This window comes from Acomys russatus, chromosome 19 (assembly GCF_903995435.1).
Source record: "Acomys russatus chromosome 19, mAcoRus1.1, whole genome shotgun sequence".
Taxonomy (NCBI): Eukaryota; Metazoa; Chordata; class Mammalia; order Rodentia; family Muridae; genus Acomys; species Acomys russatus.
The window spans coordinates 64,635,770-64,778,412 of NC_067155.1; the positions used below are offsets into that span (position 1 = coordinate 64,635,770).

The 142,643-nt window shown below is 52.8% G+C and overlaps 1 protein-coding gene across 1 annotated transcript; it reads right to left on the reverse strand.

Moving 5' to 3' along the window:
* Nucleotides 1-48,888: 48,888 nt before the first annotated feature.
* Ttc28 (tetratricopeptide repeat domain 28) lies at nucleotides 48,889-112,446 on the reverse strand. Its single transcript, XM_051161744.1, has 17 exons — nucleotides 111,108-112,446; nucleotides 109,417-109,940; nucleotides 105,678-105,787; nucleotides 103,669-103,798; nucleotides 101,649-101,867; nucleotides 99,729-99,894; nucleotides 67,152-67,292; nucleotides 63,280-63,424; nucleotides 59,037-59,216; nucleotides 57,869-58,589; nucleotides 57,235-57,359; nucleotides 55,585-55,816; nucleotides 55,068-55,144; nucleotides 53,950-53,973; nucleotides 53,164-53,293; nucleotides 51,217-51,324; nucleotides 48,889-50,503 (listed from the first exon to the last, which is right to left on the reverse strand). Exons 1-17 carry the CDS (start codon nucleotides 112,433-112,435, stop codon nucleotides 48,918-48,920), a joined length of 5,946 nt encoding a protein of 1,981 aa, XP_051017701.1. The 5' UTR covers nucleotides 112,436-112,446; the 3' UTR covers nucleotides 48,889-48,917.
* Nucleotides 112,447-142,643: the final 30,197 nt, after the last annotated feature.

Here is a 142,643-nt window from a genome sequence, read left to right on the forward strand (position 1 = left end):
TGCTGCCTCCTGAGATTACGCTGAGATTCGTTAACTTGGGATCCAAGGACCTTCTGGCGGGACTCCCAGGGAACTGGGCCTTAACATGCCGACACACATTTTAGCTTTAGTGCCTTGCTTACGCTATACTTAAACCTTAGTTTTCCTTTCCCAAATGATCTTGAGTATGTCTTCATGAAAACTAGAAACAGTCACAAGCATATCCTTTAATTTTGTTAAATATCAGAGCATAAATCAGTTGTCCCCATTTGAGAAAGTGGGTTGGGCTTTGCAGTAGAAGACCGGGCTTGAATCCTGCCTTCAATCCTGACTGACTTCAAGAGACCGGGAGTGAAGGATCTTGCGGTGACTTGATTTACACAACCAGAAATGGGTGGCTACTGTATCCAATAGATGTGCTTTAGAGTGCAGAAGATACGGAGGGGCTCCAGATATTGCTCAGTTTAGAGCACCCCCTCCTGACATGGGCCAGCAATGAGGTCCCAAAGTGAGACGAAGCGCCCGTGTAACACAGCACCTGGCAGTAGATGGGTTTTGAATGGGGACCATATAAAAACTTCAGCAACAGTAATTAAAACATGAAGCCAGAAGGGAGGGCTGGAGAGACCAGCACCCAGTATCAGGCGGCTCACCACCAACTGGGACTCCAGTTCCAGGGGCTCCCAAACCTCTGGCCTTTGCGTACACATGTGTGAAGGTGCACATACACGCATACACATAATTTTTTTATTATTAAGTAATGATTTTATTTGAGAACTTCATACAACTCTTAAGATTGAAGTATAAATACCTTCCTTTCCTCTCCTACCCCTCCCCCGTCTGACCTCAGTCTTCCCTCCCAATGCCAAGCCTAGTGATCATTATTATTTCATATACATATAAACGAATGAGCATATAAGTACGTCTTGGTGGAGCCGGGGGGGGGGGCAGGGTGCACGCCTTTAATCCCAACATGTGGGAGGCAGAGGCAGGCAGATCTCTGAGATCTAGTCAGGTCTGTTCTGTTCAGGCAGTTTGGTTGAGTCAGTGAGTTCAGAGACGGTGCAGTGGAGTTGAGTTCATGGTAGCTCAGTTGCTAGAATTCAGAGGCAGTTTTACTGAGAGTTTTACAGAGGAAGGTTGAAGAGAGAGCAAGCCAGAGAATAAGAAAGAGCCAGAAGATTAGAACAGCTTGCTAGAGTTAGTTTGAGGCCAAACAGCAATTAAGTCAGAGGCTGAGAGAGAAGCCAGTTTGAACCAGTCAGCTTGGAGAGGAGTTTGAACCAGAACAGCTGAGTTGAACCAGCCAGCCAGAGTTCAGAAAGAGCTGGAAAGGGTGAGCTTATACCGCAGTAAGTCTCAGAGGCTGAAAATACTTTAGGCCTAGATTAGATTGTATGGAGTCTGGAAGCTTCCAGAACTAGGCCTAGGTTAGCAAACGGAGGCAGTAAGCATCCAAGGTGACAACTAAATCAGGTGAGTAAAAGTTACTTTTACAGTTTATGTTCTCCAAGGTCCATGGCTTCACCAGCCACGTGTAGTTGGCTATGTTTCCAGTACCAGGCCTGACTTCCCTCCTCTTAGTCAGGCCTTTTGTCCAGTCAGATAGCTTTGGTTACTGTGTTTATAAGGGTTCTCTATAGGAACAGAACTGATATATATATATATGATTTATTAGAGTGCTGCCTCCCACCAGAGAGTTCCCAGTAGCTGTTGAGAGCGTGAGGCTGCACTTCTCAGCTGGTCTTCAGTGTAAGTCGGAAGCCTGAAGTGGTAGGTTCTGATGCCATTGACTTGAGGGCAGGACAAGCAGGCAGAGAGGAATCGCTTCCTTTCTCCTTGTGCGGCCATCAGAAGCTGTGGCCCAGGTTTAAGGTGGGTCTTCTGACCACAGACGATCCAGGTAAGTAAAATTCCTCACAGGTGTGCACAGTGACTTGGGTTTTTAGTTAATTCCAGATGTAGTAAAGTTGACAACCAAGAACAGCCATCACAAGTTCACCCTTGTCAACTTGACACATAATCATGTCTCCTTACGCTGTGTTAATGTTACTTTTTACAAAACCGTTTCTCTCTTAACCTGGCTACCACACAAATAATTGAGACTCTTATATTTGTTTAATAATAAGGTTCATAGCACAATAACTGAGCAGTTACTACTCGTTGAGATACTTGCACTTTGTCGCTTTCCTTGCTGAGCTCTCTTTCCTGGTCCCTCCTGGACATCTGCCTGTGGCTGAATCCCATACTTCCTCCTCTAACGCTTCTTCCCCAGGCTGGCAGGAAGTCCAGCCCTAGTCTCTCCCTTGCTCAGTGATTGGCTGTAAGCTGTTTTATTGGCACATCGGGGGACAATCGGGGAGCAGTGTTTAGACAACATTGAGAGAGGAGATTCTCAGAACAGGGGTTGCAACTTTATGCCTACAGTGCCACGCTTGATTTCCAAATGAAAGCAACCAGATCGTAGTTATGCCTAACATACATAACGACCCACATACAACCTCAAATGCAGTATGTATTTTAGAATAGGTGGCAGTGTCCTTTGAGGGATGTTTTTTAGCACCCCAAATCTTAATATGAAAACTGAATGAAAAAAAATAAAAAGAAAGGACATGACTGCTCCTAGGTGTGGTGGAGGAGGTTTATTGTAGATATGAGGGAGAGCAGAGCAAGACGCAGAATGAGCAGGACCCTGGGGTGGCTGATGGGAGGGGAGGAGGGGGGTGGGGCAGAGCAAGAGGTCAGGAGAGTAAAGGGTAGACCAAAGAGGAGCAGGGAACCAAAGCAGCTGAGTTATACAGGGAAGGGTAGCCCAGCCTCCAGGGTGACGTTTAGCGTAGGGTGCAGGGCACACCAGTCATACCCTGCAATAGGTAGGGACTGAAGGATGCTGGGAGAACCCGGCAGCCAGGTCTGCTCTCATATATATGTCAGAGGTACCCCACCGTTTGTCCAGGGTTCAAGACAAGACAATAACCATTGATAGTATCTCAATTAGTGTTGCATTACATGATAAGGAAACGGAGGAATGAAAACACGAATATCTGCACAAAGAAAACTAAGAAAATATGACAGATACAGTTGTCAGTTACAACCCTTGTGTCCACAGCTGGTCACGTGCCTTAGATGATATTTGTAACTACCTTCCTCTATCACCCATTCTGTACTTCCTCCGCCCTCAGCAAGCACCTCAGCAGGCTTTTCCTGGAGGAGTGACCCACACCTTCATTCCTGAAGGGTCTGTGCCCTTTGTCATCCTTCCTGGATTGGCTTGTAGTTTCCCGTTGACTAATCACAGAACATGGTAGCACCAAGACATGCCCTGAAGGGTCTCCTGTAATCCATACATAATCTTTCTTTTTAGAGAAAGCAACCTAATTTTTCCTTCATAATTTGAATTTTTTTTTTTTTTTTTTTTTTATATAATCTGTTATTCCTTTCTTAACCTGTTGGCTTAAGGCCATCAGAAGCTCAAAGTGGCCAGAGGGAAGTCTGAACTTCAGCTCAGTGGAATGTTTGTTGTTTCTCCTGCTAGCAACGTTCCCACCTCTAGAACCAAAACTTCTAGGCCTTCAGAACTTAAGGTAGGAAGAACAGGGAGCAGAGTGTTCCTAGTGGGTCACTGGGAAAGATGGTGAGTGAAGCCACCTCCTTTTCCATCCCCGTGATTCCTGGACCCATGAGTACTTACAGGCTCAATTTTCTTAATAATTATATTTTATTATGAACTTATCAAGTGAGCATACCTCCCTTATAACCTAACAAGCATAAACCTAAGGAAAAGAAGATTAAGGAACACAAAAATGAGCTGGGTGTGGTGGCGCACACCTTTAATCCCAGCTCTCAGGAGGCAGAGGCAGGCGGATCTCTGTGAGTTTGAAGCCAGCCTGGTCTACAGAGTGATTCCAGGACAGCCAAGGCTACACAGAGAAACCCTGTCTCAAAACCAAATCAAACCAAAACAACAACAACAAAACCCCAAACACACACGTGCAAGCGTGAAACCTTTTGGGTATTAGTTCCCAGGAACGACTCTCCTGGCGCCATCAGCAGGATTTCTACTGCTGGAACCTGGAGCAACTGGAACCCGAACCTCAGCCGGAGCCCAGAGCAGCAGCCGAAGTGCGGAGCCCTCACTGGAGCTGTTCTCTTGAGCGTCCCGAAAGCCAGCGATGAACAGCCAGCCACTGAGTCCCAAGTCTCCAAAGACCCTGCCTCCTGTTTCTGACACATTTCTATCTCCTCTCGGAATTTGTTTAAGGATGTTTTTCAGCTGGTAACAGCGAAACCCCTCCCCCCCTGCACAAAGTGGTTTGACTTCCAAGGGAATAGATATCACCTGCTCTCTCACAAGTCTGTTCCTCATCCCACACTGGGGATCTAAACAAAAACATGTTTATCTCTCCTTCAAGTACTGGCTATGGAAATAACCATACATATACTGGACAATGAACCAAAGCATATACTGCCTTCCGAGAACCCTGCCACCGTCCTCCAGCCTACTGCCCTTCCACCCCCTGTATTTGGCGCTGCAACTGTCTTCAAAAGGCCGTCGCTACTTTGTAAGGCCGGTTGCTTCAGGGTGGTGGAAAGCATGTTAAGGCCAGAGATTTCATGAGCTCGGGCCACCGTGAAGCTTCTCTGGCTGTGAAGTGGGTTCCTTGGTTAGAGGCAGTGCTGTGTGGGGTGGCATGACAGTGGATAAGGCTTGCCAAGATGCCATGGACTAGTGCTGGCAGAAGCATGCCACGCAGGAAAGGCAAATCCATATCCAGGATGACTATCTGCACCAGTAAGGACAAAGCATTGTCCTTTCCATGGAAGGAGTGGTCCAGTGCAGTCACCTGCCACCAGGTCAGAGTGGTCACCCCAGGAGATGGTGCCATATCTGGGGCTCAGTGTTGGCCTCCCCTGTTGACTGATCTGGCACTCAGCAACAGCTGTAGCCAGGTCAGCGTGGTGGCTGGAAGTCCATGTATAAGCTCCATCACTGCTACCATGACCACTTTGTCATAGGCCCGCTGGGCAGTGACAGTGAAGTCTGGGGAAAGCCGGCTCTCCGCTGAGTAAGTCGTCCTACCTACTTTATAACTGAACTGCTTCTCTGCTGAGGTCACCTTTTGAGGACAATTTACATGAGGCACAGGCACCTTCACATCCTTTGCCCAGTCAGAAAGGTCTCTCCACATATTTCCTCCCAAATGTCTTTCTCACCAATTTTTCAATCATGCTGTTTCAAGTCCCTGACCCTCCAGCCATGCAGTGGCCACAGCCAAAGTAAACAGTCGGCCACCTCTCCTGAGCAAAACGTACAAGCCATGTGTGCTGTACTGGCATCTTTCAGGCTGGTTCCAGGGGTTGTAATGCTGCAGCTATTCACTCTGGGTGGAGCCTGCAAAACATGTAGTACGGTCAGTAACCAGGCCTGTCTCCTGCAGTCAGCCAATCACAGGGCACAGAGGCTGTCGGTGCTTGCCTGGCAGCAGACAGCATTATAACAGGAGCAGAAACCATGGGCAATTTGGGCAGCTTCTTCATGTACTTTGCATGTGCCTTCAGGACCTGCTCAGGCATGACCGCATACATATGACTTCCATTTGATAATGGACTGCTGTTGTGCACATCCAACTTTATGGCTCCATGGGTCAGATAGTACCTAGCTCAGGTCACATGATAACTTGGTGGCCCGTCAAACACTGAGTTTCCACTAAGGCCCAATAGCAGGCAAAGAGCCATCTCTCTAAGGGAGAAGTAGCTGTCTGCAGGATGGGAAATCGTTGCTCCAAAATCCAAGGGCCTCCTCTGTGACTCACCTATAGGGACCTGCCAAAGGCTCCAGATAGCATCCCTGTCTGCTACTGATACCTCAAGTACCATTGCGTCTGCTGGATCATACGGTCCAAGTGGTAGGGCAGCCTGGGCCTGCTGAAGAGCCTTCTCCTATTCCACGCCCCACTCAAAGCTAGCACCTCTCCTTGGCACTTGGTAGATGTGGTCAAACTAAGAACCAAGAATAGCCATCGCAGTTACTGCCAAGCTACTGCTCCTGAGGGATACCTTGCCATGTTGGCCATTACAGCTCAAAGACACCACAGCTAGGCAGGTGTGTTGATTGCTTTCCTCCCTCAGCTGCTTGTGTACCACATTTCACCACTGTGGAAGCTAGTGTTTAGAGAGGAAGCTTTCAGGTCAGGGCTAGCTCAAACATTTTGTCCAAAGTGCCTTGGCTGTCATGGGTTCATCTTGTAGGCCACCAGGCTTGCTTCAAACTCGCAGAGATCACCTGCCTCTGCTTGCCTGAGTGCTGGGATTACAGATGTGCTCCACTACATCCAGAGCTCCAAGATCTTTTTATTCTTTCTGTATCCATAGTCTTTTTCTTGGTGTGTTTGTTGGTGGTGTATAGAAGGGATACTGGGTTGTATAATTCCATTTTTTATTTGCTTGCTTGCTTGCTTTTTCCAAGACGAGTTTTTCTGTGTATCCCTGGCTGTCCTGGAACTCATCTATAAACTAGGCTGGCCTCCCACTCAGAGATTGACTGCCTCTGCCTTCCAAGTACTGGGATTAAAGGTGTACACCCTACTCATGGCTTCATAAGTTGATTTTGTATCTTGCGACTTTGTTGACATTGTTACTTGTTTCTAGAAGTTTCCTGGTGAAACTTTCGGATCTTATACCATAATACCGTGTCGTCTGCAAATAGAGTCTGGCTTCTTCAGTGCATACCTTTTCAGTGCTCTCCTCTTACTGTCCCAGCGAGTGCCTAACGCACTGTATTGAAAAGGAGTGGGGACAGCAGGCAGCGCTGTCTCCTTCCTGATTTTAACAAGCTTGCGCTATGTTTGCCTCCACTTAGGACGGTGTTGGCTCTGGACTTGTCACACGTAATCTTTATTACTATGTAGTTATGTTCCCTCCAGTCCTGCTCTCTCTAGGACCTTTGGCATGAAAGCATGTTGAATTCTGTTAAAGGCTTTGTCTGCATCTCTGAGATAATGTGATTTTTTTCGGTAAGGCTGTTTATGTGAATTTTTACATTTATTCACTTGCATAGGTTGAATCATCCCTGTATCTGACGGAATTCCTCTGTGAATCCATCTGTGCCTGGCATTCTTTTTAGTCAGCAGGGTTTTTATAACTGCTTCAATCTCTTCATTTCTTTCTCTGTAGGTTTTTTTTTTTAATCTCTTCTTAGTTTCGTTTCTGTGGTTTGAATGAATCTAGTAATTCATCCACTTGTAGATTTTCCAGCTTAATGGAGTACAGATTTTTCAAGAATTACCTTATGATGATTAAATTTTTTTGGTGTCTGTTGTAATGCTTCTTTGATCGTTACTGAATCTGTAAATTTGGTTCCTTCATTTCTTGGTCAAGGGTCTGTCAATCTTGTTTATCTTCTCAACGAACCAGTCTTTAGATCAATTCTTTGTTTCTATTTCATTAATCTCTGCTCTGAGTTTTACCATTTCTTGCTCTTGAGTTACTCTTGTGTTCCCAGTTTCTTGATTTGCATCATTAAATCATTTATTTATATTCTGATTGTCCTGATGTAGGCACCTAGAGCTATAAATGTCTCTCAAATGGCTGCGTTCAATGTGTCCTACAGGCTTGGTTGTTTTCATTTTCATTTAGTTCCAGGAATTTTAAAAAATTTACTTCTTGATTTCTTCATCATTCAGTGATGATCTGTTTAGTCCCCGTGAGCTCTGTGCTTACTAGATATTTGTTTAATGTTGATTTTAAGTTTTATCACATTATGGTCAGACAGGATACAGAGTCATCTTGTACCAGGATGTTGTTTATTTAGAGAAGCTGTCCACAGCTGCTGAGTAGGATGAACACTCTGTCGTGTGGGTGGCATATGCTGCAGAGGCACCTGTTGGGTCCCTCTGACGTACAGTGTCACTTAATCCTAGTTTTTTAGTTGTCCATATAACCTGTCTATTGGAGGAAGTGGAATCTTAAAATCATCCACTATTGAGTTGGTGTTAATCTGTGTTTTGAATTCTACTTGTATGCTTTTTATAAAATTGGATGCACTGGATTTTGGTGCATATATATATATATATATATATATATATATATACACACACACACACACATATATATACACACGATGTCCTCTTAGTTAGTTGTTTCCTTGACTAAGAGTGAAGTGCTCTTCTTTGTCTCTTCTTTTCTGATTGGTTTAGTTTGAAGTCTGTTTTATCAGATATTAGGATAGGAATACCTACTTGCTTTCTGGTCCCATTTGCTTAGAATAATTTTTTTTCCATCTTTTCACTTTCAGTTGGCATCTTTCTTTAAAGTTAATATGAGTTTCTTGTAAACAAAAGAAACATGAACTTTGTTTCGTAGTTGACTCTGCTAGCCTGTATATTTTGATTGGCCAGTTGGGGCCATTAGTATTTAAAGTTATTATTGAAAAGTATATGTTGGTTGCAGTACACAAAATCAGCCATATTTTGTGTTTTAGTAATTATATCTTTTTTTGTTTCCTTTCTAGAGTCTGTTGCAGGATATTTGATCACATTGTGAACCTCAAGATTGTGTTACTTACTTGAAAAGCCTGTTTTAGTTGTCCTGTGGCTCGGCCTGAGCACACACCTCTAATCCAAGTGCTTTCTGCTGGAGTATTGTAAACGGGATTAAATAAAGTCAACCATGGGTCAAGAAGTGGAGCAGGCAATCAGCTGACAGGAAGTAAACATAGGATAATTAAGAAAAGACCATAGAGAGGGAGAGGAAGTCAGGAGGATCGATAGAGAGACCCACAAGAAAGAGGGAGAGGCACATTGAGTTTGGAGGAGGGTTTTTGAGATGGCATGGGAGAAGAAGGCATTCCTCTGGGACACAGGTGGAGAAGGAAGGTCAGCTGGGTGCTTTCTCTGCCTGTCTGAGGCAGCAGGCTTCCCCCAGCATCTGGCTCCCACATCTTCACTGGTAAAAATCAAATGACAAGAGTCTCTGGCTAATACCTCTCTTCTGTCCAAAGTATTCCAGAGCTTCTAGTATTCTCTTGAGGGTTGGTTTGGTGGACATGGATTCTTTCAGACTATGTACCATGCACAGTTCTTTCTCTCACTTCAACTATGGCCGACGGTTTTTCTAGACTGACAGTCGTGGCCTTTAGACCTGAAGTGCACGCTCCATGCTCCTGTAGCTTTCAAAGTTTCCATTGAGAAACCAGCTGATATTTGGGTGGATTTCCCTTTATATGTGAGAGTTTTTGTTATGTTTTGTTTCTTGCAGCCTTCAATACGCTTTCCTTGTTATGCACATTTAGTGTTGACTACACCGTGCCCTGAGGAGTTTATCTTCTTGTCCTGTCTAGTTGGTGCTCTGCATGCTCCCTGTAGCTGTTGGGTCTGTCTTTCCCTGGCGTGGGGAACCTTTCTTCTGTGCTCTTGTTTGAGATCTGCGGTCTTTGCCATTGACTTGGGATTCTTCTCCCTGGTCTATAGACAAAGTTTAGTCGTTCATGCTGCCCCACTGTTCCTCCATATTCGTTTTGTCTGTTTGTATTACTTTTCATATTTACTTCTGTGGTTCTAATTCCTCTACCTTATCTTTGAGACCTGATACTTTGTCTTCTGTTTCATTCCCATCCTGTCCTATGCCATCTGTCCTTCCCCTCCCTCCCTTCCTTCCCTCCTTCCTTCTTTCCATCCTTCCTTCCTCCCTCCCTCCCTCCCTCTCTTCCTTCTTCCTTCCTTTCATTGGGGTGTATGAAGGTCAGAGGGCAGCAGCCAGGAGTCAGGTAAGTCCCAGGGACTGAACCCAGGTTAGCAGGCTTCATGATTGGCACCTTTACCGGCTGAGCCGTATCAGCCTCCCGATCCATTCCACTTGGAAGACTTTCTCCTTCTGAGTTTTCTGGTCAGATTATTGAGATTTTTTTTTGTTCCATCTTCATTTCAGTGTGAGTCCTCCTCAGTGTTTCTCTTTATTGACTCTGGCTTTGAGATCCGGGAGTGGCTCTTCGGCCATACGTTTGCCTTTTCTTGGGCATCACTCGGGTGTTTATTCTCTTTACATTCATTAAGCTGTTTCTGTTTACTTTGAACTCCATGCGTTCTTTGATATTCCCGATTGCTGGTTTAAGATCTGTGTCCTGAGGTTCATCTAGGTAACAGTGTGAGTGCAGGAAGCTTAGGGTTCAGGGAAAAGATGTACTAGGCTGGGCCACAGGTCACTGTGTGCTGGCCAGAGTGGGCCTGGATGGGGGATGGGGGCAGGAAGGGATGAGATCTGGAGGTGAAAAAGAAAGCCAGGCGCTTTAGCGTGTTCTCAGCCACTGTTCTCTGTCTGATGCGTGAGTGGTAATGCATCTGTTGCATAGTGAGCTGTCTCAGCAAGTAAGAGTGCTTACCGCAGAACCTGACCGCCCGAGGTCAGTCCCCAGGACTCACAAGGCAGAAGGAGAAGACGACTGTCTCCAAGCTGTCCTCTGACTACCACACATGCATGTAGTGAGAAATTTGGAATTTTGGTTTCTTTAAAAAAAAAAACAGCAATAAGCCAGGCAGTAGTGCTGCACACCTGTAATCCCAGCACTGGGGAGGCAGAAGCAGGCGGATCTCTGTGAGTTTGAGGCTAGTCTCGTCTACAGAGAGAGTCCAGGACAGCCAAGGCTACACAGAGAAACCCTGTCTCAAAAAAACAAAAAACAAAAACAAAACCACAGCAATATTATAAGAATGTGTTTTTGTTTTAATCCCAGGTGTGGAACATGCGGCTGCTTGCTTCAGAGCTGCTGGCTCTAGCAGGGGTGCGATCTTGCAGGAAGTAGTGGTCATTTAGCGTCCTGCGGGTTGGCGGGCAGGCTTGGCGGGTGCTTCACTGGTGGTCAGCGCTGAGCTAGCTGCGACGCATTGGAGCAGGCTCCCGTGGCTGCCAAGATCCCCCACTGCTGCCATGACTGACAGTCAGGCCCCGGCATCCAGCAGCCATTCTTCCCCAGAATAAATGGAGTCTCCAGATGGTCATGGAGGAGGAATGGCATGCCAGCCAACCTTAATTTACAAACCTTGGGCAGTGGGGAGGGGTTTGTGCGTGAATGTGTCTGATTCCACAGGGCTGGAACTGCTGGGTTGCCTCACCAGCCACGGCGGGTCACCTGCCTGGCATTTGGATCCGAGAGTTCTTTCATGAAGAGGCTGCTCCCATAGAATGCTTACTCACATCCCATGTCTGACCCTGGGCCAGTCCCCTTAGGTCCTGGAAATTCTAATCATCTCCAGACAGTGCTCATTGTCACCAGGGTGACGCCACTGTCCCGAGTTGAGACCCACTAATGTGCACTTACTGTGTTGGACCCTCACGCCCAACTTGGGAAGGGAGTCGCCGTGAGAGACCACACGAGGCACAACGCACTGATGCAAAAGCAAAGGTTTATTGCTGACGCGCCAGGGTCCTACAGCACTCGAGAGGCTAAGGGCCCCCAGTGACTGTTACAGGCTAGTTTTAAAGGCTAAAACCACAAAGCAGGTGGGGTTGCTTATCAAGTTAGAGCATATGGACATTAGGACATCTGGCGTTGGGAGACCTCGTGTGGGGACTTGGGTGTGGGCCCCTAGGGCAGTTACTGGAAACCGTATGGGACCTCTGATATTTGGGAGCTCGCATGTAGCTATTCTGGGAACTAGGGTGTAACTCCTGAGGCTAGCAGTGACGAGAACTGGGGGAAGCCTCTGGGTAGGCAGGGCAAACAAGCGTCTTACATTTTATGATTTTACAATTTCTCAACTGATGAAAGGTTCCACCAACACCTTCTGAGTTCTTACCATATGTAGGCCGAGCCATCACATGCTTCACACCACGTGGTCCTAACCCCTCGCAACAGCAGATGAAGTGGGCTTTGTCACTACTCTGTCTTGTAATATGTGGATGCTGTGAGCTGTAAAATGGGTACACAATGTGTATACAGTTTGAAGATTTGTGTCACATAGCTCTTTATTAAACTTGTCCTTTAAAGCTCTTCAAAACATTGAATTACACCAGCTTTATTTCACACGTCATGGGCACCACAGGTCAGTCATTCTACCAGAAGTGTGGCAGGTGTTTTTCTTGACATTTTTAGGTTTGTTCTTTTTTGGGTGGGGGATTGTACGAGGCTATTTATGTATAACCCAAATATCCTTCCTTAGACTAATATCATAATTAGACCTGTGTGTTACAAGTGTTTACTCTGAAGGTAGTAGCTTGTCTTTCTATTTTTAAAAATTAAGTCTTGTGTGTCAAGATGGCTCATTGCCTAAAGCCTGACACCCTGAGGTTCCGTCCTGGGATCCACACCCTGCAAGGAAACCTCAAGCATTGCCCTCGGGCCTCCATGAAAGCACCATGCACACAGGTTTGCTTTCATGAATTTTCAAATTTTGATGAAATGTCATTACTAATTTTTTCCTTCATGGCTCATGGGTTTGGTGACCTATGCAGGAAATCTTCACTCATCCTGGAGTCCCACCGCTTTTGATTTTATTTCTTGAGCAGATGCACTTTGGTGTGGCCTATAGCCTTGGCTAGTGTTGCACTTTGGTGTGTCCTATAGACTTTGCTAGTTTTCTCCGCTGGACAGGACCCAGATTGAACCAGCTGAGCTGTGCCCTGTTGGTGCCACAAACCAGACCCTGCCATTTTGTGAGGCAATACTGCTATCCTCTTTTTTTTTAAAAGATGTATTTATTTATTTATTTATTTATTATTATGTATACAGTATTCTGCTTGGGTGTACACCTGCAGGCCAGAAGAGGGCACCAGATCTCATTGTAGATGGCTGTGAGCCACCATGTGGTTGCTGGGAATTGAACTCAGGACCTCTGGAAGAGCAGGTGGTGCTCTTAACCTCTGAGTCATCTCTCCAGCCTGCACTGCTCTACATTTTACATCTCGTATGCTGCAGCGTCTGATCTTCTCATTGTTTTTAGGTCTTTCTCATAGCTACAGCTAAATTTTCTACATATTTATAATACAATCTTGATTCTGTATAAATATCTAGGCCATATAAATATGATTAATGTACTAAATAAATAAATTTTGTGTATCTTCTAAAGGCATAGTTCAGGATGCTTTAATAGGATTTTGCTGTTAGTTTTGGATTTTTGAAACAATTTCACTGATAGCCTTGACCAGCTTGGAACTCACTCTGTAGACCAACCTGGCATGGAACTCGGGGGTCCTTTTGTCTCTGCCTCCCAAGTGCTGGGATTAAAGGTATGTCTACCGCAGCTGGCCTTAGTAGGTATGATATAGAAAGGACTTTTTCTCTCTCTTTATTCCTTCCTTCCTTTCTCTTTCTCTCCTTTTCCAGAGACAGGGTTTCTCTGTGTGGCCCTGGCTAATCTGGAACGTGCTCTGTAGACCAGGCTGGCCTCGAGCTCACACAGCTCATTCACTGCCTCCTGAGTGCTGGGATTAAAGGCGTGAGCCACCATGCTGTGCTGAGTTTATTTATTTTTTACATTTTCTGTTAGCGTGTGTTTGGGATGTGCGCATGTATATGTGTGAGTGCACATGTATTTGTGGCAATAGCACACACAGTAGGCGGAAGACAACCCTCAAGAGTTCGTTCTCGCCTTCCACCTTGCGTGGGTTCTGGGGATGTCTCTGTCTGTCTCTCTCTATCTGTCTGTCTATCTCTGTCTCTCTGTCTGTGTCTGTCTATGTCCATCTGTCTTTCTCTGTCTTTGTCTCTCTCTGTCTCTCTGTGTATGCGTGTGTGTGTGTGTGTGTGTGTCTGTCTGTCTGTCTGTCTTAAAAGGGGATTTATTAGAGGTGTAGTCTGGGTAGTCCAACAGTGCCTGTCTCAGAAATGCAAACAGCCGTTCAGCCCACGAAGCTGGCCGTCTCTGCAGCGCCGTCTGGTGCTAGAGCCCTGGAGAGCTGCTGCTCTTCAGTCTACATTGGGACCCTGAGAAAGCTGGGTCCAATAGCAGCTGCAGCCACAGCGTAGATGGACTTGCCAGAGAGATCGAGGGCAAGCAGGCAAAGAGCAAGAGCTTCCTTGGCCACCAGAAGGTGTGGCCCAGGTTAAGTCGGGTCTTTCTACTTCAAATAATGTAATTAGGGAAATCCCTCACAGGCATGCCCTGCAGCTCGAGTTTTAGTTGATTTTAAATATAATCATGTCGACAACTAAGATTAGCCGTAAGTATTTTAATGCCTTTCTTCTTTTTCACTTTGGGTTGCAGGTACCTGTAAACACTAGATCAGGCTTGTTAATCTCCTGGTTCAAATCTCCTGTCTCCTCCGACTTGGATTTGTGTGACTCGCGTAACCGTCTCGCCAGCAAGAACGACGCGGCACACGTACAGGATCCTTCTGCAGCAAAGCTTTAATGCATCTTGAGAGGGAGAGCATAAGCTTACAGCGAGTAAAATGGAGACCCCAAACTGAAGAAACCCATCCCTTATATAGGGCACTGTCCTCCGCTTAGGATGTGTCAGTCCCTGGTTGGCTGTTGCTCATCGGGCGAGATGACGCCACGGGAGAGGCAGAGCGCAACAAGTGGAAGGCCCCTTCGCTCACGCGCAGGTTATCCGTTTATCCGTTTGGGGCACAGGCTGTCAACACCATCTTTTAATGGCGGACAGGAGTGTGGCCTCTTACAGATTTGTGTGCTGGACACATAAGAACTGAGAGAAGCGTGCCAAAGTTCCCTGGTGAGTGGGTGACAGTCCTTCACTCTATTTGTCTGTCTGTCTGTCTGTTTTGCCATATGGATTTGAGGCTGTGCTTTTGGGTGTAGAAAAAAATAGGCTGTTTCAGTCCTTCATGCCCATTGGTTCCCTTGTTGCGTATGACTTTTCGGGTTTGTTGGCGGCCTCACCATGTATGATGTCCTCCCATGTCTTCTTAACTCATCTGCAGAGAGCTGCACCTAGTTACTTTAGAACTCTCCTGGAGGATTTTGTTCTTCCTGGGTTCTGTATTAATTCTCTCCATAGCTTAGTCTGGGCCACAGAGAAAGATCTTGTCTCAGAAAACTCTGGGGGTAGGAGAGGGAGGGAGGGAGGGAGGGAGAGAGAGAGAGAGAGAGAGAGAGAGAGAGAGAGAGAGAGAGAGAGAGAGAGAGAGAGAGAGAGAGAGATTAGCAACAGTGCCAACCATGTCATGCAACACTGGAAGAGCAGCAGCTCCCCCTGCGCCAGCGTCACTATCAGATGAGTAGCTGCTCAGCGCTCACGGTTACTCTCACCCTCCAGTCTGACCCTTGGGGAGATACTGTGAAGCAGTGGGACCACACCCCAGCCCCACCCTAAGTGGAGCCTCCCGTTCTCACGCTTTGAAGTGCACCTTGCCCCAGCCCCGCTCCTTAGCAGGCTGTGCCTAGCTGGTCTCACGGCTTTACATTCTGGCTGATGGCTTTACCCTCGTCCTCGAACGTTAAGTCACTGCTGCAGCCTTCCACTCCCTTCTCCCCAGAGGACTGAGGACCTGTGGGCAGGGGGAGCTTTTTTGTGGGCGTGTGTGCTGCGTTTTCCAGGGGACTACATCGTGAAAGCCCTGACTGCAGGGATGGTTTGACAACAGGCTGGCATTACTAGAAGGTGGCAGAAGGAGGTGAGGCCTAGCTGGAGCAAGCAGGGCTCTGGGGTGTGCTCCTGGGCCTGGCTTAGTTAGGGTTTCCAGTGCCATGAAGAGACAACATGACCAAGCAACTCTTATAAAGGACACATGTAACTGGGCTGGCCACCGCTTCAGAGGTTTAGTCTCTTGTCATGGAGGGGAACATGGCAGCATACAGGCAGGCACATGCTGGGGAGGGAACTGAGAGGTCTACATCCAGATGGGCAGGCAGCAGGAAAAGAAAGGCACCTCAGACCTGGCTTGAGCATCTGAGACCTCAGAGCCCACCCCCAGTGTCAGGCCACACCTCCTAATAGCACCACTCACTGTGGGGCTTTGGGGACATTTTTATTCAAACCACCACAGGACCTATGCCTTCCTCTGCTTCGTGGTCACCGTAATGTGACCTGCTCTGCTCTGACACACCTTCCTTGCTTGCGCCAACCAGTGTATTGGAAACATGAGCCAAAGAGAACCTTTATTTTTTTAAAAAAGATTTATTTATTATGTATACAGTACTTTCCTGGCATGTACACCTGTGCACCAGAAGAGGGCACCAGACTCATTGTAGATGGTTGTGAGCCACCATGTGGTTGCTGGGGATTGAACTCAGGACCTCCGGAGGAGCAGCCAGTGCTCTTAACCAATGAGCCATCTCTCCAGCCTCCTCCTTATTTTCTGTCAGATATTTTGTAACAGCTACAAAAAAAGAAAAAAAAAATAGTTCACTGCCCTTCCTGCCTGTGTTCTATCAGGTCTTCCTCCACATTAGTGAGAGTATTGGTTTGTTGGTTTGGAATTTATCAGCTGATGGACATGTAGGCGGTTCTATTTCCTGACTTTTGTGAATAGGACAGTACTGAACATGTTGACCAGGCGTCTCTATAGCAGAATAGAGAGTCCCAAAGGGTTAACAGGAAATGTCACAACAGGAAGGGAAAGGGGGACAGGGTAGAGAAGGGAGTATGGAGCAGGATAATGCCGAAGGCCTTGTGGAAAAGTCCTTGTGGAAAAGTCGTGGAGACCTACTGCGGACCTTTGTCTGTGGGTGGAGGAGATGCCCCCTCCTGGTAAGCTTCATGCTCAGAGATAGGCGGGACCTCCCCCTGCTGCCAACAGTCCACAAGACCCTAAAATGTGTCAAAGGCTAGTTCCTTGCAGAGACACTTTCAAAGCAAACAACACAGATTTTAGACCAGAAGGTGTCAAAAGCTGGCTCTTTGAAGAAACACATGTCAAAGCTGCCCTGGAGACAAGCCCCGGGAAGTGGCCTGTGTGTGCCTCCTGCAGTTTAGATATTCTTGGTTAAAAACCCAGAGGTCTGGGGTGGGAGGTTGGGCTCCCCAGTTTCTCCCTCCATATCTCCCTTTGTCTTTCTTTTAAGATTGGATAGAACAATACTTTAGTGAATTAAAATCCAGCTCTTCCGACTCTTGACTGTCTTTACCTGGGTTTTAATAAGTCCGAGGCCCCCCTCCCCACCCCTCTCTGGGAGGGACACGGACTCCCAGTGTCTCAGTTCTGACTAAGTATGAGGCCACCCTGTGCTCCCTCAAGCTGGGGGATCTGACCAGAAAGCTCCCTCCCTGCCCAGGAGGCCTTCCTCATGACGGGTTCTCAGGACAGAGCCTTCCTCAGCTGGCCTCCAGAAGCCTGAAGAAAACTCTGTGACCAGATTCTCAGCCCAGCCTCCCGGAAAAAGAAACCTACTACAGAAGCTCCCGTTGTCTCTAGTTTGCTTTCTACTGCAGTGGTAGACAGCCATAACTAAAAGAAGTTGGAGAAAGGGCTTATTTTATCTTGCACTTCCGTGTTACCATTGAGGGAAGTTGGGGCAGGAGCTGTAGCAGGGACATGCAGGAAGGATGCTTATGGCATGTCTCAGGCTCACACCCTCTGCAGCCCACAAAGGGCTGGGCCCCCCACCTCAGTCATTAGTTGAGAAGATGCTCCGTAGACTTTGCTGCAGGCTACAACTATGATAGGAGAAAGCATTCACGGGGCCTTGCCTACACTTTCAGAGGGTTAGCGCATTACCATGGCCGGAAGCATGACAGCGCAGGAGCAGGGACTTAGAACTGCATCCTAGCTTCTAGGCAAAGAAAAAAAGCTGGGCGTGGCATTGGCTTTTGAAACCTCACAGCCACCCCAGTGTCCCATTTCCTTCATCAAGGCCACGCCTCTTAAGCTTTCTGGCCCTTTCAAAAAGCTACTGCCTGGTGACTGAGCATTCAAATGTACGAGTCTGTGGTGCCATTCTTACTCAAACCATCACGCAGTGTATGGCTTTAAGAAACAGTTACATGGTAGATGCTCCTGGGGAATGTATTGATCCAGGGAGATCTAGAACCATCACAAGCTGTGCCTGTTGTCACAGGACACCGTAGGGATTGAGTTTCCAGATTAATAAAGGGGGTCACTGCTGACATACCAACAGCCTTGCCCCCAAAATGGTTATCAGACAGACCTGTGTGGCCCATAGCAAAAGGAACGCTACAAGCACTTGAACAGCTGGTACAGGAGCAGCTGAGGGCTCAACATAGAGAGGGGTCCACAGCCCACGGGATCCCCTGTGTGTGTCGTAAAAAGGAAGTCAGCAAAACGGAGCATGATAGAGTGTTTAAAAGCAGTGCGTAGTCATTCAACCAAATGGTCCTTTTCAGCCTGGAATCCCTTTACCCTCTTTGTTACCTAGGTGACAGCCTATAATAGTCAATGACATGAAATATTGTTTTTTCACAATACCCTTACATGAGCAGGATGGGGAAAGGTTTGCCTTCTCAGTACCTGCTCTGAACAATACTGGTCCAATTAGGAGGTATTATTGGACGGTACTTCAGGGAATGTTAACTAGTCCAACTTTATGCCAATACTCTGTGCGACAACCGTTAGAAATATTTGTAGGCAATATCTTTAATCTATCATTTACCATTACACTAATGATACTTTGTTGGCTGAATCTGATGCAGATAATTTAGAGAGAATGTTTAAGAGAACACAAAGAAATCTGCCATGCTGGGGGTTACAGATTGCTCCCGAAAAAAATGCAAAGAGGAGATTCACTTAGTTATGTGGGTTATAAAATAGTCAACAAAAAATTGGACGACAAAAAGGTACAGATCCATAGAGACCAATTGCAAACTCTTGATAATTTTCAAAAATTAATGGGTGATATTGGGTGGCTGAGGACTACAATTGGATTAGCTACTGATGAGTTAAGTAATTTGTTTCAGACATCGTAATGGGGATTCAGATTTGAACGGTCCAAGGTGTCTAAAGGCTGAAGCAGAAAAAGAGTTTATTCTTGTAGAATAAAGACTGCAAAATACGTATGTGGACCAAACTGATCCTAAACTTGATTGTGTTTTGGTCATTTTGCCATCAACTCATTCTCCTACTAATCCCAGCACTCAGAAGGCAGAGGCAGGCAGATCGCTGTGAGTTCAAGGCCAACCTAGTCTACAAAGCGAGTCCAGGACAGCCAAGATAATATAGAAAAACCCTTTCCCAAAAAACCCCAAACCAAACAAAAACAAAAAACAGAAGAAGAGGAGGAGGAGGAGGAAGAAGAGGAAGAAGAGGAGGAGGAAGAGGAAGAAGAGGAGGAGGAGGAAGAGGAGGAGTGGCAAAGAGCTTGTAGTAATTACTTGGGAAAAGCAAACGTATACAGTTTATAAAAAGAACTAATTGTAATTGGATTCTTCCATGTATTGTAAAGAGAACTCCAGTTCCCAAGGCACCAACCTTCTATCCTGATGCAAACAGGATCGGAATGGCAGGTTATTAAGTCAGACAAAATAACCAGGGTCATCGAAAGTCCATATATCTCAGTTCAAAAATCAGAATTATGTGCAATCCTCATGGTTCTATTAGATTTCCTTGAATCCCTTAATATATTTACTGTTTCTTTATATGCAGAAAGAGTTATTTTGCATATGGAGACTGCTGAATTTGCTCCTGATAACTCAGAATTAACTTCCTTATTTATTCAATTACAATAGACCATCAGAAGTAGAAACTATCAATTATGTATTACTCATATTCAGTCTCATACAGGGTTTCCAGGTCCAATGCCACAGAGAAATGAGGACATTGCCCAATTACTAATAGCAACTGTGTAAGAAGTATCAAATTTTCATGAGAAATACCATGTTAACAGGAAAGGTTTAAAGAAAAAGTTTTCTATCACTTGGCAACAAGCCAAAAATATAAAAATAATTTTTAAAATTCTTATGTGTCCTCTGGAAACAAAACTCAATTACCTGCTGGTAGAAACCCTAGGGACACCAAAAGAAATAAAATCTGGCAGATGGATGTTTTTTCACTTTGCAGAATTTGGAAAACATGGGAATATACACCACACCATTGACACATACTCAGGGTTTCAATGGGCAACTGCTTTAAGTTCTGAAAAGGCTGGTTGTGTAGTTACACACATACTGGAAATCATGGCAACTATAGGGGCCCTGCACAAATTAGGGCTGATAATGTTCCCGAATACGTCTCCAGTATATGAAGCAATTGTTTGAACATTACAGTGTAAAGCATAATACTGGTGGGGCTGGAGAGATGGCTCGGTGGTTAAGAGCACTGGCTACTCTTCCAGAGGTCCCAAGTTCAATTCCCAGCAACCACATGGTGGCTCACAACCATCTATAGTGAGATCTGGTGCCCTCTTCGGGCGTGCAGGGGTACAAGCAGGCAGAGCACTGTATACATAATATATAAATAAATCTTTTTTTAAAAAAAGCATATTACTGGTATACCACACATTCCCACAGGACAAACAGTTGCAGAAAGAGCCAGTCATACCTTAAAAGAATGCTTATTCCGCAGAAAGGAAGAGTGAAAACTCCCAGGGACAGGCTGAATAATGCCTCCTTAACTATGTTTTCTTAATGTTGGTGAAAAAGGAACAACAGCAGGTGAGAGACACTGAGTTATGGAAAAACTGAGGAACTAGGTCAACCAGTGTGTATCAGGATGTGTTGACCTTAGACTGGAAACCTGCAGTAGTTTTGAGATGAGAATGTGGTTATGTTTATGTATCTACAGGGAAGAGGAAATATGACTGCCAATAAAACTTACAACGCTTAGATGTGCTGAGACGTGGATTCACTCTCACAGACGGCCTCAGTCACTGACTTCTCCAAAATTTGAATGCTAATCAACCTCAAAAGGCTACCCCAGAAGATACACAGATAGCTTTCCCAGGATTTGGCCAATATCCCAATTTTTATAGGATACCCAAGAGATGTTTTTGCCTCCAGACAAGTAATTTTAAGAACATGACGTCTCCATCCCCAAAAGGTGGGGTAGACGTTTTTGGTCGTGTGATGTGTTTTGGTTGTCTGTTATTGTCTAGGGCGGTTGGTTGGCATTGGTTATGGTCAGGAAGGGAACAAAATATAGTTTAAATCAGGGATCTCCTTTATTTTTATTTTTCTCTTATCTTTCTCTCTTCTAGTGATGGGGAAAAGAAGGGAAAGGAGTAATAATAAAGGAATGAATAAATAAATAATTAAAAATTTAAAGTAGGATCTACTAGTCTCAAACATTTTACCTTGATATAGACGAATGTATTGATAGGAATGTAAGGCTGCTTTGTTTCACTATTGTTAGTGATAAGAATTTAAGGTTGTTTTGTTTGATTATTGTTTGATATATTCTACATAGCAGCTCATTTAAATGTGATGTGAAGTTGTAGTTTTATAGGTCTCATAATTATTTCTATTGGGTGTAGACTTTTTTTAAAGATTTATTTGTTATTACGTATACAGTGCTCTGCCGGCATGTACACCTGCAGGCCAGAAGAGGGCACCAGTTCTCATTATAGATGGCTGTGAGCCACCATGTGGGTGCTGGGAATCGAACCAGGGTCCTCTGGAAGAGCAGCCAGTGCTCTTAACCTCTGAGCCACCTCTCCAGCCCGGGTATAGGTTGTTGATGTTAGAGAAAAAGACAATTGTTTTGAAACAGAAAGTTTCTGGTTTCTTTGAAAACTCGGTTGTGTCATGTGAACGTGTCTTTTGTTTTGGCCCCAAGCATGGGATGTGTGTGTGTTTTTCACCTCTGAAGACAGCCTCTTGACCTTTGTTAGCAGAAAACAGACCCGTGAGAGGCCACGTGATCTTTTGCCGACAGCTTTGCTGAAAATAGACACGTGAGAAGGTGTGTGATGTTTAGAAAGGATATTAACAGAACCCGCAGACAGCGAGGCGCCTCTGCACCACCACACGGCTCGCGCTGCCTCACCAGGCGCCTCTGCACCACCACACGGCTCGCGTTGCCTCACCAGGCGCCTCTGCACCACCACACGGCTCGCGTTGCCTCACCAGGCGCCTCTGCACCACCACACGGCTCGCGTTGCCTCACTGGCCTTTGTTTTTCAACACTTCACTTTGCAGAGAGAAGCGCTCCAGAGAACGCCTCGCGGTACTCTGGCTGCGTCTGCTGACTCGTGCCAACTCAGTGGCGTCTTGCTGTTCCTGCAGGAGCGTGCTGCCGCTGCCGATTCGTGCTGCTGTTTGGTGTTTGCTTCTGGACTGGACTGCTGGTGTCCTGACAAGGCAGAGTACAAGGAACCACATCTACAATGGTCCACATCCCCTGCCCCTATTAACCTCCATTCTCTCTTACGTCTAGTTGGTGGGTTGGAAGGAGGTAGAAGCACTTAAGAACCCTAAGGGAAGTAGGTTTTTGAAAAATTTAAGCCTGCAAACAGTGTCTTCTGCACACAAGGCAGCTGCGCATATGAACTCAATGCAGCTGTGACACCATGTGCAAGGCCTGTGCAAACCTAAGCCTGAACAAACTCCAGCGTGGAGAGAGAAGCTAGGCACACAATCCCACCTGTCGCTCCTCGCTCGGACAGCAAGGAAGACGCAACCACCAGTTCTTCTCCAAGCAGTTTATTCAAGCCCTTCATGCAAGCAACCCCCCCGAACCACGCCCGTCACGCACTAATAAGGCATACTATCATCCAATCCATTCACGCCACGTCTCGCAACCTCATGGGTCCACGAAGGCGGAACTACCGCAGGCAGTGGGCTATATCCAAATAAGGATTTGTTTGTATTCTACAGAGGCGGCTCTGGCGGCGTGCCAGGCGCCATCTTAGGGTGCGGTCCTTGGGGGCTCTCCACACCCACCCTTAGCCCAGAAGATATTGTCAGCTGTTAGTCTGTGCCAGTCTCCTGTATTCCAGTGGAAGGCCATGCATCCAAAAATATTTGGGCAGCAAAAATTGGTCTTGAAAAGTTTCTGTGGTTGTTTGACACAGAGTCGGGAGGGTGTGGGATGGCTTGGAGGAGCAGGTGAAATGGTCAAGCTGATACAGAATTCTCAGAGAACTTATAAAAATACATATATTTTAATGGTGAAGTTGGCAGAGCTGAAATTTCTTACCCCTTCACAAGAGGGCAGCCCAGAGTTCATTGGGCTTTTACAGGTATATAGGGCACGAGCCCCTGAAGCAGGCCCCACTCTGCAGCTCCTCCCTCCTTGCTGGCTGCTGTTTTCCCCCTGGACTCTATGCTATGAGACAAGAAAGTCTGGACTTTTTAACCCTAAGCGAGCATGGATGCATGGCGTGGGTTGGAGCCTGTAGAAGGCGCTGGAGCACCCTGGGCCCCACGCCTTCCTGCTTTGGACTCGGCAGTCCTTTTAGATGATGGCGTGCTCTCAGTATTGTGTTCAGAATGTATGCATGTATGCAGGACTGCTTTTCTGGTAGGACGCTTTTGGCCATGTGAAAGTAAAATCTATTGGCTTTTTAAAATGTGTGTAGTTTTATAGACTCCTGGCGTCTCTCTCACTGAAGACAAGAACACCATGACATGGCAAGCAGCCACAGCCCTTCTCCCCCCGCTCTGGCTCCTACACTGGAGCACAGTAACGGGCCAGGCTATGGCCAGCAAGGTCTGCATGGGGCCATGCGGTGAGTGAGTGCATCGCAGCCTCCAGAGCCAGCAGTCTCCGCTCATCTTACGCTTCCTCTCCACATAGAACCTAATAAGGGAAAGGCCTCATCATGTGGTCAGTAGGGTTTAAATCTTTATGAAAAACAGCTTTAGCTATTATCAGTGACTCCAAAGGAGCATACAGTTGAGAGTAGTGATGGATTTGGGTGTGCCCAAGGAAAAGAAAACTGCCTATGATATTAGGAAGTTCAAGCTAGCCATCTGTGGCTTGACGGAGGGGCATAACGTAAAGATATATGAAGCCATTTGTAAAACTAATTTCTCTTTCCATTTAATCTCGAGTTGCCTCAGAAAACAGGGCTGGTAATTAAGATGCCATTGTTGCTTGTAAATGCTGCTGCCTCCATTAAACTTCACACTTGTAAGAAGAAGCCATTTAAAGGCAGCCTGAGGCAACACTTTTGAACAGCTAACTTTGTTAAAAATATGTTTTCCAAATTTCTTGCAATAAAATGTAATTGCATTTTCTGTTTTCACTCACTGGCATAGACTCTTCTCACAAACTCCCCAGTCTTGGTGCTTCAGGGAAGGTTTTGTCAGACCAGAGCAGCAGAAGTGACTTGAATCCCTTCCTTCCCACTCATGATTTAAAAGTTTTCTGGTTTCTCTGGCAGTTTTTTTTTTTCTTTTTCTTTTTTAAATAGTTCACTTATAAGGTTACAGAATGACAGAAGAGAGATTTCTTAATGAATGCTGTTCAAACAGTGTCACAGTGTAAAAGTTACCAGCTGGGAGGCAAAGGGTAGATCACCTGAGGCTCCGCTGGGCGTGGGACTGGCCTTGAGCATCCTGCCTCAGTCTGTCTGAAGGCCTGTGAGATGGCTCAGTGGGTGACAGCACTTACCACCATGCCTGGCCACCTAGTTCAACCCCTGAGACTTAGGCGGTGGAGAGAGCGCCAGTCCTCTGACTGCTACACACGTGTGGTGGCCTGTGCACCCATACACGTACATGTACAGAAAGGAAACTGAAAAACAAAGAAGTGGTGGGCTGGGGAGAAGCCTCAGCTTGTAAAGTGGTTTTAATGCAAGTGTGAGGATCCAAGTTCAACCCCCAGTACTGATGTAAAACCACAGCTGTGGTGTGAGCTGTAGACCCAGTGTTGAGGGGGCAGCAGGAGGATCCCTGGGGTTCAGAGGCTACCCAGCCTGACTGAAGAACCGAACCCCAGACCAACGAGAGACCCTGTCACAAAACAAAAACAAAAACAAAAACAAAAACAAACCCCAAAAAACAGTGTAGGCTGGGTGTGGTAGCACACAGTTAATCCCAGGGCTCAGGGGCAAAGGTCAGATCTCTGTGAGTTGGAGGTCAGCCTGCTCTATATAGTTTCAGGCCAGTCAGACCCAGCTCACAAAAAACAAAACAGAACAAAGGTGGACAGTTCCAGAGGCTCAGCCCCTTGTCTCTGACAACATCCCCCACCCCCAGCCACATGCACACACAGAGACACATCCACAAAAGGAGTGACAATATCTGTTGCTCACTTGGGGTTTTTCCTTCAGCTGATAAATGTTCCTGGGGGTGGATGAGATGGGTCAGTGGGCAAAGGTGCGTGCCACCAAACCTGTCGGCCTGAGTTTGAGACCCATGAGCCACTCGCTGGAAGGCGAGAACTAACTCCCACAACTTGTCCTCTGACCTACACGCACACACATGCGCGTGCGCGCAAACACGTATGCATGCATGCACACACACATGCACATACACACACACACCATACCACACACACACATGCGCGCGCACGCACACGCACACGCATGTACACACATGCACACATTCACAGAAAACATACTTTTTTAGAAGTTTTTTTTTGCACTAATTTTAAAGTTATAAGTTCACCTTAAAGGGTCTGGGGTTGTTTGCTTAGTTTGTCCTTTAGTTTTTCCTGGTTTATTAGCATATTCTAGAGGATCAGACCTGATAGAAGGAATCCATCCATCCTCCGTCCGCCGGTCCATCCATCGGTCTGTCTGTCTGTCTGTCTGTCTGTCTGTCTAGGGGATTTATTACAGTGGCTCATAGGCTGTGGTCCGGCCAGTCCAACACTGGCTGTCTACCCACGGGAAGTCCAGGGTTCCAGTAGTTGCTCAGCCCATGCGGCTGCTGCCTCAGCTGGTGCGTCAGAATCCTGAGTGAGGAGGCTTTAAAGCCAGTGAGGAAATAAACTCACCAGGGAGAGGGAGGGCAGTAGGCAAAGAGCAGGCACTTCATCCATGTCCTTCCCACAGGGCGGCATGAGGAGGTAAGCCTCAGATTGAGGGTAGGTCGTCCCGCCTCAAGTGAGCTGGATGTGAGGTGGGGTTCCTACCTCAAATGAACCAGTTAGCTAAAAATCCCTCGCAGGTATGCCCGTGGCTGGAATGCTTAGTCATTCCAATAGTCACATAGACAGCCCACCATAGCCACCGCACCTGGGGTTGTCAGCAGACTAGCCTTGGGTGTGGATGGCCAAGCTAATTTAGATCCCATGTGTAAACAAGGTCCTGCAGTTTGGTTGCCACCCAGCTGAGCGTCCACCTTAAATGGTTTCATTTGCCTGTGGTCAGCCAAAGTCCAAAATATTAAACGGAAAATCCTACAAGTAAATAACTCCTAAGTTTTAGGCTGAATGCTGTTCCGTGTAATGCCATGAGATTCCACGCCAGGGACACGACTCGTCCCTTCGTCCTGCGTATTTGTCACTTGTCAAACCGTCTCGACGTCCTAGTCTGGTATGGCAGCCCTCCCTCAGGATAAGGAAAAAGGTCTGTGTTTGTCTCTCTGTGCTGAGCTTGTTTCACTCAACATCATGTCCTCCAGGCTTGCTTGCATCAGTGCAGATGACAAGTCTCTCCTTTTTAGAGGGAGCATAAGGTTTTTCTGTGTGTCATGCTGTGTGTTCATCCACGCACTGGTTGACGGCACTTAACCCGATCCCCATCTTGTCTGCCGTGTGTAATGCTGCTCTGAACATGGAGGCACATGTGCCAGCACAGCGGTCCCTTTCCTTGTGGGGAGGGTCACAGTTCTGTGTTCACCACTCTCTGTGACGGTCACCCTGAGTTATTCTGTGCAGCAGGACAGCTGTGGCCTCCATCTAGTCCCACTGGCTGTTTGAGCAAGCGTGAGGAGCATCAGAGTAAAGCTGCCTTTTCCTGGCGCCGGCTGCTGCTGAGCACCTTTCATGTTGCTCCTGAGCGCCAGCCCTCTGTCCGCCTCTTCTCAGAGACGTGTCTGTTCAGGTGCTTTGCTGACTTCTGACTGGGCTGTGCGGGTCAGCTTTGTGTTTTCTAAACTAGCCTCTCATCAGATGTGTGCTATGCAGGGTCATCCCCCGTCGGGTAGGCTGTCTCTGCTCTCTGCTGCTTGTTTCTTTCTCTGTGTAGAAGCTGATAGTTTAATGCTCATGTCATACGCAAAAAACAAAACAAAACAAAACAAAAAACCCACCAGGTCAAAACCAAAAGCTTTTCTAACTTTATTTGAAATATTGATAGGAATCCCCAAATCCCTTAAATTTGGGAAGTTAATCAAGGGTTGTCTTGGTTACTGTTCTATGCTGTGAGCAGACACCATGACTATGGCAACAGCCACTTGTATAAAAGAAAGCGTCAGTTAGGACTTACAGATCCAGAGGGTCAGTCAGGTATGAACTGTGAGGGTGCTGGAGCAGTGAGTGAGAGCTTTACCTCCTGACCCAGAGGAGGAGACAGTGTGTGTGTGTGTATGCACATGTGCATGTGTGTGTGTATGTGTGTAGAGAGAGAGAGGCAGAGTGAGAGAGCGACAGACAGACAGAGAAATTGGGCTTGTTATGGGCTTTTGAAACCTCAGAGCCTTCCCCTCGTGGAAAAAAAAGAACATTTAAATCCCCAAACCATTTCAAATCAACAACTAGGGGAATAGCCTTGGTAACTGGTAACTTACTGGCAGGAGGGGCTAATCTCATTAGTACACTAGGCACTCTCAAAACAGACGAGGGGGCTAGTGGTAAACTGCTCACTGCCAGACAACCCTGACACCCTGGGTGCAATTCCTAGGCTCTACAATGTGTCAGGAGGGAACCAACTCCTGAAAGTTTTTTCCCTCTGCCCTTTACACATGTGTACACACACACACACACATACACACACACACACAGGGACTGGGTGGGTGGAGTGGTGCCTTGTTTACAGGGAAAGGAAGCCAAGTGGCATATGAACATAAAAAGGTGCCGAATCCCGTTTACAAGCACTGGTCAAATGAACCCACACAGCTGAGTGACACAGTGCACTCCTCAGTCAGTGCAAAGACACAGCCTGTCCATGCAGAGGTCACACACTGCCTGTCACGTGACACCTGGAGGCGGGGGAGGGGGGGTAGTCTCAGTAGTCATTGCTTGCTGCCTACTTAGGGATGGCAGCGGTGTTAGCATATAGGCAGCCCGGCTAGCCTGCCTTTAAAGGCCTAGCAACATCTGACGTCATCACCTCCCACAGCCGCCAGGTGCATGCCGGGTGTGCATGGGATGAAAAGGACCCGCCCATCACCACAAGCTCCCTTACTCTTTCTCTTACTCTTGGTGTTGTTCTCCCCTCCCCCCTCTCTTTCTCTCTGTCCTTCTCTGTCCACTGCCCTCATGGCTTCCTGTCTGTCTGTCTGCCTGTTCACATGTTCGGGCATCCAGATTGTGTTGCAGATTGGTGTAACATAGGGCGTGTCTGTAATCCCAGCACTCGGGAGGCAGAGGCAGGCGGATCTATATGAGTTTGAGGCCAGCCTGGTCTACAAAGTGAGTCCAGGACAGCCAAGGCCACACAGAAACCCTGTCTTGAAAAACCAAAAAATAAAACAAAAAATAAAAAGACTGCTGTGTACAGTGGTGACAGAATTCAGTGTGCTGTTGCTGGCGCAGACCCAGTACGTATAGGTCCAGGTGCATTGTATACCCAGAGAAGGCGGAAGGCTCTGTCCCTCAGTAAACCTCACATCAAAACCATGTAAGTGCCACATTATGCTGCTATTTTTTACTTAACAGCTTATCAAGAGTCCAGAAATTTTTGTAAATGTTGAAGGTGCTTGGAAATGGCCATTGGTCCATCACTGTGGAAATCAGGCCCCACCTCTGCCTGGGGGGCGGGGGGCGGGGGGAGGGGCTGCGGAGACAGCTGACAGAAGCAGGCACAGCTTTACCTCCCGCCCCGCCCCGGCAGCTCTGTTTAGTCATGTCCTAGGTGTTGCCTTGACCATAAACTAAAACAATACGTTTGCCCATTTAGCCTGACATGAAGGTGCTGTGGGTTTTCACTGTTTATTATTTTGCTTAATTATTTATTTCTGAGATTATAATATAATTACATAACTTCCCATCCCCTTCCTTCCCCCCAAGGCCTTCTATATATGCCTCCTTGCTCTTTCACATTCATGCCCTCTTTTCTCATCATTTGTTGTTGCATAGCTGTATGTGTGTTATGTACATTTATCTGTGTTTTTAAATACGTAAATATGACCTACTCAGTCTGTATAATGGCACTTGTGTGTCTGTGTCTCAGGGCTGGCTGTTTGGTGTTGGATAGCTGACTATCGGTGCAAAGACTGCCAAGGCCAACTTGGGGGAGCACGTCAGGAGCGCTGCTTTTCTGGTAAACAGAAGATTGCCTTTGTGCTTGTTTACCCAGGAACAATCCTCCTGTTTACTCAGCCAAAGTCTGTCTGTTTAGGACAGTACCACCAGCACTGCCGTTTGGGGGGGTAGTGGGGGGAGGAATTGGACCTAAAATCCAAGCCTTTTGTTGATGATATGGGGAGCCTTCTGGCTGCTTCCTGTTGATTGGGGGCCTGACAGTGGGGTAGGGGGTGGGGCCGGGGCGGGGGGGGGCGGGGTTCTGGAATGCTGGCCCAAAGCAGCAGCTCAGGCCTAGGGGGATGGCTTGAACCCTGAGGAAATCCCATCAGAAGCATTTGGTTTGCTGACTGTCAGGTAACCACACCTGAAAGACCCTTAGGAGACAGGAAGCAACCTTGTTATTGAGAAGCATGGAGACCAGCGGCTGAGGAGCTGGGGAGCTGGGGCGGCAAGGGAGACCCTGGGAGAGTCCGGGAGTCCACAGCGTTCACCCGGCCAGGCTGGGTCCCACTGGCTCTCAGCAAGTCCAGAGTCCACAGCTCTGCAGGACCACCTGGGTAGTGAGGCCAGCCTGCATTGGAGCAGTTGCAGGGCCACAGCTGATTCCAGGATGGCATCTGTCAGCTGAGGGGCAATGTCTGGGGCAGATACAGACTAGGGACAGAAGGTAAGTTAAGGGGTGTGCAAGGTGGGGGGCCCTGTTAACTTGCTACTTACAGGTCTGTCTCTGCTGGGAAGCTCTGGAGACAGAAAGAACATAAACCCAACCGAGGAAGAGGAGGGTGACTGACAGAGATCTAGGCTGCAGCTCTGTGAACTGCAGGGTCTAAGGCTCACATGAAGCCTGTAAAGTTGACAAAAGAGATAAAAGTTTGCCAGGCATAATGGTGCACGCTTTTAATTCCAGCACTCGGAGAGGGGGAGGGGGCGGGGGCGGAGGCAGGTGGATCTGAGAGTTCAAGGTTAGCCTGGTCTACAGAGCAAGCTCCAGGACAGCCAGAACTACATAAGAGAGACTCTGTCTCAAACAAAAAAACAAAACAAAACAGAGATAAAAGTTTTAGATGTGACCACTGTCTATAATCTGCACTGAAATCACAGTAGGAAAAGCAGTAAGTAGGAAGTGTCCGGAAGGAGATTGCATGGACTCACCATGACAGAAACAGCATTCATCAGTAAGAAGACACATTTTTAAAAACACTTATTTATTTATTATTATGTACACAGTGCTCTGCCTCCATGTACACCTGCAGGCCAGAAGAGGATATCAGATCACATTACAGATGGTTGTGAGCCACCATGTGGTTGCTGGGAATTGAACTCAGGACCTCTGGAAGAGCAGACAGAGCTCTTAACCTCTGAGCCATCTCTCCAGCCCCAATAAGACACACTTCAAAATATGCATGCATGCATGTGTGTGCCACAGCGTGCGTGGGAGATCAGAGGACAGGAGTCAGCCCTCCTCCTCCTGTGTGGGACCAGGGAATTGAACCAAGTAGCCAGGCTCCCCTGCTGAGCCAGCTCACAAGTTCATCTGTTGATTTTGCTGTGGTGCTAATAGTTGACAGCAGCTAGTCTCCTCAGGCATGCGGGCACTTCTTTAGAACATGCATTTGAGAGTTAGATCTCTGTGGCAGTTGTTGTCAAATTACTTTCCAAAATGTTTTGTTTTATTGTCTATTGGGGGGAGGCGGGGTATGTGCACACAAACCAAACTGCAGCAAGAGAATCACATACACTTAACCAGAGTCATCTCTCTCAGCTCCCTGAAATGGTTTATTGTTGACGGAACAGTGATGTCCCCAGGCTGTCTGCACACTGTGCCTGAGGAGGGAACAGTTGCTGCTATTTACACTGAGTCTCCAGACCAGAGATCAGGGGACCCAGGCAGGGGTAGCCTCTGCAGCGAGGACGAGGGCCTGGGGAATTCATGGCTGGAAGTTTGGTAAGCTAGATTGCCAAGGGAGGAGACATGCAGGAAGAAGTCCACAGGGCTCCAGGGGACAGGGAGGTTCCTGTCCTCAGCAGCCAGGGGCAAATCCCAGGGAAGCCACCTGTGGAAGATCAGACAATGTCTGCACTGAGGCCTGCTCTAGTACCACAAAGCAGCTTAAAAACAAGCCCGGAGAGGCCCAAACTCTAGTGTAACCATGCCTCAGAACGAAGCAGGAAGCAGATTTGAAGGGATGTAAAAACTGACAGGAAACTCAGTAAGGCTTCATGCCAGCGTTGCATGGTGGTTTTCAAGGGTGCAGTGGGAGAGCGGCAGCCAGGGGACAGAGGGGACGGAGGAATGCTTAGCGATAGAGCTCACATGTGCCAGGAGATTCCATGAGCGTGTGAAAGGTGACACGGAGACCTTCCCTAAAGTCCCGGTGTCACTTCTCCATGCGGACGCTGCCCTGCTCGGCCGTGTCAGACCTGGATTTGTCCATTTGTGTATGTCAGTGTGCACTCAGCTTATTTTACTCAATGGGTTATAACTTAAAAGCAATTGTTTCCTGAAAACTCATGTGTTATGTGTGTGTGTGACATGTGATTGTGCCCATGCCACATGGTACACATTGCACATGCCAGTTCTCACCTGTGAGTGTCATATATTGCAACTCACTAGCATGAGTTTTAATACTTGAATTCTGGCTTTCGCCCCCACCCCACGCCCATAGGAGCATCCAGAAACTGTTGGCGGAGTCCTCTGAAAGTCTCAGTGCATCTGATCACGCCCTCACATTCTGATCAGCCTGCTGTCCGCAGGACGCCCTGGCTCCTGGGAATGCTAAGTGGCCTTAGGTGCCAGGCTCTGGGGTGTCTGCACTTTCATTGCTACTGTGTTGTTGCTGCTGCCAGGCTCCCCCAGCCATCCCTGTATTGATCCATTGATCAATTAAATAAATTTACATCAGTGCCTCTGATTCCTTCCCACACAACATTATATAGGTTGATTCCGTTTTTTCTTGTTGAACTCTTCCCTGGGCAAGAAGCCCAATTCCCATGATCCTTAGCAGATCTATGTGTTGGATCAGTCTTGGTTGGTAACATGTACCCACTGTCCCTGCCCCCACCCTGAGTGGATGTTTCCACAGCCCACACAGGGCTGCTGTCATCACCCCTCCTCTGCAAGGTGCCCTCCTTACCCTGCATCTGTTGCTTTTAAACAAAATCCCAAATGTTCGATTTACCAATGAAGACTCTGGAGCCAGATGCCGGGGTGAAAGCCTGCTGGCTCAGAGAGGCTGAGGGAGCAGCAGCTGACCTTCCTCCTCAGCTCATGGCCCAGAAGGAAAAAGCCCCTCCTCCTTCTCCACAGTATTTTCCCCAAGGCAGAGTTTCTCTGGTAGTGCTGGCCTCTTGTAGTCACTTTGTAGACCAGGCTGGCCTTGAACTCACAGAGATCTGCCTGCCTTTGCCCACACTACCTTAAAATACCTTCAAACTAAATGTCTCTCCTTTCCACTTCCTGTGGATGTCTCTGTTCTCCAGACTCCCTTTCACGCTGGTTTTTTTTTTTTTTTTTTCCTATATTCACTCCTTGTCAATTGGTTATTTGCTCCTCCTCTTGATCTTTGGTGGAGTTCATTTAATCCTGTTTACAGAAGCTCTTGGATTAAAGGTGTGTGCTAGGGCTGAGCCCTAGAAAGGTTTTTCTAGTACTCAATCTCAGGGTTCACATCCTCCAACATGCGTCTTCTCTGACACCCCACGCCCAGCCTGCTTCCTTGAGGGGCTCTGTTGCCCCTCCCTGGCCACTGTGGCTCTTGTCTGAGTTTAGACACTCCTCTTGTTCAGAATACTTGAAGTGTACATCTAAACCAGCCAGCTCCAGTCAAGGCAACAGGCTGCTGCAAGGCAGACAAGAGTGTGGAAGACGGGAGCTGACAAACCCCAGGAGCACCAGACGGGAGCTGACAAACCCCGGCAGCACCAGAGGCAGAAAAGAGGCTGCACTTGCCCCCCTAGGCCCATCACTCCACAGGAAACACAGACATCTCGGAAAATAATTGTCTATCTCTAGAATGTAGACCAGCAATTTCCAAGAAACCATCTGACAGTTGCTGTAGAGTTTCCCCTCCTGCACCCATCCTGACAATATTCTTTCTCTTTTGCCCTCAATTTTTAAGTGAGAGTCATTCAAGAATCTAACCTCAGACACGCTGTGAGGGGCCTGGGTCACTGTAGATCTTGAAATTCAGCCCTGAGATGGAGGGGAACAGTGGGGTGTGGAGCCCTAAGAGATGGAGGGGAACAGTGGGGTGTGGAGCCCTGAGAGATGGAGGGGGACAGTGACGTGTGGAGCCCTGAGAGATGGAGGGGAGCAGTGGGGTGGGGAGCCCTGAGAGATGGAGGGGGACAGTGGGGTGTGGAGCCCTAAGAGACGGAGGGGAACAGTGGGGTGTGGAGCCCTGAGAGATGGAGGGGGACAGTGAGGTGTGGAGCCCTGAGAGATGGAGGGGAGCAGTGGGGTGTGGAGCCCTGGGAGATGGAGGGGAACAGTGGGGTGGGGAGCCCTGAGAGATGGAGGGGAGCAGTGGGGTGTGGAGCCCTAGGAGATGGAGGGGAACAGTGGGGTGTGGAGCCCTGGAGAGATGGAGGGGGACAGTGGGGTGGGGAGCCCTGAGAGATGGAGGGGAACAGTGGGGTGTGGAGCCCTGAGAGATGGAGGGGGACAGTGGGTGGGGAGCCCTGAGAGATGGAGGGGAACAGTGGGGTGTGGAGCCCTGAGAGATGGAGGGGAACAGTGGGGTGGGGAGCCCTGAGAGATGGAGGGGGACAGTGGGGTGGGGAGCCCTGAGAGATGGAGGGGGACAGTGGGTGTGGAGCCCTGAGAGATGGAGGGGAGCAGTGGGGTGTGGAGCCCTGAGAGGTGGAGGGGGACAGTGGGTGTGGGGAGCCCTGAGAGATGGAGGGGAGCAGTGGGGTGTGGAGCCCTGAGAGATGGAGGGGGACAGTGGGGTGTGGAGCCCTGAGAGATGGAGGGGGACAGTGGGTGTGGAGCCCTGGGAGGTGGAGGGGGACAGTGGGGTGGGGAGCCCTGAGAGATGGAGGGGGACAGTGGGGTGTGGAGCCCTGAGAGATGGAGGGGAACAGTGGGGTGTGGAGCCCTGAGAGATGGAGGGGGACAGTGGGGTGGGGAGCCCTGAGAGATGGAGGGGAGCAGTGGGGTGTGGAGCCCTGGGAGGTGGAGGGGAACAGTGGGGTGGGGAGCCCTGGAGAGATGGAGGGGGACAGTGGGGTGGGGAGCCCTGAGAGATGGAGGGGAACAGTGGGGTGTGGAGCCCTGAGAGATGGAGGGGGACAGTGGGGTGGGGAGCCCTGAGAGATGGAGGGGGACAGTGGGGTGGGGAGCCCTGAGAGATGGAGGGGGACAGTGGGTGTGGAGCCCTGAGAGATGGAGGGGAGCAGTGGGGTGTGGAGCCCTGAGAGGTGGAGGGGGACAGTGGGTGTGGGGAGCCCTGAGAGATGGAGGGGAGCAGTGGGGTGTGGGGAGCCCTGAGAGATGGAGGGGAACAGTGGGGTGTGGAGCCCTGAGAGATGGAGGGGGACAGTGGGGTGGGGAGCCCTGAGAGATGGAGGGGAACAGTGGGGTGTGGAGCCCTGAGAGATGGAGGGAGACAGTGGGGTGGGGAGCCCTGGGAGATGGAGGGGAACAGTGGGGTGTGGAGCCCTGAGAGATGGAGGGGAGCAGTGGGGTGTGGAGCCCTGGGAGGTGGAGGGGAACAGTGGGGTGGGGAGCCCTGGAGAGATGGAGGGGGACAGTGGGGTGTGGAGCCCTGAGAGATGGAGGGGGACAGTGGGGTGGGGAGCCCTGAGAGATGGAGGGGAGCAGTGGGGTGGGGAGCCCTGAGAGATGGAGGGGGACAGTGGGGGGTGGAGCAGCAAAGTGTTTGAAGGGCTCTAGCAGGCGGGAACATGACAGACATGCCTCTGGCCTTGCTCCAACCCAATCCCCTCTGCCTTGCTAAAAACCTAGAGCTAGTCCCCTAGAGCTAGCCCCCTAGAGCTAGCCCCCTAGAGCTAGCCCCCTAGAGCTAGCCCCAAAGCCTCTTCTTCTTTATTGGTCTCTTCCTCCTTCTGAAGCTGACTACCAAGGTCAATAGCCCCTTTGGCTCACCTAACTAACATGCCCAATCAAAATTAAATACCTCATCCTAGCACGGGTTTCCTCTTTATCTTTATAAACTGCCATTTGCCTACAGGCATGTCTGTCTTCTCTCTATCCAGAGGCTGTCCTCTGCCATTCTGGGACAAATGTCCCTTCCTCTCCTTGTTTCTTTCCCCTTTCCTCCTCCTCTATCTCCTGTTCAGTTTTGGAGGAAACTGTTACGCTGTTAGACGCCTTGTTGAGTGTTACCTGCTTGTAGCCGGGCGTGGTGGCGCACGCCTATAATCCCAGCACTCGGGAGGCAGAGGCAGGTGGATCGCTGTGAGTTTGAGGCCAGCCTGGGCTACAGAGGGAGTCCAGGACAGTCAAGGCTACACAGAGAAACCCTGTCTCGAAAAACCAAAAAAAAAAAAAAAAAAAAAAACCAAAAAACCAACAAAAAAAAAAGTTACCTGCTTGTAACTTTAATTAGGCCAACTTTTTTTTTTTTTAATAGTCAAATGATCTCTTGGTGGATGTAATGTATCTTCTTTTTCACACTTCCCAGTAGAGCCTGGAGACTTTCCCTATGCCAGTCTTGGGCCATCTTCATGTGTAGTAAGCCTGCCCTGCTCTCTGCGGTAGGGAAGGGATGGAGAGCGTGGGCTGCCTGGTGTTTGGCATCGTGACACAAGGTAGTCCTTTGGGAAGAGGGAACCTCAGCTGAAAGGAAGGCCTCCATAAGATCAGCCTGTGGGCAAGCCTGTGGGGCATCCTTGATTAATGATTGACATGGAAGGGCCCAGCCCACTGTGGGTGGAGCCATCCCTGGGCAGGTGTCCTGGGCTGCATAAGAGAGCCTGCTGAGAAGCTGTAGGGAGTGGTGCCTCTGCCTCAGCCCTGGCCTCCAGGATCCTGCCCTGACTTCCTTCAGCGGTGGACTGAGGTGTGGACGTGTAAGCTGAAACCAAACTTTCCTCCCCTTGGTTCTTGGGCCTGGGGTTCCATCACAGCCGTGGAAGCCAAGCTAAGACACCACCTGACAGGCTTCAGAGGGCAAGTTATTTTTAAAAGTAGTTTATTGTTTAAATGTTTTATTCTTGAGCAGTGAATCTACCTTCACCATATTCTTTCCCCTCCCCCAGCCCCACCCAGACCCTCTCCTTCGGAAGCCCCTGGGGTTTGATTTGTGTTAGCCTACGGTCCCTGAGCATGGGGCTTGCCTGGAGTGTGGTTCATGTGCCCAGTACAGACGGCAGATTATTGACTAAGGTTCTGCCTTGCAGTTTCTTTGGTGAAGAAAAATAAAACTGAAGACTGTAAAAGGAGGGTGTGTGGAGGGGGCTCCACAGTGGTGCAGAGCAGAAGGCTGTGGGGCGTGCGTGCGTGGGAAAGGCCCGAGGCGCTGAGCTTAACAGGCCGCAGGTGTGAAGTCCACGAGGCAGGAGCCTATTAGGCTCAGCTGAGGAACAGGAGCAGGCTCTGTCTGTGCCAGGTTGCATCCCAGGGGCTCGGAGGGCTGTCCACTGAGTAAACAGGGTAAATAGGGAAGTGGGCTGTCCTGTTGCAAAGCCGACTAAGGCCACTGTGTGGAGAAAAAACTGAAGGGAAGGGGGCATGCCCAGACCAGGGAGGAGGCTCCACAGATAGCTCGGTCTTGCAGAAAAAGTGGGAGCACACAGGCCTCTGGGGGCTCCTGTGGTGTGAGGAAAAGGAAGTGGGGCACAGCTCTCCTGGGTTTTGTCATGAAAGCTGACCCTGGTGTCTCTGAGCCATGGAAGACTTCAGAGGGGACAGTACTGAGGAGGAAACCAGGCGTGGGCTTGGGGGGTTCTAAATGTCTTTGCAGTGCTGGGGGCCCAAAGCCTTGACAATGTCAGATGAGCACTCACCACCGGCTGTGTCCCCAGGCGAATATTTTAAGTAGGGTTTACACATAATGACATAGAATGTTTTTCAGAAGAGTACACAAACTATAACTACACTGTGTGGATTCCCAGCACAACAGCGATGTCCAGACTGTCACCCTGTGGACCTGATTTGTGATATGAGTAGTTTCGGTGCAAGGCCACAGAGAATGGATTTGTGTATTGGTATGAACGGAGGTAGAGGTCGAGGTTATTAATGCGTGTTTGCATGTGTGTGTGGTCTATGTAGGTGTAGTGTACATGTTTAGATGTACATTTGTGTGCATGTTTGCATATGTAGAGGTGCACATGGGTATGCATGTTCAAATGTGTGGATGTGTGTGTGCATGTCTGAATGTGTGGAGGTGTGTGTGTGTGTGTGTGTTGTAGATACGCATGTGCTGTGTATTTTGGATACGTGAAAGTGCGTGTATGTGGATGGTGGGTGCAGCTTTCCTGTGGGTCTTGGGGATGGAACTGTGGTCTTCCACTTGCTCTGTTGGGTTTTTTACCCTCTGAGCCCTCTCCGCAGCCTCAAGGTGAACTTTTTCTATGTACATCCAGTTGACCGGGTACCACCTCCCTTCCCTGCCCCACTGTGGTGCTGTGTCCTCGTGTCACAGTTTAGTTTCTGGACTGTACAATTTCACCCATGAACAGAGCCTGCCCCATCTTAGCGCAGCTGTGGGAGCTTCGTGTCTGGGAGCCTGGTTGTCCTGTTGCACTCTTCCAGCCGCTGCTGGGTGTTCTGGGTCCTTTTGCATTTCCTCAGATATTTGAAATTGTTGATTTCTGCCAAAGAGAACAGAACTCTGCTGGGGCTTTTGGTGTAAAAAAAAGTGCAGATCCTGAGGGCGCAATTGGCAAATACCCGCATTCATGTAGCTTGTGCCAGTGGAGGTGGAGCTGCCCGCCACACTGGGGTGTCCCCTCACACTCACCAGCCATCTTCGTGTTCTTTCACATTGAGCCATGCTCACTGCTGTCAGAGTGAACGTGTGTGTGGAGTCAGCCCTGTGACTTCCGTGGCTCCAGGCTTGTGTATATAAGGCAGCTAGACACATTTTTCTGTAAACCTTTGTGGCCGAGTTTATTCATTTCTCTTGGGAAAGTGCTGAGGAAGCTGGTAGCTGGGTGGGGCAAGGGCAGGAGGCAGGCGCTCTGTGTTACAGGGAGCAGCCAAACAGTTCCTGAGTGGCTGTGCCATTTTACACCCCACAGACATTCTGGTTGATTTGGTTACTCACCAGCATCTGGTGTGGGCAGTCTTTCCAGCTTAGCTATGCTAAGGATAAAGTTTTTGGTTTTTAAACTAGAGTAGCAGATGTTTTTGAAATTTCATAATAGCGTTTTTGTTAATTCTCCTTCATCTCCTCTGCCCCATCTTTCACCAGTGTTCTCTCAGTTCCACTTTCCTGTCACCTGTCCTGTCACCTGCAACTTGTCTGCCCCTCCTCCTTAAAGCTTCCTTTTCCCATCTTCTTGGGCCCCACGTAAAAACTGGATGGTAGCCTCCACAGGTGAGAGGGAGTGCAATGTTTGTTTTGAGCCTGGGTGCTTTGCTTGGTGGAATGTTTTCTCTTACCTGCTTTCTCATGAGTCCTCTCCTGTCGATGTTCCACTCGTGGGCAGCTGTGCTTCCTCGCTGTGGTGAGCAGAGCACAGGCAGGCATCTCTGTGAGAGGCCAAGTCCTCAGTTCTCCAACCAGGGGTGGGTGGCTGGGTTGTTCATCTGCATAACCAGGGGTAGTGTAGCTGGGCTGTACTTCCTCATAACCAGGGGTGGTGTAGCTGGGCTGTTCATCTGCATAACCAGGGGTGGGTGGCTGGGCTGTACATCCTCATAACCAGGGGTGGGTGGCTGGGCTGTACATGCTCAGCAGCATCTGCTGTTACTGGTTTTTCTAGCAATTGCCTTTCGGTCTAGGGTGACATGGCATCTCAAACCACTGTCTCATAAGCCTCCCTGATGGAGGAGGTCATGGATGGACTTTGGGAACCATGGTGAGTTCCTCAGCCCACCTTTCTGATTATGTTCTTTTCTTTCTTTCTTTCTTTCTTTGCTTTATTTTATTTTATTTTTTCCTCTTGATTTTTTGAGACACGACTTCTCTGCAGTTCTGGCTGTGTCCTGGAACTCGCTCTGTAAACCAGGCTGGCCTTCTAACTCAGAGATCTGCCTGCCCCTGCCTCCAGAGTGCTGGGATGATTGTGTTATTATAGTTTAGTTTTTAAGTTCTTTATATATTCTAGATATTAATCATCTATCGGATATGTCGACTCTTTACTCAATCAGCTGTTCCACTGCTGTGCAGAAGCTTATTAACCCCATGAAGGCTCGTTTGGTACCCTTTCCTGCGGCACTGCGGTCCTGTGTGAAAGTTCTTGCCTGTGCCTATATCATGAGGTTTTTTTTTTCCTATTTTCTTTTCCTTTCCTTTCTTTTCTTTTCTTTCTTTTTTTTTTTTTTTTTTCCATCTTTTTAAAAAATCACTTTGCATCTTGGTCATAGCTCTAAAATATTTATTTTATGTATATGCACACCAGAAGAGGGCACCAGATCCCATAATAGATGGTTGTGAGCCACCATGTGGCTGCTGGGAATTGAACTCAGGACCTCTGGAAGAGCAGTCGGTGCTGTTAACCTCTGAGCCATCTCTCCAGCCCCAGGTTTACTGATTTCTATTATTTTGTGCTGTGCTGTGTGTGTGTGCTGTGTGTGTGTGCTGTGTGTGTGTGTGTGTGTGTGTGTGTGTGTGTGTGTGTGTGTGTGTGTGTTCTTAAATGTGGTTAGCCTCTTTAGATTGAAGTTACCCTTGTAGCACCCTCTGTAGGGCTGGATTTGTAGATAAATTGCTTAAGTTTGCTTTTCTTTTCTGAATCATGGGATGTCTTATTTTCTCCATCTATGATGATTGACAGTTTTGCTGGGTATGGTAATCTGGGCTGGTGTCTGTGGACCACCCCAGGCCCTTCTGGCATTTAGAGTCTCCATTGAGAAGCCCAGTGTTACTCTGAGAAGTCTGCCTTTATACGTTACTTGTTTTTTCCCATCTTTTCCTATTAACTTTCTGTTTGCCTTTGTGAGATTTTACTTATGACATCATCTGTTATCAGTAGATAATATTAATGATAGAGAAGAATTTTCTTTTCTCTGATTACATATCAATTTTATTTTATAATTACATTGTTGGTTCAAAAAGAAAATGGCTGTTTTTTTTGTTTTGTTTTGTTTTGTTTTTTTCTTGAGACAGGGTTTCTCTGTGTAGCCTTGGCTGTCCTGGAATTCTCTCTGTGGACCAGGCTGGCCTCAAACTCACAGAGATCCTCCTGCCTCTGCCTCCCAAGTGCTGGTCACTGCCTGGCTAATGGCTGTGTTTCTAAAAGCTGCATACAGAAGCTGGAGAGACAGCTCAGTGATCGGGAGCACAGGCTGGATTTTACTCCCAGCATCCACTTGGTGGCTCACAGCTGTTTGTTACTCCAGTTGCAGGGAACCCGACGCCCCCTCTTGACCTCTGTGGGCACTGCATGCACAGAATACCTATGCACATAAAATGAGCCCAAACGCATTCCCTTCCTGGTGACTCAGCGGGCTAGCCTGGGCTCTGCTTCCAGAGGCTCATTTAAGAGTTTGTATTTAATGTAACCATGTGGAGGCTGTTAAGACAGTGAAGAGGATTACAGCCCAGGTGCACAACTGCTACCAGTTTTCTGAATGGACTGGCGTGGCCATCTAAGGAGTAAAGCACTGTGTAGACCCTACCATGTCCCTGGATGTTTGGCCTAGTTTTCTAGAGCCAACAGAAGGTTGTAGCTCCCCTAAGCTTGAAGGTATTTAATCCTGTTGGAGGCTGCATGCCTGGGAAAGCCCGACAGAGGGCGTTAGAGGGAGGAGGTGCCAATTGGAGCTGTAAAGCAAAGCAGCTGGTCTTAAAGAGCAGCAGGAGCAAGCAGGGAGCCGTCAGCTTACCAGGCACTGCCCCACTGCCTGAGCAGGCTCATGGCGCCTGCCCAGTTAGGGCCCCGTGGCAGCCAGTTATAGCTGTAGTGTCTTGCCCTGTGATAGACCTGTTCACCGATCCCAGGATCAGCTCAAGGCTAGCCTGGGCTACATGAAACCTTGCCTCAAAACAAAAATGCAAGGGAGGGAGGGGAGGGGGTTGAAGGGAGCGCCTCGGGCACATTCTGCATGGTTGTTGGTGTCACACTGTGAGCTGCACAGCGCAGCTCATGTGCTCAGCCCCAAGAACACCCTCGACTTAGTGCTTTGGGGTTTCTGGCTGAGGACATTTATAGCTGTTCCTTTAGGGTGAGCACTCTGGCCCCCTTGGTTCACCAGTGTGCATGTCAGTAACACAGCCATCCACTTCAAAGATCTCTTTCTTCTTTCTTTTCTGATTGCATTTGTTTTGAGACAGCGTCTCATGTAGGCCAATACAAACAAGGCTGGCTCTGGACTTCTGACCTTCCTGCCCCTACATCCTCGGTGCTGGGATTACAGGCAGGTACCGCCATGCTAAACTGTTTTCTTAGCTTTTAAAATATAGGTATGGGGTGGGGCAGTGGACAGAAGGCTCAGTGGTGAAAAGTACTTGCTGCTCTTGTCCAGGATCCAAGTTCAGCTCCCAGCACCCACATTAGATGGCTCACAGCCACTTGTCACTTTAGCCTCAAGGGACTCAACTCCCTCTCTGTTCACCATATTCTCTTGCCCTTCCTGTGCTTCTATACTGCCACCCCCAATACGCCCGCGCGCGCGTACACACACACACACACACACACACACACACACACAATTTTAAATTAAAAAAAGGATAGTGTAAAAGTAACTTTCATTCTCCTATTTCAATTGTTGTCATGGAGGCTTACTGCTCCTTTCTCCTAACCTAGGCCTAGTCCTGGAAGCTTCTAGCATCTGTACAATCTAGTCTAGGCCTAGAATGTTTCCGGCCTCTGAGACTTACTGCTGAATAAGCTCACCCTTACTTGTTCTTTCTGAGCTCTGGGCTGGCTGGTTCAGCTAATCTGTTCTGGCTCAAACTCCTCTCCCAGCTGACTTACTCAATCTGGCTTCTTTCTCGGCCCAGAATTGCTCTGCTCGGCCTCAAACTAACTCAGCAATCTGCTCTAATCTTCTGGCTTCTTCTCTTTTTCTGGCTCGTTCAGTCTTCACCTGAGCTCTCTGCCTGCAACCCATCTATTACTGCCCAGGTAAAACTGCCTCCTAGGTAGCTTCCTTTTCCTCTCCTGAGAGCTGGGATATCCTGTTCTGTCAAATCTTCTCTGGTTTGCCATCTTATCTGCCTCTCAATTAGATATCACTTTCAAACATGGGCGCTTCCTTCTACAAACTAACTTTACCTTCCTTTGGGATTAAAGGTATGTACCACCACGCCTAGACCTAAGCTTTTCTTTACCTGATACTTGCTCTATACCAGGCTGGCCTTGAGCTCAGGTCTGTTTGCCTCTGTATCCTGGATTAAAGGTGTGTTTGTATTCCAGGTAGATCACACAGACCTAGAAGATCTTTGGATGTGATCTCTTGCCAGAAGAGCTATGTTCTGAATTAACATTCCTCTACAGGATAGGGGTTTAAAGACCATCATTTCTGTTCACAATAACATAGGCCTGTTTTTGTGTTTATATGTTTTTACACTTTCTACCCATTTGGGGATTATTTGAACATGACACCTTTTATATTTTCTAAATAATGTGTAAAGGCCCCTGGAAGGCATCTGGCCTTTTGCTTTAGAGGCTGTCAGCTGGGCTGAGAGTGTGTGGCCGTGACCGCCCTCTGGCTGCCCAAGGCTTCTCTTCCTCCAGCGCCATTTGGAACCCTCCCATCTTTTCTAATTGAAGGCTAGTTGTCAAATGGCCATCCTTTTCACCCTGCACATAACTGGGCTGAGAGAGCAAGCAGGATTGTCAATGCTTAGTGACACTGCTGTGGTCGGTCCCAGCATCCACCATGGCTGCTTGGTGCTGATGGGAGCTGCAGGAACCGTTGGTTAGGAGGTGGAGCGGTGTTTGGGTCCTTTGCCTGCTGTTATGTGATGTTCCTCCTCCCACAGGCTCAGAGCAGGGGCCAGTCAAGTAACGAAACTCACCCGGCAGCTAGACTTGCTCTTTCTCTCTGGTGTTTCTGGCAGTACCAGAGTGAGCTGGCCAGATGTCCTCTCCACCCTCGCCGCTGCGCTGTGAGCTCAGCCTTGGGAGCTGCGTTTCTACTTCCTTGCTCCCTGTCTGTCTGGACTGTGTGAGGAATTTGCATTTTCACAAGCAGCATTTTAAATGCAACATTGGAGCATTTTACAGCACGTGTGCTCCTTTTTCTACTGCTGCTGCATCTGGTGGCAGCCTCCCTCCCGTCCACATCAGCCCTGAGCTACCCTAAGTTGCAGTCTCTGCTGCCTGCTTGCTCTCTCCGGCCTGTGGTTTTCTGAGTTGTCACCCTGCTGTCCAGACAGTGAACCCATGGCACCTGCAGCATAGAGTGCAGCCCTCCTCCACGTTTGGGTGTGTGTGTGGTGGTGGGGTGTCTTCAACTACACTTAAGATTTTTAAAAGATTTATTTATTATTATGAATACAGTGCTCTGTCTGCATGTATACTTGCAGGCCAGAAGAGGGCATCAGATCACATTATAAATGGTTGTGAGCCACCATGTGGTTGCTGGGAATTGAAATCAGGACCTCTGGAAGAGCAGGCAGTGCTCTTAACCTCTGAGCCATCTCTCCCGCACACATATAGAATCTCTTAATGCCTCTATATTCCACTTGCTTTGTGGAATTACAGATTTTATTTATTTATTTATTTATCTTTCAAGACAGGGTTTATCTGTGTAATAGCCCTGGTGTCCTGGAACTCATTTTATAGACCAGGCTGCCCTCAAACTCATGAAGATCCACCTATCTGTGCCTCCGCCTCCCAGGTGCTGGGATTAAAGGAGTGTACCACCATGCCTGACTTATTTTTATTTTTTTAAGACCGGGTTTTTCTATTATGTCCTGGAGCTCCCTACGTAGACCAGGCTGGTCTCAAACTCAGAGATCTGCCTGCCTCTGCCCTCCGAGTGCTGGAGGTAAAGGCGTGCGCCATCAGTTTTATCTAATGATTTTACGCATAGCTGGCTTTCTGTACCCTGTCCGTGGGTTGCTCATCAATGGGTTCAACCAACCATGAACTAAAAGTACTGCACTGCACTATAGTGTCCCGTGTCCTGTGCTGTGTGAGCCCTGCACTGCACTGCACTATAGTGTCCAGTGTCCTGTGCTGTGTGAGCCCTGCACTGCACTGCACTATAGTGTCCAGTGTCCTGTGCTGTGTGAGCCCTGCACTGCACTGCACTATAGTGTCCAGTGTCCTTCTCTGATGCAGGGTGACTTTGCTGAGCCCTGACACAGCATGTAGAGTAGAGTGTGAGGCCCTTCCGTCCTTGCCCGCCTGCACTTGGTCTGCTCACTTGGCATTTCTGATACTCATTTTACACAATATTTGTTCTCTCTTTTCTGTCCTTTTATTATTGTATGTCTCCTCCACTAATATAACCTATTTTTTTGCTTATACATGTTTAGTGTGTTTTTAAAAAGTCTCTTTCCTTCTGTCCCAACACAGCACATTAGCATCAATGTTTTATATATTGCTGCCTAGTGTTTTTGCTGTTACCCAATGGGATGTCACTCCTCACAGTGCTCGTGCTCCCACACGTCCTCACAGTGCTCTCACACGTCCTCACAGTGCTCCCACACGTCCTCACAGTGCTCGTGCTCCCACACGTCCTCACAGTGCTCCCACACGTCCTCACAGTGCGCTCACACGTCCTCACAGTGCTCGTGCTCCCACACGTCCTCACAGTGCTCTCACACGTCCTCACAGTGCTCGTGCTCCCACACGTCCTCACAGTGCTCGTGCTCCCACACGTCCTCACAGTGCTCTCACACGTCCTCACAGTGCTCGTGCTCCCACACGTCCTCACAGTGCTCGTGCTCCCACACGTCCTCACAGTGCTCGTGCTCCCACACGTCCTCACAGTGCTCGTGCTCCCACACGTCCTCACAGTGCTCGTGCTCCCACACGTCCTCACAGTGCTCGTGCTCTCACACGTCCTCACAGTGCTCGTGCTCCCACACGTCCTCACAGTGCTCGTGCTCCCACACGTCCTCACAGTGCGCGTGCTCCCACACGTCCTCACAGTGCGCGTGCTCCCACACGTCCTCACAGTGCGCGTGCTCCCACATGTCCTCACAGTGCTCTCACACGTCCTCACAGTGCTCGTGCTCCCACACGTCCTCACAGTGCTCGTGCTCCCACACGTCCTCACAGTGCTCGTGCTCCCACACGTCCTCACAGTGCGCGTACTCTCACACGTCACATCTCACTGTCCCCGCTGTCTGGCCTCGTGCCTCTCCATGCAGAGGACTGCTTTCCTTTCCTGAAAAGCTTCCTGAGATAGGAGAATCAGGTGGCTGGAACCTGTTTGGTGTGTCTAAGTGACTATCCGACAGTCCGCATCTCTGACTTGCCACTGTAATTGTACGAGAGCCAAGGCAGTGGCCATCTCAGGTGCCATGAACACTTAGTGTCCCTTGCTCCTGATGTTCCCTGGCAGGGTCACAGTTGGGCGTGCTCAGCCGTGTGCTCATTCATCAACACAGCGCCTCTGGAGCTGCGGGAAATGAACAGAGGAGACTTGGAGACGGCGTTTAAAGCTGGCAGGCTCATGCTTTAATAGACACAGAATCACAAAGGAAGGGCCAAGCGCCCGCTGCCTCAATAAAAATAGGAAGTTTTTTCTACATGGCAAAGTTCATAATATAAAAAGTTTAATGCTGTCTGGAAACTGTGTAATTTACAAAAAGAGTCCATGTAGGCCAAAGGCGGCTAACAGTGCGTAAGGAGCGTGAATGCCAAGTGGGGGGGGGGGTGGGGGCTGGCGTGGACATCGCTGAAGGACCCGCTACCAACAGGCCCAGTCCACAAGCCACGTGTATAGTCAGGTCAGACGAAACGAAACGCGTGAGGAAAAACTGCACCATTGCTGTTTGCCTCCTTACGAAGAGCACAGCTAAGTATCACTGAGGCTGCTGTGTGTGCGCCTGGGGCAGCTGGGCCTGTGGGCGGCACCCCACACCTGCCAGTGCCGAGGAGGAAGGTGAGCCCTGCGCGCTGTTGCAGGAACTATGTGGGTCAAAATGCACGCTGTTGCGGGCGATTTTCTGGGGTGTGTTTGCACTTGGGAATCAACCGTGACAGCTGGGCAGCCTGTGGCTGTGCTTTGCGGTCATACCAAACTCTAGAGGAAGATGCTGCTTTTCTGGCATGTCTTTGTCTGGTAGAGCAGGGTAGAACATTTAAGAAGAAAATGTGTTAGAAAGGTTTATTTCCTGAGCTTAAGAGAGCATCTCTACACTACCAGCGAAGGGGAAACGGAGACTACTTTTGAACTTTGACCCACATCTGTTGGCTCTTCCCACATGGGATGGAGAGCCAAGTGCTAGGTAGGAACCACCTGTGCCGAGCGAGAGCCCACCGGGCCAGTCGGCCTCCTCTGCTTCCTTCAATACTTCCTGGCTGTGGAACAAAATTTCAGGTGCATTTTCTGGTGTGTGCACCAGGAGTTGGCAGCCTTTCCTTTAAAAGGCCGGGGAATAGGTGACTTCAGGCTTTGTGAACCAAGAAGCAAAATCGAGACTTGTGTTGTACTTATTAACCATTTTAAATGGTAAAATCCATCATTGGCTTGCAGACAAAACAAACAAAACGTCAGACTCCTTCACCAGCTTTAGCTTGTGGGTCGTGGCTGCCAACCCCTGACCCGTACAGAACTCTGAATCCTACAGTCTCGTGAGATCTGAGGTGTCCTCCTTGGGATGTAGCTGAAAACATCATTTGATTCTATTTCACGTGCATGAAATCACCAAGACCAACAACATAGGCAAAGACTCAGATCTGTACACTGGTCCCACTGTTTCTCACCAACTTTGTTTTCCTTCATTGAAACTTACATTGAAGACAAGTAAAAAACATCCCAGGCCCCTTTCGGCTCTTCAGCGTGAATCACTAAGCAACGGTGTTCCTAGGATGCACCAGGGCAGCCTGCGGGGAGTCCTCTGCGGTCTGAGAGGCGGAGCACAGAGAGCCGGGCTCCCGGGCACTTGGGGGGAAGGGCTGAGGTGGTGGCCGAGAAGGAGGCCGGCCACCTACATTTGTGCTGAGGTTGATTCTCGGTTGCCGAGGACCTGACTTTGCGAGCGGAATGCACAGTGCTGGGTTTGGTTTTCATTTGCTACATGGCGAGTTAGCTCCCTGCTGACATCAGACAGAGCGTACATGCTGCTTCATGGAGGTTTCTCTCCCAGGGCCGGGCCGGGCTACAATGTTTGTCAACAAGGTTGCTGGGTCAAACGCAGAGTCCTCTATGATAGAACTCACTAGAGTAACACGGAGCCAGGTTTTATGGAGCACACTGAGGCAGATGGAGCAGTCAGTGGCTGCCGAGTGAGGTCCTGGCATCACCGGTGCAGCGGTGCGGGCTGAGGCAGAAGGACTGCTGCAACCCTGAAAGGCTAGGGTGGGCTAGAGGCCCTGCTGTAAAAAGCCACAACCAGAAACAAAACCGAAGTCAGGTCCTGCTCAGGGTCAGAAGTGCCCTTGGGAGTCGTGACGTCAGGTCTCTAGACCCCCATGACGATGGGCCCTGGTTCAGATGACTGCTCCCACAGTGAGGCCGGAAGGGCCTCAGTACTAATACTGAGTGTTTCCTCTGACCTGGTGGTGGTGCAGCTGCTGCAGCAGAGTTAAGACTGACCGGGCAGATAAGGGCTTGGTGGAGCAGGCAGTCACAGGGACCAGCTGGGCTGTGGGGGCTGGAGATGGAGAGAGGGAGGTTCGCAGCGACAAATGCAGCAAGGCAGCTGATGGAGTGCCTGGGGTCTGCTCTGTCTAGCCAGGGGATTCCTTTTTTTTTTTTTTTTTCTTTTCTCTCTTTTTTTTTTAAATAAGGAAATTGAATAATTTCAACCATACCCCCAGGAAAACTTGATTACTACTTATGGATGAATATTCAAAATTTGACATTTAAAATTTCTTGAGCTTTTAAAAATAATAGCTATAAATGCAAAGTACAATTGATAATAAAACCAAGAGTTTTTCCATGTACAAAAAAGGTCAGTTATGTTTTAAAAGCACAACGTTGTGTTTTAAACCACAATTGCATAGTTTTAAAATGCCTGGACAAGAGTACAGAATTTTTTTTTTTTTTTTAAGAAAATTCAAGTTTGGCCAACAGTGGGGTCAAAGGGCCCCTGGCCTAGCTCATGGGAGCAGCTGGGGATGCGCGGGCTTTCAACATGAGTTATTGCATTGTGGCTGTGACTTCCGTATCCACCAAAATGGCTACAATTTAATCACAAAGAATTGGCATTTTAAAAACCACAGTTCTCCTTTTGGCTAATGTCATGCATCAGTGCAGAACTTAACGTTACACATCCCACCAGGACCTGGGAGCCCAGCAGGAGCTGCCTGTGCCCCTGCAGGAAAGGCATGCAGAGACTTGGTAGCAAAACCCATGCTGCCTCCTTCCCACAGGTCCTGTGGCAGAAGCAGGGCAGAGAGGCAGAGGAGGCACTGCCGTTCCTACGCCGCTCAAGACCTGCTTTTGGTGAATCTGGCCCAGGGTCTACCCCTGAGTACAGTGGTATTTGGCATAATGGGACCTGGCTCAGGGAGCCCACCTGCCCGAGGAGAGATGGTACCGGTGGCGTGTGGGTGACTCTGCACTAGATGAGGGGCCAGGGCAAGACAATGCTTTAACATTTGGAGGAAGGGAAGAGCCTTCCTGGGGACAGGAACTTGTAACCATTGGCCAAGGGCAGTCTCAGGGGGCGTGTGGCGGCTGTGGTGCTGAGGCCACCAGATGTTGTCAGTGCCGCTGTCTCCGTGCACCAGTGGCCGTTGGTGGGGACTTTGGATGGCACCTCGTCACGCTGCCGCTGCACAGGCAGCTCCTTCAGTTCCAGCCTGTCTGCCCCGCCCTCCTCTTTGCCATGCCGAGGGGACAGGTTCAGCAGGCTGAGGACATCTCTTTTGGATGTCAAGGCTCCCGGCGCACCTCGGCATATTCTCCGGGGGCCCCTGGGGGGCTGGGGTGTGCTCTGCCAGAGCATCTTGAGGCTGTGCACTGCCTGCACCTTCTCATCAGGGGCATCGGCTGGACTGGAGCGGGCAGAGCCAGCTGAAGAGTAGGAGAGTGCAGGAGACGGTGCACTGCACGCAGGGGACTGGTGGCCTGAGCCAGGGGATGCGTTCCGGGGGGACTTGGAAATGTGTGCACTGTAAGGAGAGCTGGGGTACTTGAGTCTAAAGAGCGGTGGGTCTGCTGGGGAGGCTGGGGTGTCACGGCCAGGTGACGGGTGGCTGCTGCCAGGAGGGCTCAGGCCATCCTTGCCTGACACCTCTGGTGTGGTAGGGCTGCTCACCTTGGGGAGGGATGAGCTCCTGGCCGGGGGCTGGGGTTTGATAGTGAGCGGCGACAGCTGACTTCTCTGGTGGGAGAGGACAGGCTTGCTGAAGGCGCTGGTTTCTGACGCCCTGAAGACTGTGGTGCTGTTGGGTGCTACCATGCCATCTTCTCGGTCAGGGCCCTTGCCTGCTGGGCCACCACTCCTCTGAAGGCGCTCTACCGCCAGGAGGTGGCTTTTGGTCTCCTCTAGGATCCTCTGGGCCAGCTCCTGGGGGTCGAGCTTGGGGGTGGTCTCCTCCTGGGACTTGACGGTGCTGTCGGTCTCCGTGCTGGACTGGTCCGACTCACCTGTGTCTGAGCTGGCCAGTTTCCCCACTTTCTGGAAGGGTGAGTTTGGGCTTGGGATCAGGGTCATCTTCACGGGGGAGTTGGGTGTGCTGACACTCCCCTTGGAGCTGACTGACAGCCTCACACCGCCCGGTGCCCTGACACACGGCTGCTTGGGGTCTGGGGAGAAGCGTGCCTTCCCGTCACTTTGGTAGGCTGCCAGTGGCTCCATGCTGATAATGGAGAACCCCTCGTATTCTTCTTCTTCCTTGCTTGTCCCACGTGTGCCCTGGGGGGACAGCTGGCGCCGTGGCAGGGTGGCTCGTTGTGTGTGGGTGCTCTTGGCTCTATCATAGTCCTGTCGTCCTCGGGGGCCCCCGCCTTCCAAACCCGCCTCGGGCTTGGAGACGAAGCTCATGGAGGAAGCAATGGAGCTGAGACTGTACACAGAGATGGCATCGGAAGCCATGCTGTCCGCCCCGGTGGGCGAGAAAGGAGGGTGCTGGTAGCCCAGGGGCAGAGCATTGGACACAGACTGCGCTGAAGCCAGGGACTCCAGGGATGATGAGCTGTCCAGGCTGAGGCGCTTGGGGAGCTCAGTGGAATCTAGGCGCAGAACAGGCAGGTCAAAGGGCAGTTAGCATCAGACAGACTGATGCATCCTTAACGTTAGAAGCTGGCAGAGACTTACTATGTAACTTGAACTAACCCTCAGTCCTTACGAACAAGAGGAACATCCTGGGACCGGCCTCAGCCCACACAGCCCTTCTCAGCTCCTGTCACCTTCCACTCAAGCCTGAGTCCTGACTGGTCTGGTGACTGTCAATAGTGAGCTCATACCCCAGGTCCAGCACTTCAGGCTAGTTTTGAGTGGACACAGGGCATAGAGCTCCTCCTTGCCTGCACTGGCCTCTTCCTGGCCCCTGCCTCAGCAGACGTCTCATACAGTGCACTTTCTTCAGCAGGGCCTGCTGGCTGCCCTCAAACCATGGCTGCTACCAAGCTGCCATCCTATTACCCCTGGGACAGCAGCAAGGCCAGGCATGCCCCCTCATGGCCCTGGAGTAGGACAGGTGCGTCCTGACGCCATGCCATGTCCCCTTAGCTCCACTGTCTCCAAATCTTGTCCCCACTTTGGTGTTCCTTAAGCCTTAGTTCCTTGCCTTTGGCCTCAGGCAAGCTAATGTGCTTCCTGCCTGTGTCCCCCACAGATGAAGCTCCCCAGAGCAAGGAGCTCAGTGGGCCCCTCCCTGGAAGACTCTAACACAAACTAAAGATGCATCCCTCACTATACCTTAGAGGGACTGGGAGATGCTTACCGAAGAGTGACAGCAGGGCCTGGAGTGCAAAGTGGGTAGTGCGCCGGCTGGCCTGTTTCCCGGTTTTCAGGATCACTTCCTCTTGGCCCACCTCACACAGGTCAAAACCTAGAGGAACATGGGAGATGCCGGATGCTGTGCATGGGCCTACCCATGGGCAGCACAGTAGGGTTCCACGTTCCAGTTGACTATGACCAGGACAAGCACAGCCTCACCTGCTGCTATGGAAGTCTGCCTGGCTCTTGTGCTGTTTTCCTGGAGCCTGGACTCACAGAGTCCACAGAAGAGTCTGCTCAGACTCTCCAGGGCAAATGTGGCTGCTCTGCTCAGCCCTGGGCAAGGCTCTAGCTTGGCCCCCAGGAAGTAGGCATGTCTGCTTGCATGTCCTCCATGTCTCTGGTCCTCGGGGCTCTGAGATGCACTTCTACTAAAACGAAGGCCACCTTTTGTGCCCAGGGGGGCTGCCAGCTCCCCATCCTGTGGGTTTTAATGAGCCTCAGTGTGGCACAGAGGGCACTGGGCTTTCCTGAGAGGCTGGCTAATGAGCTGCTGATGCTGCAGTCAATGGTTTCAGAGACGGCATAGCAGGCACAGCGGTGCCACCTGTGGTCCTAGCGCTTGGAAAGCTGAGGTGAGGTCGTCCCTTGTGCCTCAGAGTTCTAGATTAGCCAAGCATCACAGAGGCAGACAGACGGCGCTCTCCCAGGCACTGCGGCCAAAGCCTGTCCCCAGAAGAGACCAGCCAGGCTCCCTACTTGAGACATTAGTGAGCCTGCTGGAAACTAGGAAGGCAAGGGAGCTTGTGTGAGGGACCCCGGTGCGGGGTGACAGGGGCTGGGGGCATGGCGCCCTAGACTAAGTGGCTGGACATTCGCCAAAGAGCCTCTGCTCCTCTTCTGCTCTCAATTGGGGCTCAGACACTCGTTCCCCAGGAGACCTACAGAGCACCCGGTTGCTATGGGAAGCTTTCCTCTCTGGACTGAAGCATAAACAGGTGCGGCCCGCAGATGTCATCGTGTAAAGGGTAAGTGTTGCTGTAAACGAAATGCTTCAGATAGAACCCTCTGCTTTTCCCAGAGACTTGAATCGGCTCTCCCACCACCAACGGCCTGTGCTGTGTTAGCACAGGGAACCTAGCCGAGGATGAGAGACTGGGGACCCAGACCTGCCGCATCCTGCTCCCCACTCCACTCTGCCTCCAGGAAGGACCAGGTGTGTGTGTGGCCTCCTGAGCCCCTGTCTAGAGGTGCACAGGACACTAGTGGAACTAACCCCAGGAAGAGCCAGGGCTGTTCTCCATGACAGCTGGCAAAGAGGCGGAGGGCTGAGGCAGAGGGCAGGCAGTACCATGCCACACCGCTTGGTGTTAGCCTTGCTGAGAGACATAGACGGAGCCTTATCTTCCAGTGCTACGCCCATGTCACTGCCACAAAGGCCGCTGGATAGCCGCCACAGGCATGAAGACAACCTTAGGGGCGGAGCCAACCTTTCCTGTTAGCCTCTGCTGCTTCTGAAGGCATTTGTGTAGATACAAACTCCCCAGGTTTGCCCTAACTCCAGCTCAGAGACAGCACCAAGGGTGGGTCTATCTTCTACCTTAGATAGAAATTATAGGCATGAAAACACAGGCGGAGCGCGAGGATGTGCAGCCCTGCAACCCTGGCATCTTCCACGGACTGACTGTGACATCACCCAGAGAGGCCCTGCCCTGCCCCCTTCCGTCCTCTAACCCTGAGCTGCTCTTGGCACTCCTGTCCTAGTCTCTGATGTTCGGCCTGGCCACCACCCTTCCTCCAGCCAGCGGCCCCTGGAGAGGTGCTGAGGGAAGGACACACTAGAGCGGACACTGGGAAGCAGGAGGGAAGTGGGTTTGACCCAGCAGGAAGCAGGAGGGAAGCAGAGTAAAGAGAACTGCGGAGAAGCAGCTCAAGTCACGGTGGTCCCTACCGAGAGCTGCCAGGAACTCATGACACCCTGGGAGCCGCCACAGCTGCACGCTGAGGGAGACCGGAATAGGGGCCGAGGCAAAGTCCTGCTCCTTCTCACAGGCCTGCAGTTGCACCAGCACCTGATGGAGCTGAGGGAGGGAGGGACAGATGTGAGCATAGGCCTGTCAGCCTTTTGACCCCCCCCACCCAAGCCTCACGTTACCATGTGCTGCCGACCTCTCATGACGCCCGCAACACCTGGAGGTACAGTGTGGTCATGCCCACTGTGCTGGTCACGGACAGTGGCGAGGCACTGTGAGGAGCAAGCCTCCAGGGCCCCAGCTCTGCGTCAACCTCTGTCTCTCCACAGCCCAGGAGAGGCTGTGGGGGTTGGGGAGGGAGCTGGGACTGGCTGCCTGTCTGATTTTGCTTACATACCTAGTTAAGGCCTTTAGGGTCTTGCACAAGGTGGGAAGATTTGAATGCTACGTCTGTAACTGCAACGCTAATGGAAAAGCGCAAGTGGACCCACTCAGGTGTCATTATGAACTCGGCTTCAGGGGTAGGGTGTTCAGCCTGTGTATGTCATTGGTTCTGCCCCTGTTGCTCTAGTGGAACTTGAGAGGTCAAATCAAGGACAGATTGGAACAGGAAAAGGGTAGCCAGAGCAGAGGAGGGGACAAGCCGCAGCCCAGAGCTCTGTGCCAGTGTCATGTGCACAGCGAGTGAGCCCAGAGCTGCAGGGCACCAGGCTGGGCGGGCGGGGGCTCACCTGGCAGCAGGTGCTACTTAAGCTTGTACTTACCATTCCCACCATATTTTTAACAGCCTTCAGCCAGCAGAGTGTGAGAAAGAGAGAGAGAAAGAGAAGAGTTTAGAATCAAGCACAGCAGTTATGCACACCAGCTGATCGCTGCCGTAGGAAGCACTGCACCAGCCTGGCTCTGACTGGAGAAGAGCGAGAGGCAGCGAGGGGGACACAGGAGACGCCTCGGCTGGTGGCCAGTCGTCCTGGGGACCACAGTGAGCAGACCCAAAGTCCCTTTGTCCCATGAAAGGAAGAGGCATAAAGAGCTGGCACCTTGAGGCTCTTGGCCTTGCCCGCAGTGTAGGCTGCAAGTTCTGTGGTCTTGTCTGGGGGACACAGACTTGTGTTCTGGATGTTTTAACATGCAATGGTCTTTTCAGCAAATAGAAGAGGTATATTAACATATAAAACCAGCAAGGAGCTCAAGGAGCTCAGGTCACTGGCTGGGTCTGTGTTCCACATGATGGCGAGGAGTCTGGGGGAGCCACTGAGCATCTGTCCTGGTGAAGCCCATGTAGCGAGCCCACAGTGCACATGGCCGAGACCGGCTGACAGACCTCAGCAACACGTACTGCTGATCCAGCTATAACCTCCAGAATGACCAGGAAAACCACTCTGTGCATCCTTGAAAACTGCCCTCCAGAGCCCCACCCCCACCCCGCCTGCACCTGGGGTGCCCTCTGGAACCTCAGTGGCCCAAGGAAATTCAGGGGACAGAGAAGCTACAGAATCCTACTAGGAATGGGGCTGCTCAGAGCTCAGAATCAAAATTCTAACCCCTCAATTCCTCCCACACTTCCTCAAAGCTGCCTCATCTTTAAAAGGTGCTGTGCAGCTGGCTTTGCCCTCAGGGATGGCCAGTTAGCTGGGAGAGCTGGGTAAGATGACAAGGTGTGAGAAGACAGTGGATGGGGGCGGGGTTCTGGAGACACCAGGACCAGAGGTGAGGCTGTGAGCCCTACAAACCTGTGTGTGGACCCTGCCTATTCAGAGCTGCCATTCCCTAGCCCTTCTGTTCACAGAGGGAAGCCACACTCCCACATTGCTGACAGGCCTGCCTGGGTCCACTCACTGTCTCTCCCTCCAGCCTGCACTTAGCACCTGGCTGTACTCACCCGGCTGATGAGCTGCTCTCCCGTTTCTGAGGCTGTGATGAGCTTGCACAGTGCTTGGAGGGCTGCGTTAGGCAGACCTGAGCCAAGACAGAGGAGCAGAAGTCATCTTCAGGGGAAAGAGCTCCAGATGTAGAGCACTGAGAGCAGTGGGCTACAGGTTGGCCAGGCCACAGGGGGCCTCCAGAGAAGAGGGGCCCTCACCCACAGTTCTGTCTGCCTGACAGCGTAGTTCCCAGGTAGTGGTACCCCTGTGCCACCCTCGTTGGTCTGTGGTTCTGCCAGAAACACAGCTGCTGATGGCAGAATCTGCTGTGGCCGTCAGATGCCTGTGACCACCTCACGTCCCCTGGGAAGTGGCAGAGCCCAGTGGGGCCACCATACCATCATCAGGGAAGACTGAGTAAGGTGGGTGTCAGCCATGCATCATTGGCAGTGGCTGTCTGGGACTCTCGGTCACTTCGGGGATGCGTCTAGCCTCCTTGTGCCTCACAGTCCCCTCTGTGCCACAGCAGCTTACCCAGCAGGGCCTGGAGGGTGCTACTGCACTGCTGCAAGCGCTCGCCAGGGTCTGCGGTTGGAAAGAAGACAGCTGCCGGCAGGCCACTGGCAGCAGAGTCCAGCCGGAAGCCCACGGCAGTGAGGAGAGCCTGCCATCCGGGGATGCCGCCCACTTTGTTCTCTACGCTCTGCTGAGATGTGTACATGGCATTGCGCTGCCCATTCTGGATCCGCTGCAGGGACTTCTCCACCTGGTGGGGAACGAGACCGTCAGAGACCCAGCTCGGCCCTATTGCTCCTCCTGGGGCTCTGGGGGAAGCCAGTGCTGTGCTGACTGCGGCCCAGCCCCGAGGACATGGTGCTAAGGCCTCACAGGACCTGGTGTCCGAGCTGCAGGGCTTCTCCACTCTGCAGAAACAGCCTCAGGTCAGAGCCGGCCCAGCCCTGCACCCCGCCAGTGCCTCCCAGGCCCTTGTGTCTGCAGCACTCTGGGGTGTACCCAGGAACTATGTGTCAACAGCACTGCTGTCTGCTCCCTGGTTGGCCTGTCAGGTCTCTCCCAGTGGACACCGGCTCTGTCCTGAGTTGTCACAGGCTCTGAGGCATACATGTTGTCCCCACAGAGGCTTGTCACCTGAGGCTTCTCTTAGAGCGCAGCACAGACGTCTGGGGGAGAGGAGGGTTCACTTACAGTGGTCAGGAGTGGCTGTCGCTGGGACGGAAAGGTCTAGGAGACACCCTGCCTCCTACAGGAGAAATGTGCTGATAGAGTGCGGAGCGGAGCTTGAGGTATGGCTCCACACTTAGCATGAAGGGGAAAAGCAGTAACTGTACCTGCAGCCTGAGGCCGCCTAAGGCCCTGAGAAGCCTGGCTGGACAGAGGCGTGTGGGGAGAGGGCTCTCTGCGGTGGCATGGGAGGTGTGTGTGGGGGGGGACAGGGTAACATAGAATGCTAATGTCTCTACATCCCTGGGGCTGTTGACAGCAGGGCTACTAGAGTCCTCTAGGTACAGTGCGTGTGGACAGCCCATGACCCAAGCCTGAAGAGTCATGTGCCTTCTCTTTGACCAATGTGCACAGAGCGTCTCGGACCCAGGGTATGGGGTCTGCAGGGCGCTGCTCGGGTTTTCCCCATGGGATCAGATGCTTACACAGCCTGCCCACCTGGCCCCCAACGTTCTTCCCACTGCTGCAGTGGGTCCTCTGAAGCTAGGGTCCCAGCCCAGGCCTGTGAGGTGACCACAGATAATTGTGTCCATGAGACATGGGTCCCAGTCTGGGTTGGGAATGACTGGAAACTGCTCTCCACGTGCTCAGCAAAGGGAAGAGATGGGACATGTTTTGTGTCACTGTTTTATGGTGTAGTCCAGGTTAGCCTTTAGCCCCTGACCCTTCTCGCTGTCCTTCTGAGTGGCTGTCTTAACTGATCACTTCTAACTGTGCAGGTGCCTTCAGGCCTCAGCCAAGGGCACAATCAGCCCTTTCCTGAGTTCAGGGAAAGACTGTGAGGGAATTGGGGTCTGACTCCAGCCTGGGACTCGTTCCCGCCCATCCACCCAGAGGCCTTCCAGCGTGGGAGGAAGGATCTGGTCACCTTGCGCTGTCCCTCCCAGGTGGCTCTCATTGGCACCTTGACCAGGTCCCCCAGAGGGCGCCGTTAGCCCTTACCAGGTGCAGCAGTACGCGCAGGGCGTCCCGTGCGCGCTCCGGGTGCTGTAGGATCTCCGTGAGGGCCTGGCCGATGAGGGATGAGGGGCTGTTCAGCTTTACATCACTCCCGATAAGTGTGAAACCTGAGGGCAGCACAGAGGGTCCCTCAGGGGACAGCGCTGCCACCCCGGCCATTTCCTCCCAACTGCTCAGCTAGAGAGCTGGCCAATGGTGGCTGTGGTCCCAGCCCCTGGCCTCCGGAGCAGCCACTGCCCTGGGCGCCCTGAACTGCAGGGGGGCGTGGTGCGCCATAACACCGGCCAGGGTCACTAAACTGCAGGGGGGCGTGGTGCGCGGTGCGCCGTGCGCCATAACACCTGCCAGTGCACAGCCTTATCAACGTCTTCCAGTGGCCACACCAAGGGTTGTCCCTGTCCCCAGCACAGGGTTTTAGATTAGGCACCACTGTGACAGACACCACTGTCCACTGGTGCTGAGCTGTGTTCCCTCTGAGGGCAAACTGCTCCTTAGTCCAGAGGGTGATGGCTGAGGCACCCAGAACCCACTTCCTGCCCTTCCACAGCTGCAGAATGAGGTGGGGATGGGGTGGGGGACAACACCCAGGGCCCACTGATGGGCTGCAGCTCCCTACCTGCCCAGTTGGAAGGGTGTGAGAAGGCCTTGCTGCTCTGTACAACCTTCATGGCCTCACCCAGGGAGGCACTGGCCTTTAAGCCATTCAGCAGGGACGAGTAGAAGGCGTGGATAAACATCTTGGAAGCTGCTACAGGCACTGGCCACAGAGCCACAAGTACACACTGTGCACCAGCAGCTAGGAAGGCCCGTGTCAGTGCCACCAAGCCATCCGCTGTGACGCGGCTGTTGGACTCCTGGGACGAGCTGAGCACCACCAGCTTAACCGACAGCCGTAGGTCCAGGAGGTCAGCAGCAGTGAGGAGCAGCTCCCGCAGAGGCGGGCAGTCTGAGATGCTTTCTACGTCGCTTGCATCGTCCTGCACCCGCAGCGACTCAGGGATGGTATAGGGGTGGCCAAAGGAGCTCTTGCTGCTGGCGGGGTTGCCCTCCGTGTTGGGTGTGAGGACTAAAGCTGACAGTTTCCAGGAGACATGGGTGGCAAAGTGGACACACTCCGCCTGGGTCAGGGCACTCATGACCCTCTCCTTGGTGGCCATGCTGCCCACAAGGGGCTGACAGCCCAGAAGCTCTGATACCATGTACGCCTCCTCCTCTGCCGAAGGCATTGGCCCCCATAGCCACCTGTCCATCACTGCTGATGGGAGCTTAGGGTTGCCTATGACAGCTGCCATGGCGGTGGAGCTGGAATATGCGGGTGGGGTCTTCCTCAGGTGACACTACAAGAAGAGACACACAGTACTGTCAGCAGGGCACCGGGGGGTCCCTGGCAACACCATTCACACTGTTTTCAGCACCTTTGTGACCCAGTGCAGCCTGCCCCCTCAGACACCAGGACAAGGTGGTGAATGCCAGTTCCCTGCTGCCAGCAGAGTAGAGGCTTTCCCAGACGCTGGCATCGCCCAATGCCTAGTGAGCCGTGTGAGCCAGGCAGGGTCGCAGACACCAGCCCCTTCCACCTGGAGTCAGCCGTGGAGATTTCAGAAAGGGTTCCTTTCCCTCTGAACTGATTCTGCCCCTTGAGAAAGTTCTTCAGCAACAAACTAAAAAATTAAGACTTTCCAAACTACCGAGGCAGAAACCACCCCATATGGAGTGTGGTCTGGGTTGCTAAGCCCACCCATTCTTCAGGCTGCCTGGGGGACCCCAGCCAGGCAGCATGTTACCTTGGAGTGTGGACCGAGCGAGCGGATGGACGGCACAGCGACGAGAGTAAAGCGCTCATATAGGTACTCATTGGAGGCACTGCCCTTCAGCAGAGCAAAGGGGACAAGGTAGAGCTCCCCCTCCAGAACCAGGACCAGCTGCCGGTGCCGGCCCACAGGGCCGCTGGAGTGCATCAGGCCCTGTGAAGTAGGAACAAGGCTGATCAGGGCTGGCAGGTCAGTCTGAAGGCTGTGGATGCTGCAGTGCCACCCTGCAGAGGGGCGGGCAGGCCAGTCTGAAGGCTGTGGATGCTGCAGTGCCACCCTGCAGAGGGGCGGGCAGGCCAGTCTGAAGGCTGTGGACGCTGCAGTGCCACCCTATAGAGGGGCGGGCAGGCCAGTCTGAAGGCTGTGGAGGCTGCAGTGCCACCCTGTAGAGGGGCGGGCAGGCCAATCTGAAGGCTACGGATGCTGCAGTGCCACCCTGTAGCGGGGCAGGTGGAAGGGGGTGCCTCCTTAGAAGGTGGGGCTTCTTGGTGCCTCACCAGGAGATAGGTTAGGGGACAGTCTGCCAAGGTCTGAGGGTGACCTGAGGTGGGAGATGAGAGTCACCAGCCTGAAGGGGAATGACACCCAAAGGAAGAGTGACTGCTGGTGGTTGCATGTGTTTTCCCTGGAGGCTGAGAACAAATGCAGAGGGGGCTGCCCCCGAGGTGCCCCGAGCAGAGGGGGAGGCTGTGCTGGCAGCAGGACTCCATGAGCCTGGTGGCTTGTCTCCTGCTGGTGAGCACAGGGCTAGACACTCAGAGCCAGGATGAGGATTTGGGGGTCAGGGTGTAAGTGCGATGTTTGGGTGTCAATACCGCTGCCCCAGGACCAGACTTAGGAGGTGCTGCCTTCATTTATGGCCTCTGAGGACAAGAAGGTGTCAGAGGCAGCATCTCTCCTGACAGAATTTAGGGTGAGCACCTGGGGAGGTCTGTGTGCAAGCCACAGAGTGTAGACACCTGCTCGCTCACCCCAGAGGTGGCCCTTTGAGGCTGTGAGGAAAGACAGCTGTGGGAATGACCAAGCACCCAGGCGTGCTGGTGCATAACCATAATCCCAGTACTCTGTAAGGATGAGGCAGGAGGACTGCCATGAATGAAGGTGAGCCTGCACTTCAGGGCAAGACTCTACTTACATAAGAAGCATGGGAAGAAGTAGGGAGGAGGGGAGAGGGAGTCCATGGGCAAGCCACGTGTGGCTGCTGGAGTGGACACTGTAGCGGGGGGCGGGGGGCACTGCAGGCAGAAGGCCATCTGCAGATGTGTGGGCGGGGGGCGGGGGGCACTGCAGGCAGAAGGCCATCTGCAGATGTGTGGGCGGGGGGCGGGGGGCACTGCAGGCAGAAGGCCATCTGCAGATGTGTGGGAGGGGGGTGGGGGGCACTGCAGGCAGAAGGCCATCTGCACATGTGTGGGCGGGGGGCGGGGGGCACTGCAGGCAGAAGGCCATCTGCAGATGTGTGGGCGGGGGGCGGGGGGCACTGCAGGCAGAAGGCCATCTGCAGATGTGTGGGCGGGGGGTGGGGGGCACTGCAGGCAGAAGGCCATCTGCAGATGTGTGGGCGGGGGGGTGGGGGGCACTGCAGGCAGAAGGCCATCTGCAGATGTGTGGGCCTGGCTCAGGGGCCAGCATGCTTCCTGCCTCCTGTCTGACAGGCTGTACCCTCAGGAAGTGGTTGTGCTCATCTGACCCAGCTGCCTGCTGCCAGGGGGACCTGGCTGAGGGTGGCAGAGCCACTTGTTAACCCAAAGTGACACGTGCCTGGTGGGCAGTTCAGGCTCTCCACCCCAAGGGCTGGCTTCCTTTTATATTCTGACTCAACTGAGAGTGGAAGCTGACACAGTGGCTCCCCATAAGTTTGGCAGCAGCATGCCGCCCTCTAGTGGCCTCTGGAGAGGCGTGGCATCTTTACAGGAGGCCTCCTGCTGTAGGGCAGCGGCCCCAGCTGCTGGGTTATCTCCAGGTTCAGGGCTGCATGTGTCTCATGTATCTAAGTGTGTGCTGAGTGAGCAGCTGTAACTGGGCACAAAATGGAATCCCAGGCACTCAGAAGTGCTTTCCTTAAAACATGGGTCCTTTTGTCTTTAAACTTTGAGCAGTCTTGCCACAACTCACATGGGGTCCTGCCTCGGCATCCTGCGAGCTGAGGGCCGCTCTGGTTAGCAGGGGTCACTCAGCTCTCACGGGTTATTTCAGGGCCTTACACAACTTTCACCAGATGCCTTTCTTTGCAGCAACTGAGCTCATCCATTGCGTTACACCCCTGACTTACAAAGGGCTCTCTATGGATTTCAGGAGTCAGAGAAATGCTTTGAATCAGCCTGTGGACGTGGGCGTTGGTCCCTCACCTGCAGTGCACACAGCCCTGGCAGCGATCTGGTAGTCAGAAATCTGAGGGCTGTTTAAATATGGGAGCACCTCCGCAGGAACATGAGGGTGCAGACACGGCTTAGCACACTCTTACTCTGGGCGTCCCAGAAGGGGAGCTGTGGGCGAAGGACCCCACAGACTCCAGAGTCCCCTAGGGCTGCCTCCTGCCCTCAGCTCCCTCTGCTGAGTCCACAGTGACCAGCTCTGCTTGGACTCATCAGCAAGTGGTGGTTTCTAAGGGTGAGCAGCACCTCCACCAGGGGCTGCCATCGAGGGGGCTGCCTCAGCTGTAGCCCGCCTGTGGGCTCTGGCAGGCATGGCTGCCGGCTTGCAGTTCTTGGGAAGTCCCCAGTTTGCCACAGGTGGCCACAGGAGCATTACCTAGTTTCTCGCCAGGGTCCTCTGCTGTCTCTAGTCACATGCAAAGCTGCCTTTGAGAGCAGCTCTGTAACTACCGGGCACCATATGCACTAGGCCTCATGCTAGCTGCTGAGGGCATGACGCTGAGGAATGGCACTGGCCTGGACTGGGGAATGAATTGAGTCACAAGGGCGAGAATGAGAAGAAGGCAGGAGCCAAGCCCCAAGACACCCTGTGCTGTGTGGAGGGCAGAGAACAGAGGGCCAAGGCTTCGGGTGCAGCCTGCTAGGCACAGATCCCAGTCATGGGAGCCTTCCTCCTGCTCGCCTACCAACCACTGGGCACTGCTGGAGCAGGTGCGGCTAGAAGCACACGATGGAGGAGCAGCAGGGAGCACTACAGGCAGAATAGAGGACGGCAGGGGCGGGGAGTACTGCAGGCAGGAGAGAGGACAGCAGTGGCAGGGAGCACTGCAGGCAGGAGAGAGGGCAGCGGGGGCAAGGAGCACTGCCAGGAGGAGAGAGGATGGCAGTGGCAGGGGTGGGGAGCACGACAGCAGGAGAGAACAGGTCTTTCTCAGTCAGTGGGGCAGGGCGAAGCATGGAGGAAGGGGGCTGGGCCTTTCTGGGAGAAGGCTGCCATTTGGAAGCAGCAGGGGACCTTGAGAGGGGCCTGGACACAGCAGCCCCCTGGCCAGGTGACAGCCCCTGCCTGCAGCCCTGACGCCTTGTGCACTTTCTGTTTATCCCTACAAAGAAGACACACCTGGAAGGGAAGGTTAAAGACCACAGCAGGCGGAACAGTCGCCCCACAGCTGTGAGGCCAGCTGACGCACTGCCGGAAGGCCAGGGAGGGGCCCACTCTGGGGATGGAGGAATCACACGCAAACTGTGCTCTCAGGATGCACGGTGCCTCTGCAGCTACTGCTGCACAGAGAGCTGCTGAGGGGTGCTCCTGCCTCTGCAGACAGATCCACTGGCTGCAGTGGCCCTGCCTGTCACAGCCTCCCTAAACTTCAGATCCACCAAGGTCCCTACACCGTAAGAGAGTACCGTCTGAACTAAGACGGGACATGCCAGCCAGAGTGCACGGTGGTCTGTGGTTGGTGGCTTGAGCACTGGACACCGGTTCTGGGTTTGAGACCCTGGGAAAGAGCAAGGGGGTGCCTTGGGTCATTGGAATAACATCTAGGATGAGGTAGCATGGGAGGCACTCGCTCCTGGCGCTGACACTGGCACTATCCTGAGCCTCATGGCCTGCAGACCCGACAAGGAGCACTGCAGGACACTGAGGCCCAATGCATCCAGCCTGTGTGGAGAAGAGCCAAGCCAGAACTCAGGCCTGCAAACTTGATGCTCGGGATCTTGATTATAAGCAGCCAGCCGCGAACGTGTGACCACTGACTGCCCTAGGGGGGTGTAATGGGTACTGAGCAGTAAATGATGTGTTCCCGTATCACAGAGCCGCACGCCCAGGAGGCACTCACCCCTTCCATGGGCGCGATGAGTAGATCATACAGGGCACGGAGTGGGGGCTTGGCCAGTGAGTTCTGCCTCCTGGGGAGAGAGGAGGTTCCATCCCTGCTGGGTGACACCGTGCCACTGAACAAGCTTGTCATGCTCTGGCAGCTCCTGGGGAGACAGGACCAGGGTCGGAATCATTTTGGCTGCCTACAGCGCCTCACAGCACACCTGCCGACTCCCGCGCACGCCTGCCCCTCACAGGCCATCAGCATACAGCACTGAGTTCTGTACACGGCGGGATGCGTCTCTTTGGGGTCAGCTACACTATCAGACATGCCAGCATGCTGGTCCTGCATAAAGCAATCCAAGTACAAGGGCTGGAAAGGGTTGGTGCAGCCGCCAGGCTGACAAGGGAAAGAACAGGCCAGGCAAGGATCTGCAGGGCCCCTCCATTTCAGAGGGGCACCCCGAGAGCTGCCGATTGGAAAGTGCTTGTAGAGGGAGCACCCTGTGCAGATGTGGGGGTAGTTTCACTAGCAGAGAGGTACCTTCGGCCCCCAGGACTGCATGAGTCCCACTCCCAGAGGATGTGGCAAGGACAGTTGCTGGCTAATTCATTCAGAAAGCATGTCTAGAGCCGGGCGTGGTGGCGCACGCCTTTAATCCCAGCACTTGGGAGGCAGAGGCGGGTATATCTCTGTGAGTTGGAGGCCAGCCTGGTCCAGGATAGCCAAGGCTACACAGAGAAACCCTGTCTCCAAAAAAACCAAACAACCCAGCTGTCTGCTAGGCACAATCACAGTCGCTGGGGCCCTGAAGGGAACTAACATGCAGGTAAATGGGGCAGAGGTGGCAGAATCTGCCTGTCAGCCTGACTCATAACCTCAGCATGGCCAGCTGGTGGCACTTTCTGTGATTATGCTGAGCATCAGTGGTGTATGGCTTCCACCATGTGCTGCGGGGCTTGTGCTGGCAGGGACCGTGCCAGACGCCAGACATGGCAGCAGGCAGCAGCAAGTGTGGCCCGATAGTTGTGACAGCTATTCGCTTGTCACCAGAAGGGCTTTCCTCCAGGACCAGTTGGAAGGGGTGCCTACACAAAGACACAAAGGGCCCATGTGTGCCTCTCTGGCTGCGTCTCCCGAGTACTTCCCCCTCAGGGTTTCACTGTCCTGCGTCTCCTATTTCCAGGGACACAGCAGCACAGCTCCTGCTCCTGCAAATGCCCCTCTACTCAGAAAATGTAATTACAAGTGACAGGGTGTGCTGCAGCTTTGCTGTCAGCCAGTGACATGCAGATCACCCTGGAGTGACACTCCACATCCAGGGACACACCGAAGAGCAGCTCTCCCCTGAAGGTAGCACGTGCCAACGGTTCTTTGGAGAGACGCTGCAGCGGTGCAGGGCCACCGTCTGGCTGCACACAGGAGCCTGGCCTAGGACCAGGCAGGGTGCCCAGGGGCGCCCTGGGGGGGGGGGTGGCGGGGCTGTCCCCATCTCTCATCTTCTTAGGTCCTAAAGCCTGGGCAGCTGCCCTCGGCATGGTCACAGGCCTCCAGCAGGTGGCGCTGGAGCTCTGTCTCATCGGTCCTTCCTGCCAGCTCCTCTTCAGCTAAGTGACAGCTCTGCCCCAGGCAGAGGGTTTTCTCAGGCTGCTGGGTCTTTATTAGCTGGCTTCTCGGATGCTGTCTATTAATCTATTTCTGGAGGAGTGCACAGCACAGCAGTCTGCGTTGTGCAAGGAAAGCACTGCTCACATGCACTGCCGCAGGACAATGGCGGGAGGGGCCACAGGCTGCCTGCTGTGAGGCTCCCGGTCCCGCCCGCCTGGCATACATTTCCATCTACAGAGCCCACCCTCTCTGCAGAAGCTCAGCATGGCAGTAGGCCTGGCTTCTGTCCCTCCATCTGTCCTCCATATTGTCCCTAAAGCTTGCCTGGCTCTGCCTCCTGACACTACTCAGGGGCAGCAGGGACCCATCAGGCATCCTGTGCTGGGGCATGGAGAGTGAGACTGCAGGCCTATCCATGACAACAGGGTCGGGCCTTCCCGGGGGTTCTGTACCCCCAAGCAAGCCTGTGGGGTGTTGCTCCCTGTGGGTTCACAAGGACCCCTTACAGCTATGTTGGGAGGAGCTGTCCCTGGGGCCCAGGAAGCTCCTGCTTTGTCCCTGGAAAAGCCTAAGTACAAACAGGTGAGCGCTTGCAGGAGCCTTCAGAGAAGCACAGGGTGGATTCTCTGAGGAAGGCAACTGCGGGCTGGGAGGCTGACCACAGACTGCATCTGACAAGTCAAGTCCTGTGATGGCTCTTCACGGTCAAGCTTTGAGGCTCCAGACTGCATCTTCCAGGCAGCTAGGGCAGCCTTCCTTGTAAGCCTTCTGGTTGTGACACCTATTCCACTGTTGCCTGAGAGCAAGCCAGAATGGCTTTCCTCCATGGCCAGTTAGAGAAGGTAAGGCAAGCCTTCCAAGTGCCCTTGGGGACAGTGCCCCGCAGAGCTACAGTAAGGGTCAATGGAGGCCAGGGAGGTGCTACATCTCACTGGTGGCTCCTGTGCTGTCTCTGGGGGAAGGAGCCACTGTCAGGAAAGGTGGAGAAGCCGAGTGGTCACTGCCACGCCTGCCTGAGGACCAGGTCCCTGGGTCAGCGGCTGCTGAGAACAGGCACAGGGAGGCAGGGGGCAGGGCTGGCCTCCGGAGAGGCAATGGAAGGTTGGCAGACCTTCGGCTGGCCTTGAAGTGGGCTGCTGTGTGATCCTGACTGGACCTTACCGAGGACCTACTGCAGAGAGACAGATAAGCAGGGCTCCTGTGCACGTTCCTCCCACCTTTGGGGGAGCACCATGTCTGAGTCAGTAAGCTCACACTTAGCACCGAGTCTGTAGGGCCTGTGTCAGAGCCACTCAGGACATAAACCCTCATCCCAAAATCCATGGCTGTGACATAACCTAGCCCCATAGGCACTTCAGCTCCTGCATGTAGGAGTGCTGGGGTCCAGTAACCTCCCATGTTAGCACTGGGGAGACACCCTGCTCAGTGCGGACACCTACAACCCAGTGAGGCCAGGATCAAGCTCTGGGCTCTTTGTACTGGACCACAAGCCCCTTGCCATTCAGGTGGAGGAGCTGACAAGCCCAGCCCAATCCCACACCTTGCATCTGGCCGTGTCCTTACATGATAGAGTAACATCTGAAAAGGACAGGAAGGAGGAGGACCAGCTTGGCCCTCCAGCTTTTGGCTTCTTTCCGAACGTTGCTAGGCCCTGGGAAGCCAAACACAGTCTTATCGCCCCTGATAACACAATGACAGGAAACCAGGCTGCCACAGACAAGGTACACAGTGCCCACACAGCAGATCCAGTCCCCCTGCAGTCCTGTAGACAGGCACTCTAAATTCTGACAAAATATGGCTAACCTAAGCCTGCTGGCATGACAGTCTCACACACAACCCCCGCATCTGTCAAGTGACGGTAAACTGGGGTCAGGGTGGCTTGATGTAGGCAAGCACCCTCTATCCCACCGGCTTCCTGGCTCTTTTCAGCTTCCTGAGTTGCATGCCTGTGAAAAGCTGGCAGAGGAGAGAGCTGCCCAGCTGCTTCTTAAAGCTGGAGAGTCAGCTCAGACCTGGCACGGCAGCAGAAGATCCCTGGGCTCCATCCTATCAGAAAAGGACGGCAGAAAGCCTGCCTCACCTCCATTTGAACTGTTGGTACCAGAGTGAAGCGCCCAGCTTGCTGCTACAGCCGCCTGACAAAACCAGCACTTCATGTACCTGTGGAGGGAGCCCCGTCCCCCGCCCCCTGTACCTGTGCAGGAGGTGACTGTGTCGCACCATCCTCAGGAAGCCCGTGGGGGTCCCCTCCCCCCTCCCCCATCCCCCGCACCCTCGTGTACCTGTGCAGGAGGTTACTGTGTCGCACCATCCTCAGGAAGCCCGTGGGATCGGTCACCGAGTTGAGCTGCTTGCTCATGTCCTCCACCTGCTGCTCCATCATGTCCCCAGCCTCACTCTCTGTCTCACTGCTGGCACAGGCCCTGTAGGAAGGAAACCCCAGGGAGCTGTCAGAAAAACATGCACTACTGTGGAGCTGGCCCCTCAGGCCAAGGGGCCCCCTGCCTTCCACATTGTGGCTCACTGGGCCTGTAGCTATGGACTGTACAGCTGTGAACTATACAGACGGAGCAAGCGCATGCGCCCTGGCCTTGGCACTCTTCCCAGGCTGTGTGGCAGGGGACAGCCCCCAGCACAGGTGTACCCTAGTCCGTTCTAGAAACATTTGCTGATCACCTACACTGTAGCAGGCACAGCCTAGAAGGGCATCTCCAGATGGGTGGTTTTGATGGATGGTACAGGATTCTTGTGTCCCTTCCCAGGTGGGGCATGAGTATGTGACTGGTTTTGAATTCATTCATATCTCCCCTGTGACAGGTTTTAATGGATACCTTATACACAGTCTAAATAAACAGAGCTGCCTGGCAGAGCCTGACTTACGAATAACGTGACTAGAGGCTTGCTTACTGGTTTTGTCAGGTAGCTGTAGAAGCAAGCCTGGTGCTTCTCACACTGTGTAGGGGGACAAAGGTGTCCAGAGTGGTGCCCACACATCACCATACCCCCCCCCCCCCCCCGTCTTACACCTATGGCCTCCTGGACAGACTCAGCATCAGGCCCGGGTCACAGTCACATCTAGAAATGTCCAGAGTGAGACCTGGGGGTCCCGGGCTGAGGCTGAGTTTACAGAGTGACTGTGCTCTCCAGAGCTTCTTCCTAAAAGACAGAACTTGAGTCTTTTATCTAAGAAAAGTCACAGCAGGAATACTCATTTGTTGGCCATCAGGCCAGCCCTGAGCCACATGAGGCAGTACGTGTCTATAATCCCAGCGCTTGGGAGGTTGAGGCAGGGAAATCACAAGTTCAAGGGCTGCTTTGAGCTGTTAAGACCCTCAGTAAAAAGTTTTCTCCCACTGTGCAACTAGTGTGTACCAGACCCTTAGCTGGGGCTGGGCCGAGCGAACGCAGACAGCCTCTTCCCTGCAGAGGCTCTGAGACGGTGCTGATGGCCACGGAAGCCTCCGCACATGACTGGTAATCAGAACACAGTGGCGCACTTTCCCACTGTGCTCTACAGTGACACTCTGCAGGAGCAGCTAGGGTGGCGGTGAGAAGAGCAGGCGCTGCCGCAGGTGCTGTGACTGAGGCGCCTTCAGCAGGGCCTGGGCCTGTCCACAGGGAGAAGCCCTGTTCAGCCATGCCCCCTGGACACTGAGGCTGCCTCGCTTTCCCCTGTAATGCTCGCTTTCTGTCTTCCAAGCTCTGGCCCCCTTTGATGGCCTTGATCGCCACATTTTCTCTTTTTCCTTTGTGGCTCTCTATGCCTGAGGATTATAGCTTGAATTTCTAACTCTAGCCCTCTCTACTCCTGGGCTCCCAGGGGATGGAGAGGGCTCTATTCTTGCTCTAGCCTGCTCCCCAACCCCCTACCCCTGGCCACTGTCTGTGGGGTTAGCAAAGGTTGACGCTTAGATCACCAAGCTATGGAGGACAGAGGGCAAAGGTCATAGCACGGGCTGGCATCCTGGTGGGAGCTAGAAAAGGGTGAGAGAACAATGTAGAGGTGACAACAGCCTCTCCAGGGTGCCCACCTGTCCTGCCTGCACCTGCACCTGCCCCAGCCCTACCACAGCCTCTCCAGGGCACCCACCTGTCCTGCCTGCACCTGTCCCAGCCTCTCCAGGGTGCCCACCTGTCCTGCCTGCACCTGTCCCAGCCCTACCACAGCTTCTCCAGGGCGCCCACCTGTCCTGCCCGCACCTGTCCTGGCCCTATCACAGCCTCTCCAGGGCGCCCACCTGTCCTGCCCGCACCTGTCCCAGCCCTGCCACAGCCTCTCCAGGGCGCCCACCTGTCCTGCCTGCACCTGTCCCAGCCTCTCCAGGACACCCACTTGTCCTGCCTGCACCTGTTCCAGCTCCACCACAGCCTAACCTGCTACTCTGGTGAAGATAACTCATGCTGGCCAGGGGTGGGCTCCAGGATTCACTGTGGCGACTCACCACCCAAGAGGCAGCTGTGAATCGGTGCTGCAGAGCTGTGCCAGGGCCCAACCTGATCTTGAGATAGACAGGGAATGTCAAGAGGTGCCAGAAAGGATTTCCACTCCCAAACATGACCCCTGGTCCCTATAAGCACATGTTGGCCATCAGCTGGGCAGGCGCTCTACACAGGTATGCTGTTGTTTGTCACAGCAGTCCTTGCTAATTCAGTTTGATCCTCTGTCTCAAAGCTTCTCTTGCATGGTGGCGCACACCTTTAATCCCAGCACTTGGGAGGCAGAGGCAGGCGGATCACTGTGAGTTCGAGGCCAGCCTGGTCTACAAAGTGAGTCCAGGACAGCCAGAGCTACACAGAGAAACCTTGTCTTCAAAACAACAAAAAGCTTCTCTTGTAGCAATGAGCAGTCATGTGCTGAAGACCCACTGGAGTCCTGAGCTGGAGATGACAGCTCCTGCATTTCCAGCCACACAGTCATGGAGCACAGCTCTCCGTCCTACTGAGTGAGCTCCTCTGCTCACTCACTCCCGAGCCCAGTGCCTCTGACATCCCAGTGAGTCGCACATTTCCTGGGATGCTCACAGTCCTGCCAACAGCTGAGAACCCATGCCGCCAGAGCCACCCGAAGAGTGCGAGAAACAGAAGAGGCTGGGCATCAGGGGTGCTCTCATGGGCAGCAGTCCAGCCCCTCTGCTCTCTCAGTTAGCCTTAGTAGACCTTTAAGATGGGGACTTTGGTAGGGACATCCCACAGCACGAGCTGTCTCAGCAGAATGTCAGGCTGGAGAGGAACGCAGAGTGGATGCCATGACACCTCATCACAAAGAGCTTCCTTTTAGCACCTACATTCAGGGAAATCTGGCTGTGGCTCCCTAAGGCTGGTGCCAGACTAAACAGAGAGCCACAGAAGGTAGCCATCTCCTGCTCTGGAGCTGTGAACTGCAGTTGCCAAAAGGAAACAGTTGAGCAGTGATGGATGGCTCGGCCGCATAACCCAGGAGTCCCCCCACTTTCCTCTTATGCTGCTAGGCTGAGCTGCAGTTCATTGAGTCCTGACCCTTAACCTTAACAGAAACTTCCTCTTCTGTTTAAACTTTAGGGAGGCCTGGTGGGGAGGGGAAGTGTCCCCGGAGGTCTGTGTGGCCTTGGCGCACCAAACTGGCAATGCCACACCCAGTAGCTGCGATAACCCTGAGAAGGTGCATGAGTGCACACAGGCACAGGCTGCTCTCCTCAGCAACCATCATGCCCCAGACCTTACAGCCATACAGTGACTAACGCACTCCCCCTCCCCAGACCTCATGGGAGAACCTTCTGCTTCATGTCACTCTACAAATGGCTGCTCTCTGTATCTTCAAAAGGTCAACCCCCAGTTACTTCAGTGTCACCTGCAGATGACACCAGGAACCTCGTTATCTGAAAGTAAATGATTCCATTTACCTGCCAGGAGACTATGCGCTCTCATTCATATTCTGGCGCCCTCCCTCCCTCCCTCCCTCCCCCCTCCCTCCCTCCCCCTTACACACACGTGTGCATTCACACACATATACACACCACCCATACATATGTACCCCCCCTCTCTCTCTGACACTCAGACACACACACACACACACACACACACACATGAGAGAGAGGGAGAGAGAGAGAGAGAGAGAGAGAGAGACAGAGACTTGTGCTTTGACTGTCAAACTGATAAAAGAATAAGTTATCTTCCAAAATGCTTCTTAAAGAAAATCACTCAAACCCTGGAGCTTTGCGAGTCTGTAGGAGGAGCTCACAGTGCTGTCCTGGCTCCTCTGCCCTCAGCAAACACAGTGATCAGACAGACGAGCCCTGCTTCCTGTCAGCCCCACGGCCAGCAGGGACACAGAGAGCTGTTATTGAGCTGAAGCCTCATGGCTTGGTCTCAGGTTGAAGTCTTTGCAGGGAGCATGTTGGCAATGGTGTCCCCCCTGAGGTGCGCAGTGCAACCCCCAAGAATGAGAAGCCCTGAAGCCAGGGACATGGGGGAACCTCACCCTCCGGATACCTTCCTGTGACCTCAGGCCAGCAGCCCCTCAGTCTTCCTTGAAGGGGACAGACAGACGGTGTGGCTGCCCGGCAGGTGGAATTGTGTCCTGGAGGGACATGTTTCTTTCCCACTCTGGCTGTTCCTGCAAGGGCTGTGCGAGGATCAGGTGCACGCGGACTCCTGTGCGAGGATCAGGTGCACGCGGACTCCTGTGCGGGGATCAGGTGCACGCGGACTCCTGTGCGGGGATCAGGTGCACGCGGACTCCTGTGCGGGGATCAGGTGCGCGTGGACTCCTGTGCGGGGATCAGGTGCGTGCGGACTCCTGTGCGGGGATCAGGTGCGCGTGGACTCCTGTGCACACCTGCCGCTCCATTCGGGGATTATTTTGAGCCATGCAGGGGCGTATGTGAGAGTCTGCCGCAGAAGGTCCACTGTGCACATGACAGTTGTTCCTGTGTTGTCCCTACGACTCCTTCCTTGAGTTTTTATCTATCCATCAGTACATGCATCCCTTGGTGAAAAACAGTGCAGTCGCTTAATCTCCTCCACTTTCCTGTGGTGATCACTTAGGACTGCCTGCAGATGTAGGCAAGGGAAGGAACAGAGGCCTCCCCCGCTCCCACAGAATAAGCAAGCGCTGATATCCTGGGTGAAGCCACAGCCCACACAAGAGCTAGCAGAGAGAGAGAGAGAGAGAGAGAGAGAGAGAGAGAGAGAGAGAGAGAGAGAGAGAGAGAGAGAATGCGTGTGCATGTGTGCACGTGTGTGTGCACGCATGCACGTGTGTGATGGAATGCCACCAAGGCACGGCACTGGGCCTCTTTCCCTATAGGTGAATGCAGGAGGAGGCTTTGAGTGCTGTCCTGGACTTCCGGTCCATGTTAGGGGAGCCAGTGGCCAGAGAGGAGGAGCAAAGACACCAAAGAAACTATTTTTGACGCATGCTACAGCCTGTTAGTGCCTCGCTCTTCTGGGAAGTAGGAGTCGCACCCTGAGCCTGACCCTACACAGGTCTCCCCGGCCACCCGCCTCTGTGCACCGGAGTCCAGGCCAGTGAGGGTGCCCCACCCCCATGCTGTGGTGGCTGGGGTCAGGGATGGCAATGCCTTCCTTGTTCTTCTGAGTGGGTCCACAGAACGCCACCTCACACAACTGTGTGGTACAAATGGCAGGGTTATGTTTAGGGCCGTTTCAGAAACTGTAAAGTCTGCCCTGATCCCAAGTAAAAATCTGTTGAGTATTTTACCAATGAAATTCAAGCAACAGTTTTTAAAAATCAAACAATATGATCTGAAGACAAACCAAGCTGATATATATTGAGGAATGAAGCAAGAAACAATGGAGTCTTTTGTTTGTTTGTTTTTGAGACAGGGTTTCTCTGTGTAGCCCTGGCTGTCTTGGACTCACTTTGTAGACCAAGCTGTCCTCGAACTCACAGAGATCCACCTGCCTCTGCCTCCCAAGTGCTGGGATTAAAGGTGTACATCACTGTGCCTGGCTGTCTTTGTTTTCCATAATTAAGGCATTGCTTTTATAGGAGCTGAAAACTTCGCAGTAGAAACACTGCAGTCAAGCCACACGGCAGGCTTGACTCTGAGCCTTACTATAGTGGCAGCCCAGTTTTCAGACACCACCCCCACTGTTCTGCCCAGCCATGAGCTCTCTACTCAACAGACACATTGCTCAGATTTGTTCTGGAACCCTGCTCATCAGCTCTGGTCCTGGTTCTCACAGGGAGCATGGCTGAGCCAGTGAGCTCTGGAGAGGAGCCCTGCCCGGCGCTCACTTCTGCTGATGGCAGGGTGTGGAGGTGCGGACGCTCTAGTGGACTCTGGACAAGTGTGGCACAAGCTTCTGAGGGTCTCCTTGCTGTCACCACCTGTGCCTGGGACATACACACTGCCCAGCATTGTGGGGTCAGCACAGGTATGCAAACTGCACTATACAGGAAGGCTCTACCTGCCCAGGAGGACCACAGCAGTTCCCAGACCCCTTCCCCAGTAGAACCTGGAAGATGCATCCAGTGAGGTGACCCTGGAAAATGACATTTCCTTGTTTCTACAGGGCTGGCTTAGGGTCAGGTCAGAGCTGCACATGGATGCTACCAGCCTCAAGTCCATGGCGCTGGCTTTCCCCCTCTCCATTCTGGCTGAGGATTGGAAGGCTCTGTGATGGCCCCTTATCACATCACGGGCAAAGTGGACGTGCATAGGTGAGTGTGTTGGGGGGGGGGGTACCTGGCACCCCTCCAGGTCAGCAGCTCCAGCCTCACACACCATACACTCCAACCCCAGTTCAAAGGAGCTGTAAACAGCTAGTAATTCAGCTGAGGTTGGCTGCTGACTGCCAAGGCCTCCTTACATGTTGTCTTTAGGTCTTGTGACAAAAGCCAGGAAGGAAAACACTTCACCTCCTTACCGTGGGAAGCCTGCTCCATTGCAAGTAGCGGCAGAACAGCCAAGGGTTGGTCAGCTTCTAGACCTGTGCCTTCCATTGCCACCCTCAGAGGTACAGATGCTGGCCTGGGGTCACTCAGGCTAGGAGCTCCAAACTCACCAGGGAGCTACCCTGTCCCCTCAGCTCTCAGCAGCACCAGATCCCTTACTGTACACTACTCGTGGGCTCATCTTTGGTGGATTCTGTTCTCTTGCAAAGCACAAAAGAGCCACCATAGTTGGAGTGGTCTTCCAAGTCCCCATGAGGCCGAGTGCCCTTGCTCGCTAAGAGTCAAGAAGGTGTTGGAAGGAGCAGCTGTGCTGGGATGCTCCTGGGTGCTACCTAGGAGCTTCATGCATGGGTGTGGTGTGGAGATGTGGCACAGAGGAGGGGGGGCCTTCTGAAGTCTGCTCAAAGCCTTTTGTCCCCCACAATTGCACTGATGAAAGTTACAGTAAAATGCTGAATGACTCTGACAAACTAGGGAGGAGGAGGTCACAGTGAGGCTGACACAGTGGCACTTACTTATAACAGGAGCCCCCCAGTTCAGCCCCCCAGCACACTGGGTGGGGCCCTCAGAGCTGCTCTGTGTATCCCAGGCAAGCACTGACCCTACCACACTGGATAGCTGCAACAGAACCGAGTGGCATGTATCCTCTAGATCTAGCAAACAGCCCGCCTCTCAAGTTCCTGTACAAAGTAATGCCACCAGACCAAGTCTTCTTGATCCGAAAATGGGACCATTTAGCAGAGGTGCCCCAGTTCTGGGCAACTGCAGTAAGAGAGCATTTGTATAGAAGATACAGTCTCCAGAGAAGCTATGGCAGCCTCCAGAGCCACGGGCCATTCACTGTGTCTTCCTTGGCATAGTAGGATGCCCACTCTGGGGAACGGGTCTGGGGACAGCGCGGCCTGTACTTTTCCTTGGGAGGGATCAGGAAAAGCTGCCACACCCTTGCATCCAGGAATGGAGACCTTCTGTCTCTACTGAGCTTTGGGTAGGGGCAGTTTCCTGTCTGTGCTGCCTGCTTCCTGAAGGCTCCAACACTCAGGACAATTCAGAGAGTCGGGCTGGGACGTGGGAGGCTGCTCCCCTCTCTCCCTCTAATTGGATTTTCTGACAGGACCTGCTCCCAGTCCCTCCTCCAGATGCCCGGAGAGGCAGCTGTACACAGGCTGCTGGCTGGTGGCCTTCATGCCTTTTTCTGCCACATTAACCCAGTAGGGGGTTTAACAGCCCAAGATTTTGAGAAGCTGTTGTCAAGTCATGAAAGCCCCCAAGTGCAACTTAAATGGTTATTAGCTGGTGGGAAACATCCCCTGCTTTCTAATACTGCCATTTAAATAACAATAATAAAGAAAATAATAACAATAAGTGTAAATGCCTTGCCTTCACAGCCGTGATTACACCTACCACCCACAGTCCATAGGGCCCTGTGGATTTAGGATTTACTTAGGGCCTGGGGCGAGGGCATGGCTTTTGGTTTGGTGGACACGCCTGATTCTACAGTCAGCCAGCAGATGTCGCCCAAGTCATCTATCAGGTGTGCTGGGAGCTTCCATGGATAATTCCTTTAAACAATACACACACACACACACCATCACCACCACCACCAACGACGACAACGACAACCCACTGCACAGACAGAAGAGCCAAGGGTTCCTCAGTCTATTAAGAGCCACAAAACATATATCTTTGCCGAATGGAAAGGTGCAGAATTAATTGGAAAAGAGATGGGATTTCTATTCCTCAGCTCCCTTGGGGGTTTTATAATTAATAAATATTTTTAAAGCCTTTGATAAGCATTGAGGTACCATAGATGTGTTAAACAAAGCACCCTTTCGCAGGCATCAAGACACGCACAGAGTTCTTTCATGGGACCAAGACAGGAAAATGGAGAACAAACAGCACGTGCCAGCAGCCAGCGCCATTGCTTCTGTGGGCTGGGCCCTGGCCCTCACTCACTGCCTTTCCTCACAGCGAGCAGGAAGGCAGGTCTTCCCGTTAATGCAGTGTGTGGAAGCACCTGGGTCAGGCTGGCTGGCATGGTCCCCACCCTTCTCAGAGGCCACACCGTGTTTTCTGCAACATTGTCGAAGCCAACAATTAAAAAATTGTACAGCAAAATGCTATTGACTCCACACAGGGTAACTAACGGATGCAGATTGCGTGGCAATGCAGGAGGATGATGCTTTGGCTTTGACGGCCTAAAATAACACCTAGAGTTGCTCTTCCTTCCTATGTCTGTCAGGTACTTTGTCAGTGTCTGCACATGTGGCCACCAGGAGATGCAGCCCGCCGCAGTGGTGGCTGCCCTGTGGCTTTATTCATCTTTCTGGAGAGCAGGGAACTGCAACATCTCCCCCGACACAACAGGTTTCTATGGTTACACGAGACATAAATATATTATATGTCCTGTGTCACGTGGACGGCCCAGCCAGGCGCTGTGTGCAGAAGACCCCCAGGGGGACAGCACTCATGTGGATGACTCTCTGCAGCCAGCTAAATATTTGTTTCTGGGTTTACAGCGGCAGAGGCAGAGGAACTGCTCAGGAGGCTGTCTGCGGCGCCCACAGAGCCAGCTTCTGCTTTGTGGGGCTTGAAAAGTCGACGCTGCTGAGCCCCAGGAGGCTGAAGCCACGTGTGCCGTCCCCACCGGGAGCAGGGTGGCCTGGCTTCTCTTGTTGCTCCTATCTACGTGAATCCCTGTGGATCCGGATTATTCTGCCAGGGCTCTGTAATCGGTTTTTGTGCTTAGAAGAAGCGTAATTGGATAGTGGCTGCTAAGAAGCCCAAGAAGCAGGTGGTGTCCATGCGGGGGGGCAGGGTTGGGGACACTGCATCCTGAGGAGAATCAAGACGTCCCTGTCATTCCACTGGGGGTCAGAATGGTGGAAAAGCAATGCAAAGAGCAGGAGCAGTAACAGCTGGGGTTCCTGAAGTTACTTTAGTTGTGTGCCTTGCAAAGCAGTGCTAGGTGAACAACTGCCACCAACACCTGTGCAATCCATCCCCTCACCCCCCCCCCCCATCTCGCCACCCCCCCATCGCCACCCCCATCCCCACCCCCATCCCCACCCCCATCTCCCCCCATCCCCACCCCCATCTCCCCCCATCCCCACCCCACCCCCATCTCCCCATCCCTATTCCCCCACCTTCATCTCCCCCATCCCCACCCCCTATCCCCACCCCACCCCCATCTCCCCCCATCCCCACCCCCCACCCCCGTCTCCCCCCATCCCCACCCCGATCCCCCATCTCCCCCCATCACCCCCACCCCCACTCCCCCATCCCCACCCCCATCCCCCATCTCTCCCCATCCCCCCCCACCCCCTATCTCCCCCCACCCCCCCCTCCCATCTCCCCCTCACCCCCACCCCCATCTCCCCCCATCCCCCCACCTCCACCCCCACCTCCCCACCCCTGCTCACCCTGAGGTTGGTGGGTGCGGAGCAGTGGTTGGTGAGCTCTTGTCTGTCTTCACCCCTTTTCTGTTTGTTTCCCCCCCTGCCAGATGGTTCTGAGTAACTCAGGCTAGCATCGGACTCTTGATCCTCCTGCCTCAGCCTCCTGGAGCCCTGCCTCATCTTTTCCCTTTTAATGACTAGAGAAAAGAAAGGACAGGTCCAATTCTGAGGAGAGAAACCAGCGAGGCGCCCTAGAGAGATGAGTTTGCTTTGAGGAGCTGCACTGGTGCTCATCAGAGCAGAGGGTCTAGCCTGCTGCAGGATGCACTTGCTTTCAGGCTGTGAGGAGCTCACTGAGGGCTTCTTCTCTTGCGTGTGAACACGCTTCCGCAGTGGTCGAAGGCTGTTCTGAGAACAGCTCTGACGCCCAGTGAGCTAAAGATCCGAGCTAGTAGAGATAACTCCCTGGGATGAGGCCTCCCAGTGAGCCTGGACTGGGTTGGAGACATGCAGACGTCAGGCCGAGACTGTGCCAGAGGGTCCTCCTGGGTCTGAGGCCACCTCAGCTGGCTGCTATGTATGACACACACACACACACACACACACACACACACACACACACACACACCGCAAAGCCAGCATTTCTGAGCTCCGGGGGAGAGCGCCAAGCACGGCATTTGGATTCGATTTTAAAGTCAGCATTTGAGTCACAGCCCAGATGAAAGAACAGAGGAGTGAGGATCGCGTCAAGGGTAGGACGGGGCTTGACAAGGGGGAATGGGGCACCGGGGTGGCATCCATCCTGCCGTTTTGTCCCTTGACACAATGTGATAGCCCTGAGGTGCAGCCAGCTTCCCGGCAGCACTGGTTATGTCCCTTCACACCACCGGGTCTTTCTGGCCTCTCCTTAGACAACCCACATCTCTTCCCACCAACACCAGCCCTCTGGGCATCTCCTCTGTGGAGGGAGGCGGGAGGCCCCTGACTAATCCTGAGCAGCTTTGAACATTCAGTCTCCTACTGAATGGCCAGCACTTCGGGGTTTAATTACACGAGTTCTCAGATCCTCTCCAGCTCTCACATGGAATCCATGGTGTAACAAATAGCTCAAAGAGAGCTCACGATGCTGAGAGTCCCCTCTCCCGAGTCCGCTGTGCTCCTGTGGTCACATCTTGTGGCAGAACAGGGCCAGACTCCGGCTCGCACCTGTTTGTGGGCATGAGCAGACTGCTGAGCAGAGCAAAGCGGGCAGGGGAGCAATGCTTCACACACACACTTCACAGACTCACTGAATGAAAAGGCAGGAAGCTCCGACAGTGCCCACTCGCCAGCTCCTTCATCTGATACACACCAAGCCCCTCCATGCAGATATAAAACAGTCACAGCCTCTGCTCCCGGATCCAAGGTCTAGAGATGGTGGCAACAGGACAGGGATTCTTAGTGGGGTAGTTAGAAGAGGCAAGATGGGCATAGCTAAGAGCGAGGGCACCTCTGAGGGAAGGACAAGTGGACAAGTGCCTCCCGTTTTGGAGGTCCTTGGGAGGACAGCAGGAGAGGCACGTGCTGGGGAGAAGGTAAGCCTTGCAGGATCTAGAGGCTGTGGTGAGTGGAAAGGCAGGGAGGTCGGCCTCTGCTGAGCCCACGCTGTAGGTGAGGGCTACTGGGAGGGCCGTAACCCAGGCTTATGATTCCTGCCGTCACCCGAGATGAACATGATGGTCCATCCTCACTGGCCAATAAGAAAGAGGCATGGATGGCCAACTTGCTCCAAGCAGTAGAGCTGGAAACTGTGGTCCTAAGATGTGACTTCTGGTTTCATGCTTTTCCCATAGTTCTGCTGCCCTCTCACCTGGTGCCATCAGAAGTCTGTGGGAGGCACAGCTGGCAGCCTATCCCCTTGGCATAGGTCTGTCTCACCAGGTCTTACTGACATAACTCCTACCCCCGCAGCTATTCCCAGGGTGCACTCCACAGCACTTGCTTGACGCTCTCCCCTGAAATGTGCATATGTGCCACACCGCCTTACACCAATCTTTCACTTTCATTGTTTCCTCGTACACGATACACACGCACAGCTATATACACTCATTGCACAACCCAAATGGCCTCTGTTGCCTTTGCAGACGTGCAATTCATGTCTCCCTCTATAGACCAGGCTGGACTTGAACTTAAGTCCCATCTTAGCCTCCCAAGTGCTGCTCTAGTTGTGTTTTTTGTTACTGGGATAAATACCAAGTCTAAAAACAAATTGGGAATAAGGTTTGTATGGCTTACACTTCACAATCCATCCCTGAGGGAAGTCAAGGCAGGAGCTCAAAGCAGAAGCCGCAGAGGAAGCTTGTTGCTAGCTCGTGGTAAGTTAGCTTTCACATATGGCATAGGGATGGTGCTGCCCACAGTGGGCCAGTCATGGCACTTCGCAGACAGGGCCAAGGCCAGTCTCCAGGTGAGGGTGTCTCGTATCACGGGACTCTAGACAGCCGTCTCCACCCTCGTTTTCCCCTCTGCCCAGTCTTCTATTTTCATGTTATATGTAAAGTCTAGACTGCATGTAAGAGCAAACAGCATTTGCCTTCTAAGTCTGGCTTATTTAACGTGACACGGTGATCTCCAGTTCCGTCCATTTTACTTAAAATTATGTAATTTCGTTCTTATTTAAGGCTTAGTGAAGCGCTGTATACATACACATCCGTTACCCACTGGTCTGTTGTTGGGCATAGGTGTGCAGGCATCTCTGTGGAAATCCCATTTAGATTTCTGAGACGAGTGCAGGCGTGGGTTCTCTGCATTTGTAAGACCATCTGTCCTCACTGTGTCCTACAGCAAAGCTTGAAGGTCCTTACAGTGAACATGCTGGGTATGGCTGACCCAGACATCCCTAATATCTACTGCCTGTCCACTCAGCTCTCTTTGCGCTCTGTAATCATCTGCTTAATCTCCTATCTGGGTGCAGTTTAAATGACACACAGTGAATTACAGCTAATGTTCTTTCAAATGCATCACAAGGCATATCATTAGCCGGAGGACAACGCTTGTATATACACTTCAGTATAATATGTGTACAAAACTATACAAAATGAACTTCATAAATAAGTCTGAACATATATTGAGTCAGACAGAGACACTGTGCTAAAAACCCTGTAAAGAAATTGAAAGTTCCTTTGTGAGCTCCCCCTAATTGGTTTTGGCCTCCATGTGGGAGGTAGCCTCTGTCCTGCTTTTTTCCTACAGAGCTGGCTGGAGCTGCTCTGGAAGGCACAAGATCATAGTCACATAGCAACTGGCCTCCCATGGGGCTCGCTCGCTCTCCTCATTCAGACTTGACTGTGATGTTCACACTTAGCCTGTGCCTTTGGCCACAGCACAGAGACTGTTGTTCGTATAGAAGTCTCTGTCCTTAGATGCTCTCCTTTCTCCTGGGCCAACGCCTCATGGTGGATCACATGCCCACAGTGAGGGTCAGAGTGCAATGACATGCCCACAATGAGGATACTGGCGTCACTGAAATGGCTGGAGCCTTCCCAGAGTGACACAAGGGCACAGTCACCAACGAGACCCAACAGTCCACAGTACATTTTCTCCTTCAAACCCCTCCCAGCACTGTGATGTCAGCTCTTGCTGTCTGTCCCTCCTAGTGATTCCTTATGGTTGGAGTCACACTTCCTAAACGACTAACGACAGGATCTATTTTTGATGTGTCTTTCATGGCACACCTTTTAAAACTCTGTTTACCTTTGCCACTTTTCCTAACTGGACTATTTGTATTTTATTGGGTTATTAGGCTCTTTGAAGATTCTGCATCCCTCGTCAGCCACATGAGGTGCAGCTTGCACACTCGCTGCCTCCATACCTTCTGACAAGCGGCAGTGTGAACTTGTGAACTTTTGCTCATGTTGTGACTTGTTTTCCTCACCCTAACCCTGCCCTAGGCCAGGAAGGCACTCAGCGTGCTCCTTGTGTTTGGCACGAGGGTCAGGAGTAATATCCCCGACACAGCTCAGTGCATCACCATGTGTTGGAGACACCGTCTTTTCCTAGTTACTGTGGGATGTCTGTGCCAAAGCCACATGGCGGTGTGAGTGCGACCTGCTTCTTGGTGTTCACTAGGCTCCCGTGTCAGTCACTCGTTATGCACCTCAGTCAGCCATTTGTTCCTCAGAGGCCAGAGCTCCCTGTGTAGCCCAGGCAGGCCTGGAACTCCTGGTCTTCCTGTTCTTAGCCTCTCACATGTGAGATTCCAAGCAATTAGCCACTATTGCCATGGGCTATAGTGTGAGCGCTCTCCTGGGCTCCAGTGTGAGTGCTCGCCTGGGAAGCAGCTTAGAGCTCAGTCTAGTTCAAATATCCTTAGCTAAGACTTTTCCTGCATCTATGACTCCGAGCTCAGCAGGGCAGCTCCTAGCCACATAGGAAAGTGTGGCTTTCTCTGAGGCGCCCAGGAGCCAGCCCTCATGGACAGCAGCTGTGGGGCAGGCCAGTCACACTAGAGCCTTTCCTCCAACAGTTACAGCTCACATGTGCTCTGACCCAAGTGCCATGTGTATGGTGATTAAACTTCCTGCAGAGACAAGATTCTTCTAGAGAAAACTCTAGGCCTTCTGCCCCAGCAGCAAGGGAGCAGCTCGGGGTCACTGATGAGCTGATGCTCTTCCCAGGCCACTCCGGCAGCATGTCATCCTTTGGAATGGCCGGGCCACCAAGGGTCAGGCAGACTACTAGGATTTTTTTCTTTTAAGAAAACACCTTCTGAGGCCCCGTAATTTAGGAAAACATATTTTCTACAGTCAGCGGTCCCCTCAGTACCCTCATGTGACATGCTGAAGCACAATGGCCCCACGGGCCCTTCAGCCAGGGGAGGCCACGTTCTTGGTTTTGGTGACATCAAGATAACATTTATTCCATTTTGATTCTAAAAGAAACCTGGGAAGGAGAGCTAACTGCATTCCAGAAACTCAGCTCCAGGCCAGGTGCTGGCCAGGGAAGGGCACAGCTGACCCTCAGCCTCCCGCGTGCCGTCCCTCACGGCTGCATGTTCTGCACATGCGCTGTCCGTCCAGTGTGCATCGCATCACACCGCAGCGCTAGTGTCTGCTCTTCTCTAGCAGCCTGCCCTGCCGGTGCACATGCTCTCTCTTGCTTAAATGCAGGAGCACTCAGTTCACATTTACTCATTAGATTTGTTTATTTTGTGTGTTTGAGCACTGTCTGTACATATGTGCAGCACACCTGAGCCTGGCACACATGGAGGCCAGGCAGGCACTGCAGTCCCTGCAATGGAGGTGTGTGTGGTTATGAACCACCTCGTGAGCCCTGGGAACAGAACCCGAGTCCTCTGCAAGTGACAGGTGCCCTTAACAGCTGAGCCATCTCTCCAGCCCTTGTTTACATGTGTGTGGTATGTGTGTGAGTGTGTGTGTGTGTCTGTGAGAGAGAGATGTGGTGTGTGAGTGGTATGCGTATGTGACGGTGTGTGTGTGTGTGTGTGTGTGTGTGTGTGTGGTGTGTGTGTGGTGTGTGTGTGTGGTGTGTGTGTGTGTGTGTGTGTGTGTGGTGTGTGTGTGTGGTGTATGTGTGGTATGTGTGTGTGGTGTGTGTGTGTGTGGTGTGTGTGTGTGGTGTGTGTGTGTGTGTGTGCGTGTGTGTGTGTGTGTGGTGTGTGTGTGTGTGGTGTGTGTGTGTGTGGTGTGTGTGTGTGTGTGTGTGTGTGTGTGTGTGGTGTGTGTGTGTGGTGTGTGTGTGTGTGTGGTGTGTGTGTGTGTGTGTGTGTGTGTGTGTGTGTGTGTGTGTGTGTGTGTGTGTGTGTGTGGTGTGTGTGTGGTGTGTGTGTGGTGTGTGTGTGTGCGTGTGTGTGTGTGGTGTGTGTGTGTGTGCGCGCGTGTGTGTGTGTGTGTGGTGTGTGTGTGTGTGTGTGGTGTGTGTGTGTGTGTGTGCGTGTGTGTGTGTGTGTGTGGTGTGTGTGTGTGCGTGTGTGTGTGTGGTGTGTGTGTGTGTGTGGTGTGTGTGTGGTGTGGTGTGTGTGTGTGTGTGTGATTTTAGTGTGTGTGAGAAACAGTGTGGATGGTGTGGGTGGTGTGAGTTGTGCATGTGTGTGGTATGTGGGTGAGTGTGTGTGTGTGGTGTGTATGTAGTCTGTGTGTGGTGTATGTATGTGCTATGAGTGGTGTGTGGATGTGTGTCAGTGTGTGTGTGTGTGTGTGGATGTGTGTGTGTGAGTGTGGATGTGAAGACAACTGTGAGAGTGGGTTCTCTGTCCACATTGAACTAAGCACTTTTACCAGCTAAGCCATGCTGCCAGTCAGTCCTTCAGCATGAATCTTAGCTGGCTGCCAGAATTTAAAATATGGAAATATTTCCATTTACTTCAGCTTTATCATGGAAGAAATGACAGAAACTGTTACCCAAGGTGTGTGGGGATAGGTTAATCTGCATGTAGACCGTGAAATGACAGCATGATTAATAACATGCATGAACCGGTAACCTGTCCACAGTAGGGGGAAGGTGTGCGCACACAGGAGCACTCAGGCCTCACCGCCTCAGCGATGTCAGCGTAGAGCACGGTGTCACCAGAAACAGTCCTCATGCCACATCCCGGAGCGCCATGCCTGTCCGTGTCCATGGCCAGCCCTCTGCGGAGCGCCATGCCTGCCCGTGTCCATGGCCAGCCCTCTGCGGAGCGCCATGCCTGCCCGTGTCCATGGCCAGCCCTCTGTGGAGCGCCATGCCTGCCCATGTCCATGGCCAGCCCTCCCGCCGAGCTCTACAGCCACCGTCCCGCTCTCCGGAGCGCCATGCCTGCCCGTGTCCATGGCCAGCCCTCTGCGGAGCGCCATGCCTGCCCATGTCCATGGCCAGCCCTCTGCGGAGCTCCATGCCTGCCCGTATCCATGGCCAGCCCTCTGCGGAGCGCCATGCCTGCCCGTGTCCATGGCCAGCCCTCTCGGGAGCGCCATGCCTGCCCGTGTCCATGGCCAGCCCTCTGCGGAGCGCCATGCCTGCCCGTGTCCATGGCCAGCCCTCTGCGGAGTGCCATGCCTACCCATGTCCATGGACAGCCCTCTCGGGAGCGCCATGCCTGCCCGTGTCCATGGCCAGCCCTCTGCGGAGCGCCATGCCTGCCCATGTCCATGGCCAGCCCTCTGCGGAGTGCCATGCCTGCCCATGTCCATGGCCAGCCCTCTCGGGAGCGCCATGCCTGCCCGTGTCCATGGCCAGCCCTCTGCGGAGCGCCATGCCTGCCCATGTCCATGGCCAGCCCTCTCGGGAGCGCCATGCCTGCCCGTGTCCATGGCCAGCCCTCTGCGGAGCGCCATGCCTGCCCATGTCCATGGCCAGCCCTCTCGGGAGCGCCATGCCTGCCCGTGTCCATGGCCAGCCCTCTGCGGAGTGCCATGCCTGCCCATGTCCATGGACAGCCCTCTCGGGAGCGCCATGCCTGCCCGTGTCCATGGCCAGCCCTCTGCGGAGCGCCATGCCTGCCCATGTCCATGGCCAGCCCTCTCGGGAGCGCCATGCCTGCCCGTGTCCATGGCCAGCCCTCTGCGGAGCGCCATGCCTGCCCGTGTCCATGGCCAGCCCTCTGCGGAGTGCCATGCCTGCCCGTGTCCATGGCCAGCCCTCTGCGGAGCGCCATGCCTGCCCGTGTCCATGGCCAGCCCTCTGCGGAGTGCCATGCCTGCCCGTGTCCATGGCCAGCCCTCTCGGGAGCGCCATGCCTGCCCGTGTCCATGGCCAGCCCTCTGCGGAGCGCCATGCCTGCCCGTGTCCATGGCTAGCCCTCCTGCCGAGCTCTGCAGCCACCGTCCCGCTCGCCGCGTGTGTGGGTTCAGCTTTTCTGTCCCACTTGTGAGTAAATCATACAGCATATCTTTTCAAATAGCATAACACATGGAACAGCGCATCCAAGGGGCCCAGCAGGAAGAGCGCAAGGCAAGCCTGAGCTCTCTGGATGGCTGGGAGTACAGGGTCTCTTTAGACGGGGAGCCACACGCCTCCACCTGTGGCCAGTCACAGGTGTGAGGGCTTTCGTGACTGCCCTGTGCCTGCTCCCCACCCCCCCCCCCCCCCCCCCCCGCACCTCCTCAACCGCAGGCTAATGCCTGAAGCCGCGTCCCAAGCTCGGCTCCACTCTTCTGCGTGTCAGGGCTTCCATGTCTGTCTTTGAATATTCCCTATCTATATACACTATTACTACAAAAGTCCCATGAGAATCCGCTGCTCAACAGCAGCCATGCAGCTGGTCTGTGGTAGAGTCTGTGCTCTTGTCTCGGGAAGAAGCAAAGGTCCACAGAGCAGACTGTGCACTGGCTTCCTCTCCACAGCACCCGACCCAGAGGGGAAAAGGAACAGAGTGTGTGTGTGTGGGGTGATGTGTGTGTGTGTGGGGGTGATGTGTGTGTGTGGGGGGCGGTGATGTGTGTGTGTGTGTGGGGGGGTGACGAGTGATGGCCCTGCAGACTGACTGCAGTATCTTCTGTGGTCTGTACTGACAAAGGACTATTTATTTAGAGAGGACAAGGATGAGGCGGGACAACTTGGTGCCCATCACTCAACAAACAATCCAGCTCTGCAAAGTTCCTCCACCTGTAACCTCTGACCCCTGAGCGCAGAGAGAGCAGTTCTGTTTCCCTTTGGTTCCTTGTGGCCCAGCACCTGACCAACAGGGATGGCCAGTCACCCACTGGGAGAGCTCTCTCAAAAGCATCTATGCTGCTGGACTCCAAGCCCCCAAGGCTGCACTCCTCCGCTAGCTGCCCACCCCTGGCATTTGCTCATCTCATCTCTGCTGCCTGCTTTGATGCTAACCTTTGTGTTTCTGGGACCAAATGTTTGACGAAAGCAGGTTAATTAAGAGAGGGAGAATTTATTCTGGCACAGCCCATCATAGTGGCACCTATGGTGACAGGAGCAAGAGGCCACCAGTCACACTGCATCTGCAATCAGGAAACACAGAGTGGCCAGGAAGTAGGCCAGGCCACCACACCCCAAGGCCTGCCCCCAGTTACCCACTTCCTCCAGTGAGGCTCCGCCTCTTGAAAGTTCCCACCAGTTTGGGGACCAGGTGTTCAAACACTGATAGGACATAGATTTCTTATTGAAACCACAAGTGGCTTTAGGCTTGCTCTCACTGCGGAAGCTGAGTGAGGTCAGTGGTCCAGAGCATCCTGGCGGCTCCAGTTCCATCTCTATAAAACTGCTGTCAACCCCAGACAACACTGGAAAGGTTTCAAGTTCAGGAAAACTCACATCATGGCTCTGCAGAGCATCGGCAGAACATTCTAACAGGAGCACTTCCCTACAGTCAATGCCCCCACACTTGGGCTGGGGCTTGCTCTCACCTCAGGTGACCTCAGTCTTGGAGGCTGTAGTGATTAAAACCAGCCTGTCTGGCCCCATCCTAGGGACCCTGCCCTGCTCGACCCCACACTTTGCTCTCCTCCTCCAGCCCGCAGGGGCTTGAAGTCTCACTGCTTTAAAATTGCTTCTGTCTTTCAAATACGCCATGGAGCCGAGCCTGTTTCAAGGCTGAGCAAAAACTGCCAAGGCAATTATGCATGGAGCCCAGGGAGCTGGTGTGAGATGAGGGTCCCTGGAGTGGGAGTAGGTGACGCTGAGGGAATGCTGGAGCTGTTCAAGAAATATCTAGGGTGACATGTTTGTTTTTTTGAAAATAATTCTTCACGCTAAAGGACTTTCATTTCTCAGGGAGAAGCTGCCCTCTTGTCCTCAGATTCTCCGTCAAAAGGTATTTCATCGAGGCAGACTGCTTAGTAGCGGGTTTCTCCCCATCTCCCCATCATGTACACTTTTCTCCTTCTGCTACACTACCCTGAGATCAGCGAGACTAACGAACACCTAGTAGGACCAAACGAAAGTTGCAGGCGGACGGAAATGAAAGTCTGCCGGTTTCCAAAAGGAGAACAGTGCTAGGGAGATGGTGACGGAGCAGCCTTAGGGGGACGGTGACGGAGGCTCTGTGCTTCCTACCTTCAATGACATGTGAGCACACGGCTCCCCCTCGATGGCCTGCCAGCACCTGACTTTGAGAGCCTTTTCTAAAGGCCGTATTTAAATTCTAGGTCCCTGGTTCAAGTAGCTGGGGGCTTTCGGAAGCCGAGCCTCAGCTGGAAGCTCTGGTGAAGGAGCAGCACCTCAGGGCGCAGGCACACGAGGCAGGTTTAGGCGCCTGGGTCTACAGAGAGGGCCTCAAAGGAGCCGTTTCTCTCTTCTTTAGCCAGCAAAAAATAGAGAGGTCTCAATGGGGAGGAAGAAGTGACACACAAGCATCAGCTGGCCCCCCGCGGACACCAGCCAGCCCATGGTTTCTGAGTGGCAGGTCAATGCCGCTGCCCTCTGGGGCCCACGGAGATCAGTGCTGAGCGACACTGCCACTGTGGTCCAATGCCCCCACTCACTGTAAACCTGCTTTTTATCTCTAGGGTTTTCTAAACTCAAGACTGAGCCAAAGTAAGGAGCAAGCAAGCAGGAAGAAGAATACAAAACAAAAACAAAACTAAAACAGCGCACAGCAGCCATGCTGGGCTGAGACATGGCTCTCTGAGCCCCATGGCGGTCAGTTTGCTCCACCTGCAGCCAGCCTCCTCAGGAAATGCTGGGTTTTCTCATCTGTAGTCATGCCTGCTCAAGCCGCTCAAAGCCTTCCCCAGCCTCAGCTTTAAGTCATCACGAGAACACAGTGCTGATTCGGGGCAGCGGGAGGCACAGTCCAAGTCAGTGGGGCCAAACCAGAGCTCACTCCTTGTGCCTCCTAGTCCCAGAGAAGAGACAGACATTACTAATCAAACCCTTCAAGTGACCAGCACAACACTGTGAGCGGGCATAGCCGGAAGGACAGACGCAGGTCTGAGAGATGAAAACCGAGGACGGAAATCCACACAGAAAACGTGCTCACAGTTTTTTGCAATCCTCCCCCCGGATCTCCCGCGTTCTCTACCTGGTGCCCAGGGCATCAGCAGGGCAGGCACAAAAGGAAGACGCTGCAAGTGGGCCAGTGTCTCACTTTGTCTCTCCACCTCATCTCGACGGAGAAAGGTGGTCTCCAGCCTGGCGACAGGTTCAGCCTCATCAGTCTAGGTCAGAGAGTGTATTTTATTAGCACACAGTGCCGCCCGCCAGGCACCCGTGGTCAGGGTGTGTCAGCCTGCATCTGGTTTGGCCAGAAGCATCACTGTTGCTTGGTCTGCCTGGGAGGCAGGAAGTGAGGATGCGGAGGATGGCAAATGCCTGGCGAAGCTCTGATCCCAGGCCCGACAGCAGTGCAGGACACTGGATCCCAGCCTCTGCCCCTAGGGCTGCCGGGAAATGTAACCTGACCTCACAGGGCCTCTTAGTTATCAGGGAGTACACATACGAATTAAGAACAAGACCAGCTGTGGAGGGAACTTTGCCTTCACTGTCCAGCAGATTCATGAAGTGACAGGACCACAAATCAGCTCTGCCCCGCACTGCTTATTAGCTGCGGACTGTCACTGCATCTGTGCACATCTGACAGAAGCAGGAAGGATGGCTCATTGCTTCTGACACCTCAACAAGTCCTAAAGTGTAGCGGGCGCCAAAGGGTGTCCCTGGCTCCGCTTAGAGTGGAGCTTGCAGTGTGGCTCCTCCCGCAAGTCCCATCCCTGGCTGGCTGACCGGGGCCTGTCCAGCTCTGTGGGTGCACAGGACAAGCAGGCAGGGCAGGGCAGAGAAACATGAAGCAGCTGTGGAGGACGCTCCCTGCTCCGTGCCCAATGCTGCTAGCCTTGCGGGGGCCATGAGGCACCTGCGCTCAGGAGAAGGTGTAGCTCTCAGCCCAAGCCTCAGCGCCTGGTTCTTTCTCCCTCACATCTCCGTTTGCTCAGTATGTCCTCAGGGCTACCTGCCACCTGCATTCCTCATTCCTGGACCCCCGTTCTATGTTCTGCTGAGCTTGGCTGGGGTGGGGGGGCAGAGGTGCAGGTACAGGGCATCCTCTGTGTCAGCAAGCCACCTGTGTAAGCCCTCCTGCCTTCATCACGTGCAGAAGACTTTTAGAAAAGACTGTTTGGCAGGATGGAATTCAGGGGATCCCATCATGGTAAGAGAAGGAATTAAATAGCAAACGCAAGGCCACTGGAATCACACAGCACAGAGCAGGCTAGAAGCCTTGGAACCAAGAAATGTGGTACATACAGCATGGAGCAGCAGCAGGCCAGCCGCGCTCCCGTGCCGCAGCCACTGGGGACACGGGCTCAGGGGACAGCTCTTGCTGTACAAGTACAAGGCCACCATTCAGATCCCCAGAGGCCACGTCACACGTCTGTAACTCCAGCACTTGGCAGGCAGAGATCCCAGAGCAAGCTGGCTGGCTACATTAGCTGTGTCAGTGAGTAAGACACACTATGACCAAGGAAGACTCCCATGTCAACTGGGAGGCCTCTGTGCATGCACACTTACACACATGTGCCCCACATACATGCATGCACACCACACCACATGCCGAGGAGGGCCATAACACAGCAGCAGGAAAAGCTATGAGCAATCAAGGAGGGAACAGAGGCTGGGGTGACAGAGCACACCTATAATTCCAGAACAGCAGCAAGAGATGGGGACTGGGGGGTGATGGAGCACACCTGTAATTCTAGAACAAAACAGCAAGAGATGGGGGGCTGGGGGTTCAAGGCCAGCATAGGCTACATGGGACCCTGTCTCAAAAACAAGACAAAAGCTGCCCATGACCCTAAAGAACAAAGAAAAAAGTAGGGAAAAGACAGGAGACAGGCCGGCACCTGAGCGTCTGTGAGAGAAGGGCTGATGTGTTGAGGCCGGTGGCTCATCAGCTGACAATAGTACAGGGAAGAGCAATTTAAGGACAAAAGAGTCAAAAGCTTGTAACTAAGAAACTTTGAGGGGGAAAAAATGGAGTCTTTTTCTTAAGAAAATTGCAAGCGAGCGAGGTAGGCACGGAGGCCGCGGCTGGCGCTGGCCGAGAGTGGCTCTTCATTTAATCTGCATTAGGTTCCAAGAGGAAGTCCAGTGAGCAAGTGAGCAAGTAGTTCTGAGGTAGCCACAGGAGGGTCCTCACCTGCATCACACCGCAGTGCACACTGGGAGCAGCAGAAAGATGGCCATGCACGCTTAAGGGAGACGTGTGTGCAGGCAGTGGTATTGCTTGGTGTACATCCAGTCCTGAGGGAGCACCTCCCCTCGCACAGCTCTGGAGACACTCAGGGCTCACTTTAGCCACTTGGGGTGGGTGAGTGGAGGATAGGGGAGCAGAGGTTTGGAGCAGGCCTCCTTCTGTGGGAGAGGAGTCTTCCAAGACTCCACAGAACTGTTCCCACCAGACATCTCTAGTGGCCAAAGAGCCAGGGCTTCTGGTCTGAGGCATCGTCAGAGGCCACCTGAGTGACACAGCGAGCTCTGGGTCTGCAGGGTCAGGGCCTCCTGTGGGGATGCCCCTCGGCCATGTGACCATAGTGCTCCACTCCAAGCGAGTGATCCAGGGGAAACCGAGGCAGGTGCCTCTCTTAGCTACTTAAAGAACGGTGGTGATGCCAGAGCCGCTTTCTTCAAGTAAATCAGCTCAGAGCTAACTTGAGATATTATAACTTATTTATAATTGAGATAGCATAAGATAACTGGAGACATTATGTCTCACACACAGATGGTTAGTAAGGCTGCGTTCAGTCAAAATAAGAGGTGAGAGCTGGGAATTTCACCCAGCAAAGGGTGGACACGGGGCCAGAGGTGCTGAGATTCAGGAAGTTCAGGGCGTTTTTCACACAATGGGTTGGGGTGACAGCCAAGAGACAGTTTCAGAATGCCATTGTGCCCTCCCCCTGCCCCCACTGGACCCTCCCCCTGCTGGCCCCATTGTCCCCTCCCCCTGCTGGTCCCATTGTGTCCTCCCCCTGGCCCCATTGTGCCCTCACCCCTGGCCCCACTGTACCCTTCCCCTCCCCCCGCCCCATTGTGCCCTCCCCCCTGGCCCCATTGTGCCCTCTCCTCTGGCCCCATTGTGCCCTCCCACCCCCCTGCCCCATTGTGCCCTCCCCCTGCCCCCACTGGACCCTCCCCCTGCTGGCCCCATTGTCCCCTCCCCATGCTGGTCCCATTGTGTCCTCCCCCTGGCCCCATTGTGTCCTCCCCCTGGCCCCATTGTGCCCTCACTCCTGGCCCCATTGTACCCTCCCCCCCACCCCATTGTGCCCTCCCCCCTGGCCCCATTGTGCCCTCCCCCCTGGCCCCATTGTGCCCTCTCCTCTGGCCCCATTGTGGTCTTCCCCTGCTGGCCCCATTGTGTCCTCCCCCTGGCCCCATTGTGTCTCCCCCCCTGCTGGCCCTGCCATAGCTGAAAGGCCATTCCATATTTATAGTCCATGTACCATGGATCTCGGCTAAGAGTTAAACACAGAGATGCCTGGCAGCCAGCAATGCTGTACAGTTGGCACAGGCACCAGCTGCGAGTTCCTGGCCCCGCAGAGCGCAGAGCATGGCCCTTTCAGCCCCTTGCCTCATGGCCTGGACAGGCTCAAGACGGCTCCCGGCCTCTGTGTCTCCTTCTCTTTGTTCATGCTGACTCTGCCATGTGCAACAAGAAACTCATAACTAATGTTTAGAAATTCTGCTTTTTAAAAGGCCACAAGAAATACAAAATAGTATTCTGCTCATGTGACAAATCAGCCCCCTTTCCCTCTGCCTACGTGGCCGCTCCAGTCAACAGCTCACAATGCCTACCAAGCCTTACTTTCTTTTTGGGTTTTCTAAAAGAACCCAGGTTTGAGAATCAGGAACCTAAGGGAGTTTCTGGTATGTTCTACCCGTTCCCACAACTGGGTTTCCTCGGGGCTCTGGTTCCTAGTGTGGCATCTGCTTTAAAAAGATCCTTAGATAGGACTGAACCTGAGCAGGCGGGCTCCTGGACTCGGTCACAAGCTGTTTCCACAGACACTGTGCAAGCAACCCCCCCTCCCAGGGGGCTCCGTTTCCATTTCTGCTTATGTTTTTTTGAGACAGGGCTTCATGTAGCCAAGACTGGCCTTGAACTCCTGATGTTCCCGCTCCAGCCTCCAAGTGCTGGGATTGCACGCATGTACCACTACACCTGGCCTTGGTGCTAAAAGAAAGGGCCTGAGATGGTGGAAGGGACACCCACGACAGCCTCTTCCTCCCTGTCGGGCACCAGGGAGGCACCCCTGCCTACACGGCCTTCAGGGACCACCTCACAGCTTGTCCCCTTAAGCCCTTCTGACTCTCACCCTGGCCCTGACCACTAGCTGGAGACCAAGTGTTCACTACATGAGCTGTGGGGGTGGGATGGCGCAGGCCAAACCACAGGGACAATAACAGGACGTCAGTTACAGAAACCCCCGAAGACCCACCATAACCTGGTGGGGCTCATGACCTGGCAAGGACACGGGAGCCCAGCCTTGGTGCCTGCTGAACAGGCGCCAACAATCATGTGACTTGGCCTGCTACCTTAATTACGGCAACAGTTCTGGCCTGTAACCTGCACGTGGGCAGTGACACCAGTCATGACACACTTCCCTCGTGTAGGCTTGCTTTATTTAGTAATTTCTTAATAATGTAACAAACAGCCCTTGACATACAGCTGCTAGGCTCTTGGGAAGAGCTTGTGCCACTGGTCCCTCCTGCCCTCGAGCCCATCCCTCGCTGTCTGCGCATCTTCGCTTCCTGGCTGTACTTTGTATACAGGTTCCATAAAGGATTGTGTGTGTGTGTGTGTGTGTGTGTGTGTGTGTGTGTGTGTGTGTGTGTGTCTGTCTGTCTGTCTGTCTGTCTGTCTGTCTACTAGAGGACACAGGTGACTTGGGGACACTTCATTTCACCCCTTTTGAAGGCCACCTGCTGTTCGGCTTCGGGACGACCTGGTTCCCGGTTCCTCCCTACTAACAGTGTCTCTGGCACTCTGACATCTCTGAGGATGTGCCCTGTGGCCTTAGTTCATGCAGTCACACATAGGAAATGCCCTCTAGGCTGCTCTCTGACCGTCACAGCCCAAGGATCCAGCAGCGAATGCTCGGTCTATCAGCCTTGTTAGTGCCCATCTCATGCTGCTGCCGAGCGCGGCAGCCAGGCCAGGCGGCTGCAGGAACCAGCCCAGCCAGTGCCTGACACAAAGTGCACTTGATTACAGAGGAACTTACACTACAGGAGCCCAGAGAAACACAAAGAGGGAGCCGTGACAGCAACCACTTACCAAGGCCTGTCATTCCCTCACAACGGAGGACTGCAGTCTGCACCTGCAATCTAGTCACCACCTGTAGGAGCCCTTGCACTGGCTACCATCCCAGCTACCCACCACTGTTCTCAGTCATGGTCCCCAGACGCCACAGCTCCGCGCCAGGTACCCAAGGAGCAACTTCGCCACAGCGAGCCTGGCTACACTTCAGCTTTGATGTCAGGAAGGCTTCTCCCCACAGGGAAGCTCGGCCCGGGGCTGCCACCCTGCCTCCTTTGACCTGGGTGAAAGTTCTTACCAAGAACTGAACCAAACCCATTCGCTTACTCTAAAACCCATGGCAGGAACCTCTTGTTCAACAACAAAGTACCATCAAGGACAGAAGGGGCAGCCACACAGTTTCCAAGAACGAGAGAGAGACAGACAGAGAGCTAAGAAGCCATGCCATCATGGGTAGCCCCAGACACAGCATTTTCTGGCGACCAAATTTCAAGTTCTTGCCACCTTTCTATGGGTCAGGCCCAGAGAAGAAAAGGACACCCAGCTCTCTTGGGTGTCCCTGTACTCTGGGGAGATGCACACCTGCCATTTGTAAACAAAGCAAAGCCAGTTCCATTATTAGGCACCGTGGAAGTGTGGGCGCTGGTATGAACCCACAGATCAGCTCACTGTGGTGGAAGTCAGGGGGATTTTTACTCTGAAGGTGGCTAGACCATCACAGGCATAGAAGGAAGGATGGGTGGAGAGGACAGCCACGCCCTCACCCACTGTCAGCCAGTGCCGCACGCACGCACTGAGGAAGCACTGGTGCTGAGGGGAGGGCACCCAAGCAGAGCTTCAGAAAACGGAAAACCCAGTGAGCCAGGGTCTGAAGGTGGAGACGGTGCTGCTCAGCTCAGCAGGACATCAAGGCGGGGAAGGGTCTACAATGTCCTAGGAGAGGGTGCCGTGCAGGGCAACCAGGCCCCTCTGCACACAGGCAGGAAGGCCCAGAGCCCGTCAGAACCCTGGCAGCAGGGATGTGATGGGATCCAGGGGTGGCCAGCCAAGACTGGGATACAGACAATGATGGAGTGACCCGCACTGCATGGGTCAAAATGCATTTAAGTGTGCTTTCACTGAAGGCTAATGCCAACCACACTACACACCAGCACACATGCCACGCACACACCATGTCCACACACCACCATGCATACATACCACACACATAGACACATTACATACATGCCATGTCCCCACCCACCCCCGTCCACACATGCCACCCATACATACTACACACACACACTACACAAACACACAAATTCACTACTCTGAGTACCACAGGCAGCAGCACTGCGGGGGACTGAGTACCACAGGCAGCAGCACTGTAGGGGACTGAGTATCACAGGCAGCAGCACTGCAGGGGACTGAGTACCACAGGCAGCAGCACTGTGGGGGACTGAGTACCACAGGCAGCAGCACTGTGGGGGACTGATTATCACAGGCAGCAGCACTGCAGGGGACTGAATATCACAGGCAGCAGCACTGCAGGGGACTGAGTATCACAGGCAGCAGCACTGTAGAGGACTGAGTACCACAGGCAGCAGCACTGCGGGGGACTGAGTACCACAGGCAGCAGTACTGTAGGGGACTGAGTACCACAGGCAGCAGCACTGCAGGGGACTGAGTACCACAGGCAGCAGACTGCAGGGGACTGAGTACCACAGGCAGCAGCACTGCAGGGGACTGAGTACCACAGGCAGCAGCACTGCGGGGAACTGATTATCACAGGCAGCAGCACTGCAGGGGACTGAGTATCACAGGCAGCACCACTGCAGGGGACTGAGTATCACAGGCAGCAGCACTGTAGGGTAACTCAGGTACTACTGTGCTCCGAGTCTTTAGACACAGTTAAACACACCCGTCTCCTCCTCCACTGCACCCCCACATAGCCTCATGCCCCATTGCACTTGGGGTTCTGGTTTCAGCTAAACAGTCTGGCTGTCTTAGTTGTGACCTGCACGGGTCAGGTGGCACTTGTCTCTGTGCCTGACCCACTTCATTGACAGAATGTGGTGTATGACAGGATTTTTTTTTTTCCGAGACAAGGTTTCTCTGTGTAGTCCTCACTGTCCTAGACTTGCTTTGTAGACCAGGCTGGCCTCGAACTCACAGAAATCCACCTGCTTCTGCTGGGATTACAGGTGTGCGCCCTCACACCCGCTAAGGATGTCTTTATTTTTAACAGGTGAATAATATTCCACTGCGCGTGCACACCACCTTTTCTTAGGCATCTCCCACCCCTGAGAACAGTGCTACGATGAACATGGGTGTGCACACGTTTCTTTCAGGTTGTGTTTCCAGTTCCTACAATTTAACACCTACAAGCGGATTGCTGCATTCCATATGTTAGTTACATATGTGTTTAGTCGTCTGAGGGACTAAACACAGTGTGTTTGCTGTGGCAGTTACACTACTTTTTACTCTCCAATAACCACCACAAACGGGCGCCAGCTTCCCATCCTGACACTCGTCAACTTGTCTGCTAGTTCCCAGGGCATGAGGCGGCGTCTCGCACACGTGATTTACATTGCTCTAGCAACGCAGGGCATCTTTTAATATGGTGGCTGTTGTGTACCTCGTAGAGAAATGTCACTCCCCCTTCTGCCCACTTTGCACTGGGCTGCAGTATTTTGGTTTATTTTGCATTTGCTGCCCTTTCCCGCTGCAGCTCTTTCCTTTGTTAAACTTGTGCTTCAAGGCCGATGTGGCCTCCTGAGACTTGTTTCCTTCCTCTGTCTTCCTGTAGTTTATGACTCAGTCAGGTCTCCAACCGTCAGGAGTGAGTGTGGCTAAGGTGCCGGCAAGGGCTCAATGTGGTCTGTACACTGGACGGTCCGTGCCTCTGCTGTTCGTCCCGCCTGGCAGGCTTGCGTATGTACGTCCGCCCGTCCCTGCGCCTTGTCAGACTGCATCCATCCTGGCAGATTTCGGAATCCGGGAGTGAGACCTCTGCTGATCTTCTCTTTAAGGGTTTCAGCTCTGTGGGGTGCTGTGAGAGCTCCCGGGATTTAATAAAACTGTATGTAAAACTGAGGCTGGGATCCTCAGGCTACATTGGACCTGTACACCATGTGGCTAGTGTGAAGATTTAAGCGGAATTAACTCTTTGTGAACAAGAACCCCGGGAAAGAAGCTATGCCTGCAGAGGCTGACTGATCAGAACTGCAATTCTGTGGAGAGGTTGGGCTGTTGCAGGTCCAGGACCAATTGCCTTACGGTGGGCTAGTTCTAGCCTCCAGAACAGCCAGTGGGTGTCCTCTTCTGTGTCCGAACTGACGTCCCCTGACTAATACATAGAAACCTTTGGAATCTATTAACTTGGTAGGCAGCTAGCTTCCATCGACCCCAAAGCTACGAACACCCTCAGCTAGCATCTCAGACCTATAGAAAAATGAGCCCCCCTCCTTGCTGTACCCGCCTCTCTGATGTGCCTACCAATGCATTTTAAACTTCCCTTGATTTAAGGCTTTCCTGTTCTGTAAAGCTATTAAAAAAAAAAAAAAAAAAAAAAAGACTTCATGACCCTGCTTCCATGTTGGAACTGGGGTAACCTACACCTGTGTTCCTAGGTTAGATGGCTCCTGAATAAACTATCTCTTTCCCTGTCATATGAGACTGCTTGTGTCAACATCTCTAATGCGTGAACATGCGACCTTTCCATGTGCACATGGCTTTTTTGACTCCTTCCAACATGTTTGCAGCACTCGCTTGGTTTGCAGATCTTTTCTTGGTTCCATCCAGGCCAGTTGCTCCGATGCGACTGGTGGGTCTCAGCCCACCTCTCCGACAGTTTGCCAAGAGTGCTCAGAAACTGACCTTGCGGCTGGCTGAATCTGTGCTATGTCCCTACTACCTGGGGACTTCGTGGCTCGTGCCCAGGGTCTGTCATCAGTACATCTTTAAGTTCCACTTCCTCCTTTCTCCCTGTCTGACTTCCCTGCTGAGGGCGGTCAGGACCTTGCTGGGTACAGTAGCAGGAGATGGCGTCCTCGTCTTGCTGACTAGCAGGGATGGCTTGAGCGTAAAGCTGGCTGAGGACTCGGCTCTCTCCCAGGAGGACGTGACAACGCCGAGGGGCCTCTCTGTTCTCTTTTTTATTTTATTTTATCACGAAGGGTGTCTCAGGCCTCGTTTCCACAGCAGCTGGGCTGAGGGTGTGTCTCTGGCCTCCTGTTAACCTGCACTGTATTAATTTTCAGGGTCTGAGCCATTCTTGTGTTCTAGAAATCAGTCCCATTTGCTCAGGGCTTGGCATCCTTTCCATGGGCGGTTGAGTTGGTTCGGGTGTTTTCTGTGACGTTTGTAGTCAGAGCGCAAACATCGGTTCATAGTTTCCTTGTAGCACCTGTGTTGTTTTGGTATCTGGATAACTCCAGTTGCTCGGATGCCTTCGAGAGGGGCACTGGTCAACATGGAAATCACCTGCCCTCGGCCTTGCACCTTCTGGAAGATACCGGTTCGGTCGCCTAACTGCTTACAGATCTGTCCAGATGTTTTATTTCTACTGCAATTCTATGGCAGCTTGTTCAAAATTGAGCTTTACAGCGAGAACCCACACAGTTTACTTGTGGCTTAGAAAGCAGGGAGGGGACAGGGAGAGGGAGGGGGAGGTGATGATCCTTCTGTCTTCAGACACCTGTTCTGAGACAGTACAAGGCCTAAGGTGAAGCCTGGGGGTGCAGTGGGGACACCACAGGCTCCAGCGCTGCGTACTTCAGACTAGGGATCCGCGGAGGTCGGCCTGCTCCGTCTCTGCCCTCTAGACAGGACATGGCCCCGACCATGTTGAAATCAGAACGGCTATGACTGTCTGCAGACAACTCCCCCATGAGGGAAGGGGTGTCATCTGGCCCTCCGCTGAGATTCCTGCCACCACCACTAACTGACCCCCAATTGTGTACGGTGTGAGATGCTGCCGTATGCAGGAGGCGGGCGGTTGACTAGAGTGGGGACACCAGGGATGCAGCGTTCATGGGCTGTCATCCATGGTGGGATGGAGCCCTTAGGTGACATAACAGACTCCCTGGCTCCCAGGTAGCCTGGCATGTTCTGTCATGTCCTGTCGCCATGAAGAGACATGTTACTATGACCTTAGGAAGTCACTGCAGCGCACCCAGATGGAGGTGTTTAGAGCTTGGTGGGATGGAGGAGCTGAGGGGCAGGGGAGGACAGAGAGGAGGCTGTGGCAGCTGGGACACGGGGGCGGGACCTCATCATCTACTCGGGCCGGCCACGGTGACGACTCCAGACTTGTGTTTTAGTCTTTGTGCGGCAGCATTACAGGAAGGTTTCTGGGTTTTCTTTCGGATGGCAGAGGCTTTTTGTTTGTGGTTATTTATTCCTAACTTAAAAAAAATAACATATGGCCACTGTAAAAAAACACACACACGATCATGCACAACAACCTAGAAATGATGAAAAGAGTAATAAACACAGCTAACACCCTAGTCCCACCATCCATGTACAGCACATCCCACCTTCGTGTGTGTGTGTGTGTGTGTGTGTGTGTGTGTGTGTGTGTGTGTGTGTCTTACATTCACTATAAATCTACAGCATACAACCCTGTGTCCTATTTCCCTTGGGTGTTCTGTCCTCCAGGTGGACAGCTTTACAAATCAGCGCTGATTTTACAGAGGAAAAACCGCATGCTACGGGACTTTTAACCATCTCCACAGGACTGTGCGGCAACAGTCTCACTGAGACTCTCCTGCAGGGCTCTTCAGCATCTCACAAACACACTGCTAACAGGATCGCTCCAGGCCTGGGGAGGCCCAGAGCCTCAGGCGGGGTCTAAGCTACTGCGGGCAGCCCAACAAAGTGACCACTAAGCGAGGAGCCGCAGTGTGCTGGGTGCTCTGAGGGCTCCACTGCTCAGTGACACAGGGACATCGGAGTTGCTGCCTGAGGACTTGGGTGCTTGCAAATGCCCCTGGTGGTTTCCTTTTGAAGGAAATATTTGGAAGAAACCAGTTTCCACATACAAGATAGTCTGACACTGTAATAAGCCGACACCAACAGCTCCTTCCTTTCACACCCGCCTCTCTCCACCAGCCTTGCTACCTGGGAGGCCAGCTCTTTCCACTGCAGACCCCCAACTTGCAGATCTGTATAGAATCTGTCAGTCAGCTACAGCACAAACTCAGTTTACTGCTTTTAGGCACATGCAGCCTCTGTTCCGGTTAGCGGTCATGTTACCGTCACTGCCACATGCTGCTCAGGGAACCCACATATCTGAGGGGGTTCTTCCGAGCTCAGGGGAGGGTAATGAAAGGGGAGAGGGGTATGCTTGCCAGACCCTTGACTGTCTACCGCAGTGACAGTGCTGGGTCCATCCTCCTACCTGGAGTAGTAAGGCTCCACCCCCAGGGCCTCCCTGACGCTGCTGATGTGCTGCTCCAGTGCAGAGCTGGTTGCTATGGGCAAGGTTGTGCTGCCGCCGGCTTGGAAATCACTGGAACTTTCCACCGAATTATCACCCAGGTAGTGTTCGTGAAACTTCAGGATTCCTGCAACAAGGTTGACATAGCAATGTCATGACTGGTTGGACAGCAGGCGAGGTCAGGCAAAGGCAGGAGATGGGAGCGTGGGTGCTGTGCGGGTTCCTTGCCAAGCATGCGGGGATCCCGAGGTTTCTGGCTTTCTGAACTGGGGCGGTGCCCACTCGCAGCCCACACTATCAAGACACGAGCAAGCTTCTGATGGCACGTGCAGCAGCCGCTCAGTGGGAACTGCTTCCTGTGCGCTTCTAGAACGATGCTCTGGGAGCCCTGTTTCCTGATCAGTTCCTTGAAGAGACGTTAAGTCCTGAACAAAACCAGAACAAGCCATGTGGAAACTGTCGCCAAAGACCTTCATGCCACGGAAGCAAATCATAAAAATAAAACCAAGTGGCCAATGGCCACTAATGGTTTAAGGGGGGAAAGAAAAGATGGCTCCGTGAAATGGAGGCAGCCCACAGTGGCTTCCTGGCATAAGCATAGGCCAGGCCCTCACATGGTAATGAGGTGTGCTGGTCTGGTTGGATCAGAGCCCTGGCAAAGGCTTTGGTCTCATTAACAGCAAAGAGGAAAAAAAAAAAAAAAAGGACAAAACCGGCATGTCATTATACACGGCTCATTGTCACATGGACCTGGCCATGTCACCTGTCAAACATGTCCCCAGCAATGTAGCCGCCACAGAGAGGCCCTTGACACTTGTCAACTGTCAACCCTGTCCACAGGGGTCAAGGCCCTCTTGGGGGCAGAGATGCAGGCATCATTCATTAGGTCACCAGGAAAACCCAACTAAAAACCCAGCATGAAGAGGCGAGGGCTGTAAGAGAGGACGCTGTTTGTGGGAAGCCCCGGTGAGCACGGCTGCTGGGAAGGGAGAGATGGCCGTGCGAATGCAGGTGCTCGGACGCCACAGTCCTGACACGGGTCACGTCAGTCACGTAGTCACCTTTACTGTGGGCACATGCAGAGAAGGGCCTGTCACTCCTGCTTGGCAACTGAACTTTTTACAGACATGCAAGAAGCCCAGTTATAAGACTCGATTCTCCAGTCAATAAGCTCTTATTGGACGTGGTACGCCCCTGTCGTGGTAAAGCCACCAGCATTTTACTATGCAAAAAATGTGGCCCCACGGCCAAGTAATAGTTTTGTTTTCAATGAAACTATTACATCCTGCATGTTTAGTGCTGATTTAATCAAAGAGGAATTTTACTTCTAAAACAGATTTCAACAGGACTAGTTAAAAAAAAAAAGTCAAATTGACTCTGTTAGACTCAGAAATTCAAGCCTACGACTTACTTATAATCCGTGAGAGTCATCGCCACTGTGGTATGCAACGTTAAAAGTGGTCACAATGGTCAAGTCACATGAAGAAAGAGCACATCAGTGTGTGGTGTTTGGCCGTAGCTGATGAACAGCAGCCAGTAAATAGACTGCCACACTAGCCCTTCTCTCAGCCTTCCACGACGGATGTGTCCGCGTCCAGTGGCAAGGGACCACACCCCTTGGGCTATCCACTGCAGCTAAGCTGTTCTTTCATCTGACCTGTGTGATGGCACCCCCTCAGGCCCCTCCTCTCAGGCCCCTCCCCTCAGGCCCCTCCCCTCAGGCCCCTCCCCTCAGGCCCCTCCCCTCAGGCCCCTCCTCTCAGGCCCCTCCCCTCAGGCTCCTCCCCCTCAGGCCCCTCCCCTCAGGCTCCTCCCCCTCAGGCCCCTCCCCTCAGGCCCCTCCCCCACCCCTCACTTCCTGTGCCTCAGTGGAGCCCTCACCTGCTCCGGGAGCCAGCAGCCAGCTGTAGAGGTAGCCTGCGGCCAGGGAGTAGTACAGCACCAGTCCCCGCTGTGCGTTCACCATCTCCAAGATCTGCTCGATGGTGATGGGTGAGTAGGGGTCGGAGTCCTGCTGTCCCGTCTGTCTTTCCACCAGCAGGTCAGCAAACGCCCTCGTCCTTCCTCTTTCTGCTACTGCCAGGGCTTCGTCATGGTGGCCTAGGAGACAGGGACAGGTGTGCTCGCTCAGGGAGGGCAGCTGAGTGTGCGCCTGATCTGGGGAAGGAGACTGCAGCCTCTGCACCAGCGTCGGCTCCTCCAGCATGGCGTTGCTGCCACCGGTACAGCTGGGAGTCCCCTCCATGCTGTGCTCCGTCATCCCACGGTTAAAGGGCTGGAGCCTCTGAGCTCCCTGTACATTTTAAGCTGCTTCTCCTGCAGGCTTTCCTGCAGCTGTTCTGTCTATATTCTAGCGGCAGCTCCTACAAGAGCCTGTGCACGCCTGTCACTGCTGCCAGGAAGCTGAAGCATCAGTGTGAAACATAGCAACATGGAGCCACAGGCCCCCCAGTGAGGAACCCACACAGAGGAGCGACTTCAGGATAAACACCAGCATGGGACTATTGCCAGAGCAGGGGCTGACGACCCCGAAGGGAGCTCAAGCCACTGCCCCAGTGGCTCTTCAAGGTGGCTTCACCGCACATGCACACTCACGCATGCACACACACGCACTTGCACAGACACACACACAAGCACTCACACATGTACATGTGCACTTGCAGAGACAGACACTCACACATGCACTTGCACAGACACACACACGAGCACTCACACATACACACATACATGTGTGAGCACACACTGTTGTTCAGGCAGCCTTAGGAAGAGCGGCTTGTTGCGGGTGCATGCAAACATCCCTTTCCTCTGTTAAGTTATTAACTGGAACAGCAGGGACAATTTCTGTGCACACTGGAAAATTAGCCCCAAAGCACTGGACGGATTTAGCAGTGTGATCATAATGGGCAATAAATTACGATCCCAGGCAAGAGCGCATTCTGTTTTCCAAGGGGAAACCCGAGCCCTAGACGCACAGGGAGGACAGGTGGCAGAAAAGCCTCAAGCACCCGACTCAAAGCCTTTTGCTAGTTTCCACAAACACTGTGATGTCCCTCTGTACTGCCACCTTGACCGGTTTGGGGCCCTCCTAGGGGACAGCTCTGATGGATCTGGAAGGGTTTTTCTCTTAACACACGAAGGGGAGCCACCTGGGTGCCAGCACTTGTGTTTTCTGCTTTATGACTGAGCTGTGACGCGGCCAGCGGCCTCCCCTCTCACTCTTGCCTTTTCTCCCGTGGTGGACCATACCCTAAGACGACCAACACAAATAAAGCGTCTGTCTGTAACTTGCTTTGTCAGGCGTCTTGTCATAGAGACTCACACAAATGTCTTTCTGGAAGTGGCAGGCGATGGACGAACCAGGAAGGGGACACTGCGCCCACTGAAGCCCAGGGCAGTGTGGATGGACTGTCCTGGCACCCTACAGTTCACAGGCTGGGGGTGGAGGTGGGGAGAGCCCTGCCTGTGTGACACAGCCCAGGACATAGGCCCACAGAGTGCAAGCAACAGGCAGCAAGAGTGCATGGCTAAGGAAACAGGCCAGAATCATCTCAGCCCTGGAAGCGAGGCGGAGGGGACACCACCTGGTGCCGGAGCCTGTGGCGGGACCTTGCTCTGCTTTCTCAGCACTTGAACTGCTCTCTTGCCAATTAAGCCAGCCATGTCCCTGGGCTCATCCACCTACGTGCAGGGCAGCTGGTGGAGATAGGCCGAGTGTGCTCGCTGGACTCACCAGGGCTGGCACCCGCACCTACTGCCATGCAGTCTTTGCTGAATAAGGGAGTGACAGTTTAATCACTGGGCGTGGCTTCATAGTCCGCACCAACAGCCAGTCATCTTTCCTTACTGAGCCACGTGGACCCGTGGGCTTGGTGCGCGCACACGGGACAGCAGCTGTTCTCACCTAGGCTGACGAGCACCCGCTGCAAGGCCTGGTAGGATGATGTCTGCAGGTCGAAGAGAGAGAGCTTGTAGTCCGTGCTCAGCTGTGCCTCATGCCGGATCGTCTCAAATAAGGCCGACGCCCTGTAAAGCTGCAAGGGACAGGCTGTCACCCACCATCCACAGCAACGCCCAGTGGTTCACAGACTCGAGACAGGTTTTGGTTCACACCTGGGGTACAACCTGAAAGCACCTTTTAAAGGAGTTTAAAGGGTGACTGCCAGGCAGGTCCTTGCTGTGGCTCAGCCACAGTGACGACAGTCCACATGACTATCTCCGACAGATGAGGGAATATGGAAGTCAGGCTTAGGGACTTGTGGTCTGAGGGACGCCTTAAAAATCAGTCACCAACACAGACAGGAGCTGGTTTTGATTAAAACAATGATCAGTCACCATTCTTGTCACCAGACAAGAACAACTGTCCCCCTCAGGTCTTGGGTACGCTGAGGGGGTACCACCAGGCTGGGGAATGGGACCGTGGGTGGCCCAGTGTCACAGAGCTGATTCACTCACACGGGCACCTTGAGGACCAGACAGCTGACATGTCCCTTGGAGACCCTGTCCCTGCTGTTCCACATTTATATGAGCTGGAAGCACAGAGCCAGCAGCACCCTAGCTAGAGCAGGAGAAGATGCTCCCGACCCTGCCACCCACTGCTGTCAGACTCTGCCAGGACAGTCTGTTGATACAGCTGTCACCATCTTACTGGAGGAGTTTGAGGAATAATTTAGGGAGTCTTTTCAAAACTGTACATTGCTGAGTTAATATCAACTTTGATTCTTATTCATAGGAAATCACAGCATTAATCCTTTAAGTTGACTTTAATACTTTAAAAAAGGATTTTTAATTTTTATTGGTGTGTGTGTGGGCACCCACTTGCACACAGGCCTGCAGGTAACCATGGAGGGCAGAAGAGGATGTTAGGCGCCCTGGAGCTGGAGTTACAGGTGCTTGTGAGCTGCTGGATGTGGGTGCTGGGAACTGAACTCAAATCCTCTGCAAGGGCAGCAAGTGCTCTTACCTGTGTGGGGTGGGGTGGGGCAGGGGAGCACGTTTTCAGTCCTATTAAGCACACAGCTTAGCACCCCTAAGGGCATGTCCCAGCATGCTGCAGCATGTCCCAGCAGGCTATAGCACGTCCCAGCATGCTGCAGCACAGACCCAGTGCCAGCATGTGCCCAGGCTGCTCCTCTGGACAGAGGCCTCACTCTGCTCATAGAGGGATCCCCTCTGCCTGGGACACTGTTCCCAGCAATCACTCAAATGGCCATGGGGTGAGTTTGAAGCATGCATCTCTGCTGCATGAAGAGCCAGTGCAACAACACAGTGGTCTTCATCCACTTCCACACTGTGGCAACGGGGACGTGCTGTGCGAAGGGAGAGAGGTTGCACCCTGTGCCCTGACCAGAGGCCTGCAGGACGGGGAGCCCAGCAGCCACACTGGGTCCTTCTCTGTCCTCTCTACTGTGGTTTTGTATTACAAGAGTGCACAACTGTGGAGGGACGCCTTGAGTGGATGTAGCAGTTGTCAATAAAGTGCTGTTTAGCCAATCAGTTGGGCAGAAGGACAGGAAGTGGAAGGTGGGGCTTCCAGGAGAGGAGGAGGAGCCAAGGTTGACAGTTGGGAGGACCAGATTGGCGAGTGCTTGGGATACAGTAGGTTATGAGGACAGAGGATTAGAGTAGTTTATTTTAGTTTACCAATCGATTGGTAGCAGTTTAGACTCTGCCCAGCATAGTGCTTGCAGCTTTAAATTACACTTCAGTCCCTTTGGTGTCCTAGGCCAGACAGATACACTAACTACAACACACAACACAAGAATCTGAGAAATTACTGAGAACTCTGCCCCATAGGTGGGTGGGCGTCACAGCAGCTCTTGGGCTATCAGGCTGGGAGTCTGGTGTGTTACCCTAGGAGACGAGGCCGGCACCTCTGAGAGTGCCACGCTCCTGGGCGAGGGCCGTGCTTACCTGGTGCTGAGCTTCCTCTAGGTTTCCACTCGCCCAAAGCGAGAGACCAAGACCATGGCGGATTTTTGCCTCGTCTTCTCTTCGACCCAGTTGTTCAGCTAACCTTAAACCTGAAAGCAGACAGGGAAACGTAAGGAGAGGGGACCGGCTGGTGGCTTTGCTTCAGGCACATGTACGGACAGTTACCAATACAGCTGTAGGGTATGCATAGCTAGGGCCAGCCTAGCCCTGGGGAGAGGAGGCCAGGTGACAGCTGTTGGCAGGGCAGGCCGAAACAGGAAACCAGAGAATCTCAACCTGGCTGCCCTCGCAGATGCAAAACGCTTAGCTATGCTCATGAAAACGCCTGGCTGATCCATGCATGTTCCTGGAGTCTCTGTCTGGGAAAAGCTTTTCCTGACAGCCAGGTACAAAGGCTAGGACCACTTGCCTTTCTACCTAACCCCCACAGCATCCAGTCAGCATGAGCCAGAAACTCATGAGGGTCTCTTGAAAGCAGAATGGTGTGCACCTGGACCGTGCTCCTGTGACTGGAGCAGCTGACATGCTCTGTGTCCCCTCTGCTCTTTCTTTAAGCTGGAGTCTGTGATGTGCCTCAGCGGGGTTGCAAAGCAAGTGCTACTGTGAGCCTGGAGGCTTAAATGACTGTCCTCGTTTTTTTAATGGTCTTCGCATAGGCACCTGCAGTGCAGGTCACTTGCTCAGGGCAAGCTTCTGAGTTTCAGGGCTTTGTGGGGACTAAGTCTGACCACCACGTCTCCTCATATAGGTCACTCTGCCTGTACTCCAGTGTTCTCTGCCCAGAGTGAGAGCCTCTGCAGGAGCCACAGCTCAGCTGTGGCCAGGGTTTAGCTCTCATCTAAGTCAGGGCAGGAAGCCAGCACCAGGCACTCTGAGCCCATGTGACTCCTGAGTCAGCAGAGCAGCTGCTATGAATAGGGACCCTCTGGGTCCTGCCTCTTAATTCAGGATGCATTTCAAAACACGTGACTCAGGGGGCTCAGAAACAGCACTGAGTTCAATCATGCCCACTTTTTTTGGGCAATAGAAGAATTGCAAGTAATTCCCATGGAGGACAATAGTTCTTGGGAGGACCAGGATGGCTCTGTGGTTCTAACCTTGGAAGGGCCTGCAGCCACACTGACCCTTCAGTGCAGATGCCTGGTAAGTCTCAGAAGTATGGTTCTTTGGGCAACTCCCCCTTGGAAGACAAACTCTGTGAGAGAAAGCCTTTGCCTGGTTCCTACTGTGTCCCCAGCAAGGAGGGTATCCACAGGCCACTGGGCAGGGTCACTTGAGCTGCCTCCCAGGAGCCGCCCACTCCATCCTTAGGGCCGGCTCTCCTGCACTGTGGCAAAGTCCCTGGGTTGAGTGTACTTCCTTTGCTAGTTTCCAGAGTGAGAAAGAGCTGGACGAAAGTTAGCCAGTGTCACACCACATCATCTGGGATCTGTTCAGACTCAGACCCACACAGGGCCCTGCTGCACAAGGTCCCACTGCTCAGGGCCCCACTGCTCAGGGCCCCACTGCACATGGCTCCACTGCTCAGGGCCCCACTGCACAGGGCCCCACTGCTCAGGGCCCCACTGCTCAGGGCCCCACTGCACAGGGCCCCACTGCACAGGGCCCCACTGCACAGGGCCCCACTGCTCAGGGCCCCACTGCTCAGGGCCCCACTGCACAGGGCCCCACTGCACAGGGCCCCACTGCACATGGCCCCACTGCTCAGGGCCCCACTGCTCAGGGCCCCACTGCTCAGGGCCCCACTGCACAGGGCCCCACTGCACAGGGCCCCACTGCACAGGGCCCCACTGCTCAGGGCCCCACTGCTCAGGGCCCCACTGCACAGGGCCCCACTGCACATGGCCCCACTGCTCAGGGCCCCACTGCTCAGGGCCCCACTGCTCAGGGCCCCACTGCTCAGGGCCCCACTGCTCAGGGCCCCACTGCACAGGGCCCCACTGCACATGGCCCCACTGCTCAGGGCCCCACTGCACATGGCCCCACTGCTCAGGGCCCCACTGCTCAGGGCAGGCAGGGGACAGAAGCTGGGCTGACTTCCAGCTGAACTGCCCCTCTGCTGCGAGAGTCTGCAGGATGCCCTGCTCCGCACGCGGCAGGCACCCTAGCCTGCTCAGCATTCAGCAGAGGCTCCCATTAGGCCGCAGGCTCTTTCCACCAAACACACATCATGCGGAGTCCACAAATAAGAGTTTTTAGGTCTCTATAAGATTAACCACAAGAGACAACAAAAAAGAACTGTGGAGTTTTCCACAAATGCAAAATTATGTGACAGTGTCCCAGCACCGCCAGCTGCTGCACAGAAGCGGTATTTCAAAAGGGAGTCAACAATAGCACGCCTGTTGCAAGTGCCGGGCGCTGGGTCTCACACGTCCAACTGAAAGCCACCCCCGGGCGCTGGGTCTCACACGTCCAACTGAAAGCCACCCCCGGGCGCTGGGTCTCACACGTCCAACTGAAAGCCACCCCCGGGCGCTGGGTCTCACACATCAAATTGAAGCCACCCCCGGGTGCTGGGTCTCTCAATCCAACTGAGAGCCACCCTAGGCACTGGACTGTTAGGAGAATTCAGCAGCGCCAGGGGCCCGTTTCTCACAGGTACCGAGCCCCATCTGCACAGTGGAGCCACAGTGGGGTGGGACAGTGGCTTCGTCATCAGGTCTTCCCCACTAGGTGTGTGCTGCTGTGCAGTGCCACTGCCAGCCTCCAGCTGTTCTCAGCCTCTTGCTGCCCACTCTAGGGACACCCCCTGGTGCTTGAGACCAACAGGGTACAGCTGCCCCAACCCTGCACTGTCTGTGAGGTCAGCAGCAACTGTAGTCGGGGGCTGAGCCTGCTCTGCAACGAAATGATCTAACAGTCAGGGTCTAACCGCCACACTCCTTCAGGCTGTGGTCACACAGCTGCAGAAGTGGAGATAAAGGAGCAATGTTCGGACTGGGGGTTCAGCTCAGTGGTAGGAATAGTATGTGACACGTGCTAACACGTGACCCCCACCACTGTCAAATAAAAAGGCAGTAAACCAGGCACCTCTGAGCTTTGCTGTGAGAACTAAGATCTGGCCAAAGGGACTGCAGGCGGAAGCCCCCACAAAGGTGTCACTGCCTGAAAGCTGGAGCTAAGCCATTCACTAGCAAGTACACTCCCTCCCCCTCCCCCTCCCCCCAGTGACCCTGTGCACCTCTGAGCGTAACCCCTTTGCTGTGAGATCCCCGCTCATGAAGGAAGGACATGTGTGAGGCCCCATCGCCTCAGGTAACTGACTGAAGTGCCCGATATCCAGGCCTGCTGCCTGACGTCAGTTTGTGCAAACAGCAGGAAGAACCTGGCCAGACCCCAGGTAGACACGATGGGCTGGTAGCTGCCCCGCCTGAGCTGAGAACTGTAGGCAGTGATGCTTAGGTGCCTTCTGGAAGGTCACTATGGCTTGGGGAAGTTGGACTTGTTTCTGCGGCAGACTCATGATTTATACCCCCACATCTTAAGGATTCGATCGGTGAGGGTGTGTCATGTGTCCAGTCGCTGCCCTGCAAGCAAGCGGTTATCAGCTGTTCGGGCAGCAGGCTAGGGGCAGGTACCAAATCTGAGACAGGGAGGGAGGCAGTTGGGGTCCAGAGAGCTGGCGCAGGAAAGGGGAACACCTGGCGGGCACGGCGTGGCCTGAGAGACCCTCGCTCTAGCAGTGGCTGTGTCTCCCCTCGTAGGGCCTTCCGCCTACCTTCCTGTAGGTACATGACTGCCTGGGAGTAGTTCTGCAGGGCATGGTGAGTCCTGCCCAGGCTGCTGTAGGACGCTGTCTTGGCCACCAGGTCATTCATCTGCGCCGCGATGCTGAGGTGCTGCTCTTGATAGACCACGGCCCTCTCGAAGGTGCCTAGGGACTCGTAGGTGAGGCCCAGGTTCCCGTAGGCCCGGCCCTGGCACGTGGGGTTGTCTGTCTCCTCGGCAATCTGCAGATCCAGCTGGTGGTACTGCAGGGCCGTGTCATACTCCCCCATCTGCTGGTAGACGCCACCCAGGCCACAGGCGGCGTCGCTCTCCAAGGCTCGGTCCTTCATGTCCCTGGCGATGTTCAGCTGGCGCTCAAGGCAGGAAATGGCCTGTTCATAGTTGCCCAGTTGGCTGTGGAGACTTCCCAGCTCTCCGTAGGCCTGAGCTTTATTGGAGGCCTCCCCGAGCTCGTGAGCCACCACAAGCCTCTTCTCGAAGCACACAAGGGCCTGCTGCAGGCTCCCTGTTGCCCTGCAGGGAGGCAGACAGAGAAGCAAGGAGATCATTCCATGCAGGTGCAGACATGCTAAAGCCCCTGAGGAAATGAAGAGCATTCGTCACTGTCACTTACTGTGGGAGCTCTTAACTCCTTCCCTGGCTAAAATCTATCATGTGCCCTTAGAGTGAGATGCGGAGGAATTTCATAATCTGGAAAGCGATTCAAAAGTCATCCCTTAGTGACCTTCCCCGAGAGCCTGCAAGTCAGCGGGATGCACACCCCCCCCCCCCAGGGAAACATAAAATATATTAATAGGCACAGTGATAGCAAGGTCCGGGCCTGGGCCTCCCAGCTTCCACCACTGCTCAGACGGCGCTTTTGAAATCACTTTCCAAGAGCTGTAAATCGCTCGCCCTGAGTTTTCTGGAGCAGTCTGCGGGTGACGATTTAGTCTGACCTATTCTTGCACTCCAGGAGCCCTGATCCCCTGCTCCTCAGGGAGCCCCTGTCTGTCCACACAGGCACTTTCTTCGGTTTCCCCCTCAGAGGGGAGCACCCCTCGGCTGACAGAGCCCCTTTTGTATGCTGCTCAGAGGCAACGTGACCAGAGCAGAAGGAACATGGGGTTTGGTGGCAGATGGAGCCAGTTGTCTGGGCATGTGGATGTCACTGCGTGAGCCTCGGTGTCCCCCGTCCCACAGCAGATGGCCATGTGTTTCGTACAGCACTGTGGTGCTGTTTGGCCGGCTATGCGGGTGCCCAGAGTGAGCAAGGCTTGGTGCTCAGGACCAGCTTCCTGTCCCTCTGTCACCAGATGGGGCTGAGCAACCGGTGGCTACCAACTGCTGTACTAATAAACCCAATCCTAAGATGTGGGGGGGCGCTCACAGGGCAGCTTCCCGTCCCTGTGCACGCCTTCGTCTTGATCACGTGACTACACGTGACGTCTGAGGCCTGGCCTGACTCTCACCTGGCCCTCTGAGGCTGTGTAACCTCAGGTACTGACCCACCCTCTGTGGGTTTGGGGTCCCATACCCGGCAGCCACATTGTTACCCACTTGATTCAATGAGTTGTTGAAGAGTCATATAAGAGGTGCGGGGACGGTGCTCTGTTGCTTGCAGCTGCCCTTGCCACTGCGGCTCGTCCCCACAGGCTTGCCTAGCCCCGCCCCCCCCCCCCCGCTCTCCGCCCATGTTACCTGTGCCCATTTCCCAGACCCCGGTAGGCCTTGGCTTGGTCTTGCATGCGGCCCAGGCTCTGGGCGACAGACAGGTATTGCTCATAGTGCTTGATGGCTTCCTCGTGGTCCCCCAGGGCCTCGTAGCAGTCCCCCAGGTTGCCGTAGGCCCGCCCCCTGTCCAGCACGGCCTCGTTGCCGCTGAGCTGCTGCAGCATGGCCAGCTGCTGCTCGAAGTAGCCGATGGCCTCCTCCACCACACTCATGTTCATCTTCGTGATGCCCATGTTGCCGTACGCCTGGGCCTCCAGGCTCGGTTCCTTCAGCTTGCGGCCCAGCTCCAGCTGCTCCTGGTAGCACTTGAAGGCCATGGTGTATTTCCCGAGGGCCATGTAGACAGCCGCCAAGTGCCCGTGAGCCCGGCACTCACCCGGCAAGTCGCTCAGCTCCTGATAGACCTCCAGTTCCTGTGTGTGGTAACCCAAGGCTTTGTCGTGCTTCTGGAGCATTCGGTATGCGGTGCCCAGGGCCGCGTAGGCGCCGGCCGCCAGCCGCCTGTCTTTCACGTGGTGAGCCAAGCCCAGCTGCTGCTCGTAGAACTTTATTGCGCCGTTTACGTCCTTTTTACAGACGAATATATCACCCAGGTTCCCCAGGGCTCGAAACTTAGCCTGGGAATTGTCCAGGGACTGGGCGAGGGACAGAAGGTACTTCTGGCACTCCTCGGCCTTGGCGAAGTTCAGCAGGGCCTTGAAGGCCAGGCCCAGGTTGCAGTAGGCTTTTGCTTGGCTCAGCTTGTCGTGAAGGTCTTTGGCCAGGGCGAGGTCCTGTTCATAGTACCTGACAGCCTCCTGGTAGTTTCCGAGGCAGTAGTGGGCGTAGCCGAGGTTGTGGCAGACCTTCCCTTCTCCCTCCATGTCCTGGAGGTCAGGGGCGAGGCGGAGGTACCCCTCGTAGTAGGGCGCAGCCTGGACGTACTCCCCTCGTGAGCAGTGGAAGTTCCCCAGGTTGCTGAGTGCCCGGGCCTCGCTCTGGATGTCTCGCAGCTCCCGGGCGATGTTCAGGTGGTTCTGGTAATGCTGCAGCGCCCGGTCATGAGCTCCCAGGGCCTGGTAGGCGACGGCCAGGTTCCCGTGCGTTGAGGCCTGAGAGGCTCGGTCGTTTACCTCCATGGAGATCTGCAGCTCTTGGCGGTGGTACTTGACAGCCTGCTCGTGCATGCCCAGGGCGTTGTAGGCGTTGCCCATGTTCCCGTAGGCACGGCCTTGGGCTGCGTAGTCACTCAGCTCCTGCGCGATGCACAGGTGGGTCTTGTGGAGCTTCAGGGCCGCGTCGTAATCCCCCTTCATCTGGTGGATGATCCCTGTGAAGAAGGGGAAGGGGACAGAAGGTTAGAGAAAGTGCGACTCTCAGCTCCACCTCAGGTGACTGCAATCCTGAGTCAGAGGCTTTAGCCTGACAGGAGGCAGGGTCACACACTCCTTCCTCAGTGCAGCAGAGGGGGTACTTCCCGGATTTCCAACCACCAGGAAATCCTGGCAGATCTGATGATAAAAATGAGAATATTTTACAGATAAACACACAAAATTAAAGGGCAAACACAACACACTAGAAAACATGTGAAATACATATGAAAAATTGTAACAGCTGCTGTGAAAAATTGTTATAAAATTCAGTTTGGCTTAAAAAGAGAAAAATATCAAGATCCCAGTTTTCTCAAATAAGCAAAGAGTAATAAATGTCAGCAGATGGCCCAACCAAAGAGACACAGAGAGGAACGCGGGCGGCACTAATTTCCTTTAATAATCAAAGAAATGCAAAGCAAACCAACCCCGAAGAACCATTTTATCCACACTAAATTAACAAATAAAAACTTTAAGCACCCCCATGTACTGCTGAGGTTGCCCCCAAACTGGTGAAGACACCAAGTGTTGGGCATAAATGGGAGCAACAACCACGGTGAAAGCATCGTGACGTGCAAGCAGTGGGGCTTTGTTCTGCCCCGCAGTGCTGTGCTGGACAGACAAACTGGCAGGGTGTGCAAGGGAGCAGTGAGCAAGCTAATCCCACGAGACGGGTGATATTTCTGGGGTGATGTTCAGTCATGGAGCTGGGAAAGAGCCCTCTGACCCGGGCAGGGTTGGAGAACTGAACTTCCCCTGAAATGCCCCTTCAGCGTGGCAGGCCCCTTAATGGTGGGAACAGGGGACAATGCAGCTAAGTATCCACTTCTAGCCAGCCCTCCTAACCTACCTCTTCTGGCTTCATGGTCTCAGGCATCCTTGGACAAAATGAATCATATGCTACCTTTGTCCTCCCTAAAGTGGGTCAAAGGATCCGCCCAGCCAAGAGTCACTGAGTGTGAGTGCTGCCTGGCCCTGTTCCAGCCGTTTCTCCTGATGACGCCTGTGCAGCCAGTGGCCCCCAACAGCCGCTGGGCCCTGCTGCAGCTGTTTTTAGATGCCTAGTGATCACTTGCTGGTTGGGAGGTAAGAGGAAGAAAGAATGAAAGGTCTTCAGAGAAGGCTGCCTGCCGAGGGCAGCAAGCCCCCCTTAGCTCTCTCTACCCGCCAAAACCAAGGCCTCTCTGCTACCTCTGCCCTCCTGCAGGGCCAGCTGGACCCCATTCTCCAGAAAGCCAGGCGTCAGGAAAGTGTCCTGCTGCAGAAACGCACGCAGCTTTAGGCAAAGTCAAAGGTCTGTTTACAGGGGTATCTCCACCCGACTCCGTTGAGTGTCCTGGAGACACACACACAGACAGACAGACAGACAGATATGTAATGTATCTGAGCCTTGCTTTCTTGTTTTAAAATCGAAAGTCTTTGCCCTCCCCCGTTTAAAGAAATAATAAAGTCAGATTATAAATCACCCCAGAGTTGTAGCACGACAGCGGGCCATAGGAGCACATGCGTGCCATGCCAGCACTTGAGAGGCATAGGCAGGAGTGCTGTGAGTTCAAGGCCAGCCTGGACAACGTAAGACTGTCTCGGAACACAGTGAGCAGCACTTGTGTGTCACGCTTTGGGAGTAACACCTAAGGCGCTGTGGCCAGGCAACAAGGCGGTGGCAGCGGGAAGGTATCTCTCTTTCTCTGGCCTAAAGGTCTGGGCAGTGAGCAAGGAGCAGTTGGGATGATGTTGGCTGCCCAGGGTGGCAATGATTTGTGAAAGAAGCCGCCCGCTGGTTATGGCAAAGCGATCTGGTCTCCAGCCAGCTGCTGCTGTGTCCTTATCCTCCACCGGCCCACAGAGAACCAAAGGAGGGCTTTCCAAATTACAGCTTCCACATGGACAAGGGCAGGGAGGCTGGCCTCGCTGAGCTGGCCTCTCCCTCCACTGTGCCTGCCTTGGCAGATTCCGGCTGCTGCCAGCCTGGGGCGTCCTGTAGGGACAGAGTGCTCTCTTGGCAGCTGTTCTCTTTGTTGAAGCCACATAAAAGCGAGCTTCGGGGGGGGGGGGATGACTGTGCTCATGCTGAGGGCGCGGCTCCTCCTGCCCTTTCAGGATGCCACTCAGAGGAGGACTGTCAACAGGGGTGTCCTCGGTGACAATGAGCTGCAGGGAGGACATTCAGGGCAGATCACTGAGGCACAGGAGCCTCACAAAGCTGAGTGCTCACCAGGAGGGGCGGGGAGAGGACACGTGGTTATGAATGGGCACGTGGCCGCAGGGGGCCTCCACCGTGGGTTACCTCTGTGGGGACTACTAATGTCTGCTTCAAAGGCTGTGGTAAGGGCCGCCATGGAGTGCTCAGCGCGTTCCATGGAGGCCAAGGTGGTGGGGTGAGGACAGACCCGGCAGAAAATAGTTCACTAAAGTGATACCTATTACAGCTGAGCAGGGAATTCTGGCGGCTTCTCTGGAAGCAGATTCTCACACACACAGTGGACAGCATCCTGCTGATGGGTTGCTGTGAGTGCCCTGCTGCGATTTTAGAGCCAACATGTGCTTTCCTCTGCCTTCAAGCAGAGAGGCCAGCCGTGCTCGCGGGAAACACGGGGTCTGGGAAAGAGCAAGGACACGTCCCCACTCCAGGCTCACTTTGTGAATGTGGAGAGACACTTTGTGCGGTGTCGGGGAGGGGAGGGCAGTTGCCAGCAGCCTCCTTGGTGGTACCAGCCCATCTGCTCCCAGAGAAAGTGTGATGCGGTACAGCAGCCAGGCTGAGCGAGGCTCTCGGTGGGACGCATGTGGAACTGTCCACAGGGGAAGAAGCTGGCCCAGCTGTTTCACGTGTCCTAGGAGCTGGGGGGACACAGTGTTTACGCAAATACAGGGGACAAGATGAGGAAAATCAGGCCATCAGCATGCTGGTCCTTACCCTCCCCTAACAGCTAAATAAGGCCAGGCAGCCCTGTGTGATCTGTGGCGCCCCCTCGGCATCAGGGGACCCTCCGTGTAACCGAGGCCCGATGGTGCCCCCTCGGCATCAGGGGACCCTCCATGTAACTGAGGCCCAATGCAGGTCTAAGCATGTCTCTGTCTTGGGACCGTCAGTAGAGGGAGTGATCGGCTGGTCACTGGACCTCCGGTCACAAGGTCTCGTCCCTACCCGAGGTGCAAGGCCATTGCGTGCAGACTGCACAATGGGAAGCCGTACTGTCTCCTACGTTAGCTCAGTCGTGACCTTCACACTCACAAGCTGGGTCCCCCTTGTCTGGGGTGGGAGGGGACATGGTGCTGCACTTGCTCTCTCTGGTCCTTCTACACACCAGCTGTGGTCCAGGGCCCTCCCCACCAGCCGGAGACTCCTGGATCTCCTTTCAAGTTTTCACACATATTGTTCTACGTGGTTTTGGAAGTATCTCAAAGCTTGGGTGGGAATGTGGGGACAGGCCTAGTCAGTACAGAGACGGGTTAAACCAAAGGCGTGAGCGCAGAGTGCCAGGACCAGCCGCGCCCTTGTAGGTAAGCCTCCATTAGTATATTTTCAAACAGGGAAGGGCCTCAAAGTCACTCATCACATTACTCTATCAGCTGCAAGTGTCTTGCTGAGAGGCAGGCTTTTCCGGGGCCCGCCTCTGCCTTATTCGTTAAGACAACCCACCAGGCATGGTGGCACACGCCTTTAATCCCAGCACTTGGGAGGCAGAGACAGGCCGATCTCTGTGAGTTCGAGGCCAGCCTGGTGTATAAAGCGAGTCCAGGACAGCCAAGACTACGCAGAGAAACCCTGTCTCGAAAAAACAAACAAACAAAACCAAGGCAACTGAGGCCCATGTGCTGGGGGTTCGGGTCCCAGCTGGTATTGCTGTTGAGTGAGATTGGATCACTAGTGTGTGAGCCTCGAGGGGGATTGATGCACCGCTGAGTTCACAGCTGAAGGAGGGACAGGTGCTGAAGCAGATGCCCTGTCCTGGATCCCTCCTGTCTCTGTGCTGTGAGGCCCCTGAGAGGGGAACGGCCCTGGGCCGCCATGTGCTCGCTGCTGCGGCATTCTGTCCTCACCATTAGCCCCCGGTGATGGGGTCAGCTGGCTGTGGATTGTCGGGATCTCTGCAATGAGGAGCCGGAATTTGTACTTCTAAGCTACTTTCTCAGGGATTGTGTCATGATGACGAAAAGCTAGGTCATGTGGAGACATGAAAGGTTCCAGAACTTAGGCCCACAGACCTCAACAGGCAGGTTCTACTGGAGGGATCAACCAAACTTGGTAGCCTGACTTGCCTGTTCCTTGCACTCCCCACTACACCTACAATGTCTGTTTGTGGAAGGTGGATGTGACTCTGCCCAGTTCTCTACCAACAGCTGTGCACAGCGGAGGCCACGGGGGAGGGGAAGCGCTATGTGAACAGACCGCTGTTCTGCTTGCGTGTGTGCAAAGAACAGCAGACACGTTAGTGCCCAGGACATCTTAGTTCTTCTTGAACCGTGGGAAAACAGCAGATGCCACCCTGGAGGGTGCTGCCTCCAGAGAACTGAGGCTCACACTTGTCTGCCCTGACACAGTCCGGGTTACTGCACCTGTCTCCTTTCCCTCTCAGCACCTTCCTGCTCCTCCACAGGAGCTTCTTCAATCACCTTTCCTTCTGTTACCCCGGGAGGGGCCTGCCACAGTCAGGGGAACCTTGCACACCTCACTGCCCTCCCAGAAGCACACTCTGTTGGACACACTTGTCTTTTCTACATACGTGTTAGAAAATAGATCAATTGCTCCATGGTCCCCTCCTGCCACCAAGGCTAGAGCTGTGTATACAGTGTCAAGAAGCCACCCTAAAGCCCCCTACACACACACACATGCATGCACACACACACACACAAGCACATGCATGCACGCACGCGCACACACACACGCGCGCGCACACACACATGCACACACACACATACACACGCGCGCGCACACGCACACACACATTTATACATATTCTCTGGGCTTTGTACACAGCCAGCCCTGCTTACTACTTCCTTGTCAGTAATCAGAGACCGAGGCTGCAGGTGGATCACTCAAAAATCCCCTGGGCCCTGGTGATCATAAATCTCAGCTAGAAGGAAAGATTAATTGTATTATGAAGCAGGAGAAATAGTAATTAAACCTGTGACAAGAGGGCGGCTGGAGGGGGTACTCCGCAACCATGATGAAGTGGGAGGGACCAGGCACTGTCACTCCTAACAGTTTGGGCCAGACAGACACTGTGAGAGCATCTGGTGGAGAGCAGGCCCACGGCGTGTCACTGGTGGAGAAGACAAAGCATACTGCGTGTCATTTGGGATCACAGTAACAGGCAGCAGCAGGAGACGGGACGCTCCTCTAAGCTGGGCTCTGCAGAGCAGCACAGGACTTGCTCCCAAGGCCCAGCGTGGACTTAGTGTGACCCCGAGATAACTGCTCTGCTCCTCCTTGGCCTGAGCCTCAGACATTGGACCAGTCCCACCTCTCTGAGCTTTCTCGGACACACAGAGAGTGTGCCACTTAAAGTGTCATTTACCATCCCCAGGCCAGATGTCTCTGTGGTGCTCCAGCGCCGTGCCAGCCTGCAGCAGCCTTCCAGTCTGTCCTGTTCATCCTTTCGGCATTGCTTCCTGTTGCCTCTCTTCCCTTGCTGCGGCTGTGGTGGACGTTCCCATGACAGCGCACCACCCCCTCAGGACCTTTGGCGGGGCAGTTGTGCTCTTCAGCTTGGAGCCATCTCTTCAGCCCTGCCCACCATCCTTATTGAGAGGCAGTATAGTATCCTCAAAGATGGACATAATGATGTGTTTACAACTGCTAAAGTATTACCCTTTAATCGCTTGTGGCAGGCAGCAAAGGCTCGTAGCCAACACTCATTTTCTTTATCGTCATTACCACCATCACTACCATCATTGTCACCATCAGCAGCAACAGCATCCCCATCACCACCATCATCCCCATCCTCATCACTGTCACCCCCACCATCATCTCCACCATTATCCTATCCCCATCATCCCCACCATCATCCCCATCCTCATCCCCATCATCCCCATCATCCTCATCCCCATCATCCCCATTGCCATCATCTCCATCATCCCCATCATCCCCATCGCCATCATCCCCATCATCCCCATCATCCTCATCATCCCCATCATCTCTATCGCCATCATCCCCATCATCCTCATCCCCATCATCCCCATCTTCATCCCCATCATCCCCATCATCCCCATCCCTATCACCATCATCCCCATCCCCATCCCCATCATCCTCATCCCCATCATCCCCATCCTCATCCCCATCATCCCTATCATCCCCATCATCCCCATCCTCATCCCCATCATCCTCATCCCCATCATCCCCATCCTCATCCCCATCATCCCCATCCTCATCATCCCCATCCCCATCATCCCCATCCTCATCCCCATCATCCCCATCATCCCCATCATCCCCACCATCATCCTGTCACTGTCACCACCAATCGTTATCATCATCAGGAACAGCAGCAGTGAACACAAGGCCTCGTCCGCACTAGACCTTCGAGGCACAACCCAAGCCTCTCACCCTCACTTCAACAGCCACTTTCTTCCACGCTGCCTTTGCCAGTGCTGTCAAACGCTACGTGTCTGCTTCCCAGCCTCCCTGGCACCCAAGGCTGGCTCAAGAGTAAGCACTGCTGACACCAATGAAACAGAGCCAGAAGTCTTGTGGGGTCTCAGCCACGATGCACAGAGCACTTTTCTTCTGAATGACACGATACGTGTGGCATCACAGCCACCTGGTGTATGTGGCCTAGGTGAGTGGAATTGGGGGGGCGGGAGGAAACATGCGTCATTTAAGCCATTGTACACAAGGACTAGATTATCTGTTTACAACTGAAAGTTTTCCCAGTGCACGTTTGTAATCCCAGCGCTTGGGAGGAAGGGGCAGGGGAATCCATCAGGAATTCGAGCCAGCCTGCTGGTCTGTCAGCCTACCTGTCTGAAGGAGAGAGGGGCTACACATGTGTATGTTACATGTTCATGTGTGTGCAGGAAGGAGTGCACGTATACACGTGTGCGTGGAGGCCCGAGGGGAAGGAGCTACGGGCCCTCCTGTCTGACCCCCACTCCTACCCCGATGCCACTACATCTGATTTACAAGGCTGCTGGGATCTGAACTCAAGTCCTCACGATGGAGCCATCTCTCTCCATCTGATCCAGTCCACACTAGCGACTGAGATCATCCTTGCTGACATTGGTCCCTGACAGTCTGGCTCTGTTTGGCCTTTTGTGGCTGGTGTTTGCTTGTGCACTGTTTTACTTTGGGTTTGAGGGTGTGATCCGGGTGAGGCCGGGTTCTCGGGGGTGTGTAAAGACAACCTGACGGTGGCACCTGTGCTTGTTCAGGCCGAGGCTGCTCAGTCGGGCGGAAAGAAAGAAAGAGAATCACTGCTCCTCGGGTTTCTTTAGAGATCACAGTGGCAGCAACAGAGCTGTGCACAGATCTGGTTTGTGGAATAAAAGTTGTTTTAGCGTAGCAGTTCTGCTAGTATTTCACTTCTCACTACGTAACGGTAATGGCGTCATTCCTGAGGACGCCTGGGATGGAATCACGTGGCCACAGCAAGCAGGCAGCAGAGTTCCCTGAAGTGGGTGAGGATGGAGAGACACCTGACAGAAGACAAACTTCCCTTGGCGGCACAAGCCTCCAGCGCACAGTGGCGCACCAGCTGAGGGTGTGAGGAGAGAAGAGACCAACACTGAGTGCCACCCAACACTTCATCTCTGTGTGGTGTGTGTCTGCCCAGCAGTCCCCTGCACCAGCTCTGCCCATTCACCCCTGGGCGTCTCTCATCTTCCTTCTTATTACCCATCCTCGCCACCCACACCTTCCCCCACAAAAAAAAAAATGTAAAATTTCCACCTCTACCTTCATGTCTTTTTAAAATTATTGTTTTTTATTTTGAGATCATAATATATATTTCCCTCTTCTCTTCCCTCCCTAAAACCTCGCCCATCGCCCTCCTCCAGATTCACCTCCTCTTCTTTTCATTAATTGGTATCAGGCGTGTGTGTGTGTGCGCGCGCACTCAAGTGCGTGTGGATAAATACAAACTCCTAAATATAAGCTGCCACGTCTGTCCAATGTTACTTGTATGTGTGTTTTCAGGGCTGACCGTTTGGTATTGGATAGGCAATTGCTGTGCTCCTCCCTAGGGAGGACTGTGTCTCTGCCTCAGAGTTCCTTAGTTGGCCACGGTTCTTTGTGTGGGGCTGCAGCCTCAGGGCCTTTCCCTGCTCACATGTAGGCAGTGACGTTGGTGAGACTATGCAGCAATTTCTGTCTTGTTCCTCCCCCGATCTGACCTTCAACTAAGTCCATCTGCACCAGACCCAGCTGTTCCCCCTAAACACAGGCTGCTGCCTGTGGGTCCAGAGGGGTCTGGCTCTATTCTCCCGGTGCCCCGGCAAGAGACGCAGCCCTGTCTCACAGCTGTGGCTCAGTAAAGCAGTAAAGCAGCCACAGCTTGGTTCCTAGGATGTCATGACATCCATTTCAACAGCTCTAGGCACTGAGGACCCGGGTACACAAAGACGCCGCTCATCCCTGTGGCATTCCCCGGAGCCCAGCTTTAGGTGTCAAGCTGTCACTGCACTGGGGCGGGAATAAATGAGGCAGGAGGACCCGCAACAGACAGCAGCAGCTCTCCTCTTGGTCACCAGGGAAGGAGCCACTGAGTGCTGCACACCCCGAGGAGCCGCAGTGGCAGGTATGGTGATGGGCTGTTACACAGCACTTTCCTCCTAAGACCCCACCAGCCCTGTGTGTCACCCTCGTTAGCCCTACGTCATCACTTATGTCATCACTTACGTCATCACTTACAGGGGCACGCAGTCATCAATCATTCCTTTTCCAGATGGAGAGAGGGAAGTACAGAGAAGGGGATGGCTTAGCTGAGTCAGACAGCTGGTTACTGTTAGTGTGGACCTGTTTCCCATCTCACCTCCTTGGAGTCAGGGTCTGCCAGGCCTCCAGAGGAGGAACACCTGGCCTTACAGGAGCATTTGCTCTGACATAAACTGCTAGGCAACCTCAAACATCTTTTCAGTGAACACTCACTGCGTTCCCGTAGGAGTAAGAATCAGCTCAGGCTGCTGCCCCCGCCTGGAAGGTCACCGTGGCAAGCCTGGGTGACAGGGGTAGGGATGCTGCCCCCGCCACCTATGGGTGTGTGTTCACAATTGTCAGAGGTGTTGCTGAGTCAAAGTAAAAAAAGAGTAAAGAATGCCTTTCACCTTGTGCTTTGGCAACACGAAACATACAGATGGCTGTGGTACAGGCGTGCATCAAGAGGTCTGTATTTCTTTGATGATGGGCCTCTTATCTGCAGTCGATTTTATAGGACTGCTTCTGAGAGGATTATCACCAGTCATTAATAAGACATAGCAACTGGCTTAGTAGTGATTTTAAGAAATCATTAATGAAATTTATTCAGTATAGAAATATGTTCATAACTAATTCAGAAATGCCTCATCCATTAAACAAAAAAAAAAAAAAATTGTTGCACAGCTCATTACAAGAGGCTGGGGGAAGAGACAAAGGGTGAGTTTTCTCTTACAAGGCATTTGCATAAATTAGTTGAAAACCCGACTGCACTGAGGGCTTTGTGCTGCATATTCCCATGTACAATCCTGAGAGGATCTGCAAGGCAGAAATTAGAAAGCAGCGAAGTGGCTGCACGCACTGTTTCCGCGAGGCACAGCACCCACGAGACACAGCACCCACGAGACGCAGCACCCACGAGGCACAGCACCACGTGGAGCAGCCTGAGCCGGCGCAGGGGAGCTGGAGAACAGGAGAAACAGCTCAGTGGCCACAGCGCAGACCGGCTTCTAATTAGCCAGAGTCTCCTAGTTCCTAGACCGAGCCTCCGACCCTGCTGGCAGGTCCACTGGCACATCCAGCAGGGAAGGAGCAAGCAGCCTCAGCTCAAGCAGACAGTCCCACAGCCCGGGCTGACTACAGAGAGCCGACAGGGTCTGGATCACCACTGCCCTGCGTGCCTGGACTCTGACACTGCCCACTTCATGGCTCACTGAGGGTAAGAGTAGAAACAGACATCGGATCTCAGAGACTCAGCACAGAGACTAAGTATAAAATGTCTTTGTCGTATTGACTATCTGTTAGAATACTATTTTTGATATACTTAGTTAATAAAATATCATCAATTTTGACTCCCTTTTGCCTTTAAAACTTCAACCACTAGCGAAATATAAGTGACCCACAAGGGTCAGCTGCCCGTTGTTTCCATCAGTGTTCTGAGCTGAGGAGGAAGCCACATTCCCCTCCTCCTCCTCCCTGGAGTCCTTCTCCTGGAGTCCTCCTCACCCCTCCTCCTCCTCCCTGGAGTCCTCCTCCTGGAGTCTGGTCCGCATCAGAGCCTGCGACAGCCTTTGCCGCACTAACCTGAGCTCCCAGGTTTGGCCTTCTAGGGCTAGATCCGTTGCCTACTCAAAAGCATAGTAAAGAGATGGGTTGCTGACAATTATTTGACCTGCCATCCCAGCAAACTGCTTGATTGCAGCAAAACACAAGTTGCCTGACCTCGTGGCTGAGGGGAGGACTCCATGTCATAGCTAGGGAAGGTGGAGACAAGTTCTGTCACCAAGCGATGGAACAGGACTGGCATTGTGTCGCCCACTCTCAGTCATGAAGACAGGGATGAGAGCAGTGCACAGGCCTTTCAAAGAGCCAGGTAAATGCTTCCTGATGACAAAGGCCAAGCTGTGTGTGAAGAGGGCAGAGGGACGGTAGCTACTGGATTACAGAGCAGTGTCCAGCTGCCTTCACAGCCAGATCTGTAGGGCTGGGACCCAGGTCTCTCCCTGCATTGTGACGACGGTCGCTTGCGACCCTGCAGCAGAGGCCGCCGGTCTCCTCAGCTACAGCATTCACGGGGGGCAGCAACAGGAGCAAATGGTGAGGCAGTTAAGCTACTTAGGGTCACTGGGGGACAGTTATGTTTCCCTCACATTTAGCTATTCATTTAGGGGGACAGTGCGCGCCTATGTGGGGCTCAGAGACCAACTCGTGGGAGTCCATTCTCTCCCTCCACCTTGAGTTCCAGGGCTCAGACTCAGGCTGTGTGGCTCTGTGGCAAGTCCCTTTATCTGCTGATCCATCTTACGCCGAGGGAGGTTTGAAAGGCAGGCCCAGACGGCGGAGCAACACGATCAGAATCTGTGGGGTAGTGCTGGCGATCCAAGCATGTCCCAGGCATATCCAAAATCCAGGCACGGCTGAGAGCCCCCTCTGCAATCCTTCCTCGTGCCAGCGCGGTCTCTGACGTTTGGGAAGCTCAGGGACTCGGCGAGCAGAGAGTTCTCCTGGCTCTAGCGTTTCATGGCTGTGTGATCTCAGGCAAGCTGTTGAGCTGCGAGCTTCATTTTTCTTGTTTGTAAACCGTGGCTATCACTGCCCCTGTAAGGCAGTGGGAAGGTGAGGTGGATGTGTTCCCCATGCGGCACCTGGCACTTGGTGGGGACTCAGGCTCTGGAGTTAGTGGCTGCTGTCATCATCACCTGACTCCTGCACACATGAGGTCAGCACATCCTCCCGTGGCCGGGCTCTGCGGGTCCCTGCGATGGTTACGACGCTTGTGAAGGGTACAGACTGAAGCTCCTCAGTGTCTGTGAGGACCTCGGGCGACCTTGTTAACACACCAAGGCTGAGCCACTGGGCCTGTGCGGGGGCTTTTCTGAGAGCCCAGATCTCTAAGAAGCTTTTTGGGGATGAGCCCCACGTCATGGTGTGGAGACCATGTGTGGAGGAACAGTAGCCCTTCCTGCAGTTGGGATGTACAAAGGGCCGGTCTGACCAGAGCTCCTTGCTGAGAACCCTGTGCTTGTGCTAATTCAACACTTGGTCTAACCTCCTGAGCTGCCCTTTCCCCAGATTTGGACATGTCTGTCTTTGCTTGCACCCCAGGAAGGGAGAAAGACACTTCACTCAAAGAGCTTCAGGTCCCCAAAGCCCAGCTGCATGGAGCTGTGTGCTCCGTGCTACTACCCGACACTGTTTAAAAAAGTTTAAAAGCTTGGATGTTTCAAAACTTAAGGGAAAATGTTTCCCAGGAAAACATTTTTAGCTAAAATTAGTTTTCTGGTGAATTCTGTGGAACATAGAGGCCCACCGTGCCCTAATTCTGACTGGGTAACAGCTGACCCTTGCTAAGCCTTGCCTTCGTTTTCTGTCTGATGCTTACTGCCAAGGGTTGTTCTGCAGAGGAGGGATTTAGCACAGTGCCCGGAGGCAGGAATACAGTTATCTTCTCGGACGGTTTTCTTCTGTCCCTGGGTTAATCCCTAAGCTAGTGTTGGAAGAAGACATGTCCTTAACTCCAAAGACTCAGAAAAGTTGGTTTCTACTATTTGTGTTTTTTATGCCAAAAATGCTAAGAGATAGATTGCTGGTGTTGAACCGTTAAGTGGCCTTAGTTTCCAAGATTCACACTCCAAGGAAAAGGCAAAATGCTGGGCTCTCCCCATCAACAGAGAGAAAGGAAGGGTTGAGAAGATGCAAACACGGAAATGTGAATGTGAGGGTCCAGTGTGGTAGCGTCCAGAGATGCAGCTCCCCGACAGGGACCTGGAGAGAACAGCGCGTGGGGCTGTGCCTGTAGCGTCGCAGCACTGCACAATTCAATCAGACGGCACCCGTGACATGGAGAGGAGCCCTAAGCTGCCCTCCAGTTGGCGACTTCAGGACCCTTGTGATTTCAACCATGACTCTGACGCTGCTGGGGAGCTGTCACCGGCTAACGACATTTGAGGGCACGGCTGTGTCCAGCCCTCCAGGACACAACAGCAGACAGGAAGAGAGGTGTGCTCAGGATTCAGGTGGGTGAAGGAGGAGGAAACGGCGCCAGCTCCAACATCTAGGTTAGCCATTTTGAGGTTGCAGAAGGAAACTGAGTGTCTTGAGGTGCCAATAGAGCAATGGCACTTTGGACAAAGGCTGACAGACACTGCTCTGCGTCCTGGCACTGACCTTCGCGGCCAGTCTTTTTACTTTGAAATTACTGGTTTCGTGGGGAGCTGCAGAGACACTAGGGGGACTTTTTAGTTTTCATAGGGTAGACACCTGAGGGGACCATTGTGCTACTCTGTGTCCTGTCATCAGTCGTGAGGGCTCCAGCAGCGTGAGTCCTCACCTGTACTTGGTGTGGCCAGGCTGGTCTGAGTCTGGTTTTGGTACTAACAGACACCTCAAGTGCGTGTTAAGAAAGCAGCCCATGCTGTGCCTGGTGGGAGATCTGGCTCCAAGTTCTCTTCAGCTGATAGTTTCTGGCACAAATGCAGGCAAAGAATTCATCCTCCCGGGTGAGGGAAGGAGAGGGCTGGCCATAGGAGTTGGACCATGTCCAGTGAGGGTAAAGACAACACAAAATAGACGTGTTTTTCTTTGGGGGGGTCTTGAGGGAGGATGGGTGGACACAGAAAGACTGGCAGGTGAATATGATCGGGGTGCATGATGTGAGATTTCCCTAATAATCAATTAAGAAATAAGTTGTATATCCAGCTGGCAAGATGGCTCAGTAGGAGGCAGCCACGACAGACTGGCAGCTGGAGCCTGATCCCAGGAACCACGTAAACATCAGATGGCTGACTCCACAGAGTGTCCTCTCCGCTGAGTGGCCCATGCACACCCACAGCCATCACACACACAACACTACAGCAAAATTAAAAAAAAATTTATAGTCATAGGTTTTTACATGTATACATGTAAAATACTATGTTATAAATACGTTGGGTAAGTGTAAAGCCTTTGCCTTTTCTGGGACCAGGGAAGATGACATGGGCTTTGTAGAAGTAGTTGGGAATTCCTCCTTCAGTTTTCTAGGAGAGAAAACACCACTTGTGTTGACTCTTTAAGCATTTGGTACACTTATCCTCTGAAACTATCAGGCCTTCCTGTGCGCAGGATGTGCAGCACCGTCCACCCCTCCTTCCTGTGTGCAGGATGTGCAGCACCGTCCACCCCTCCTTCCTGTGCACAGGATGTGCAGCACCGTCCACCCCTCCTTCCTGTGCACAGGATGTGCAGCACCGTCCACCCCTCCTTCCTGTGCACAGGATGTGCAGCACCGTCCACCCCTCCTTCCTGTGTGCAGGATGTGCAGCACCGTCCACCCCTCCTTCCTGTGCGCAGGATGTGCAGCACCGTCCACCCCTCCTTCCTGTGCACAGGATGTGCAGCACCGTCCACCCCTCCTTCCTGTGTGCAGGATGTGCAGCACCGTCCACCCCTCCTTCCTGTGTGCAGGATGTGCAGCACCGTCCACCCCTCCTTCCTGTGTGCAGGATGTGCAGCACCGTCCACCCCTCCTTCCTGTGCACAGGATGTGCAGCACCGTCCACCCCTCCTTCCTGTGTGCAGGATGTGCAGCACCGTCCACCCCTCCTTCCTGTGCACAGGATGTGCAGCACCGTCCACCCCTCCTTCCTGTGCACAGGATGTGCAGCACCGTCCACCCCTCCTTCCTGTGCACAGGATGTGCAGCACCGTCCACCCCTCCTTCCTGTGCGCAGGATGTGCAGCACCGTCCACCCCTCCTTCCTGTGCACAGGATGTGCAGCACCGTCCACCCCTCCTTCCTGTGTGCAGGATGTGCAGCACCGTCCACCCCTCCTTCCTGTGCACAGGATGTGCAGCACCGTCCACCCCTCCTTCCTGTGCACAGGATGTGCAGCACCGTCCACCCCTCCTTCCTGTGCACAGGATGTGCAGCACCGTCCACCCCTCCTTCCTGTGCGCAGGATGTGCAGCACCGTCCACCCCTCCTTCCTGTGCACAGGATGTGCAGCACCGTCCACCCCTCCTTCCTGTGCACAGGATGTGCAGCACCGTCCACCCCTCCTTCCTGTGCGCAGGATGTGCAGCACCGTCCACCCCTCCTTCCTGTGCGCAGGATGTGCAGCACCGTCCACCCCTCCTTCCTGTGCACAGGATGTGCAGCACTGTCCCTCCTTCCTGTGTGCAGGATGTGCAGCACTGTCCACCCCTCCTTCCTGTGCGCAGGATGTGCAGCACTGTCCACCCCTCCTTCCTGTGCGCAGGATGTGCAGCACCGTCCACCCCTCCTTCCTGTGCACAGGATGTGCAGCACTGTCCCTCCTTCCTGTGTGCAGGATGTGCAGCACCGTCCACCCCTCCTTCCTGTGCGCAGGATGTGCAGCACCGTCCACCCCTCCTTCCTGTGCACAGGATGTGCAGCACCGTCCACCCCTCCTTCCTGTGCGCAGGATGTGCAGCACCGTCCACCCCTCCTTCCTGTGCGCAGGATGTGCAGCACCGTCCACCCCTCCTTCCTGTGCGCAGGATGTGCAGCACCGTCCACCCCTCCTTCCTGTGCACAGGATGTGCAGCACCGTCCACCCCTCCTTCCTGTGCGCAGGATGTGCAGCACTGTCCACCCCTCCTTCCTGTGGGCAGGATGTGCAGCACCGTCCACCCCTCCTTCCTGTGCGCAGGATGTGCAGCACTGTCCACCCCTCCTTCCTGTGCGCAGGATGTGCAGCACTGTCCACCCCTCCTTCCTGTGCACGGGATGTGCAGCATCCTTCCTGACTTCCTTCTAAATGTCTGCAGGTCAGCCACGATGCCCTTTGCTTCATTCCCATTGTTCATAACTCGTGTTTCATAGCAGACTTGTGAACTGTATCGATCTTTTCAAAGAACCAGCTTTTATTTTTATTGACCACTTTTTTTCCGTTTCCCTATTGCTCATGGGCTTTGGTTCACTGATCTCTGCTTTTACTTCATAATGTCCTTTCTCCTGGCCGGTTGTGTGCTTTTCTGGTTTCTTCCTGGGGAGCAGAAGATGAAATTGAGACTTTCCCTCTCATAGTGTTACAAATTACCCTGTCAGCGGCCCAAACTCTGATTCTTCGTTGCCTTCATCCAGTCTGATGTATCCTTCCTTCCCTTTGGATGCTCCGGCCAATGGACGACGGAAGAATGTTTCTCAGTCTCTCAGTGCTTGGATAGTTTTTCAGCTCTCTGATTTGGTCCCATAGAGTTTGGACATCATGTCCTGTATGATCTCAATTCTTTCAAATCAGGTTTTCTTGAATTTGCCATGTGGCCTGGGATATTAGTCACCTTAATAAATGTCTGCATCTGTCTGTGTCCTGATGGAATGCTCTGGAAGTGCCCTGTGCTCCTGCTGGCCAACGTGCAGGTGAGGAAGTCTGTTCCATTTGCCTGCATTTCTGCTCTTACCATATTCTTCCCTTCTCGATGCTGCCAAGTTCTCACTAGCATCTCCTTTCTGTATAAGGCACCTTCTTGCTGTTGTTTTTGATGTTTTGTCTGATGGTGACAAATTCTGTTGATTTTTCTCTAGCCAGATGCCCTGACTTTCATTTCAGTGCGATACAGGATCCTGGGCCGACACAGTCCATTTCTTTCAGCACTTGGAGAACATTCTCTTTCCAGTCTCTTCTGAGAACTGTGCTGTTGATCTCTCATCCTTTGGGGGGGGGGGTTCTTCCTGTGGCCAGGCTTGACTGTCATGCATCTTTGTGTGGCTCTGCAGGGACATAAGTGCCTAGAGCAAAGCAGCCTCCTAAAGACTCTTTGTCTTGCCGGATGGTCCGTTTTCTGACTCCTCGGCTAGAGAAAGCTTTTCCTTACACTGTATCTTTCTGGAAAAAGTAACTGCTTCTAGACGTGGGTATGAACCAGCTCCTGCTCTGTGTGGCAGCCAAATACCCACCTTACACTCACTACAAGATAGTAATAGAAACCCTCTCAGGCTGGCAAGATGGCTCAGTGGGTAGAGAGCTTGCTGCCAAGCCTGAAGACCTGAGTTCAAGCCTCAGGATCTACACAGTGGAGTGAGAGAAGCAAGTTGTTCTCTGACCACACACAAGTGCACATGTGTGAACACACACACACACACACACACACACACACACACACACACACTGACTCAAGTCCACTGTATGCCCTTAACTGCTAAGCCAGCACTCTGGCCTTGTGAGTGGATTTTAAACTGCAGCTCCCCTTCAGCGTTTCCTGATGACTCTAATGCATTCCGTGGACTAGATGTGACACCAGCCAGCCAGTCCTAAGTAAACAAACGTCTCAAGCAGAAATCACTATGGTCTCAAGTACTGTCAAGGTTGTGAGAGCTCTTTTTTGTGAGTGTTTAGGGAGAAAACCCCCAAATCCTTCAGACGTCCCAGCAGATGTCTTGCTGCCATAAGTCAAACAACAGCAGCGCCAAGCGAATGGTCACAACGTCTTGTACAAGGGGGACTGGATAACAACAAATATGAAGACCAGAAGAGGGGCCTGTTGTCCCGCGCCATCAAGACGCCTGCTCTGCCAAAGCCTGTGCCGCCTCCTGCATGGATGGTGAGGGCTGAAGGCAGTCTGAGGAGCTGAGCTGCTGTTTAGACTCAGTCAGCAACACTGGCTTTAATAATTTTGGGAAATCTTGTTCGTACTGAGACCACAAACAATCTGACTGCAGATAACACCTGGGCAGAATGTGAGGTCCCGCGTACCCTGCCCATCACTAGGCAGCATTGCCGCTCTAAAGAGCACATAACTCGATATACATTAAAAATCTGATGGGGCTTGTATTCCATTAGAAGGAAATCGATATTGTTGGCCGGACTCAAAGGTGTGAGCAGGGAATAGAGTGCAAGAACAGCAACGGCCGTCAGCCCCAAGACGCAGACGGCGAGTCACGGGACCCGACGTTCTCCCGTGTCTCACCCTCAGGGACCGGACAGCTGCCTTCTCCTGAGTCTGGGGAGAAATGGGGTAAATTTGAAAAGATTAAAGGGCAGTGGAGCCAGGCGCAGTGGTGCAGGCCTGTAAGCCCAGCACTCTGGGAGGCAGAGGTAAGCAGTCGTCTGTGAATTCGAGGCCAGCCTGGTCTACACAGCGAGTCCAGGACAGCCAGGGCTACACAGAGAAACCCTGTCTTGGAAAAAAAAGGGGAGGGGGCAGTGAGCATCAAGATGCTACCCAACAATCCTGTTCATACTGGACCTCCTGTGACCTACACCTTGTCCTAAGGGATGTACAGCCCCCAAGGGCTGCTGGGATGAGCTAACCCAGTTGGAAATGAGGCTCCAAGCAACTCACACCTAGATTGGAGGACAGATGCAGAAAGTGGGAATGTGGAAGGAAACGTGAACACTGAGTCCTGGAGCATAAAACAAAGCCTGCTTGTGAGTGGCAAGCAGCTAGTCCTAATGCCCACTGAGCTCCATTTCTGAGGCCCCATTCACAGCTCAGGGAGACCTTGGAAGACAGACAGGCCGATAGGACAAAGACAGGAGGACGCTCCCACCACGGTCTCTTCCTGGTTGAGCAGTGTAGGTGGGGCTGGCTAGCAGGGTCATGAGCGCTAAATGGACACTTAGCTTTGGCCCCCTCTGCAGGACGGAGGAGAGGAAGCCCACTTGCCTGGAGCCCCTCCCTACTGCCTGCTGTGAGCCAGCCCAGTGGTTGACTCCTACCTCTGAGCTGAGGTCTGCTGTCTGCAAGTCCCTGCAGTCCTGCCAGCTCTAAAATGTGTGATCCACCCATGTCCCTAGGGAGGTGCCTTCCTCCTCTGAGGCACCTCCTTTCTGGCCCCGAGCTCACTCATCTTCCTCTGATCTCTGGTTTCACTCACAGAGGCTAGGACCACACAGCCAACTACATCCACCCAGATGATCCACCCACCACATGCCAGCCGTGCCCTGGGTAACAGGACAGCTCAGGAAGGTGGCCAGCAAAGAACTGGGTGTGGCTCAGCTATGTGGGACACCCTGAGCAGCATGTACCCTCCCACCCACCCGGTGCAGAGTAGCTGTGGGGTCAAGATGAACCTGCCAGCCCCGTGGTCCCACCAGCATAGAGCTGGTCTCAAGGGGAACCGTGTAGGGCAGACCAGCCTGGGGCCGAACTCCTCTGCATCTCTCTGAGGCTGAAGAGGGTGCATGCAACCCTGTCTAAAGAACCATTTAATGTTGCTGTGGGCTGACACCATCCACATCAGCCCTCCAGATCACAGCCTCTGGAACGTCTGCTTCTACACTCTGTCACTCCCTTTAGGGCTTAGGTGAACCTGAGTGCCACTCAGCGTCCCAGTAGGAGCTCCGAGGTTCAGCTCCGTCTGTTAGTGCTGCCTTCTGGGTTCCCAGAAGAGTCTCACAGGCTGTAGACACACAGCACAGCCAGGCTATCCATGGCCTGGATGCTCTAGAAATGACTGTAATCTTCTCAATAAAGGCAGGCTAATTAAATGCATAACTAAATGTGTGTGGCTTTCTAACCCTATTACTTATTCGTATAAACAAACCTATAGATCAGAAATATGCATTTTCCAGGTCAGATTCCTAAGACTTGACTTTCTAACTTGGAGATAATAGTTGCTGGAAACATTTTCAATTACAGGTTCATTAGCATGGCTCAAAAGTCTAAGGCTAAAATTCCTTTTTAATGCAGAAGAGGAGGAGGAGGAGGAGGAGGAGGAAGAGGAGGAGGAGGAGGAGGAGGCATCTATCGCTAAATGACCCAAAGCATTCCTGCTGTTAAGTTTCTGGATCCAGTTGTGCTGGTGGCAAGGAGTAAGGGGCAGTGTTGGCATTCAAACCCAAGACCTGGAAAGACCTGTCTCTGTCCGTGTGAGAGGGCTTTCACCGCCCCTCTCCTACACCCACTCATGTCTATCAATGTGTGCAGTCCTTAGCCACCCACAGCTCAGCCTTCTCGTCCTTCAGATGACGTCTTTGTTTAAAAACACGAGCAAGAATTTTGCTTTATGCAAACCCTTCTTTCTATACCTCAGACACTGTTGATACAAAGTAACTGAGTCAAGGAAGCTCCCCAGGATGCAAGCAAGTGTGTGTCTCCTGGAAGGACCTGGCAGGGGAGCAGCCACATACACGTCCACTTTGTAATCCTTTCCACGAGCCTGTGGTGGTGTGGCCGGGAGTGACGGTTCAAACTGGCCACGCAGATGATTTGTGGGTGGTTTGGGTAAGAGAGAAAGCAGCTGCCTGCTAGAACAGGGCCCTGCCCCCTGCAGTTGTGAGCCTCTGCTAGAACAGGGCCCTGCCCCCTGTAGTTGTGAGCCTCTGCTAGAACAGGGCCCTGCCCACTGTATTTGTGAGGCTCTGCTCACCTACAGCTGTTGCTTCCTGTCAGCTCTAACTTCAGGGGGAGTCCAGGAATTTGGTCAGATGATTTTGCCTCATTTTTGCCACAGGAAGGGACGGTTCAATACCAAGACCAACCGCACGGGACCTCAGACGTTCAGTTCCATGCCACTAAGCCCCTGTGACCCGGGACTTACCAACGGAGCCACATGAACACAAGGAGACAGTCTCTTAGGGACTGTGAATTTTTTTCTGTCATTTAAGTGATTTTTGCATTTATAGTAGATTCTGCTTCCAGATCTTTCTGACATTGCTGGGTGATGTCCTAATAGAGATGGGTCGAGACGGCAGCTGTATGAACCAGTCCTGGCATGGCACAGTGAAGAAGCTCCCTAAGCCTTCACCTTCACTGCCCACCGCATGGTTCCCGGGGCGCCTCCTGGGGCACTGAGAGGACGGATGCCTGCTTCATTCAGACAGAAAAGTGCCCAGTGAGTGCTGATCAGCACGGGGGGGCTGGATTTGCAATCACAAATCTAATATAGCTAGTCTGCCTGGCTGGAGGGGCAGCACGCATCTGCTGAAGGAGAGGCGGCGGGGGGTGTGCGTGGGGGCTGCTACCCCCCCTCCTGGTGCACATAACCACAGTGCTGTTGATGGACCCGTTTTGTGCTTTTATAGTCACCAAATCCTCTTCCTTTGTCAGAACCCATCCTGGTAACAGCTTGAGCAATGCAGCAATCATGCTATGAAATGACTTGCAAACCACAGACGCAAATATTTGGGCCAAGAATGTGGAATCCATTGCTGTCACATTCCATTATTTCTGGTGGAGCAATTCACTAACATTTTGGAATCTAGATCATAAATTATGCAGAGCCTCAGCAAAAAGAGCTGAGAACACAAACTGCTGTGATAAAACTCCTGTTACTAGAGTCGTAAAAAGAGAACAAAGAAAAAGGCAAAGAAGGAAACCATCGTAGGGCTTCCAGGACACGCCCCACCCGACTTCCAGGACACGCCCCACCTACCTCCCCGAAGCCATCACACAGGCACACCACCACCCAAACACCCTAACTCCGGAGTCCCCAGAGCGCAGTGGGCCTTTTGAAGGATGCCTGCACGCCTGGGGACCTTGGGGGTGAAATGGCCTCAGCCACAGCCTTTGGGGCCCATTTCTGTTGGGAGGTGTCACGGGGATCAGAAATAAACCTCTACAGCACAAGTGGCCTGCGAATCACATTAGGTCCCTGACTCCCAGCACGCGGAGTTTGGCCTCCCCGTGTAACACCTCTAAGAATGGCAGGTGTCCAGAGATTGTCAGAAGGACGGATGGGAGGTAGGATGGGAAGAGTAGATAGATGTGTGGACGGAAGCTGACCGATAACAGATGTCCACCCCGCGAGGGTCAGTGTGTACAGTCACAAAGGTCAGAGCAGCCATCTCACTGAAATCTTTTACAAATATTAGCAATCTGACAGATAAGCCAGGCTGACAACTGTTCCAGAAGCCACTCTGGCAGCATGGGCCTCCCTGCCAGCTACTGTCCCCACAGGAAACCCATCACTTGGCAACCATTTAGGACAGCTTCCTTCTATAGGGTGCACTGCAGGTAAGCGGGAGGGGGGGGCGAGATGTAGGGGGTCTCCTAGGACATGCGGCAGGGAACGCCAGCAGGTACTCTGCAAGCACACTGCTGCTCCTGTGATTATTACAAACTTGTTTAGAAGCAAACAAGATCACGGAGAAGGCCCAGAACATTAGACGGAAAAAAGACTCAGGGTTTAAGCCATATAAGGGAAGGAAGTCATTTTTTTTCACAAGCCTGGAAAGAAACTTCTAGCAAACCCATGACACAAAGGGAGCTGGCTTCTCTCAGTGTAGGTCAGAATCCTCAGGGTTTTGTTAATAATATTTCTGCCTGTGACTCCTCCCACTCCTGACCCCTACACCCCTACCCCTGCTCCTGCCCCACCCCCACCCAGGCCTAATAGTGGAAGGCTTTTCTTTTTTCAAGATGATGCTCTGAAGTCATGAGTCAGAGTTCAGACAACTGGGGCTGTGCCTCGGGGTGGCTCTTGTCCTCTTTCTTTGGTGAGAGTCATCTAGAAAGCCAAAGACGCTGCGCAATGGCCGCTCCTTGCTCAGGTTTGCTAATTGAGATGAGTGGAGACATCTGTAGGCTTATTTTAAAAGAGACAAATCTACGGGTGGATAATAACAGCAGCGTCATTTACTGAGTGCCTGCGATCTCGCTAAGCACTCCTCATCAATTCACAGAGCACCAAATATTAGCATGCTGAGAGCTGAGCACTGGGAAGACTGGGGCATCTGAATGGGAGCCCTGACATCTGCGGAGCTTACAAGCTCTGCACAAGCCCCTAGTGGGAAGGCCACGGGCACCGGAGAGATCCATGTAGAGGCCACGGCCTCCTACAACAGCAACAGCACTGGGAAGGGATCTGACGCCTGCCTTGCATGCTACCCAGGAAGGAGAGCCTTCCTCCCAAGACCCCTAAAGTGGCCGTAGAGCTAGCATTAGGACCAAGTCCCCATCCGTGTCTTTCATTTGAAATGTTCCTAAGTGGGAGGGTGCTAGCCAGTGGCAGTGGAGTGTGAACAAAAAACGCGAGATCATACACCTGCCCGTGCCACCGCGCTAGGATGCCTTCCCCCGTACACAGCACTGTATTAGCACGGGCGGAGCTCTGTGCTGAAGGGCATCTCGGCATGCTTTTAGCATTTTGGTTTTTTGTTAACAAATGATGTCTCCCCAATGGTGTCTGTGGGTTCTGTGTCTGTGTCTGGCATCCGCTCCAATGACGGCTTTCCTGGAAGGCTTGATGGACACAGGGGGTGAATCAATCTCTTCTCCGCTCTTGGAGACATCTTCCTTCCCCCATGGGTCGTGGCGGTGTTCAGGACACCTCTGCCACGGGTGCTATAATTTCCATTTTACAAATGAAAACAGCAAGGTCACAAAACCAGCTGGCATCCAGATCCCGAGTATCTGCTACCACTGCGGTCTCCTCACTCTGAGGTCTGTGCTGACCCCGGCACGGGACACCACACAAGCCCCATACATCACGTTGAAAGTGAGCCTTTGTGCGTGGGTAGCAATCAAAACGAAAAACTGACACATGATTCAAGCACTTTCTTTTTCTACAAGAAGAAAAAGAGCAGCCAGCTCGATGGGGCTTATACAGAGCTCCAAGGCCCCAGGGGATGGAGGCCAGACAAGGATTTAGTGCAGAGTTCAGCGTCACATCCCAGGCCTTTTAGCGCAGTCAGAATTGTGTGGGTTCTCTGCGGACACAAAGGTAATGTGGACGTCTTTCTCCACCAGGCATGTGAAAAGTACCAAGGCTGGGAGGCAGACGTGCCAACTCGCCTGATGGAGCCACGACCTGGGGGCCACCATCTGCTTTGTTAAGGCGACAGTCTGGAATTCCTGGTTGCACTCCAGGTCTCCTTACTGCGAAGCGTCACCAGTTTTCCTGAGTCACAGAGCTGATTATAGGCACCCCCAGAGCACCCCCGGCAGCTGGGCCATGTTACAAGCTGTCTTTGTCTTATTCAGTATTCCATAATGGACTTGCTAGAACATTCCATCTGAATCAGAGAAATGCAATTACCGGCTGCTGTTGCTTCCAGTAAGTGGCCAACTCTGCCAATCTGGCTTAAGAACATGGCCGTTCAGCTCCGCCACAGGGGCCGGTCTGATGGGGGCTTGCTTCACAGGCGCTGGGGCACATGGCAGAGCACTCACTCCACTTTTTAACTGCTCTTACAGACATTCTGAATGGCACCAGTGAAATTTTCCCTGGAAAATGAAAGTGTTCCCTTCCCAGAGTAACCAGCTCTCTAGGAGGGTGGGGAGAAGACTGCACACCCAAGCCACTGAGCGCCCTCACCCCTCCCCACCCCCGCCCCAGCAGCCTGAGCCGCCTGGAAGTCAAGTGGGGACAGGCTGAGTCAGCAACAGTGACTAGAAGTTTCTGCCCCTAGATTTCCTCCGGTTCTGAGGATGCAAGGTCTGGCCTGGAGAGGAGACTCTGGAAAAGTGACTTTGAAGTCACTGTGAACTTACTAATTATGCTGCAGAGAGTCTTGAACATGGGGTCTGCGGGTTTCATTCCAGAGGTGGATGTGGCTGCAGCGTGAGGGCCACAGGATGAACTCAGAGTGAGGTGAGGATGAGAAGGAACAGCACAGGAGCCATGCCAGAGAGACGTGATCATGCTCTGTGCTTGCCGGGGGCTTGTGTCCCATTGTCCTCATGCCTTACACGTCCCACAGCTTTGAGCTCTCTTAAGAACTTAGCTATTTCATCAGGGAGGTGCAGCAAAGATAGCCAGCTCTGGCTTTGGACAGCCACAGCTCTTCCCCACGCTTGCTGTGGGACCCCAACAACTCCCCCTCCTGGTCTTTGAGGCTCCCCTTCCTGACACTAACAGCCTGCATTTTAAATAAGATAGCGAGCGCTACCTAAGAAGCTGCGCCGAGCATCCTGGGCACTTAGTCAGTGTCATTTCTTTATTCTCAGCCACTTCAAAAGTGCGTGGAGCTTCCACAAAGGCCCTTTCATTTTCCCGTTGCGGAACCTGTTATTTGAATGCCTCAAAAAGCAAAGCCAGCTTGGTTTCCTAAGGCTGGATGTTAAACACAGGAGAGAACAGGCCATTAAGTTCACGTACTTAAAAGAAGAAACACTGTGCTATCCTAGTGATTTTCTTGTCCAGGAGTCATAAATATTAGCACTCCTCACACTTGCACAAAGGCCCATTGTAGCGCTGCTCTGAGAACTTCCTGGCTCAGGATCCAAAAGGTTAATATAGCATTAGCTAGCCTGCTAATCGGACTGTCTTACACAGTTGTAGGGCAAAAGATTGTGTAAAGAGTGGAGAAAAATCTGTTTAACTCAGTACTACTAACTCAGAGAAATACAATTAAAACGGTACGACGAGATGCAATTGCTGCCTGGTGGTTTAACTGTTTCTCAAGCTGGGTGGATAGCTCAGCGGTCAGAACACTTTTTGTGTAAGCATGGGACCTGAGTTCAAATCCCCATACCTCATGTGAAAAAAGCTCAGCACAGCTGCACACACCCGTGGCCCCACACTGTGACGGAGAGATGGCGAATACTACAGCTCACTGGGCACCAGCCAGCTCCAGGCCAGCTACAGAGCAGGGCACCTGCCATCTTCTTCTGGCCTCTGCGTGTGCTCGGATGAACATGCATATGCCCATACGCTATCCTACACCATACAACAGACACGCGTATGCAACACATAGTACCCTGCAGATCCACAATACGTGCACAATATGTCACACGCACTACATACACTCAACACAATACAACTTTACATACAGATAAAAAAAACTGAAATAAACAAAACGTTGGGCTAGAGAGATAGTTTCAGTGTTAAGAGTGTGTTCTGTTCTTGAAGAAAACCCAAGTTCCCACCACAACCACCTGTAACTCCAGCACCAGGGGACCAAACACCTCTGACCTCAGGAGACGCCTGCATTCACCCGTACTCGCATGCATAAACCCACATGGAGACAGACACACATATAATTTAAAACTTAACAAGAATTTAGCAATCAAGTTCAGCTTCGTTCTCTCCATGGAAAAATGTTGTGGAATTTGAGCCTTTTCCTATGGAGGGCCGGTGGGGGTGTTTACACCAATGGTGGTGTCAGGGTCCACAAGAGAGCGACAAGTGCTGCTCTTTCCCAGGATGAGCCTTTAGGCTCTAGGAAGTGTTGTGTTTGCCTGGCATTTCCCAGCATGCTTGGTTCCCATCACCTCTACCCCACTAAGACAAAGAGACACTGGTGGCTTCGCTGCCCTCTGCAGACACACACTGGAGTTTACTTCCCCTGTAAGGGCCTTAGGGATCAGACCTTTGAGCAGACTAGGTCATGAGGGTGGCAAGGAAGTGGGCGGCGGAGTACGCTTTGCTTGTCATTGGTCCCGCTGTGCTCCACTCTGCCTTGCCACCTTAGGACACAGCTGAGAAGCCCCACCAGACTTGGCCTCTTGGTTTTAGACTTCCCGGCCTCCACAGCGATGAGCTAAGGGAGCCGGTGTGGTTTGTGATGGACATCGTCTGCAGGCAGCAGCACCAGGTGAAAGGACACGTGCTGCCAGCCTTAGAAGGCATGACGTGGCCTGCAGAGACGTGTGGTACTTCCTGAGTACCGTGTGCACAATGGCCGGGAGCTGGAAATGAACACGGAGACTTCTGAACCAGTTTTTCTGGCTTCAGAGTAATATACAAAAGAGTAAGGAAGGCTCTAAGCTCCACAGGGAAAGATGGTGTGTAAGGAGGAAGACATGCTGTGAGAAATGCCAGAGGCTTGGGAAACAGTGAGTCAGGTGCGGGTGGGTGGCAATAAGAAAAGTCAGTGAGGCACCTGAGGCTGGCACCTTAGAGACGGGGTCAGTGTGTATCCTTCTGAAAGGTCAGGTGCTCCGTGACATGCTAGCAGGACGTAGATGCTGGAGACATTTAAAACAGCAGGAAAAGGACTTGAACAGTGAAGGCTCTGGCTTTCCTCTGAGGGCAGCGGGGGCTGGGACAGGGTTCTGAGCAAAGATTGATCAGCTGGGAGCTGCTACAGCATTGCCATGGAAACCATGTGGTCCATGAGCTGGAAGAGAAGCCTAGGGGCTAGTGAGGAGAAGCTTCGGCAAGTGACCCAGGCAGGCAGCAGGCAGCCACAGCGGGGAGCACACGTCCCAATTGGCTTGGGGAGAGGAGGTCTCTGGACTTCTAAACTGCTAGATCTGGGCTGAGAGGGAAGGAGACTCTGTCTCCCTCCAGGATGGCGTCTGTGATCTCTAGGCTGTGCCCTCGGAAGTCTGATACCACTCTCAAGACAGGCTAGACAGAGTTGTGTTGGGGGAATGAGACTGATAGGCAGCTTAGACCTGGGTTTGGGAAGTTGGTGTATGGAAACCAAACCTACAAACACAAGTGCACCCCTAAGACATCAGCATTGTGCCTGACAGCCAACATATCCAAGCACCTGCGTCAGGAAGAAGAGGTTGTATCACCTGACACAACATAAACGACCCTAGAAGGCATAGTAGTCAGGACAATTACTCATCACAGAAGACAAATACCACGTATTTCACATATGTGTAGAAGTTCAGGAGCTGGACTCACAGAAGTTGAGAGGAGACTGGTGAGCCAGAGGCTGAGGGCAGGAAAAGAGGAGATGCTGGCTAAAGGGCAACACGTTTCCTAAGGTAAGAGGAAGTTCCCATGTTACCTCATGGCACATGCTAGCCGTAGTTAGCCGCTTTATGCCATAAAAGTCAAACTTCAATACAATACATAGTGGCTGCTCTTATTGCGAAGGTAGGTGAGATGTTGTTTGTCATCCTACAATACGTGCACAGCTCAAATAGTACATTGTACCACATAAATATATATATATCTGATGTTTATTAATAAAAGGTAAAATAAGGAAAAGAAAAAAGAAATTGTTAGATATAGTCAGAAGGGCAAGACCCTACACATACAGCTCAACAGTAAGAACCTAAATACACTCACAGTGAGATCCTACGCACACTCAACAGTGAGATCCTACGCACACTCAACAGTGAGATCCTACGCACACTCAACAGTGAGATCCTACGCACACTCAACAGCGAGATCCTATGCACACTCACAGTGAGATCCTACGCACACTCAACAGTGAGATCCTACGCACACTCAACAGTGAGATCCCACGCACACTCAACAGTGAGATCCTACGCACACTCAACAGTGAGATCCTACACACACTCAACAGTGAGATCCCACACACACTCAACAGTGAGATCCCACGCACACTCAACAGTGAGATCCTACACACACTCAACAGTGAGATCCTACGCACACTCAACAGTGAGATCCTACGCACACTCAACAGCGAGATCCCACGCACACTCAACAGTGAGATCCTACGCACACTCAACAGTGAGATCCTACACACACTCAACAGTGAGATCCTACACACACTCAACAGTGAGATCCTACACACACTCAACAGGGAGATCCTACGCACACTCAACAGGGAGATCCTACGCACACTCAACAGTGAGATCCCACGCACACTCAACAGTGAGATCCCACGCACACTCAACAGTGAGATCCTATGCACACTCAACAGCGAGATCCTACACACACTCAACAGTGAGATCCTACGCACACTCAACAGTGAGATCCTACGCACACTCAACAGTGAGATCCCACGCACACTCAACAGTGAGATCCCACGCACACTCAACAGTGAGATCCCACGCACACTCAACAGTGAGATCCTACGCACACTCAACAGTGAGATCCTACGCACACTCAACAGTGAGATCCTACGCACACTCAACAGTGAGATCCTACGCACACTCAACAGCGAGATCCTACGCACACTCAACAGCGAGATCCTACGCACACTCAACAGTGAGATCCTACGCACACTCAACAGTGAGATCCCACGCACACTCAACAGTGAGATCCTACGCACACTCAACAGTGAGATCCTACGCACACTCAACAGTGAGATCCTACGCACACTCAACACACACTCAACAGTGAGATCCTACGCACACTCAACAGTGAGATCCTACGCACACTCAAGTGAGATCCTACACACACTCAACAGTGAGATCCTACGCACACTCAACAGTGAGATCCTACACACACTCAACAGTGAGATCCTACGCACACTCAACAGTGAGATCCTACGCACACTCAACAGGGAGATCCTACGCACACTCAACAGTGAGATCCTACGCACACTCAACAGTGAGATCCCACGCACACTCAACAGTGAGATCCTACGCACACTCAACAGTGAGATCCCACGCACACTCAACAGTGAGATCCCACGCACACTCAACAGTGAGATCCCACGCACACTCAACAGTGAGATCCTACGCACACTCAACAGTGAGATCCTACGCACACTCAACAGCGAGATCCTACGCACACTCAACAGTGAGATCCTACGCACACTCAACAGCGAGATCCTACGCACACTCAACAGTGAGATCCTACGCACACTCAACACACACTCAACAGTGAGATCCTACGCACACTCAACAGTGAGATCCTACGCACACTCAACAGTGAGATCCTACACACACTCAACAGTGAGATCCTACGCACACTCAACAGTGAGATCCTACACACACTCAACAGTGAGATCCTACGCACACTCAACAGTGAGATCCTACGCACACTCAACACACACTCAACAGTGAGATCCCACGCACACTCAACAGTGAGATCCTACGCACACTCAACAGCGAGATCCTACACACACTCAACAGTGAGATCCTACGCACACTCAACAGTGAGATCCTACGCACACTCAACAGTGAGATCCCACGCACACTCAACAGTGAGATCCCACGCACACTCAACAGTGAGATCCCACGCACACTCAACAGTGAGATCCTACGCACACTCAACAGTGAGATCCTACGCACACTCAACAGCGAGATCCTACGCACACTCAACAGTGAGATCCTACGCACACTCAACAGCGAGATCCTACGCACACTCAACAGTGAGATCCTACGCACACTCAACACACACTCAACAGTGAGATCCTACGCACACTCAACAGTGAGATCCTACGCACACTCAACAGTGAGATCCTACACACACTCAACAGTGAGATCCTACGCACACTCAACAGTGAGATCCTACACACACTCAACAGTGAGATCCTACGCACACTCAACAGTGAGATCCTACGCACACTCAACAGTGAGATCCTACGCACACTCAACACACACTCAACAGTGAGATCCTACGCACACTCAACAGTGAGATCCTACGCACACTCAACAGTGAGATCCTACACACACTCAACAGTGAGATCCTACACACACTCAACAGTGAGATCCTACGCACACTCAACAGTGAGATCCTACGCACACTCAACAGGGAGATCCTACGCACACTCAACAGTGAGATCCTACGCACACAGCTCAACAAGTTACATAATGTCAGAACAG

Excerpts from the sequence above, each read along its gene's own strand:
- Ttc28 (XM_051161744.1), bottom strand. The coding sequence starts at position 112,435 with ATGAAGGGGGATTACGACGCGGCCCTGAAGCTCCACAAGACCCACCTG. Across the intron at positions 105,788-109,416 it reads AGTCATGTACCTACAGGAAG|GTTTAAGGTTAGCTGAACAA; the intron begins GTAGGCGGAAGG and ends GTCTGCTTTCAG. Across the intron at positions 50,504-51,216 it reads GGCCCTGCTGTCACTCTTCG|ATTCCACTGAGCTCCCCAAG; the intron begins GTAAGCATCTCC and ends TTCTGCGCCTAG.